Source organism: Equus quagga, chromosome 10 (assembly GCF_021613505.1).
Source record: "Equus quagga isolate Etosha38 chromosome 10, UCLA_HA_Equagga_1.0, whole genome shotgun sequence".
Taxonomy (NCBI): Eukaryota; Metazoa; Chordata; class Mammalia; order Perissodactyla; family Equidae; genus Equus; species Equus quagga.
In genome coordinates this window covers 36,274,565-36,400,555 of record NC_060276.1, presented here as the reverse complement: position 1 = coordinate 36,400,555, position 125,991 = coordinate 36,274,565, and the positions used below count along the sequence as shown (strand labels likewise).

The 125,991-nt window shown below is 41.2% G+C and overlaps 1 protein-coding gene across 1 annotated transcript; it reads right to left on the bottom strand.

Moving 5' to 3' along the window:
* Positions 1–15,213: 15,213 nt before the first annotated feature.
* GUCY2F (guanylate cyclase 2F, retinal) lies at positions 15,214–99,400 on the bottom strand. The gene is made up of 19 exons (XM_046674039.1): positions 98,671–99,400; positions 88,346–88,647; positions 77,556–77,910; positions 76,076–76,160; positions 72,139–72,235; positions 67,787–67,918; positions 62,176–62,265; positions 47,671–47,847; positions 45,646–45,802; positions 40,468–40,617; positions 37,287–37,435; positions 34,878–35,041; positions 33,907–34,099; positions 30,496–30,670; positions 27,000–27,098; positions 23,952–24,046; positions 18,426–18,514; positions 18,243–18,331; positions 15,214–15,298 (listed from the first exon to the last, which is right to left on the bottom strand). The coding sequence occupies exons 1-18, from the start codon at positions 99,398–99,400 to the stop codon at positions 18,244–18,246; spliced, it is 3,327 nt and encodes a 1,108-aa protein (XP_046529995.1). The 3' UTR covers positions 15,214–15,298; position 18,243.
* Positions 99,401–125,991: the final 26,591 nt, after the last annotated feature.

Genomic DNA, 125,991 nt, shown 5'->3' with positions numbered 1-125,991 from the left:
TTTTTTTTTCTGCTTTATTTTCTCCCCAAATCCCCCCAGTACATAGTTGTATATTTTAATTGTGAGTTCTTTTAGTCGTGGCATGTGGGACGCCGCTTCAGCATGGCCTAACGAGCAGTGCCATGTCCGAGCCCAGGATCCGAACCGGCGAAACCCTGGGCCACTGAAGCTGAGCTCACGAACTTAACCACTTGGCCATGGGGCCAGCCCCACAGCTGAGATTCTTAACTTCCTCAGGTCCTTGGTAAAATGAGGTGAGGAGTGAATGAGTGAATGTTTGCAAGCATGCTAAAAATCTGACTCTGTTGAACCCAGTTCTGAGAAGCAGACATCATAAGGGTGTGCAACTCTTGGCTTCCACTAGCTCTTTCTCCCGTTGCTGGGATTTCCATAGTCCTTACCCCAGGCCAAATATCTGACCTCTACCCTTGCTCTGCCCCTTCACCGGTGACGAAAAAAGGACGACAGCTTGTGACGTCTGTGGGGAGGTGGCAGGGAAAGGTGTTTAATTGTGCAAAGCTGGAGGGTGCTCTGGATGAAAGACTAAATGTAAATATCTAATACATTCCAAAAATCTCTGACTCACAGATCTTCATCCCTTCCAAAGTAAACTGAACTTGGTTAACCTCTAACCACGACTCCATCTTGTATGTATGTCACCATTCTTGGTTGCATCTGGGACTCTTCTAAGAGTTTCTGATTGACTAAGTTGACTAAATTGACTAAGGATTTTTGTTTCTGGGAGACAGGCCAGAGTAGAGCAAGCAGCAGCGTGGGAAGCACCCACAAAAAGTCAATATTTCACCAAAGACGTTAGCCTTTTACCTTCACCAAGACATCTTATCTCTCAGATTGGCATAGATGTTTGGCTTCAGCCACAACTCAGAAACTGCCAGGTAAGCTAACAATGTCCAGCCTAGGTTCTAGGCTGCTTCAGAACAGCTTTCTGAGATATAGAGGTCCCACATATGTCTCACCAATCATCTCATCAATGGGCAGCCGGTGATCAAGCACATGCATTGCCACCCACCAGCAGAGGTCTCAAAGAGCCATCCCATGCCATGCCACCCAGGGCTTTTTCACCTTCCTTAATTGTCCTGTGGTCTACAGCATCTGGCATGAGTAAAATTCAAAATTGAATTTCCCTGGAATTTTTAATGATCTGATTAAATTGCCTGAGCATACAGTACACAGAAAATTGTCTGGAACTATAGATACCAAACCACTTACAACATTAACCCCTGGGGTAGAGATCGGGGGGTTAAAGGGGCTCTTTCCCATTCTAGTTCATACGTGTTTGTATTGTTGACAGTTTGTCAACAAGTACGCTTATGTTTTGTAATTTAAAATATTTATAATAACTTCATCCATGAATATAAATTTGGTGCCAATTTAAACTGGTCGAAGAAGGAGGGCAGGCTTAGGCCATCAGACACCTGAGAGGGAGAGGTGCCAACAACACTTAGATCCCTGAGCCATGGATAGGTGTGGTCAGCCTGAAGCAAAGCAATGAGGGTTCCTCCCAGGTCAGGCAGGGGCTAGGAGTTGCAGTTGACTCCTAGGCGCACTAGTGGACTTGTTTCACCATCAACACTCTACTCTCACTTCCCCCAGAAACGAAGGACCAAAGAGGGGTGACAGAGGCAGAGTTGGAATGGAGTGCGTTGTGAGCAGGGAGAATGAGGAAGTATATTTCCTGCCCCCTTTCCCCTGTCTCAGAACCTACCCTTAAGATATCTTAGACTCAGAGGCCTTATGGAGCAGAGGACTCTTTAAATGTTCCTTTTTCTCTCTTCTTTATTCACAAAGCAGCCTCAGCTTCTACCCACCCCCAGCACCCTGCCCACTCCACTGCCTTTAAGAGCTCAGGATCTTTCTTACAGCATGGAGTAGTAAGTCTCATTTGGGGCACTAGCCAATGGCTGTGCAGTCAATTCCTTTGAAACTTTGGGGGAAAGCAGATTTGTTTTCGTATTTCATCAAAGTAACCATGCCAGCCTGCAATCCCTAAAGGCATGCCCAGGTGATGGATGGAAAATGAATGAGAATCTTTGTATGTACAGACTATAGCACCTTTCACACAAATTTAATTCAGAGACTTCATCAACAGCTTGTTGTTTAGCTGTATTGGATTTGGGCTTGGGGCGGGTGGACGCCCGCCAGGACACCGAGATATCTGGTGACTTAAGATTGCTTGTTCGGTGTATGTCCATGGCAAGCCAGAGGAGGGCAGAACAGGATGCCAGGAAAGAGTTCAACTGTCTGCTTTGGGCCTCGTGGTCCCAGGTCATTTGAGAGACCGATGATGGACCAAATCCTGAAGGATTAAGGGGCTGCTAGCCTGGTACATGAGGTCGCTGAACCCTATAGGGTCTTGTTCTGAGTCTCTGTTTCAACCGTGCAGCTCATTCCCAGGACCAGTGCAAGTTCTGGCAAAGAGATCAATTTGGATTCCGGCTCCAGTTAGACTGGCCTTTTGGCCTTTAGGCACACTCTGCCAAGGAGTAAGGCTAGCCAGACTCATTGGCTAGTACAGTAGCTTATGTGCTTTTTGTCCCCTGGGGCTTATCTTAGTTTAGGAATATGAGGAGACAGCATGACGTTTGCATGAGGTTAAACCAGTGAAAATAGCCTCTCACGGAACACCGGACTTCAATAGTCTGGAGGGAAACACACACAAATCTAGTACCTTCTACTTTTCCAAGGACTTCCAATATATGTTATTCTTTTTAATCTCACAACATCCCCACGAGCTAGGTAAAGAAGGAACAAATAGTTCCATCTGACCAGTGAGGAAACTGAACCCCAGAGAGGTAACCTGATTTGTCTCAGACTGCAACAAGTTAATGACAGAGCTTAGACTAAATCTGAGGTCCTCTGACTCCCAGAGTTATGTTCTTTGGACTCTGCCATATTATCTTATGTCTTGTTTCCTTTGTTTCCAAATATTTATTGAACACCTACCACATACCAGGCACTATTGTAAGAACTGGAGATAAGGCAGTGAACAAAACAGTGTTTTGCCTCACACAACTTACATTCTGGTGGGGGAACACAATCAATAAACAACTAAACATAAATGTGTCATTTGTCCTATGTTACTGGATGCTATAAAAAATAAAAAAAGATGAAGAGGAAAAGTATGATGGGCGCTATTTTTGGTAAGGTAACCACAGAAAGTGTTCTCCATTAAGGTGATATTTGAGCAGAGACCTGAAGAAAGGGAGAGAGCAAATTATGTGGAGGCAAAGTATTCCAAGCAGACGGAATGGCATGTATAAAGACTGAGGCAGGAGTATACGTGCTATGTCTGAGGAACAGCTAGGAGGTCAGTGCATATTTTACTGACATCCACATACACCCTACTGTATTTGAAAGCACACAACTCTCCCACCTCAGTTGGTTGCTCATGCTTTCTGAGAATTTGGGTGGGTTTATGGGTAATGTGACCCAGGGGTCTTCAGAAGTGTAACTAAGTTGCTCAGTCAAGGCAGAGTTGAGCTCTCCAAACACAAAGTAGGGCTTTAACTCTGGGATGTCAGTGGCATCATCAGTCAAGGACTGAAATTGACTGGACTACATGTATATCAATTCAATTCAGGTTCAATATTGAGATTGTTTTGAAGTTCTGTGTTAGTTTGTGTTCAATCACTTTAGAAAATATACAACATTAGTTCCAGTTTGAATCAATTCACTGTATATTAAGAAAAAATAACAACAACAAACTTTGTTTCAGGTCACAGTTCAGTGAGAATATTTGGCTTCAGTTGGTAAAGTGTGGCTAAGCAAATGAGTGTGGCTAGTCCTGGCATTTGGTTCCATCCAAGTTCCAGTATTCAATAACCATCAGAGGCCCCTTCTGTAAGCAGTGGTAGACCTTCTTGCAGCATTGATGGTATCAGTAGTGTGAAACTTTTTCAGAAAAAATTGATTCAGTAGATAGTTTTTCTTCTGTCAAATTTTTTAAAACTAAAACTTCTTTAAGGAGCTGAAATTTTAGTTAAGAGCAACGTGATTTAATGATTTGTGTTTGCTTATTTTGTGTCACATTTTGAGGGAACTTACTTTCACCCACCCAGCCAGACAAAACTCAGGGAGCACACACTCTGACTCCGGTTGCTAAATATGCTTGCTCCTCCCCGATTCTATGTCCTCCAGTAGCTGCTTCATCCATCAAGTATCTGTTGAACCAAGCTTCAAAGCTAGGAAACTGTTCCCTCAAGTGGGAAATAAATTCCCAGAATTCATAATTCCACATAGTCCAGTGCCTTGCAAAGTCTACAGTGAACATGTTCTTTTGGCCCCTTTGGATAGTTTCACGTCGTGTGAGTATAGTAGAATGTGAATGGGCTTTGAAATCAAGATGAATCTGGTTTTGATTCCACTTGCCACTTATCAACTTTGTGGTCTTGGGTAATTTGCTTAACCCCTCTGAGCCTTAGTTTCTTCATTTGTAAATTGGGGTTAATAATATTACCTGCCCCATGGGACTGTTATGAGGCTCAGAAGAGATCATATGTGCACAGTTTCTGCCACAAAGTAGATATACAGTCATAGCGCCAAAGATGACGATGAAATTTTCTGCCAAAGGGAATAGATTAGCAATTTCTTGATTTGAAAATGACACGTTAACTGGCTCTTCAGATGCCTGGAGTTAACAGCCACAGTTGATGTTTGCTCCAATGATGATGAGCTAAAAAGGAAATAAGTTTTGGAAATTCCACAGTTACCTGATTTCTCATAAATAGACAACCCAGATCATTTCAGTACCCCTAATGCAAACAAAAATCCACTTTAGAGACCATTTATCTGGTTTGGCTGCTTCTATGGATCTGATTAATAGGGTATTTGCCAGATCTCTTTGTCATATGCGTCAACCTTGCCTTGATTCCTTGGCTCAGAGATGAGATTGGAAGAGAGGCAGAAAAGAAACTCCAACTATTGCCCATCTGGAACTATCTCTTTGACACCATGATAAAAAATGTCTAGAGAAAATTCCAAGCACATGCCCAGATTGCCGGGCTATATGAATATCCAGCTCATCTCACAGGATGCAGATTAACCAATGAGTTACTTTTATGAGTAACACCTTGAACAGAATCTAGAAAACAGCCTATTCCAAATTGTTTTATTGCGGTCACGTAAGTGGATGGTATATTAGACCTCCGAGGAATAATGTTCCACTGGTTAACATTCAACATATTAAATCCTCCTTCTGGAAGCTAAGCTTATTTCCATGTAACTGACCAGAGAAAGGGACAGGAAAGACAGGTTAGAACTGCAGTTCCACTGAAGTTAATGTCACCATTGCCTACAACTGACTTTGAATAAATTCAGTTCTCTCTCTTTCCCAAGATGGAGAATATCACTCACTCTAGTGAGTGTCATAATTAAGTGAATTAGCACTCACTGGCATAAATACAAAATGAAATTTTAAAGTCAGTTAACCTAATATCATAAAGCATTATTTTAAGAAGCCAATCTGAAAAACTGTTATCTAGGAGATCTGGCAGCTCTTAGCAGATTCTTGTTCTAGCCGTAACTTTTCAGTCAGAAGATTTGGGTCAGAGAATTTGGAAATTAATTGATCGATATGTGATCCTAAACTGATCCATAGATTGGCAATTTCAAGGCTCTCTCCCATGAGGGAGGAGAAAGCTGAATAAATATATTATTCACATAAGCATGATTTACTTCCTTGTAAGGTCTAAAGACTAAGTCCATTTAGAAAGTATAAGTCAGGAAATTCTTAAGAGTGTAGACTAAATAATCAAAAGTTGAGGCCTTTCCTTTCTACTGATGTGATATAACTAACCAACTGAGCTTGTCCAAAAAATAGTTTATGTAGCTTTTTCAATCGGTGCCAGAGAGGAAGGGAGAAAATGTAAGATTATGGAGTAGGTTAGAAATGATAACACCACATGAAGACCTAGTTAATCACTAATGATTCATCAGCTTCATAATGGAAAGGGGTCAGAATATATTGGACTGAAGTCTAGAAGTTATTAAGGACACGTCGTGCCTTTCAATAGCAGATACTCTGGTGACAGCCAGTGTTTGAATTGAACAGTAACTATGCACCTGAAACAGGGAGAAAGGAAGTTCTAGTCACAGCTCTGCCACTAACCAGCTGTGCAAACTTTGAGAGGGTACTTTCTTCTCTGGGATTAGTCTCCCAGACTATGAAACAAGAAAGTTGAACTAAATGATCTTTGATGCCCCTTCCGGCTATTGAAATGCTAAGAATCTATTTAATGGGATATAAAAAGGAACAAGGTACAAAAACTATATCTAGGGGCCCATAGGTGAGATATTTGGGTAGATGATTAAGGATATATCTCATTGTTATCAACCATTAAGTTCAACCAGCTTTTTTATTAATAGGTGCCAGAGCCTTTGCTAAGTGCTTGAGACATCGTGCCAACACTGCTGTGAATCACTGAGTTATTCTCATTGATGTGTTTATGCCAACTACTGCTCCCCCATGCCTATAATCCGAGCGCATATCCCATCTGGTACAAGCATCCCATGACATACATGGAGTGGTAAAGTTAGAATGACCACTAAAGCGATTGACTTTGTTAATCTGGGAGAAATCTTGGCAAGATCTATAAATTTAGACAGTACATACTTCTTTAATTTTCCTATAATGTGCAGAAGCTGGCATTTCTTTAACTCTACAGCTAGTGTTTTAGGGCCATGAATGAGAGGATGAAGATGTTTTCTCCACACTTTCAAAGTGCTTTCAAATCAATTTTCTGTCTCCTAGCCAAAATTGTTGTCAATAGAAAGGAATGGTGTGATCGGTTACCAAAATATTTACATTTAGCTTTAGAATTTGGGGTTGGATTTTTATTTGAAGAGGTATTTCTAATGCTCAGGGACTTCATACCACAAGCCAAATATTGAAGCTGCACTGCAAAAGGAAGACATAGGAAGCATTGGGAAGTTTAGCCATCCTCTCCTTTCTCCCTCCACATGCTGAAGATGGTATCTCTCAGAATGATGCATAGAGCAGGTCCAAGAGGTGCCCCAGCCCTTCCACCAGGCCTGCTACCTTTTCTGACCACATCCACCAGCAGGTTTTGCTATAATTGACTACTGTTTCCAAAGGTCTTTGTTTCCAACTCTTACGGGAAAACCTAGTCTATAAATCGGAGAGGAAAAGAGAAATTGTGTTAATAACAAAAGGGAGTGCAATTGAGTGATTGTGGTAATTCATCTGTCCATAATGAAAATTGACTAAACTTCCATGTCATGGTGTGATGGGGTGAAAGTTATTAGCGTGTATTTGTTAACAACCTTCTTCCTCTCCCAGTGCATCAAGGAGAGGTTGGTTTTTGTTTTCTTAGATTCTCGCCATTCCAACCTCTCCCTCCTATGTTTGGCAAAATTGATCTTTGGCCTTTTGTGATGCAGAATCTAGAAAAGAGACGAAGAACACATAAGAGGCAGGGGAAGGATTTAGGCTGCATTCTAAGCCAATATACATGATAAAGAGCTTGGAGAGAGGGAAATATTGAGAAAAGAGAATTGTTCTGCCTGGAGGTCCAGGAGAAGTTGGAGATGGTGGTGATGAATTGAAGAGAGAGACACCGGAGCTCTCTGGAACATGATGCAAAAAAAAGGAGAGAAAGGAGAATTTTAGTGAGTTATTCTGAATCCCCTTCATGGTTTTTGAGTAGTGCAAGAATTTGAATTATTTTGACATTACTTTTGGCTGCTAGACTATGTCTTTGACCAAGACACTACTCTGACACTAGTCAACAAGGGTCCTTACTCCATAAAAGTCTCATTAGTTTCATAAAATCATCTTTCTCTGAAGTTGAATGCCTTGCCCCTGTAGATTTGCAATAACACTTCATAGCAGAGCTGACAAGTTGGTTTTTCCCAGTAGCTAACCACTAAAGGCCTCCCCGAGGCCTAGGCCCTGGTGAGATACAGTCTAGTGGCAATAGCACTATCCCTCATGCCTGACATTTGGTTAGAAATTGTTACTTTCCCCAGTGCTTTGACATCAGTTTTCTCTTCTTCCATCCTCACAGCATCCCTATGAGGTAGGTAGGACCAGTATGCATATCTCTACTGTTCTTTGCCAGCAAGTAATTGGCAGAGACCACAAATCCTTAGGCTCCTAATCTCAATCCCTCCTTGAGACACCCCTCAGAGAATTCAACAATGAATTGTCTGTGATCCAAAGGATTACTTGATATAGGAGATGCTTGAGAGCAGATAAGGGGCATCTTAACTGTCCACTCTTATAGGTTCTCCATGCCAGGTCTCTATATTAAACCAGATCAACAGAAAGCCACTTACCTTAACCATAATATCTTAGCTTTCTGAGGGAAAAAGACTCTTACTGGCTTAAGATTTGACATTTTACAGCCTGGGGTTTTTTTTTGAAGGAGAAGAAACATTTCCATTTGAAGATTATGTCTATACCTTTGGTGAAACCACATTGCCCATTGTAATAAACACTATCTATTATACAAGGAATTACATGATAAATTCCTATTAGAATTCAGTGGCAGGAAAAAAATCTGTCTAGGCAGATGAACTCATAGGCATTTCTTTTTTTTACTCGACAGAGAACCATGCAACTCAATTTTGTTGTTTTCTTCCTTTTTTTTACCTTAACTGCCAAGAAAGTCAGAGTAAAATTTAGTGGTCAAATACAGTGTTTTATCATGAGGCTATCTGAAGCTTCTAGTTATGTTTCTTGTAACTTTTGTTCTGTTTTTAATTTGAGTTCATTTTTTTTATGTGTTCTAAACATTTGAAAACTGCTAAGTCTATTTTAAGGAGGTATGTTAGGGAATCATAGAACCAAGGACTTCAGAGCGGGAAGGGATATTAAAAGATCATTTATCCCAACCCCGCATACAATGCTAGAAATATCATCTGCTCTCTCTCCACCACATGATCATTCAGGCTTTCTTTGGATACCCCTAGTAATACAGAACTGACTATCTTTGAGGCCCAAACATTCATTTTTGGGCACTTCTGATTACTAGAAAGTTCTTCTTTATGTTAACCTTATGTCTCCAGCTTCTATCATTTGGTGCAGGTTCTATCTCCTGAGACCACATAAAACAAAGTGAAACCCTGCTCCACGTTATATCCTTTTACACGTATCAAGAGAGCCATCATGGCTCCCCTTTGCTCCTTTAATGTCTACTTCTCTTGGCTAAGTATTGCAATTCCTAAAGTTGGCTCCCCTCAATACCTCAAGAGAAAACCATAGTAAACAATAACTGGATTCTTTTCAGTGCATGAATGGGGAACATTTTTGCTATCAAAAGTCAGTGACCACCAGGAAAATAGTTAACCAACAATAGCATAATAAAAATGTGACTTGGGCCAGCCCCAGTGGCCTGGTGGTTAAGTTCCACACAGTTCACTTCAGTGGCCTGGGTTCAGTTCCCAGGTATGGACCTACACCACTTGTCTGTCAGTGGCCATGTTGTCAAGGCAGCTCACATACAAAAAGATTGGCAACAGATCTTAGCTCAGGGCAAATCGTCCTCAGCGAAAAAAAAAGAAAAGTAACAATTTCTGTCTTTGGAATTTTATGAGGGGAATGTAAAAACACTACTGCTTTTCAGATTAAAAGCAAGGTATTTAACTCCAATTTAATAAACACAACAAATACAAAATATACTTTTTTTTTATAATGGTTAATTAAATTATATATATATCATTTTATATCTATCTATATATAGAGAGAAAGAGAGAATGGTGATGGGAAATGGATGGGAACACGGAAAACTAAGGAAAAAGGGAAAAAAGACAAAAATGCACAGAGGAGAGATACATACACAGAGAGACTTAGAAACATTCATTTATTCATTCAACAAATATTTATTGAGTGCCTTTTACATGTGTCAGGCACTGTGCAGAGTATAAAGATGAATCAAACATGGTTCCTGTTCCCAAGAAGCTTGTAACATTTATTTTTTTTCTCAGATCAAAGTATGGTAGAGATAACAAGACAAGTATACAAATAGCTATAAAATGAGTTAGTATTACATAACCATTAAAGAAGTATAGGTAAAATTATTATAGGAATTCAGAAATCGAGACATATCACTAGAGGGAACACGGAAGGCATTATGGAGGAAGTGATATTTGACCAGACTTTGAAGGATGGGTAGAATTTGGACCTGTGATGGTGGGAGACAGGGAAGGAAATTCAAGTAGAAGGAAAAGCCTGAATAAAGGCATAGAATCAGAAGAGGTCAGAGAAAAGAGCAAGTAATAGATTTGGGCTAGAGCATACACTGTAAGAAGGAGGATAGAGAAAGCTAGGTTGGAACCTAACTAAGGAATTTATAAAAATAGAAAAACATTGAACTTTTTGGAACAGGAAAATTACAAGATCTGAACTTTAATCCCAGAAAAGTACACTAAAATACAGACAGAGACATACACACAGAGGGAAAAAATTACTCCTCTGGAGTAATATAACCATCGTATGACACCCTTTTGGAATACTATCACTACAAACCTTTAAAGAAGTACTCTACTTTCAAATTATAGGCATAAGTGGGGATATTTCATGTCAATGTTTGTCCTGTGGTTTCAGTGACTATGACAACTCAAATCTGACCAATGGGGCAGGTTCTACAGAGTCACAATCATCCCAACGAATTTACTCTAACCCTGGGTTTCTATTGCACTAAGGGATACCCAAAAGAACAAGCAGGTCTTGCTTCTTAACCACACCAAAGATGCCCCAATGAAATTAATATACTGCCACTTATAAAGAACCTAGCTCTATCAGCTAGTCCGGTAGAGGGCCTCTAGCAATTACTTGGAACAATTTCTTTTCCTTTGATCTCTCATTCCAGGAAGACATGGTCTTGAGCAGCTCACCCGGGACTATTCTCCATGCTGTGCTCAATCACCCCCAAAGCAGCTGGAGTCAGTGAGTGCAGGGGCAAAGTCCCTCTCTGGCCAGCCTATACCTACTGGGTACACAAGTGTATCCACAACTCAGATTTCACGGCTCTGGAGGAGAAAGGTGATGTCAACAATAGTAATCAGAATTAGTTCTCATCTTGCTTTGAAGTTTGCAGGCCTGGTTCTCCTCTGACTTCCCTCACTATTTACTGGAGCTCTTGTGTGGATGATGGGCACAGTGAAAATATTCCTAAGATGTCCTCTGAAGTCAGGCATCTTCTAAGGTATTTCTGAGACTTTAATTCTATAAATAGCACTAAGGCCATATGCCATAAACTACAAATGAATCCATAGGGCCGGGGAGAATTAGAGGTTTGTTTTCCATCCACTTGGGCCAAATCAATTTAGGAGCATGTATGGCTATGGATGTGATCCTGTCTGCATGGTAAAGGTGATTTAGTGACCAAGGAATCTGCAGTCTTTTCTCTTTCTCTCTGGACTGTGATGTCAGTACAGTCACCTATCTCAAAATACCGCAAACCAAAGTATTCCTGCCAAGCTTGTGCCCACACAGATAGTTAAGGGTCCTACCCAGGATCTCTAAGAAGAAATGTTCCTAAATGTCAGGAGGTGTGCTTGATAATTCACATCTCTTTTTGACTTGGTAAGAGTGGTTCTTCTTCTACTAACTAGATGGTGACTTTGGGAAGATGGCTTTTCCTCTCGGGACCCCAATATTCTTTTCCCCATTTCAACAGGGTTGATGGTCTCCAAGGCCCTGCCAGCTCTATGATTCTACGGACATATTCATTTGCTTTGAATTAGATCACCTTTGAGAAATCTTTAGTGGCATCTGGAGCCACTCTAATTTGCAGTGAGCCAAAGTGAGAGTATAGATTAATGGTCACCTCTGCTCTCAGTGCCTCTTTGAAAAAGATCTACTATCACTTGGCCTGCAGCAAATCCAAACTGAGAAAGAGCTAAGATATCAGGATTTTTACAAATCACTGCAGAGAAACCCAAACAACATACACATAACAGACATATTGTGTTTTTTAAAAGGTAACTTGCTTCTATGTCTGTGGTTTACCCATCAATCATCTTGAGAAGATGGCATGGGCCAGAGAAGGGGTGCCAGAGAATACTATTGCACGGATTCCATTCTTTTAATGGGCTAGAAGCAACCAGCCAATTGGGAAATGCGCTTGATTAGGTCAACCAGCTTTGGCTGGAGAAGAGGTTAAAATAAAAGGGCCAATCCATTGTGGCCTTTTGTCTAATTAATGCTTACTTGATTCAACTGAGTTTTTACGTTACATCCAATTGTTTGATGTCACATAGATGTGACCACCCAGTGCATGAAGTATTACTATTTGGCTGTTTGCCATCTCCCACTCTTTGCAAATTGATTTCACTTGGATTAAGGACAAGAACGTGACGAGATGAGTAGCTCCATAATAAAGTTGTTTCTACTAAGTCTAAGACAAGGTAGGTAGAATGGGAATCCTTGGAACAATCATTTTTGGTGGAGCAGCTTTGTGTAGTAAACTGTTGGAAACCTCTTAGGAGGTAGATAGCCATCCGCTATCTCCTCCTGCTTAGCTTCGCCGAGTGAAATAGGGAACAAGCGGAGCACCTGAAAGCTGGCCGCGATCTAAACAGATTCAGCTTCTACCACCAAAAATATGAATGACATTGCCAACAAGAAAATAAAAGAAAAGCAAAATGGACTCATTTGAGAATCAGCTGACTTAAGGTATTCTTTGGCCAAGTGGATGTTATAATAACATGGAATAATCCACAAAGTGAGCCCAAACAGGAAGGTTAAAATAGAATATAGGATCTAAAGGGATTTTGAGCAATTTTAATTTCCTTTGTGCCTTTCTGTGTTTTTGAAATTTTCTACAATAAACATGTATTGCTGTTGAGATCAGTAAGAAAAAAAAATCTAAAGGGACTTAAATAATCCCCCATTTTGTTAAGTTACATTTGTAAAGTACAGTAAAACCTCAAATAAGCAGAACCCAACTTGAAGTTCATTAGCATTTGGCTTCCTTTTCCAATAATCCATTTTGAGAAGAGGCAAATCACAAGATAACAAGCAGATATAAAGGCTGTGATGAAGCTAATTTAAATCTGTTTGAAAACCTTGTTTAAATTGTTTTCTAAATATTTTGTTTTGTACAAGGAATATAAGTTACCTAGGAAAGCAGCTGTGAAAAAATCATTTTGGTCTCTCTCAACCACCAACTCAAGCCTTTGTGTTAGTAGTAACAGGCGAATAGAGAAATAATTGCTTGTTTATAAGAATCAGGCTATACTCCACTAAATCAATCAAGTGGTATATGGAAGTAGAGAGTCTTTTTCTTCCCCACGAATAATTAAAATGCTAAGGCAAATTGAAGAAAGCTTCATTTTGGTCAATGCAGAAGGCCTTAATGAAAAAGAATTCAAGAAAGGATGGACTGGCTTTAGATAGAGGTTCATGATAGAATCAAGCAAAGGAAGATGTGATCATGAACAAAGTAGGATTAGTAGGCTAGACAAGGTAGGCTTGGTTGATATGCTGGACTAGAAAAATATCAAAGAGGGAAATAGGCGATAGGATCAGATTACTTAGGGATCCCACTCAGTGGGTCACGTGGCTCAATAACAGACTTTGGCTGGCAGTCGTTATTTTGCAGGCCCATCCTTGGTACTATAGTTCCTGGAGATAAAGGATTGCACTATGTCTGGGAGAATCCTGATCCATGGAACCTGCAGCTGCAGCCCCATTTCCCCTCCCTTGCCCACAAAGATCCTTCCATATTGACACTAGAAGACAGTGCCTCCTCCTCTAGAAGTGAAGTCCTGTTTTGAGTGGTACCTTTCTTTGAAACTTCCCTTAGGCCTCGCCTCTTTCTAGAAGTCCTAAAATCTCAGCTTTTGACTGAGACTTTGCCTCAAGTAGAAGATGATATTTCATGTCTCCTTCTCCTCTGCCATGTCTAGAAAAAGGAATTAGAAACCCGGATTAAGGAGGTTGAAAGGCTTTTCTGCATCCTCTTCAACAGGAACATAGTAAATAGACCACCTGAGGCTGAAAGAAGTTAGCTTCTGTGAAGAGAGAAGTAGTCCAAGGGTGCTTGGATGGAAGGTTGAGGGAAAAGCTCTGCTGGGAAGAGCTTTTGACTCTAAGCTCAGATTCAGGGTGAGTTGATAATGGAAAAATTAAATATTAGTGAGAAAGGTATCAAATTATACCGTAGGCATTTCTTTCTTTAAAAAGGCTTGTTCTAAAAGAATTAACTGCTTTACTGGCTGATATGTTTGGGTTCAGCTGTTTTAATAAAGAGATTATTTTTTATAATAAAAGGGAGGAAAAGCTTGCTTAACTATTTTAAACATGCCTGTGAATTAAGCCTTATTGCTTTGGTCCATGTGACTGTGGCAAGCCACTGCCAATAACCCCTTGAAAGTAAAATCTGGAAAACTAAAAGCATAAAGTAAAAACAAATGTTCAAAGGGATTTATTTTAGGGGCAGGGGTAAGGGCTTGAAAGGCAGGCTGGGCAGAGAAGGGAGGGATAGTACAAAACTTTAAGGGAATTGCTCAAATCAATCCACTACTTCTGTATCTTTTACCCTGACAATATCTCTTACATCTTTTCTGTCATGTTCAGACTATGACCCTGAGGCCCAGTGAGATGCTCAGCTACCTAGCAAGGACAATTCAATTATGTTGCCTAGATTCTCTTTACTTAGACAGGAAAAGAGACTATGACAGTTTTGGAGAGATTTCGAATAATAAGCAATAAGAAAACAAAGGAACTTCTTCTTAGCCCTCGGTTATCCAAACAACACAATTAAGCAGACTCTTCTTCTCCTCCCTATTCCCCGTGCATTCCAGCCAACTGAGGTCACAGTGGACTGGGATTCAGATGTATGTTTGCTGGAAGATTTTTTTTTCCTGGCACTAATCTCATAGTATCTGAGTTATAAATTATACTCATTAAATACTTTCTAGAGATTCAAACGCAATGAAAAAGAAAACAAAGTGCCTCCTACTTTTTTCTGCGAAAATAGAGACCTTCTTATCTTAGTCCAAGTTGGGCCTTCTATTCTGGAATGACTAAACGTGGAGGTGGTTTTCCATCCTTCCTTGGGGTTCATATCCATAGCAGTTTACATTCAAATGTCCTTTTTGGTGATAGCTGTGTAATGAAGAAAGCTTATTAAAGTTACTTCCCAGGGGCTCCCTTACACTGAAATTAGGCTTGAAGAACCCTGGAAATTGGTCGCCCTCAGAGATATAGTCGTTCACTAATTTCTTGCCCAGGCAGAACAGTTTGTTGAACCAGAGTGAGCTTTTCCATTGCCTCACCAAGAGAAGATTCCAATCTTGGAGCCCTTTGCTCCTAGGTGGAAGAAAGAGAAAACGGTAAGTATACCATCTCCATCCTAGACCTTCCACGGGATTTCTAAATGAAGGATCCCAAGCCCGCAACACCACTCTACTCCACGAACAGTTTGCAAATTGCTAAACTTTCCTGGATCATTGAATAAATAAACATTATGACTTCTGTCAAGTTTGCATAATTAGATGTTGCTGTTTACAAGAGTTTTTACAAATTTAACAAAAAAGGGTATATGTTAATATATAGGTAATCCTCACCTTACTAATGAGATGTGTCCTAAACATTTATAACTCAATTATTTGAAATTTGGAATGCCTTACTCCATAGAAACTGTTATAGATGTGGCGGTCAGGTTTCTAGGCCAGTTGACAAAAGCTGGTTTAACCCACATGGAGCAGAGCTATATTAGAGCTGTGGTGGGGATCCTAGGTCCTGAGTGCAGAAAGAAAAGTGTGCTTTCTTCCCATTATTTGAGTACAAGGAAAACCCAAAGCAAAGGTTAAAACTGGGGGAAACTAAACTGACTTTTCAGCCCTCATAATTATTTCCCCCTTCTCCCATTTCCCAGGGATCCATTGCTCTTGTGTTGTCCCAAGTTCCCCACTATTACCATCCATTCTTCAAAACTGCCAAATTCCTAATTTCTCCTCATCCCAGTCAAAATGGAGCTTCCAAGTTCTCCTGAACATCTAGCTTGGTCTACCTTCATTATGATATGAGTGATTAATCACCCCTTAGCCTCCAAAAGGTACATCTATAATTGAAACAGGAGGCTTGTCAAACCCAAATGAACCTCAGTTGGTGAAATTTTAGGGAAAGTAACTAGATGAAGTGATAACCTTTAGGAAGGTTTCTGAAGTGGTGGATATTTGGGAACATGAGGAAAGAGCTACTGGATAAACAGCAGGGCCCTCCTTGAGAGGCAGCCCCTGTAGTCAGTTCACCAAAGCTGTGTTCCCTTTCACAGCATCTTTCCTTCCTCCCTGTCTGACTCCACAGGGCTCTCTGGAGGTTTCAAGTTTTCCCCTAACAGCTCCTGTGATGACAGCAGTGGGTGAGAGGCATTCACAGGTATTGTGGGTCTTTTATAAGTTGGGTCTATCTCACTAAGAGTCAGCCTGAAAATTCACAGAAAGTTGGAAACATTCTGGAATAGGTGGTGTTACTGGGTGACATCAACATAGGACATTTAATGAGAGGTAAGTGAGAAGAGAGGGGATGGGATGGGATCGGATGGGATAGGATCAGAGCTCTTGCATATAGGTCAAGCCTTTGGCAATTTGTCAAGGATGCTCTTCTTGAGGAGTTTTATGATTTGCACAGCTTGCCAAGGCCGTTGTGGTCAATTAATATGCTGATTAAAGCACAAGTGCTAATGTGGCCAGGATCAGAGGTCAAATCCACTTTTGGGACAATTGGCTTCAATCTGTTCCATATATCCACAGCCCACGGAAGATTGCCCTCTGGTACAGTGGTCCAGATGAGCGAGTATAAATGGCCTAAGCCACATCCATCTGCAATGCTGTGAAAGCACTACCAAGCACACAGATAATGATGGTGAGGCAGCTGCAGTGTCTTCTGCTGCAAACTCCAACACATTCTTGGGAATGGATAGGTTCTTATATAGTGCCTCCAATACCTGTGCCACCCTGTCGAAGGGAAAACCCCTAAAGAGCTTCCAAACCCTTTCCTGCTGTGAGACAGAGACAGCAGCTGAGACTCAGACTGAGACTGAGACTGTGTATCTGTGTGTCTTTGTGTTTCCTTCCCCACAGGAAAGAATGTTCCTGGAAATTGGATGACTGTGTGTCCCAGCTGCTCATCTGCTTGTATAGGTCAATAGGAAAGAATAGAGCCAGGCCTCAGGTGGCAGGGTAGAAGGGGGTGGTCCCGGAGGCTGCAGGGGAGCCACATGCTCAGTACGGAAGCATTTCTGAAGCATAAATGTTATGACTTGTAGAGGCTACCTGCGATAGTCGCAGAAATGAAGATGCACTGAGCTTGCTTGGGAGGAAAACAGTCATAGAGAGCTGACAAACTCCAAAGAGGCTAGCGGGAAAATAGGAAGTATGTGGATGCCTTAGTAATTGCTGCTAGAATTGTGATTATTCTGGAACATGTTAAAGAACAAAAGAGCAGGAGTATGTGGAGATGCCTTAATGTTTACTTTAGAATCTTACGATTTTCAACGATATGTGGAGCGAGCAATGGATTTTAGAGTCAAGGTCTCCATGAAAAAGAGAACAAGAAAGCAAGATAAAGAAGAGATACTGACAGGAGCCCAAGAAAGCAATGGATTCCTTAGAGATAAATACATGGGGAGAATTCTTGATAATTAGGCTGTTGTTGCTGCTTCGGAATCACACCATTCTAGTAGGGGAGGAGGGATGGAGGAAATTGTCCTGAATTCAAGCCAGGCAGTCAAGGGGTATCCAGTCTTATTTTGGTTGGCAGTGCCAACCTCGGAAGGGATTGGGCAGTGCCTCCAGAGGAAATGACATAAGCATCCTCTCAAAGATGGTCTCACCAATAGATCCCTGGAAAGGGGGCCATTGCATTATTGCTGTGCTGCTGAGATAGATGTGAGTCTCTAGAGACCTGAGGAGGCTCACTATGTGACCCACGTGCTCAACAATGAAAGAGACAGGTGCACCTGCCTGATAACTGAATAACAAGGCCAGACTTGTTAACATTCAAATGTGTTATCAGCGCAGGAGGCAAGGGTCTCTCTCAGGCCAGGGCAGCCGATATCCCTCGGATGCAGCTAGCTCTGCAACAGGCCTCTCCATAAGGTTTTTGCACAACTCAATGGAGCTTGGAAATTCACCAGCTCCACAACACTCTGCCAACAGAGTGTAGGCTGAGACTGGCACCCAAGCCAAAGGGAGCCCCAGCTTTGACAATTTGGCAAACTCCTGTGCTCTGTTTTCCTGCTTACCATTACCTTATGGCTTGTTTCTCACCAGCTGCCTTTCTGCTTTTCTTCTTTGGAAGGCTGCAATCTCCACTGCTTGCAGGCCATGGCCCACTTGCCTGCAGGGCAGGAGAGACACAAAAATAGTTAGTGAATGAGAGTGTGGCAGAGCGGGGCATAGGAAGATTGTAATTAAATGTGAACTCCACTTACCCATCTTTACCCACTGGTGGGGGCACAGGAAGGGGCTTCGTGAAGCCTTTTTTTCCAACTAGCCAGAAGGTCTCTTCTGTGCCTTTGCCCTTATTATAGAAAATGCAGAAAATCTTAAACATGCTATAACCAATTTTCCTAAAGAAGCCCTTCTGGTCAACAGGGTACAAGCATTCAGTTTGGCTCATACATTGCCTCTGCTTTCCCCTTGTCACCACTCCCTGGAGTCTTCCTTCCTACACAGCTTCCTTGCCGTATACATCTGAGGCTCAGGCAAGCTTCATAAGCTGCCACAGCAGCCAGATGAAAAGTGAACACCATTTCAAGCTGTCACCCAGATGTTTTGTCTACCTGCTGCCACATAGCTCCAGCTTTGGGAATGTTTGGCTGTTTGGCTTCATAGAAACCAAACATCTGGAAGCTCAATTGAAGATTTTGTTTGCCGTTTTCGCTGTGATCTTTTGGCAACAGGCAACCCATTGTCTTTTGTGTCTAGAGTACATACATTCAGAGTTTACCGCCCTCTCCCACCACCCAGCCATCCAATGGCTCTCATGAAACCCAAAAATAGAATAGAAATAGAAAGTAGGCTGTGAAACTTTGTTTTTAAGCCCAAGGCATCCTGGCTGCTTTGAGAGGTCTATATTTCTGCAGTCTTCTTTTCTTCCCGCCAAGGAATTCTTACAGGTAGAGAGAGACCCCAGGGAGGCCTCCATCTAAAGCGCAGTTAGTTGGTTGTCAAGAACCACAGGTCTGAGATGAGAAAAGGAGTGTAAACTCAAGCTGGTCACCCCAGAGCCTGAGTGATGATCTCAGAGGAGCCAAATTTTCTGCCTATGCTCTGCCCTCCCCTCTTTCCAATAAACTCTCCTCTCAATGTGTTTTTCTCTCCTCCTTCCAATTCTCTTTTGTCTGTCTTCTCATTTCCTCCAATCCATAAGAAAAAAATGTGTTTACTAAGACTGATAACAAGTAATGGGATGTGTTTCCAACTCATTAATCTGAAATATGGTCTCACTCTCGGCAGATCTCGTTTGGAACAGTTCTAAATTGTTTAACTTAGAAATTCCAATTAGGTTTGCCCCCTTTAAATATCGAATCCATTGTTCTGTATTTTACATCACATACATGCATCCCTTAACAATAATGACAACAACCATAATAATAATTAGCACATTTAATTGGAGAATCTCAAAGCAATTTGCAAATATTTGGTTTAAGGCTCTAGGCAAGCCCTCCATGAGGCAAGTAGGAAGAGAATACTACCACAATAGCCCCAACCTCCATTAACTGGCAACCAACTCACTGTAAACCTCAAACAATTGGACTGATTGGGGCCACTCTGTTTTCAGAAGAGAGGAACTTCGTGAAAATATATTCACATAACTCATTCTTCCATTTATTCCACTCTCATTGTACCAGGGCTGGGAATACAGAGATGGCTCTGTCCTTAAGGAGCCCACAGTGTAGTTAAGTAAAAACAATCATCAGGTTATGTCTTGGGCTCTAAACACAAGCCCAACTCTAATGCCTCCTAAGCACTTTCTTTCCTTCACAGTACCTAGTGCGGTGTCTTGTACAGAAGAGTTGCTTAGTAAATAATCAAACTGTTCCATCAACTGGAACTCTCAACCCTTGAGCACTGGGAACACTCAAGGTGTCATTGGACATCATTTTGATAAAACATACATTTAAAACTCAAACTTGAGGACCCCAACCCCTAGACATATTTGACTATTTGTCTTGAGATCTAGAGGCTATCAAGACAGCTTGCCAGTCCCCAAGGGAGCTCTGTAGATACCAGGATTGTCCAGATATTTGGGTAAGTCCTGGGACACACTGGGATGCCAAAACTAATGGCTGCAAAAGAAGATGGAGTGTTATGGACTCAGGCAAGCTTCCAAATCAAAGAGTATGCAGGGGAGCTCCAGGGGCTTTCTGAGGTTTTGGAGCCCATCCAGGAGAATTCTTAGAATCCTAGCTCTCTGTTTATCCACCCTACTTCCAAAATTCTGCTGAAGGGAGAGAGAAAGGGAAAACAAGTATGCAAGAACTAAAGCCTAAAGCAAACTCTGTGACTCAATATCAACCCCTAGGCAGTCCCAGAGACCCCCCAAATAATAGCATCTTACTTTGGCCTGACACTTTTAAGACACTTTGGCATCTTCTGTCTTATTTTATCCTTACAAAAATTCTGGAATGTAGGCTTATTAATAACCTTATTCTGCAAATGGGGACACTGAAGTCCATGGAGGTTAATTGACTTGTCAATAAGCAAGCATAGCTGGGACTTGAACCCAACTCTGACGCCAAATTTTATTTTTTTTTTACTATGACTTTGCTATTTTTTATTGGTGTATAATTGATATACAATATTATATTAGTTTCAGGTGTATAACATAATGATTCGGTATTTGTGTATATTGCGAAATGATCACCACAATAAGTCTAGTTAACACCTTAGACTTCAAATTTTAAGTGCTCTTCCCTCCACACAATATAGCTTTTCCAACACACTGGAGTCAAGGAGCAGGTCTAGAGGCCAAAAAGAAACTGTTGGGAATTTTAAAGCTTGTGATTAATGAGTTTCCTGATGATCACAGGTCAGAAGAGGCCTCTGTGTGGAGAAAGGAAAGCACAGAGAAGATGAAGTTACTTGTCCAATGTCACACATTGAGTCATTGATGTAACAAGAATTACAGACCAAACCTTCTGACCTTCATGACTCTGTCAATACAACCTCATTACTTCTTAACTCAATTGCTGGTATGTGTGTGTGTGTATGCACATGCTTGCATGTGTGCATGCTCGTGTATGTGTGTTAGGGGTTGAGGGTAGGGGTAGAAGAGGCTGGGGAAAAAGAAGAAATCACAAACAAAACAGAACTACTGCTTAGGGACTTGAGAGTCAAACACTATTTAGCCCAATAATTCAGACAAGATCAGAAAGTGTCCACCCCTGGCAAGACCAACATAAACTGGCTGAGAACAACCATTTGAGAATGTAAATCTACCTAAGAGGGAATGGTAAACACAACTGATAAGCCTAGATATATACAAAGTCTCAGCAAGGAGCTTCAAACTTGTCAGGAAAACGGTAACTGAAACAGAACTCATGTAAGAGAAGAGGTAACAAGATGACTTATCACCAGGTCATTAGGAGAGAAATATTTTAAAAAGCAGAATTGGCCAGTTAAGCACTGATGATTTGTGCTCAGTATAGTACAAGAGGGAGTTGGAGTGGGCAGTGGGACAGCTCCCCAGAGAGGCTGAGCTTCTCATCTCTAAATGAATCTTCCCCAAATACCTCAGCTTCCTCATTTTGGTCTCTTTCTTTGTACCCCTCACCCACTCAATTACTCAACTGCTTCATGTTCTCTTCTCTCGCCCAATCCAATCCATATCTCCGATTCTACTAAGGGAAACAACTTAAAGTGTCATCACTCCAATGAAGGAGATGTGATTCAAGGAAGAGTGTTGTTGTTACTGGATCCAAGAGAAGAGGCTCTGATGGAGGTAGTTCAAACATCAGCCAGCTGGAAAAAGAGGATATTTTCAGCCATCAGCTTTGAAATTACACCTGGCTGGCCATCAAATGTGGTCCTTCTGACCCATGCACTAGTGTGATTCTTGCTTTCCAGCAGCACAGAATGGATGAAGGGTGAAAATGTTGAATCAGAATTTCTGAAGCGTGTCAGTGATATGGTTTTATTGGGGGTATGTTGCATGTCCCCAAAGGACAAGGAATCTCCTGTCCCTGGGTACCTGCTATGTAATGTCCAATACCTGCCTCTGGTGGGGCTGTGGAGGTACAGAGACAAAAAGTATCTCCCCTCCTCTCCCTTTCTTTGGGTCTTACTTCTTATCTTCTTCCTTCTCTTCCTTGCTCCTTTATTTCCCCTGGACCCCCCCTCTCTTCCTCTCTTTCAGTGTCTCCCTCTCAAACTCTCTTCCTCAGGAAGCCCCTGCCACTCCAATAACCAAAGCCTGATGTGGCCTTAGGCGAAGGCTCTCCCTGCCTCTTCCTCCAACTTGCCATAGCACATCCCCAAATTCCCCCAGGGCAGAGGAAACCGTGAAGCTGCAAAGGACACTTTTGAAGTAGTCCTGCTTTTGTGCTTGAAACACCCAAAGATATGATTGCTCTTGACTGGAATTTGGGGGGCAATAAAAACCATGGGGGTCGGGGCATATTTTTCCTTTTCAGTTTCAAAAGTGGCACCTCTTCAGCTCTTCATATTTTAAAATAAGGAATCTGTGCCCAGCAATACAGAGCAGAAAGTGCTTCAGGAAATCAAGCCAGCTTTGTCCTCCTCTGCTGAAAAACGACAGAATGTATAGAGGGAGCACAAAAGCCTTGGGTGATTTGATTCACTGCCCCAGTCGTTTTGCCACCCGCATCATCTCACTGAGTTCTCTGCAGAGGTGGAAAAGGAACTTCTGTCCCCTCATAAATGACTCAACCCACCTGCTGGAAGATATTAAGGATCTATTGGAAAGACAAACTATGACTAACTGGAAAGGGAATTGATCAGCTAGAATCAGGCCTTCCAAACTTTAACTTCTGAAATCTTTTTCCTGTAAATTGCCACCATTTGAGGAAGGCATGCCAATGACAGAAACAAATTGTCCATCACTCAGTGCCCAGGTTTTGCTTTGCCCAAGAATAATCACTGAGGAAATAATTTTCATGCACAATGGTATCATAGAAAGGATACTGAAAAGGAAGTGGGGCTTCCTGGGTTTTGGCCTGATTCTGCTACCATTTGACTGTGTGACCCTGATCAAATTACTTCACCTCTCTGGACCTTGGTTCTTCATCCGAAAATGAAGGAGTTAGATTATCAGATCTCTAGAGTCTCTTACAACTGGGACAGCCAGGGGCCCTGGGGCCATCCAGAGGAAGATAAAAAGAATCCAATGGAAATGGCAAAAAAAAAAGAAAAAGGAAAATTATTCTAATCCTGAATCCCAGGTCAAGTGATAGTCCTAACAGAGAGAAAAGGTGCTACAAATGTTTGTCTTTCATAGGCATTGACTTGATTCCTCCTGGTCCTTGGAGAAAGACATAAAGTCTATCTAGAAACAGAGGTTCAATGGTGTGGATGAAAAGTCAGAAAGGGTGGCCACTGAGCAGATAAATAGAAAACCCAAACTCACCAATATTGTAGCTTATTGAACAGTGTCTGGCACTACCAAAGAGTAAACAAAATGGAAATGTAAATAATAGTGCCGCACATTGGAAAGCCAAATTCCAGGCAATGCTTTAAAAGAGAAAGATGCAACTCATAGTCTGGAAAATGCAGAAGGAGTGTTAACAATCCTACTCACTGTAGCCATATTTTGAAGAGAAGAAAACTGAGGCCAAAGGGGACAATCGTTTGGGAACTGCAAATGGAGCTGGAAACTCTGCCCAAATTATAGCCTTAAGTCTCAGACACCAGGTAAACTCTTTCAGCAGACCATGACCTCTCCAGATGCAGGTGTGCCCAAGTGGTTTGATTCAAAAAACAAAAGGACATTATACCTTGAGCTCTGTCCTTCCTCGAAGCTCCACTTCATAGCCCTCATTCAGAGCTCGAAGAATTGTCACGGTGCTGTGACTAACATGAATGCGATAAGCTGTAAAAGAAAGAGAGGCAGGATTTTGAATCCTTTCAGGTAAAATCCGTGAGAAAATATTACTGTAATAAATGTCCCCACTTCTAAATGAACCAGACTCTCAGCAAAGTCCCTGAGAGAGAGCTTTAGTTAGGGTTTCACAGGAGGAGGAGGAGGAGTGATGGCCTTCCTCACCAGGCCCAAATAAGGCATTAGCTGTAGCACCTATCAGCCTCCTAGACACTATCTCAGATGAAAGGCCAAGCAATAGAAAGGTGTTAATTTAACTCAGAGGGTTGAGATGGAGAAATCAGCAACCACTACTCTGCTCTCAGCTGAAACGTGACCTCCTCTGAGGGAAGTTAGGCTTCAGCAGCCTCTCTCACAGGCTGCTGCTAGGGCTGAACTCCCAAGGTTTATATATCCTACTTAAGAGGCAAAAGGGTTTCTTTTCCATATACATCCATACAACTATCTTTCAATATTGCTGTGCTTAAAATAAAATATCAATGAGAAAATGTCCCAAGACCTCTGTCAACATTTTGTGGCAACTGTACATTTATAGCTGTCCTTTGGCTGAGCACATCTAGCTATGTACACACATGAATGTACTATTTTCCAACTAATGATCCCAACCTGGGATAAGAGCTTTGCATGGGGAACTACGACTAAAAAATTTTATTTAGAAACAAAGTATAATTCTTTGGTGAAGAAAAATCATTTGTTAACTGAGGTAAGATCCTTGACCTTCTTGAAAACTGTCATCCTATGAAGAAAGATCTTGTTCAAGTTGAGTCTTAAATAAAATCCAAGACATTCTCTCGCACACTAGAGAAAGTAATTCTTTTAGAAGCTGAGTGCAATCTGAGTAGGAAAGCATGGCTGAAAAGAGCTGAAAGAAATTTCTGCTATGTGTACTCACAATGACTTTTCTTCTCTTGACAGCTTAGTACTGTTATTTGTGTCTTCCTCACCAGCTCATGATCACCCAAAATCTTTGCTCAAAAAGGGTTGTCCCATTCCTCAAAGTCACAGGCTCATCTAGAGTGTCCCTAACCAGCCCTATGTGTGCCATCCCACTAGCATCTGGTCGTCAGGGAGCCTTTCAGTAGAGTCATCCTTTTGGTGGGAAACGCACAGCTCAAATGAGAGAGAGAGCTCATTCCAACCACCATACAGTTGCGTGGCTAGGATGATCACTCCAGAGTTGGGTCACCAGTCAATTCCATTCCAAAATCAGTGGATTCGACTGGGCATGAAGGTAGGTATCGATGAAATCAATTTTTTAAATAGACCTGTGATGTGTTCTGGTCTCATATCCAACATGAGTTTAGAGACTACTTCTTTACAGATCTTCAGTCAGGTGTGGAGCTTAACACCATATTTCAGTCACAGTCATTAGCTTCCAGAAAACACACTAACCAGCTCCTTTAGTGCATAGACCACACGTGTATGCTTCTTTGTATCCCTCACAATGCCTTCCTTGCATAGTCAGTGCTTAGTAAACACCTGTTGTACATAATTCACTCCATTTTCTTCTTCCTAGCTGATCACTGAACAAGGTGCTGTCTAAATCTGAAAATTCAATTTCTGCTCTCAGCTCTATATTTCCAGTGGGAAATGTGTGGAGTTTCCCTGGTACAGACCAGAATACGACTTCAGTCTTCCACAAGCTTACATCAGTCCAGAGGACTGTGCCAAATCTGCATTGCGATTCCATGATCAATTTCACTTCATCTTGGGTTGCACGTCAAGAGCAAAGTCTTATGCATGCAGTGGTTCCTGAATGACTACTTCCATGGCCTCTGCCATGTCTGTGGAGTTGGAAGACTTTCCCAGATGTCAGAAAATTTATTCTGACAACAGCTTCTAAGTTCCGTGCTGCCTCCTTAATCATAGCTGCAAAGGCTAGATTGACTAAGACTAGACCCATTGTGCAAGCCTGTTTCTGCACATGAGTGATGAGGAGTGGGGTCAGACAGGGCACCACCCACTGTGATATGGGCCACCATGTCATCAGGGACTAGTTTGCATAGGTTGCTGAAGTTCCAGAAGAGCTTGTCTTCCTTAGTATTTGCCAGAGCCAGGGCCGCTAAGAGCTTCACTGTTTTTTAAATAGATAATCCATGAAGAGTTTATATAGCATCTATTGTTGTTCTGTATGCTTTTCCTATACTAGCATGAACAAATGGCTTTGCTCAACCATGATACAGGTAAAGGCACATTGTGATTCTCACATTGCCTTAGTAGTAGCATTAAATAACTAAGAAAGAGTTGCTAGCAACTGACAAAAGCCATAAGGATTTGTAGTTTTCTTCTCAAAGAAAGGGGGAAGAAATGGTATCTTTGATACCATGCCTGTTTTGATAGAAGCTAAGGATTTTGTATACAGGCAAGTTGGAATTAATTATTTCAGAATTCCAAGCTCCTTAGGTTGAGGGATTATTGCTAGCTAAATTCGAGGGAGCTATTTGATGAAGCCAGAACTCCTGGGGTCCTAACTAGTTCCAAAAGAGGACTAGAGCAGCAAACAGCAGCTGGCTAGGAGGCAACTGGCTCTGGGTGTGTCTCCACAAACTAGTTGAAAAACTAAAAATATCAGTCCCTTACCTATTTCTTTTTTCAACATGACTCCTCTAAACCCACCTGGCTGGCCAATTTCTTTCCTCTACTCAAAGGGTTTTTTTTAGTTGTTTTGATCGAACTGACTGGCTGTTTCAGTGTTGCTTAGCTACAGCTTCATTTCTAGAACAAGAAAGGTACATGTTCAATCCAATATCACCCCCTACTGGTTTGCTGTTAAACACCAGGAAAAATGCGTGTTAAAGCTCCTTAATCTTCTCAAATTATCTTTTATTCTTGTTTACAATATTAAAACATCAAGCACCCTGTTCTTTTCCCCCTCTCTTGAGGAAGAATCTCTTTCCCAACAGTAAGAGGTTACCATCCCTTCCATTCCTCTATAAGTACTCACGTAACCCTGTTGATTCCATCCGAGAAGCTGTGTTCACAGTGTCTCCAAACAAGCAGTATCTGGGCATGGTAAGGCCCACCACTCCAGCAACAACTGGTCCTACGGAATAGCAGGCAGTTGGGATTACAGTCAACCGGTATGCATCCAACCCTAATAGAGGAGCACTGCTGAGGGAAGGAATGTAGCTGCATAAAAGAATAAAGCTGCCACCAAATAGCTCTGGGAATCTGAAGGAAGTCTTATAATGAGTTATGAACTCTTTGCCCTACAAGAAAGCAAGCTTATAATGTTGCAGACATGACTACCCTTCTGATTTATACCTTTGTCCCAAGTAACAATTATACCCGAGATGCTTATGTCTGTCAACAGGGACAAATAAGCATCAAACCCAAACCAGAAAAGCCTGGGTGGGGACTCGGGATCCAAACGTGTTTGTTGCAAGGGGAAAAATGTGACTCTTGTGTTATGGGGTTGGAAGGAGGAATCTTATAGGGCAATCTCTCTCCCAAACTGTGTCTATTAAGAAAACTATTGGTAAGACATTTGGAAAATCTGAAAAGAAGTAGAATCGACTTTCAATCATTTCTTTTAGGGGCATGAAACAGCAGTGTATGTAGAAAATCCAAGAATACTTTCTATTTGCCCTTAGAACGATTTTTGTTTTAACATTTTAAGATGGCCATGTTAGGCCTTCAGAGAGTGGACATTACTTGAAAAAACTTCAGCAGCCATACTGAAAACCTAGTTCAGGTGCATCTAGAAAGTTCTCCACCTTCACCTTTCTGGTCTCTGTTCTGTTTCCGTGTTAAAATTGTTCAGCATTATCTTTTTGCTGTTTCCTAAGTTACAGAAAGTAATTAAGAGTTTTTGCTTCAAAAAGATCTTTCTGAACTTCACTTTTTAAGAATAAAAATAAATAAGGACTACAAAACTTATGATTCTCATTTTAATTAATTTCTCATCCATTTAGAACCATTCATTGAGCACTGAGCTCAATGAATCAAGGGGAGCTAGGCATCAAGGGGAATAAAAAAGAAATGTAACACGTGGTCTCAGTTCTCCAGGAGTTTATAATCTAATTGAAGAGAAGAGATGACCAATCAAAGCAATTAAGTGACAACCCAAGACAATGTATGGTTGAGGCAAGGTAAACGGTTCAGCCGGAAGTGCTATAATACTTTTAAAAATGGGAGGCGGTTCTTACTGGGACCTGGTTCAGCCAAGAAGGGTCCAATAGAGAAGGTAGTATTTGATTTGGATCTTGATGAGTGGGTAGGATTTGAATAGGAGAAAAGGGACATGAAACAAAGGTTCGTGGTTGGGATTGAGCATGGAATTTTGGAAAACTCTTACAGAAAGCAGTCTTCCTAGTTCAGGTGGCTAGGGAGAACGTGGAGACAAGGTTGGATACTGGGTTGTACAAGATGGAGGACCTTGAACCACAAGAGAATTTTGAGCAGGGAATTACATGATGAAAATGATTTTTATTTTATTTTTTCTCAGAGTATAGAATGCATTGAAGGTGGGGAGTAAAAACCAGGGAAACCTGTTAGGTGGCTGCTGCAGTGCCCAAGGTTGTGATTACTGGAAAGGAAGTGATGATGGGGGAAGGGGGCAAAAAAGGGTGATGAGAGAAAGACATTATAAAGGAGAAACAACAGACTTGTTGGCTGTCTGATTGACAACTGTGAGGAAATTGGCATGGGCTTATGAGCTCATGCTGGTTTGTGGGAAAAGATGACTCGAAGTTTTAGCTATGTTGAATTCGAAGTAATGGTGAATCATCCAAGAAGAGATGTGCTGAGTGGGGTTGGACATGTGAAACTGAAGCACCAATGAGAGACAAGGGCTTTTCTTTAAAAGAAAAATACTGAACACCTGCTATGTTCTAAGCATTCAGGATACAAACATGAGTAAGATATGGTTCCTACCATCCAGGAGCTTGTAGTCTAATGGAAGCACAGACAAGCAAACATATTATACTGATGGCTATGAAAAGGATAGATAGAAAGAAGCAAGAGTGGAAGCAAGAAGATGCTATTGCAGTGATCCAGGCAAGAGATGCTGGCAGCCTAGGCATGAGTAGTGAGAGCCAAGAAGATACAAGACAGGTTCAAGAAATATTTAACAGGTGAAATGTTCAAGACTTAGTAATTAGTCGAATGGTGAAGGTCAGAGTGAGGAGGGAGTTAAGAAGGATGACTCCCAAGACCAACTGGAATAACAAGGTGATAGGTAGTGCTACCAACTGAAATAGAGAATAAATACGGAAGAGAAGGAAGTTTATAGGAGAAGAAAATAATTCTATTTTGGATGTGTTGAATCTGATGTGTGTGTGGAATGTTCGGGTGGAAATGTCAGCACCAAGTTTGATATACAAGGCTGAAGCTTAAGGGAGAAGAGGTACTAAAGTGGTAGAGTTGGACGCCATCAGCATTCAAGTGGTAGTTAACCCATAGACATGAATGAGATCACCAGAAGAGTATATAAGGTTATAAAAACTGTGGATGAAGGACAGAACCCTGGGGAATATCAATATTTAAAGGACAGAAAGAGACAGAGGAAATTATCAGACGATAGTAGAAAATGAAAGCCATGTTGGAGTGGGTTGAGAAATGAATTAGAGGTCAGGATGTGCAAAGAGCAAGGAGACCCAAACTCAGAGTTTTGCAGAATATGTGGGAGCAGCCACAATTAGAGAACAAGAATTGCTAAGTAAATGAAATGGAGAAAAAGCATTCAGAGAGGGGGGAGCATGTCATAAAAGCCAATTGAGGGAAGTTTTATGGAGGATTGTCAAGAATATCAAATGCTGCAGAGATAAGGGCAGACTAGGACTGGGAAAAGTGATGGAGGCTGAAGCCAGATTGCAAAGGGGCTAAAGAGGGATGGATAGTGAAGAAATGGCACAGTGAGTGTCAATCATTCCTTTAAAAAATTGGTAGGAAAGGGATGAATATGATGGGGGAGGAAAAGGAGCCTATAAGAGCAAAAGAAAGAGTGGAGAGGAGAGCAAGAGGGCCTAGTAGGTGAGATATCTGTGACATCAAGTGAGATATCTGTCAAGATACCTGTGAATGTGTGAAGAGAGATGGGAAGGATACAATGAGGGGGAGATCCTGAAGAGATTCAAGCAAGGGGGGAAGACTGTGGGAAAAAAAATACTTCAGGAGTTGAGATTTTAACTAATCAAATGAATTATCCTACATATAACATATGCCTGTTGATCTTGTATCATAGTCAATCATGGAAATGTTGGCTCTAACAAGAAAGGTAGAGTGAAAGGGTTTGGTACCTAGAACAAGGACTGCTGCCCACTGGGGTAGTACAGGTGCTGGGAAGAGAGTAAACTGGGGTAGGCATAAAGGAATTATGCAGCACTAAACACCTGTATAATCCAGTTGCCAGTAACCACGGGAGAGCTACCCTCTTCCCCTTTTCTAATCGTCTCTTGAGGTGCATGGGAACGTCTTCTGGTTTAGCTGGTTGTTGTTACCTGAGTGCAGGCCTATTCGAATCCGGACTGGCACCTCTGGCATATGCCGCATCTTGAAAGTACCCACGGAGCTCAGAATATCTAGGGACATGTTTGCGATTTCAGCTGCATGCCTACTGCCATTCCTCTTCGGGAGCCCTGAGGCCACCATGTAAGCATCTCCAATGGTCTCTACCTGGGAATCGTGGGAAATAGAATTAGCAAGCAAATAACTTCTGTGTGTGTGTGTCTCTCACAGAGTTTAAGGAGCATGATGGAGGCCAGGTGTTCTTGTAAAGTGAGGAAGACAGAGAGAGAGCCTGTCAGTGGTTCACAGGCATTGCTGCACATTAGAATCACTTAAGGAACTTTATAAAAAACTGCTGTCTAGGTCCCACACCCATAGATTCCGAAATAAGTACAGCTACGTTGCAGGTTCCTGGCTGGCCCTAGAGAACTATCATGTTCCAAATAATTCCTGAGGGGAGGAATTTCTGGGACTGTCCATGGATGTCCGCGGGGGAGCACCCTAGGAGAAGGTGCATATGGTGCTCCCCCAGCAAGCATTTCTCTAGATGATTTTGGGTAAATGAGCTAGGACAGCCTTAAAGCAAGTATAGGGAAAGGGAAAGGAAGGAGGTGGAAAAGTCTGTTCCCTCTGCTTTGCCTTGCTAATATGATGGAGTTAGTTTTGCAGTCCCATTTGGTATGAGAACTGTGTCTTTTACCACCAGCTACTTCATCTTCTTCTAGTGCTGCCTCTTGAAGGGGCAGCAGTACTAGCCCTCAACTGCTTTGCAGGGGCAGTTAGAGCTGAACGCTTGTAAATAAAGCCAAATCTGTGCTCCTCATCCTCCCCACAGAAGTGTGCTCACTCTTCTAGGTGACTAGTTAGTTGAAGCTTTTCAAATAAATCCAAAAGATAAGTAAGCTGAAAAGACTTCTATGAAATGTGCCGGTCAGACTCTGCTAGTACAAGTTTGGATCCAGTTAGAATCCATGTTCTCCTAAGAACTGCACTCACAGAGTGCAATAGTTAAGAGCATGAAACCCTGAAGTCATACTGCCCTGGTTAGAATCCCAGATGCACCATTTACAAACTGTGTGGCTTTGGACAAGTCACTTAACCTCTCTATGCTTCAGTATCCTTATCTGTAAAGTAGGGATAATGACAGTATCTACCTCATAGAGTTTTCTAAGGACTAAATAACTTAGTATATGTCAAAGCACTTAAAACCTGCCTGGTGGATGATAAATGCAAGCTATCTCATCATCATCATCATCGTCATCATCATTACCAAAGTGATACATCTTGAAATGAGCCATAAGACTGTGGCTGTGACTCAGCTCCAGAGAAAGTTTAGTAATGAGCAGTAGGCCCCTCATCATGACTTTCCATATAGCCAATAACAATGATCCTTTGCACCTATGGGTCTGTGTACCTCAGCATGCTTCCATCCAGGCCCTCCCTTACCTGGTACAATTTGAGACAAGGATCCCTGACGTCAAATAAGCATGTCTGCCTGCACAGAGGAAGACAACAGGTACAATGCAAACGCTATACTGGAGGGAGAACTCACTGGCTGGCCACTATCAGAGACTGGTGGTTGACCCTTCAGCTTTAATGAGTCATTCACCTGGAAGCCCCCAAGGATATGAAGGAGATTAGAAGGGCAAGGAGTATGGGCACTGCCTAGCCTTGGCGTGAGACTACTGTGGGGGAATTGTGGGTTGCATAAGCCAGCACAAGGGCACAGAGAAGAGAAAGTATAGAAAGGGGTCTGGTGAGATGGGGTGGTGGCAGGAGAACTGAAACTGAAAACAAATCACCAACTTCATAATTCTGCAGTAGCCTTCTCACTTCCATTTCAGATTATCAAGTGCCAAGGGAGGTGATTCCAATTTTAAAGGTAAGGAAAATGAAAACACGAACGAGTTTGGTGACTCACTGTTGGTTCAATTTTTATTTTCTTTGCACTGTGTTGTTTTTAATAAACAGGACTGAAAAATTAGATTTCATTTTTGGATTCATGTAGCCCTGCTCTGTCCTGGAAACCCTCCACTCAATCCCTACTGCAGCCATGAAGTACCAAAATACCTAACGGCCTCATCCCCAAGCTCCCCGACAATTGTCTGAACAGTATCAGCTGGATTGATTAAACCAGTGGCTGTGTTACTGCCCATGCTGAATCATCTGTGATTTTAGTTTCAACTGAATTAGCTTTCGGTGATTTGTTTTTCTCTTCAGGCTGCTTAAGTTCAACAAGTTAAGACAGGTAGCCTGATTCCATGGATTTTTCCTCTACTGTGGTTTCTACGTGTGCTTCTTGATTAGTTTGCAGCTCCTGCTGATTGACAGGTATGATGTCTAGTTCTGAGCCCTATTTAGGTGGCTTGGCCTAGCCCTGAGGCTCTCTACCTGACCTGAAAGGGCCCTGTCTAATCTGAGATAAACACACTGCCCTGTGTGTGACTTGAGAGTTGGAACTTTTCAGACTACTGTGAAGGATCCAATGAATGGAGCTAGTCATTCTCCAGCTCTGCCTTGGTTCCTGGGACAGAGAGCTGTCTAAAGTTTGGGATGCCTGGGGCATCTTTCCCCATCAATAAGACAAGTATCCATGTTGCAAACAATGTGGAAATGTCCCTGCACAGCTATGAAATTTTCAATCATTTTCTGCCTAGAGACAATACATAAAATCAAGAGTAAAGAAGTATGGCACTGAAATGAGTGGATGTAGTCATCTGTTCGCTACTCATCTCCCACGATCTTTGATAGAAAGAGTGGAAATTGAGAGACTGGAGGGGTGGGGAAAAGTGGGAGCAGGGGGTTGCAACTTCACAATTAATCACTTCCCCAGACCTCAGACCAATAGGTGGGCTCTTGGTTACCCTGTAGCAATCCCAAAGAGCCACAGATTTAATAGCTCTTTGACATGTGTAATGTGAGAGTTCCCTCCTGTATAACAACAGTACCTAAAGGAGGAAACCAAATTTCAACAGCATGTATTAGATCTACACAAACATTACCAAGATAAACTCTGTAGCAGTCACCAACTATGGGCAAAACACCAATAGTTCTGTGCCTAGCATGATACTGCCTACACTGTGTGTACTTAGCCACTGAAGTTCAATATCTCTTTTGGGCCCAGCCTCTTCTTAGTCCCAGTTCTACAAAACAGCTCCAAATAAATCTGACCAGCAATCTCTTATTGCTGGGTTGAGATTGTCATTTCGTAAAGTGTGAAATTATATGCATTCTATCTGGCCTTCATTTCCAATGGGATACCAATAAAAGTGGTGTACTTTTTAAATTTTAATTCCTAAATAACAACAATCAATAAAATCGTATCCTTCAATTTTGGAATACACACAGATGAGCCTCATATAAAAATTTCTCTCTGGAATATATTTCTCTGCTAAGGAACTTACCTTGTAGACATCATGACTGCCAATGATGGCATCAAAGAGCGTGTACAGGTCATTGAGAAGATCCACCACCTCAATGGGCTCACTCATGGCTGAGATAGTGGTAAAGCCCACAATGTCACTGAAGTACAAGGTGACCAAGTCAAAGCCCTCAGGTTCGACCGTGCAGCCCTTTTTAAGGGATTCAGCAACTGATCTGAAAAGCAGGCACAGAGATTCCTCAGACCACACAGGCCTCCCTCCATGCCACACACATATCTGCTAGAACACAATTTCTCAAAAATCACTGCCAAGTAAATGATGAGGAAGAAAATGTCACCTGGATGAAAACATTAATTCTTTCATTTATTCTACAAATGTATATTGAGTGCTTACAATGTACCAGGCACTGTGCCAAGCACTGGAATACAGCCCTGAACAGAGAGCCCTAGTCTGTGGCTTTGTGGAGCTCTTTCAGCTCTCCGTCCTTCTTCCTCAGCCCACTCCCCTCGGGGAATGTTCCCAGGTGGTTGCCTTTGCATGAAACTAATTTCCCCAATTATCTCCTGGAAGATCATGTTACAACACGATAAGGTGCCTTGGAAGATTTGGAAATTGTAGCAACAGATAAGGTTTTCAACTAAGGGAGGAAAAACCTAGAGAAACAACCCTGCTACTTTCCTCCAGGAACTCGAAGAACTGCCTCCTTTTAATTGGTCAACTTCCAGGCAAAGTCACAAAATGACACATAGAAAAACTGAGGCACCAAAAACTTAGATGACCAGCATGATCCATAGGTAGTGGAAAATTAGGAAGTGTGCTCTGCTCCCTTGGTTTCCAATTCTTCTTTGATTTGAAGGTATGATTTAAACTTACTGGGAGTAGAGAGGGTGCGGGACGGGGAGGGACCAGTTAGTTGATGGGTAATTTTTTTTTCTATTTTTAATGGAACACACTGTTACAAGGATTCACACTCCTCAGGTGTTCACACATACGGTGGTAGCATCTGTGTTAGAAGCTTTTCTGTTTTCTGTTTTTCAATTTCCAGCTCTTCAGTCCGCTCTCGGATCAAGTCTTCCAAGTTGCTAGAATATTGCTCCAACATCCGAAGCATAGAATCAATGATATTGGTCTTCTTCCCTTTATTGAAAGTTTTAAACTGAAAGTAAAACAGAAAAATAAGCTAGGGAATTCTTACTCCCCAAACTCAGAGATGATGGAGCAGGACCTCTTATTATAAAGCCCTTCCTCTAAAATGCCGGAGCAGGAGAGGTGAACCCAGGTATAAATAGGAAACGTCACCACCCACCCTCATTGTCATCCTGGCTGATTCACAGGGCTCTTTTTTTCCCTGAGTAGTTCTTCCCCTACCCTCCTAGCTCTTTCAAGTCTGAGCAAAGGCAATCTGGGCAGGATCCTTCAGTTCTGAGATGCTATCACATGAATAGTAGCCACTTCAAAGGCAACAGGATTTGGTCTTGAGCCCAGGCCAATTGTGAGTGGAATAAGGGGAAAGAGGGCAGAGAGTGCTATTTTACCCTTCTAGATCATCAACCTACTAAATCATCCTTATCTTCTAATGCTACTGTGTTGCCAGTTCTTGGACAGCGGGAGGTTCCTTGACCTCTAAAATATGACCCAAGATCTACATAATAAGATCTACCCCTATTTCTTACCATAGGGTCCAGGAATAATGGTGTCCCCTAGCACCTGCCCTTCATGTCACTCAGGGTCGTGTAGAAATTCAAGTGGTATTGCCTCATACTATGCCTTGATCCTTTGGAGGTGGCTGCATGCCATAGATTTTCAATATGTCCTCCTCGGACCTTTTCCATCTACAGAGACAGGGACCTTGGTATATCATTGGAATCATGAGGGGGTAGCCCCTCCTTGCTGCTGTATTCAGCATGCACAAGGCTGTGTTCATAACAACAAAAGACTGATGGTAGTTTTGCTGAGCAGACATCTAGGAATCTGCCCCATGAACCCTCTTATCCAGCTAGGCTCCAAATGCTCCACTTAGCACTCAATGCCAAGGCCAACATGAAGAGATTCCTTCTGGGACTGATCCACATCTACATGTCCTCCAAGGTCCTGCAGGTAATTTCAGTAGCCAGCTCAGGTGCTTTGGGCTCCCCCTATTGCCTAACCCAAGGAGCCTCCCTCTCCACCCCTTCCCATTTAAGTTTTATTAGCTGCAGGGAGTTGGGAGGCTCCCCTTGTCTATCAAACAGTCTAAACTTCCACTGAAGCATTTCAGTGAGGGCAGCCCCAGCAACGTCTTCTTTGAAGGTTGCATGATGTGCACTCCTTCTATCTATCACTGGCTTCTCTGCTGCCTTCTGAAATAACATCTCTAGCATCAACACAAGGGCAAATGCTTTTTCTCCTGCCTCATGGTAAGTTTTTAGACATTTGACCTTCATGCTCCTTTGCCTTTTCCATACTTTGAACACCTGTTTGAGTGTCCTCAAGAAACTCAGCCAGACTAATGGAGGCATTCTTAGCTGGGGACACGGATGACTTCATATGCAGGACCCCTCAGGCTTTCAATGCAACTCTTTCCTTTTTCCGCCTCAAATACCTGTCACTCACAAAGCATCTCAGTGCTGTACTCCAGCCAGGCTCAGAAGCCTCTCCACCAGAGCTGACACAGTACTCACAGAGAGCACTCTCAGTTTCAGTAGCCTGTAATTTCAACAAAGCCCTAAACTGCATGCTTCAACATAGGAACCGCACCCTAGCTCCCTTAGCAGGTCTCTCTCTGTCCTTTCTTCATTTCCCCTCTTTTAATCCCCAACTCCAGGGAAAGAATCAGCCTTTTTAGAAATTCAGTATCTTAAGGAGAGAGGTTGTCACTTTTCCTGTGCTCTGTTGCCTCAAGTAGTTCCCTAGGAATCTAAGGAGACTCCTGCTTTTGGACTGCACATTTGCACTTTCTTTCCATCTTGAACATCCTTCCAAACACCCCATATTTTTCCTGATCCTCCAAAAACAGCCTGGTATCACTTAAGTTGTATATTCATCAGAGTTCTCTGGGATCTCCAAAGCAAACTTAGCTCCATGAGGATCCCCATCTATTCCATGATACCCATCTTCTAACAATCTTAATACCATTGCATTGCCCAGTGGTTCAAGTCCATCTCTGAAAGGTTGGTTAGGTCAGAATGTAGATGGGCTGGAACAGAGGTTCAGATACAGAAGAGCATCAAAACCAACCCTCGTGCTCTTGGAGGATGTGCTGGGGATGCTCCAGCCTCAAAGGCCTCCAAGTATTCACCTCCATGACTTTTTCCCTTGTGAGAGTTTCCTTCCACAATATGATGAGAACCCAAGGAGTTAGTTTTGGGTAGGCTGGCTTCAGGACAGATTCCGGGTAGTACTAAGATCCAGAGAGTCCTTACCTGGTTAAATATTTCATCAAAAGTTGGTCGCTGTTCTGCAGACTCAGCCCAGCACTGCTGCATCAGCTGGAGACATTCTGGAGGGGCGTATTCAGGAGGAACCACTGGTCTGTATACAGGAGGAGGTTTCTTAAGTCTGTCTATGATTTCTGTCCAGAAGCGAGAAGAGAAAGCTCTATGAATCAGGGGGAAAGCACCAATACTTGGCAAAGGTAATTGAGTTTTAGCCAAGAAAGGGGTTGTCAGGAGAAATCACAGAAAGGTGATCTCCTTTGCTTTCTCCTTAGGTGGTCTGAATATAAATTGTATCTGACCAAAGCCTACATCAGTCAATGGAGGAGGGGATGAGAAATTAATCAGCTGAGCTCTTGGTACCATTTAGGCACAGTTTTATCCTGCTTCTGCTAGGTTTTAGATGTCACCTATCTGATGTCAATTCTAACACTACGCCTCCAGTGATCTGGCTCCCGTCACCCACCCCAAATCATCTAAGCCTTCCAATCCCCACAGTAGATCCAGTTAGCCCCCATTGAAAGTCCCGGCCCAGCACAGGTCCAAGATGTGGGCTCTGCCTGGCCCATAGGGAAAGGGAATTAAGAACTCCTATGAATAGTTCAGGTCCTGGTCAAGATCCTCCCAGCTGCTGGGCCCTGAACTCCACTTTCAGTGGAACGTTTACTATGTATCAGACTATGGGCTGAGCATTTTGCATGCATTGTTTCACTTGATTCTCACTATAGACAGATGAGGTATGAACTCTTATTTTTGTTTTGCAGAAGGGAAAACTGAGGCAGAGAGAGAGTAAATAACTGACTCAATGTCACATGGCTCGTAAGTGAGAGAAATCGAATTTGACCCCAGGCAGTCTCAGTCTGCTACCTCATCCTTCTTCCAATTGCCTCAGACCTTGACTGGGAGTTCTAAACTCCCTATTTCAGACCCAACAGCCATTAGTGACCAGAGGTCTAAATCAGTCAGACTGACCTTTTTACAAAGGGAGAAAACTCCCTGGAAGGAGGAGAAAATAGTTTGTCTTCATTGTCCCCAGCAACCCACACTGGGCCTCAAACTGGTCTCTCTGCTTCCAGCTTAGCCTTCTCCAAACCATTCCCAAAACACAAACTTGGCCACATCACTTTCTTGCTTAAAATCCTTTCATGCCTTCTCATTACCCACAGGGTAAAATCCAAGCCCTGACTATCTCTTCAGCTCATTTCTTATCTCTAGTCACCTCCATCTCTGACATCCTCACCATGAGCCAAACTTTGCTTGCTCCACCAGTATGCCCTTCCCACTCCTGCATTGGCTGTAACACTCCAACAGTGCTACTTCATACCATAAGAAATATCCTCTTGCCTCCATGAAATAATTTTAGCTTTTGCCTCTGATTTCTCAGCTCCTTGTGACAGCACAACTTCTGCCCCTTTAACCCAGGTTGGCCTGTACCAGTAATGGTTTCTCCATCAGAGCACCCTGCTCTCAGGGCAATGAATTCCATGGAAATCAACCCCTTGGAGTGTGACTGCCCCATCCACTCTCTGGTAGAGGGAGTTCTTGTCCCTTTCTCAGAACACCATCAAGTAGAATGGTTCACCTCTCTGCTTAGGCCCAGCAAGATTCAGGCCTGTGAGGAGCTCACAGCCCAGTTGAGGAGATAAACAATGACCAACCATATAAGTGCTCTAGCAGACATATGCACAAGTGAGCAGAGAAGGGGCATCTGATCCACAGTGAAGAGGTCAGAGAAGGCTTCCAATAGGAGTTAACATGAGTTGGATGAGGCAAGGTGGGGCGAAGGTGAGGACATTCCAGGTACTGTGTACAACATATGTGGAGACACAGAGGTAGGAGAGACCTTCGTACTTTCAGGGCACTGCCAGTCATGTGGTTTAGCAGGAGTGTGGGGAGTAACAGACGATAAGTCTAGAGAAGTGGCTAGGGGCCAGACTGTGAAGGGCCTTGTATGTCATGTGAGGAGTTTGGGCTTCATTTAACTAGTGATGGGGAACAGTTGGAGGACATTAAGTAGAGGAGGGATAGGAGACTCTGAGTGAGGAAAAGATAACTAAGTATTTTGGGTTTGGTTTGGTTTGGTTTTGCATTTTTAACATCTCTTATTGTGAAATAAACTCAGAGTTCCAGACAAGTTGTAAAAATAGTACAATTGCCTGTATACCTTTCACTCAACTTCCCCCTTAATGTTAGCAATTTATATAACCATAGTACAAAGGAAATTAATATTGGCACAATACTATTACTAATCTAGAGTCTTTAATTAAATTTCATCAACTTTCCCCCTAGTATCCCTTTTCTATCCCACAATTGAATTCAAGATCCCATATTGCATTTAATTGTTGTGTTTCAGTCTCCTCCAATCTGTGATGGTTCCTCATTCTTTCCTGCCTTTCATGATTTTGATACTTTTGATGAGTACTGACCAGTTATTTTGCAGAATGTCTCTCAATTGGGGTGTGTCTGATGCTTTCTCATAGTTAGATTGAAGTTATGCATTTTTGGCGAGGATACCACAGAGGTGGCATTGTTCCCTTCTCAGTGCACCATGTCAGGGGGTACATAATGTCCATGTGCCTTGATCACTTGGTTAAGGTGGTGTCTGCAGGATCCTCCACTAGTAAACTTACTAGTTTTTTTTCACTTGTAGTTAGCATCTAGTGGGTTCATACTTTTAGAATATGCAAATATCCTGTTTCCCTTCAAATTTTACCCTACTGATTTTACCATTCACTGATGGATCGTGCCTGATAGCCAAACATTTTAATGGGAGATAAGGGTGAAAGCCTGCGGCAGGTCACAGGGAAAGTATGGGAGGACCTTGACATCTAGGAGCATCATGAGAGGTAATGAAATACCTGGCAGAGTGCCTTAAAGGAGTAGAGGGGGCTGCTAACAAAAAGAACTGACATTGGTCTTGTATGTCCTTGGCTTATGCCACAGTTTGGAAAAGAACCAGCTTCTTGGGTGGGGGAATTTCTTCCAAATGCGTAGAGGTGTCTGGCTCCAAGTCCCACCTGCACACAACACAGGCTGCTTGCAGACTAGCAGGCAGTTAGCACAAACACACAACCCTGTTCCCTTTCCTGGCAAATCACAACAGCCTGGGTTGGCCTGATAATCTGGGTCATGGTGGGCGCCTGGTGCCTTTTTCTCACCTCCCACTTACCTTCAGCAGGCAGATCCATCATGCAGAATGGGGTGCCCCGGACCATCACTTCTTGCATGATGATGGCAAAGCTATAGACGTCTCCTGCAAAAGAGCCTAACCTGCTGCCCCTCGGGGCTCTCAACAGTTCAGGAGCCGTCCAGAGTAACTCTGAAAAGAAAGCATTGTGTGATGAATGCAGGGAGGATTAACTGACAGCATTTGCAATGCCCTCGAGGGCTCCAAGGGTCCTGTTTCTTTGACTGCTTTATATTTTTATTAGGCAGACTGGCATGCTAGTGCCCACCCCCCTAAGGTCTGAATCTATGAATCTAAGGAATTATGCACAGAGAAAGCATACTACTCTCCCCACCCCAGGACCGACAAGGCAGACACAGCAGAGGTGTGGGGAAGGGCAGAGAAGCTCCATGTAGAAAAACTATCTGGCGCTTGCTTTCTTACTCTCGAGTCTGCAAGTAGCAGTTGGCAGTCTTCCAGGGAAAGGCGAGTACACTGCCAGATGGTTGCCATGGATTTGCTATTTACCGAGATCTATATGTGTCTGGTAATTTGTGCCGGGGTTCAGGGATTCACAAGCTGCTTTCTCCAGGTCCTCTCTAAGGGAATTAGAGGATCCCTAGGCCTCCTCTGTTCCTTGCAGAGCAAAAAGGTGCAGCAATTCCTTCAACTCAGTTATGCAAATATTTATTGAGAGTCTGCTATGTACCAGGCACTGTGTTGGGTGCAGGGGTGGTGCCAGAGATAAATTAGACCTTGCCTTTGCCCTTGTAGAGTTCACAGACCAGTGGACAAGATAGACACATGTACCCCTAACTGCAATATGAGAGAGAGTGATGAGGCCCAGGATATAGTACATACAGGGAAATGAATTTATTAAAAGCCAAAATTGAGTACCCACTCTGTGTTCTGCTGCATTTCAGTCCCCATCTGGGAAAAAAAAATTATTATCTCTGCTTTCAGAGAGTTATGGCAGTCAGAGACTCAGAAATTGGGTCGGGTGAGGAGGGCCCCTTAAGCAAAATATAAAGAAATACACATTAACAATATAAATAGTCAAAGTCTGACGCAGTGTTTTACACTGAACTGTATGCAATTGCCATTTCTGTAGGTGAAAAATAGTTGAATATTGACAATTCCATGAGGTTCAAACTAATGAAAAACTGAGCTGATCAAATTAGTCCAGGAAGGCTTCCTGGAAAAGTTAAATCATAAAGGAGCTTGTTAAGAAGGTCAAGGATGCAGTTTCCTAGAGCTGAGAGGGTAAGGGCTTTGCAGGGAGAAAGAACAGTACGTGCAAAAGAACAAGAGGTAGAAAGGAGCAAATTGCAGATGGGGGTGGTGGTAAGCAGATTAGCTTGGCCGGAGAGAAGGGCTCTGTTAAGGAATAATGAGAAATGGGGTTGATGAAGTGGGGGAGGGAGGGTGGCTGGAAGAATGAGGGCAGAAGGTGAGAGGCCCTGAGAGCCAAATGAAGGCATTTGGAGTGAATACAAAAGGCAGTAGGGGTGCTGGAGCTGGAGAGGGATTTGATGAAAGCCGTGTTCAGGAAGATTAATCTGGCAACCTGTACAAGCTGGATTGAAGAAGGAGAGAGGCTGGAGTCAGGGAGACCAGCTAGGAAGTTATTACAGTAAGAGCCGGAGGCGAAGTGAAAGGGGCCTGAATGGGGGTGGGGGTGGTAGCAGCAGGACGGGGAACCAGATATATAGGAAGGCTACAATGGAAGAGGAAGTGCTCAACGTGCTCCTCGAAGGGGAGAGAGCTGGAGTAAACAACAGGTTGACGCCCAGATAGGGAGGCTGGAGAAGAGTGTCTACTGAGGGTGGAGATGGGGGGAGAAAGTGCTGGCTAACTTTTCACAGTGTTAAATTGGGAGTATTGGAAAGGGAGCCCAGGGGACAATCTCCTATGAAGCAGGAAGGAGGATGAAAGGTCAGAGATTATTTTGGCTTGTTAGTGAAACCTAGGAAAGAGAAACTCACCCTGGAAATTCTTATTTTGAGCCAATCCTGATCAAAATGATGGAACAGGCAATTCTAGCCTCACCCCCAATCATGTCCTCATTTTCCCTCTTTGTCCTCCAGACATCCCCAGCCTTTGTCCCCCGACTCCCTTGCCCTTGTGAAAGTCTCTGATACACTCACTGTAGTGGTTTTGCACTTACGTCTCCTTGCCTAGGAGGACTGATATTTGAAAATAAAACTGAAAAGACTGAATGACTTTAGTCAAAGGAATACATTTCTGACTGTGAGATTTCAGGCATAAGGTTTTGAGAGGAGGGAAGAGGGGTATATTTGGGAGCAGGGAAAACAGTATGCGGCTGTCTCTCCCTGGCATCCTCTGTCCTTGCACATTTAAAAGCACAAGAAGGGAAAAGAGGACAAAACTCTCTGGTAAAAAGCCGGGTGATTAAATACGATCATTACCAAACAGTATTTTCAGAGAGCACTTACATGTATGTTGTTAATGGATAAAATGAGGCTTTATCTGCACTGTACTTACATAATTGAGTGTGGGCAGTAATGAATACACTTACAACCCATCCCCATTTTCCCATCCTCACCCCAGAGACAAGTAAGTGCCACTACCTGCCATTAGACTTGAACTCTCAGGAAAACTAGAAAAATTACTTTGGCTTGTTTTGTATCTGCTCGAGCCAGCCAGTACCAACTCTGAGCCTTGCTATGGTGATAAAATCAACTTTGGAGAGCCAGGGTGGTATAGTACAAAAGAACACAGGCTCAGAATCGAGAGACCTGGGTTCAAAATCTCAGCTTGGTCAGTAATTAGCTCACCTGACTGAACCTCAGTTTCCCTATCTGTGAAATGGAAGTTGAGCCAGATGATCTCCAAGGACCTTCCAATTATAAGATGCTACTAGCTCTGCCATCTAAGGAAGGAGTAGAGAGTTTCTTTATTTTATTTCATCCATTCATTGATTCAACAAACATTTTTTCTGTCAGGAACTGTGAAAGGCACTGAGGGAGGCAAACCTGTTTCTTGCCTTCACAAAGCTTATAGTTTGGGTAGGGAGAGAAGACAGCTAATTAAACATGTAAAATCAACAAAGTGTGGTATGACAAAAAAGTTCAAAGCCCCAAAGGATCATAAAGAGGGGAACTTAGATGAGCACAGGGGGTCATAGAAAGCCTCTTGAGTCAGTGGTGTTTATATTGAGCCTGAAGAAGGAGTAGAATTTAGCCAGACTCAGATGAGTGTCTAACAGAGTGGGAAGGGAAGAGGGTTCCAAGCAATGGGCACAGCACGTGTGAAGGTCTGGAAGTAAAAGACAGCCTGGTGTAAATAAACAACTGGAAGGAGTTCAACACCGCTGGCACATAGAGATGGAGCGGGAGTGGTTAAGCTTGAGAGCTCCATAAGACCCAGACCACGCAGGGCTCATAAGCCATATAAAGGAATTTGAACTTTATCCTAAGAGCAACGGGAAGCCATTCAGTGAATTTTGGCACAGCTGTAACATGAGCAGATTTGCAGTTTAGAAAACTCCCTCTGGCTGCAGTGTGTGAAGAATAGATTGAGCATCCAGACTGCCATTGCAATTTGGAGAGTGAAATGAAACGGTAAGAGGGAGAGACAGAGACAGATTCAGTGCACAAAAAAAAAAAAAACACTGCAGCTATCCTCTCCTCACTCTAAGATCAGAGTTTCTTAAGTTTCAAAGTTGCCAACCTGTGAATTAAATGGAACCCCGGGAAGCTGGGCATTGTGTTTTATCTTTCATAGATGGCTAATTTTGATAGGAAGTTAACCACTTGCCACTCTGCAGCTTTTGTCACTACATCCCAGTACTAACACCAGGCAACTTTTCCAAGCTTTCAAATTGGAATTAGCCAAATAACCGCACAACTGAGTCATCGGCGAGATAAACAGGTCCACAGAGAGAGAGCGAGAGAGAGAGGCAATATCACATGATTTGTATTGTGATTACCAGGAGCTTCAGGTCCTCCAAAGCATGGATGGGCAGAGAAAGAGGAAACTGTTATTCTAAGTTTGAACTGAGCTGCGGGTAGGGGCTAGTCTTCAGAAGACCTGAACTGAACTCCTGGAACTGCAGCTAAGTAGCTGTATGATTTGAGCAAATCTTGAGCCTCAGTTTTCTCATCTGTAAAATGAGAGAGTTGGACTAGATGACTCTCTATAGTTTAACATTTCACAAGTGTGGTAAAGCATGTAGATGATGCCACTGATGACTGGACTGCCTGTCTCTATTTGTGCCTGTGACGCTCTGTGGCTTTCATTCTTCATTTCTCCTATGTAGTAAAGTCAGTGGTTTTAAAACTTATAATGCCAAAGATCCTTTTAAGAATTTTTGTATCTCTCCCTCTGTCTTTTTGGGTTCTCTGCTTCTCTGTCTTTTTGTGTCATTCTCTCTCTACTTTGCCCTTGCAATACTGGTTAAAACTTTTAATACCCAAGTTTTCTATACATATTTAACCCTATTCCTTGTCTCTCCTTCTTACTCTTTCTCTTTCTTCCTCTCTCTCCTCCATCAGTTCATTCCCTCCTAGTTCTCACTCACCCACTCCCACTCCCCATCTCAGATTTCTCCTATTTCTTTGATCTGTTATGACCCCTGCAGGCATTGTTCAGTGCTGCCATTAGTGCACTAAACATAAGACAGACAAACAAAATGGATGTTACAGCCTTGCCTACTTATTTACTAGAAGGCCATAGTTCTCTCTGAAGCCATCCCACACAACTCACAGAGCATTTACTTGCTGGGGCCCCCTCCCTGCTTCTTTCTCTCTGACAGAGACAGTGAGGGTAGGCTCTAGTGACATCCCATTCCAGAATGCACTTTGTGGGGGTCCAGCAACCAAATTACCTTCCATTCAATCTGACAAGTATTTATTGAGCACCTACTGTGTGCCTAGCGCTCAGCAAGTTCCTCCAGGGACTCCTGGGGTCTCTAAACAATACAGCCTAATCCTGTCACAGCAGGAACTCAACATTATTGCACTGGCTTTGTTAGGAAGGCTAGGCTGTGCTGAGATTACAGCCTGCAGACTTCATTCGATTCCTTTGACTTGGAAATGAGGCTGAATTTTCAACAAAAGTGGGGAGTTGAATAAGCCTGAGGCTTTAATTCAGTACATATTCTCATTTGAACTTTGGAGTTACCTTGTGTGCACCAGAAGGGCACAATACATTGCTTACCTTCTGCAGAAGGTTCCTCTTGGGAGAATCTTAGTGTTTCCAAGATGTCATTAAAACCATAATCTGTCACCTTTAGTACAAAACGCCCATCTACCACACAGTTCCGAGACTTCAGCCTCCCATGAGTAAACTCTCTGTGGTGTAAGTACTTCATGCCCTGCAGATGATACAAACAGGATTTATTTAGCAACTTGTTTAATTATTTTGTGCTTTTAGAGCCACTTTCTGAGATTGTTAATGGCACGAGCTGTTATGATGCAGTATTCAGCCATTTGCTCCTATAAGCAGGCCAAATGAAACTTTGACAACAAGAATCTTTTCTACATAATTGGAAATACAATAAATATCTATCAAGAAGGGACTGTCTAAATTGTGGCGCATCCAAACTATGGAATACTCTACAGCAGCAGTTAAAAACAATAAGATAGATCTGTATGTACTGACAGGGAACCATCTCTAAGCCATAAAGTACATGAAAAACAGTAAATGGCAGAACTATGTAACAGTATGTATTTTAAAAAACAAACAAAATCTATAATGCATGTAAATACACTTGAAATGAATTGCAAAGCTAATCTCCCAAGTGTTTGCAGTGGTTAACCTTGGGTGAGGATGTGAAGGAGTGTTGAATAAATGTCACTATTTTCCCATATATATTTATATCATTTGATTTTTAAATTTAACTTAATACATTAATTTGAAATTTAAAATAACCAATAGAAAAGAAGAAGAAAGCTGAGTACTACTGATCTCTGCAGCTTGACCGGCAGCCTTATATGATATTCAAATACGATCCACCAGGACTCTATCGGGTGGGGTTAATCATTCACATATAAATACATCCATATTCTAGTGCAGTCATCTCAGAACAGTTTATGTTGAGCCCTTTTCAGTCTGTAGCTCTATTTCAGCCTGAACCCCTTTATATTTGTATGCTTTACATCTTGTGCCCTCAGAAAGTCTGCAGTCCCCAGTGCTTCCAAGAAGAGTCTGCAGTGGGCATGATTTCCTCCAGGTTGTCTAATGCTTGGGTTTCATTCATCATGGTCCGGAGAGGACTGTCATTTAGAGGCTTCTCCCTTTGCTCACAGGACTTTGCTTACAGGATGAGTGGAAAGAGAACCAGAATAGGAATCAAAACATTTGGATTCTATTATCCGCTATGCCACTTAATAGTTGGCTGATAAATATTAACTGAGCACCTACTATGTGTGGCAGGCATTATACAACAAGTGTACCTCATTTAGTTTCTCTGAGCCTCTGTAAAAGGAGGCTAGTCACATTTATTTTATAGAGAACTGAAATGAGATCATGTCTATAAAGCTACCTTGAAAAGGGTTAGTCCACAACACAAAGGTCAAGACTGTGATCAATATGCAGGAAGCTCAACCAGTCATTGATTATCCAGATCAGCCCACTAAAAATGCGCAGAGACACAATTTGCGTATTATTCCAGGGAGTTCATGGATTCCCCTAAAGCCCATGCATGGACCCATCCATGAACACCCTTGGCTGTCGAGAGTCCTTGCTTCTGACAATGGAGGTGCTACCTGATAGAACCAATGGTCTTTTGGCTTTCTCATCAGGCTGAGTTACCCATCTACACCTACGGTATGCAAAGACCCATCACCTAGTTCTAGACTGAACCACCTTTTAGAAGGTGAAAGCCTGGAGATGGGGCTAAACAGCACCAAACAATCTACGAATGAGCACGTTTCCACATCCAGTATGCACAGAAATGGGATGGAAGAAAGGATTGCTTAAGGCAGAAGAGTGCTCAATGGCAATGGAAAGTAAAGACAAATCTGGCTCCCAAACTGGTTAGGGGGTCAAGCAAATCCTTTGTGCAACAGTACCTTATAACAAATATTGACAAGGGACTGTGTGAAGGGGTTGGGGCAGACCATGGGAAGGAACCTAGAGGAGTGAGATTATCACAATGATCAGAGGAAAATAAAGCATCCCAAAACATTTAAGTTCTAATCTACAGGGAAAATCCAAGATTTCCTCAATCTTTCCATTAACCTTGATGAGATCCAGCAGGAGTGATGATTTAAACATCCAGTCAAGCTTCACATCTTGATTTGTCAGTATGTCTTCTAGGCTCCTTCTGGAACAGAATTCTGTCACAATGGCAAACATCCCTGAATCATAGAAGAAGCCCAATAAAGGGTTAACGTTCTCATGGCGCAGATCCTTCATCTGGAAACGGAGAGAGAGCAGAGAGTCACAACTGTCCTGTCTCAAATGGGGACCAGAGTTTAGGGCATATGCCCTTCTCTTCACCCTTCTTATGGTTGGTGGCTGTGGTAGGTAGAATTTTGGCCCCCGTGATCTCCAATCCCTAGTGTTACTCCAGTGATTGTATTATGTTACATGGCAAAAGGGAGATTATCAGGGTAGGCCTAATCCAATCACATGAGCCCTTAAAAGCAGAAGAGGAAGTAGGAGAGGAAGTCAGAGAGATTCCAAATATAAGGACTCAACACTTCATTGTTAGCATTGAAGATGGAGGGAGGAGGCTGTAAGCCAAGGAATGTGGGCAACCTCTAGAAGCTGGCAACAGCTCTCAGCTGACAGCCAGCAAGGAAATGGGGACCTCAGTCCTGCTGCATGGAACTATGTTCTGCTGACAACCTCCATGAGCCTAGAAGTGGTTTTCCCCCAGACTCCAGATAAGTGCCCAGCATGACTGACACATTGACTACAGCCTTCTGTGATGATAAGCAGAAGACCCAGCTGAGCCCACTTAGACTTCTGATTTACAGAACTGTGAGATAATAAATGGGTGTTGTTTTAAGCGACTGAGTTTTTGCTAGTTTGTTACAGTAGTGATAGAAAACGAACGCAATGGCCAAAGAGGGAGATTCAGAAAGGGATCTCTCTCAGCATATTGCAAGTGAAGGCTGCAGCTGAGGCCTTCTTCCTGATTCTTTGGGGACTCTGTAGAGTGGAGCTCAGTGACCCAGGAGGGCTAAAGAGGGTTAGTACAGTAAGAGGCAGGACAGACTGTCTTTCTGTGAATATTCATCTACGCAGCATCTGTTAAAATAAATAACCTATATAAACATCAGGCCAAAGCTTATAAAATTTGTTTCAGAAGAAATATCTAGAATTTTGACTACATTATACCTTTGCATCCATTCATTTTTTTCACTAATGCAGGAAGCATTTAGTGTGTGCCCACAATGTCCAAGGCACTGGACTGCATGCTAGAGATGCAGAGATAAACAAAATGAAATCACTGTCCTAAAAGAGCTCACATTCAAAGAGGGGTGATAGACAAGTAAACTGACAGCTGTATTTCACTGAAATGTGTTCTGATTGGAAGGATCGTGGGATGCTGGGTGAGCGCAGATGGTAAGTATCTAACTCAACCTGGGGTATCAGAGAAGGCTTCCCTGAGGGGGCAATGTCTAGACAGTTATGAAGGACAAGTAAGAGTTGACCAGGTGAAGGTGACATGGTCGGATGGGCTAGGAGTTGAGAGCATGTAAGGTTGAAAAAACTGCAATAGGTGTAGAGTAACCGGAACAGAGTGCAAGGGAAAGAATATGACACTAGGCTGGAGAGAGAGACAGGAACCACATCCTGTGGGGCTTTGAAAACCTTTCTAGGGAATTTGAAATTTATATTATAGGCACTCAATAATTGTTATCTATTATTATTACTATTTAATGAGGGATGAGAGAGAAAAAGGCTCCAGGATCACTTCCAGATTTCTACTTGGATTTCTGGGTCAATGGCAGTGCTATACATCAATATAGGGAATTCTGGTATGGTGTAGTAGTGGATATGTTGGTGCCCCACCCATATCCCCTTTACCATGCATCCCCCAGCTGCTGTGAATGTTGGCTGATAACTCATTCTCCGGAAAATTCTTCTAGAGCCCAAGCCAAAGGGGAGCCACCTTACCTAAAAGATTAGGTCCCACCCACAGAACCTAGCCAATGACTGACTGACTGAGGATGATGCAAAAGTCCAACTCCCTAGCTTCAAGCTGGGACACATGGTATAACTTGCACTCCGGCATTTCCCTCATGAGATCATACTGAAGTCAGTCTCCAGCTGAGATCACATACTTACTGAACTTTTATGTCTGCTCTATCCTGCTCTCCTCATTCCCTTTCTCTTGAGGGCATTCTCTCAATGAATAATTTGAACAAGAATCTCCATCTCAGGTTCAGGTTTTAGAGAATCTGACCTAAGACAGATGGCAAAGCAAATATTTGGTGGTGGAGAAGTCTAATTAATTCGTTTGGGACATATTAATAATGAGGTGGGGGCTGGCTCCGTGGCCGAGTGGTTAAGTTCGCGCGCTCCGCTGCAGCGGCCCACGGTTCGGATCCTGGGCACGGACATGGCACCGCTCGTCAGGCCACGTTGAGGCGGCGTCCCACATCCCACAACTAGAAGGATCTGCAACTAAGATATACAACTGTGTACGGGGGGGTTTGGGGACATAAAGCAGAAAAAAAAAAGACTGGCAACAGTTGTTAGCCCAGGTGCCAATCCTTAAAAAAAAAAAGGAATGAGGTGCCTGCGGGACATCAAGGTGGAACTATTCCAAAGACAGTTGGATATTCAGGGTTTGGAGCTCAGGAGAAAAGTCTGATCTGGATAAGTAGATTTTGGAATTGTAAGCATGTAAATGGTAGATGACATTAATGGGAGTGGATGAGATAACCCAAGCAAAGCATAGAGAATAAAAAGAGAAGAGGGAAATATCAACATTTAAAAGATGAGAAAAGGAAGAACATCCTACATAAAAACTTAGAAATGAGGCCAGAGAAGTGGAGAAAAGTCTATGTAGAACAACAGTATGAAACCACAGGAAGAGTGTCAGGAAAGTGAAATAAATGCCAGAAAAAATTTCAGGAAAATGTGATAAATACCAGAGAGGTCAGGTATGATGAAGACAGAAAAGTATCTGGTGAATTTGACCATTAAGAAATTATTAATTATAGAAACTTACCCTAACTATGTTTACACAGATATACAAAGATCTATATAAAGGCTTAGAGTGGTAGCAGTGTGAATGAATAGAAATGGACAGATCTGAGATATATTTCGGAGTTGTAAATCACATGACTTGGTGTGAGGAATAAGGGAAAGGATGAAATCAAGGATGATTCCATTTTGAGTATTGAGAGTGTGGTAGGCCATTTATTGAGATGGAGTACACAGGCTTAGAATATGATCCTGCTTCTCCATCAAGGTGATCCAAGCTGAGGTTAAATTATCTTGATGGGAATGGCAGCTATTGACCACGTAAGCTGTCTTCTAAGCATAAAAGCCTGGCACCCATGACAATTCTTAGTCCAATGCAGCCTAAACCAGCTAAGGCAGACATGGAAATTCAGCCCACACATAGCAAAGTGGGCACCTTCTTCTAAGGTTTCACTGTACCATCTCTTATGGACCAAGCAGCCACAACTCCTGGGCTGTGAACCTCTGTTGGAAGACAGAGTACAGAGTGGTTATGTCAGAGACTGGTAGCTATTTAACACAAATCTGTTTCCTTTTCTTATTGGGAAAACAACTAGTCCAGATTTTCCAGCCTCCCTTAGAGCTAAGTGTAGCCACATAACTGAATACTTAGCAATGGAATGTGAGAGAAAATCATATGTGCTGTTTATAGCTAAGGCTTTTAAGAAGTGAATACATGCCTCCATGTTATTTCCTCTATTCTATAGATGAATGCAGATGAATTCCCTAGGAGATGGCAGAGCCATAAGTTGTTCATATCCTGGGCCCCAGAATCACCATATTGAAAGAGAATCACCTGCCAACCAATAACAGTTACCTTGTACTGTTATTTGGATGAGAATTAAACTTCGGTTGTGTTTGAGACACTAAATTTTTTTTTAAAGGTGTAGTATACAGTACATGTTGACACAAATGATTTTATTTTTTCTTTTTCTTCCAAAGCCCTCCAGTACATAGTTGTGTATTTTCAGTTGTGGGTCCTTCTAGCTGTGGCATGTGGGATGCCACCTCAGCATGGCCCGATGAGCAGTGCCATGTCCGCGCCCAGGATTCGAACTGGCGAGACCCTGGGCTGCCAAAGCAGAGTGCGCAAACCTAACCACTCGGCCACGGGGCCGGCCCCAGAGACACTAAATATTTTGAGGTCTTTTTGTTACAGTATGTAGCTTTACACTAGTAGCCCTAGCATGGAAAACTTTCAGGCTTAGATTGTCCCTAGATCTTTACAATCATATATCCTCAGCTACAACAATAGAGAAGATCCCATATAGGAAGCAGGCAGATACCTACACGCAGCCATGTCCTACTGATATTCTGGCAAACCCCAAGAAACAGAGGATGTTTGGAGCATCTGCTTTAGCAAGATGGTCATCTGAACATTTACTGGGTAGGCATGTACTTCACCTTTTCCATAATATCTCTCTAGCTGGTTACAATCAAATGTTCAAGAGTTGAATGTGTCCTGTCTCCCAAGATTTTTGTTAGTCCTATATCTGACATGAAACCTTTAAGCATACAGCCACCAGAGACACCTGCTCCTGAGTCAACACTAGCTTACATGATCTTAAAGATGCCTTCGCCCACCTAAAAGTGTTCCTGGGCCATGTGCCGGTGTTCCTGGGGCACCAGCACAGCAGCCGCAACACCATCCTGATGGTGGGTATGGACCCTTATGAAAATTTAATTCTCCACGTCAGTGCCTGTCCATAACTATATCAGCAATTGCTACCTATTTTGGCAATAAGATTTTATACCTCCATGGACTAAATGGCTATGCATGTCTGTCTCCTGTATTTTATTTTATTTTATTTTATTTTATTTTATTTTATTTTGTTGTAAAGAGCTATTATTCAAGGTCTCTGATTCTTGTATCAACCTATTTACTCTCTGCCACCCAGAGGTCAATAGTCACGTAGAACATACAAAACAGGTACTAGTGGAAGATTTCTGATGCTACCTTTCCCACCAGTAATACTTCATTAAGTTAACAAACATGTATTGAGTACTTTACTGTATGCTAAGCACTGAGCTAAGGGCTGGTGACAAATGGTCAACAAAATATTATATGGTCCCTGCCCTTTTATTTTAATCAAATAATTACACAAATAAACATAAACTTGCAACTCTGATAAGTTTTATGAAGAAGAGATACATAATGTGAGTATGTATAATTGGGGCTTTAACCAATCCGAGAAGTTGGGGGAGGGTTCCTGGCAAGTGACACTTGAGGTGGGAGTTAAAAGATAAGTGGAGTCAACTGGACAAAGAATGGAGAGAAAGTATTCCAGAGGTTGGAATGGCATGCAAAAAGGCTCTGTGCTAGGAACATATCACAATCCAAGGACCGAAAAAAGCCAGTGTGGCTAGAGCAGAGAGGTTGAGGGAAATATTGTGGTATGAGATAAGGCTGAAGAGGCAAGGAGGAGCCAGATCATGCAGGATCTACTAGGCCATTTTAAGTATCTTTTTCTTTATATTAACAGCAATTAGAGAGACTTCCAATATGAAGTAGGATGTAGTAAGTCATGGGAGACCACCATTCCTGGTACTACAGCTTTAAAAATCCAAATAAATGCAAAGCTATCATATTTTAAGAGACAATAGGAAGATGTGGAAGCAAAAAAAGACCTAAAATTCAGAGGGGCAGGAGCCCTTCTGAGATAAGCAAATTCTTGCCAGCCATTTTCTTCCCTGGGGACATTTGCTAATTCTTGGCACAAACTAAAGATTTGGCTTAGCCTAGCAGAAGGACTTTCTTGAGGAAAAGAGAAAATCTGCAAAGTTTTTGGCAATTGTGGAGTACTGGCATGACAATTAATAAACTTCAGAAGACCTAAATGTGAGATGGTTTTCCTCCATAGTATATTTTCTGAGTTTGGGGCTATAGAGATTAGAAATCTTCTATAAGGTGGGCTGAAATCACCTTTAGTCTCCTAGTCTTTAGGAGAGCAAGTCTCACTGGAGGAATAGGACCAGCCACAAACACGTGGCTCATCTCCTCCTCAAGATATTTGTCAACTTTGGAAGCATCATGGGGTGAGGGTAGAGGCCATAGAGTAAAGATCAAAAGCTCTGAAGCACAGTCTGAATATATCAATCTTTGAAAATGGAAAATATAGAACTCTGAGGGTGTTGGAAGGGCATGCTTGAGAAACATAGTAGAACTAGATGTGTACTGAGTCTAATTAGAACTGCAGCATAGCTTCAATCTAGTTCAACCTCTGATTAGATTAATGTGATTAGTCCCTCCCCCTACCCACCTAACACATGAAGAGAGAAAACTCTCACTTGTGGAACATATTACCTGGAGCCTCTACAGTGTCTTTATACAAAATGCCTACCATACAATAAAAATTTACTAGATATTTGAAGAGGCAGAAACAAAGACGGACAGAAGACAATGTCTTTAACATTGGAACAATGTCTTTAAATAATCAATAAACCCCCAAAAAACATGTAAAATTTGGACCAATTTTTTTAAAAAAACATGAAGGTGGGGCCAGCCCAGTGGTGCAGTGGTTAAGTTGGCATGTTCCACGTCAGCAGCCCAGAGTTTGCCAGTTCAGATCCCAGGTGCAGCCTATTCACTGCTTGTCAAGCCATGCTGTGCAGGCGTCCCACATATAAAATAGAGGAAGATGGGCATGGATGTTATCTCAGGGCCAGTCTTCCCCAACAAAAAGAGGAGGATTGGCAGATGTTATCTCAGGGCTAATCTTCCACAAAAGAAAAAATTTTTTTAAAAAACCATGAAGGCAGTGGAGAGTAACCAAAAGCAGAAATGGAGGTAAAGCTAAACTTGAAAGACACACTAAAATAGGTAAAATTTGTGCTTGCTGCTTTTTGTGAGAGTACACTCCCCAAACTGCACACAATTTGGAGGCAGAAACTATAGCCTGGCAGGTTTGAGTGTCACAAGGCAAAGTTTGGAGCCAAAAGAACAGCCAGAAATTTAGGGAGGAATTCCTTGAAGGTAATGTGCTATGGAGAGAGCTCAGCCCCAAAATCTACAGATAAAATCTGCTAAAACCTTGGCTAAATGTTAATCTTTGCACACATGGGGGAAATCCCAAGGAACCCAGTAAAAAAGCAACAGCTAAACCTGAAAATACCGACCAGAGATTTTAGTTGCCGCATACCACATGGGAGAAGTTGAAAATTGAGTCTAGCCAAGATAATGGCCTGCAAGAACAAAAATTCATTCTTCAGAGCAATACAACAGAATCCAGAGTTTCTAAAATGTCTCATTCATAATGTTCAGCAACCAACCAAAAAGACTTAGATGTGCAAAGAATGAAGAAAATGTGACCTATGCTCAAGAAAATAAAAGCAGTCAGTAGAAATCAACCCTGAGATGATACAGATGTTGCAATCAGCAGAAAAAGGACTTTAAAGCAGATATTACAAATATATTTGAAGACTTAAAAGACAATATACGCAAAGTAAATATACAGATAGGGGACATCAGCAGGGAAACAGAAAGTATAAATATGAACCAAGTGAAAATTCAATAGCTAGAAAATACGATAACTAAAATAAAAAATTCACTAGATTGCCTTAGGAGATGAGAGAAGAGTCAATGAACTTGAAGAGAGATCAATAAGAAAATACACCAATCTGAAGAACAGAGAGAAAAAGGATTGGGAAAAAAATAAATCGAGTCTCAGCACTCTCTGGGACGATATCAAGCAGTCTAACACATATATAACTTCAGTTCCAGAAGGATATGAGAGAGAATGTGGAAGAAAAAAAATTAAGAAAGGGTGGCTCAAAACTTCCTGAATTTGTTGAAAAATGTCAACTTAAAAATCCAGAAAACTCATTGAACTCCAAACAGGATAAACACAAAGAAGCTAGGAACGTCACACTCGAACTCCAAATTCAAAGATCAACTTAAAGATCCAAGAAGCTCGGTGAATCTCAAACAGGTTAAATACAAAGAAAACTACACCTAGACACATCATAGTGAAACTCCTGAAATCTAACAATAAACTTTTGAAGGCAATCAAAGAATATACAAAAGCCTTTTCAAGATTAAAAAATGACAATTCATAGAAAATCAGAAATAGAAGGGACATGTGTGAAAAAACCTTCAGGTAACATCAAGCCCAATAATAAAACATTAAATCCTTTTCCTCTAGAACCAAGAGCAAGGGAAGGATGTCTTCTTTTACCATTTCTGCTCAATATTGTGTAATAGTATCAAAATATTGATGAGAAAAATTAAAGAAAACTTAAATAAATGAAGATCTATACCACATTAATGAATTGGAAGATTCAATATTGTTAAGATGTCCATTTTCCCTAAATTGATTTATAAATTCATACAACTCTCATCTAAAATTCCAGAAGGCTTTATTGAAGTAATAGATAAGCTGATTCTAAAATTTATTGAAAACTAAAATGAACTACCCTATCCAAAATAATCTTGAAAAAGAACAAGTTGGAGGAGCTTACATTACTTGACTTCAGGATTTACTCTAGAGCTATGAGAACCAAGACAGTGTGATACTGGCAGTAGGGTACACTAATGAGTTAGTGAAACAGAGTAGAGAGTCCAAAATTATATCCACACATATATATAGTCAGTTAATTTTTCATCAAATGCATAAGTTAATTCATGGACAAAGGAAAGCTTTCTTTAAACAATTATTACTGGAACACTGGATATTTCTACAGAAAAAAAATTAACCTTGATCACTATCTAAGTTCACACACAAAAACTATTTCATGATGGATCATAGTCTTAAATTCAGAGTCTTGGAATAGGGAAGGATTTCTGGACCCCAGATAAAATAAAATAAAATCGTAAATTGGACTTCATCGACGTTAATAAATTTGCTCATCAAAAGACACCATGAAGAAAGTAAACCAGCCACAGAGTCAGAAAAAATATTGTAAAAACATAAATCTGACCAAAGGCTTATAACCAGGAGCATAAGAAAGAATGTCTACAATTCAAAAATTCGCAATTCACAAGATAAAACATAGAAATGAATTCTAAAGACATGAGAAAGTGCTTAACAACTTAGTCGTCAGGAAAATGCAAATTAAAACCACAATAAGGTACTATTTCATACATACCAGAAAGGCAAATATCAAAAAGACAAGTGTTGCTGAGAATTTAGAGCAACTGGAACATTCATACATTTCTGATAGGAGTGTAAAATGTTATAACCTATTTGAAGAACTGTTTGGATATTTCATAAAAAGTTACATTCACATCTACTCTATGACTCACTTAGTCTGTTCCTGGGTATTTACCCAAGAGAAGTGAAAACACACGTTCACAAAAATACTTGTACAGAAATGTTTATAGTTGCCTATGAAAAGATGCTCAACATCTCTAATCATCAGAGAAATGCAAATCAAAACCACAATGAGATATCACCTCGCCCTCACTAGGGTGGCTACTATCAAAAAAATAATAGAAAATAACAAGTGTTGGCAAGGATTTAGAGAAATTGGAAATCTTGTGCATTCTTGGTGGGATTGTAAAATTGCACAACCACTATAGAAAACAGCATGGAGTTTCCCTCAAAAATTAAAAATAGAACTACTATATGATCCAGCAATCTTCCTGGGTATACATGCAAAGAATTGAAAGCAGCGTCTGAGAACAATATTTGTACACTCATATTCATAGCAGCACTATTCACAATAGCCAGGAGGGGGAAGCAACCCAAATGTCCATTGAGAAATGAATGAATAACATACAATGAAATATTATTCAGCCTTAAAAAGGAAGGGAATTCAGTCACATGCTACTACATCGGTGAAACTTGAAGACATTATGCCTAGTGAAATGAGCCAGTCAATAAGCCAAAAGACAAATACAATATGATTCCATTTATATATGGTGTCTAAAGTAGTCAAATTCATAGAAACAGAAAGTAGAATGGTGGTTACCAGGAGTTGTTGAAGAGAGGGTGCGAAAAGGGAGTTGTTATTTAATGGGTACAGAGTTTCAGTCGTGCAAGATGAAAAAGTTGTGACAATCTGTTGCAAAATAATGAGAATACCGTATACTTCACACTACTGAACTGTACACTTGGAGATGGTAAATTTTGCATTATCTTTTTATCATAATTAAAAATAAAAATACTCCACACAATTAGATACCCCCATAAACCCACTAGAATGACTAAAACTGTAAAGACTAACAATATCAAATATTGATGATGATATAGAGCAAAGGGACCTTTCATAACTTGCATGCAGGAAATTAAAATGTGAAAAGCTTTGGTGGTATCTTATAAAGTTAAATGTATATTTTAACATGGAAATTCCACTCCTAGGTATTTACCCAAGAGAAATTAAAATATGTGTCCATAAAAAGACTTATGAAAGGCATATTCATAGCAGTTTTACTCACAATGGCCCAAATTGGAATCAGCTCTGACAAGATCAGATTCAACTTTGAAAAGACCACTCTGACTGCAATGTGAAGAAAAGGTTTGAGTGTAGTAAAAGTGGATGTGGGTAGAGTAGTTAAAGGACAGTTGCCAGTGGTGGCCAGGAGCTAGGAGGAGGGAGATATGAATACATAGGGCACAGAGGATTTTTAGGGCATTGAAACTACAGTCGTGCATCACTTAACAATGGGGTTAAGTTCTGAGAAATGTGTCACTAGGCAATTTCGTCACTGCGCGAACATCGTAACATGTGCTTACACAAACCTAGATGGTATAGTCTACTACACACCTAGGCTCTGTGGTACGAATCTACGGGACCACCATCGTATATGCAGTTTGTCATTAACCAAAACATTGTGATGTGGTTCATGACTGTATTCTGTATGTTACTATAATGGTAGACACATATCATTATATATTTGTCAAAACCCATAGGATGTACATACACCATCAAGAGTGAACCCTAATGTAAATTATGGACTTTGGGTAATGATGATGTGTCAGTGTAGAGTCATTGATTAAAACAAATGTACCACTCTGGTTTGGGATGTTGATAGTGGGGGAGGGTGTGCATGTGTGGGGGCAGTGGGTATATGGGAATTCTCTGTACTTTCTGCTCAATTTTGCTGTAAACCTAAAACTGCTCTAAAAAATAAATTCTCTCTTTTTAAAAAAGACAATTGCAGTAGCTCTAGTAGGAGATGATGGTGGCTTGGACCAGGATGATAATAGTAAAAATAGAGGAAAAGAAGTACATTGGAAGTTTAAGGAGAATGGAGAAGCTTTGAAGCATGGGTTGTAGAAAATGAATTAACCAATGGCTTATATAATAAATATTACCAATGACTTATATAACTTATAATAGACTTAAAGGACAGTGTTAAGGGACATTTAAGATAAGAAACAAATTTATAACAGAAAGAATATACCTTGTTGCATGACTTTCTGCCACAATACTTGGCCATTCAAGTGCAGGCACAAAGAAAGTTAAGAGTTAGGATCATCCAGAATTTGAGTTTTGTAGGTGTCTCTGACCGAAAAGAGAGAAATAAGAATGTGTTCAAATGGTGGATTATGGAATCTAAGATGGACACAAAAGAAGATAAAAGAGGGGCTTGTGGGTTGGAAGAAAGTAGAGATCAATAGACTAGAAGACCAGACGTAATGGCACAGTTGAAAGAAAAGGAGGCTATAGTCAGAGCGTGTGATGTTTGAATCTACGACTTTGGAGGAGAAGCATTCTCAGTACCAATTCTAGATGATGACAAAGCCCAAGGTATAGTGGTAGCAGTGGATGGTCAAGACAGAATGAAGAGAAGATGATTAGAGATTATATGGCAAGGAACAAAGTGGCCGAGGTATTAGATGGTACAGGGAGTATGCCAATCTGTTTCAAATGATGGGGAAGAACATGAGACTGGGAGATACAATGCCTGATTTTCCAGCATGTACTTTTGCAGAAGTTGGGACCCTAAAAGATGTTGAAACTCATCAGCCCTTTGGCCTTTCCCACTCCAGCTGTTTGCCTTTCAAGAATATCCTCCCATTGTGCAGGGCTTCCTCTATGCCTGGTTCACCAAGATCTGATTTCCAGTGTGTCCCCTAGTACCCAGTCCCAACTTTTTAAGATGTGAAGGCACATACGTAGTCAAGGCGGCGTTGAACTCACAGTGACAGCATGATCTGATCCACCTCCTGCTTCATAAAAGCACTAGTAAGGAATGAGGGCCTTTCACATGGTAAATTCTGGAAAACTCTGGCCTTCTCCCTAGTGTTGAGTTACTATCTGCACCTGTCATGGCCAGGCAAGTCAGTAAGTGGACACATGAAAAGATGTCATGAGAATAATGGGAGCCAGGTTTCTCCCTGTTGGAGAAAGGAGTTACAAATATGGAAAGGGAAAAGGACAGAATGAATTCTGTGGCATTCAATTACAATTGTAAGTATTAATATGACACCCCAGTTTTACATAGATGACAGATGATAGATAGATAGATAGATACATAGATACGTAGATAATAGAAATTGAATAAAACGAAAACCCATACATGCACACTGATATAAATATATGAATAAATAAATGGTAGAGAAAGTAAGGCTCTTGCTTACAATATGATGCCAACCTATAAACATAGAAAGAATCCTAGAGTTAGAAAATCATCAATGAATGCTAAAATTAGTGGACAAAAGTTTGATGAAAAACAAGACATTTACACAGACTCAAAGTGTCTCTCTACAAATTATGTGTTAATCACAATGGGGGAAAAAACAGTCACTCTACAATAGGAAAATCTGGTAGACACCATGTAAACCAAGTGATCAAAGTTAACATCACCAATAATGGGACAATGGACATTGTGTGCCTCCTGATAAAAAGCACTGAAAAGGACACTACATCACTTCTGTAATATTCTGGCTGAAGATGCATTACCTAAAGGTAACCATGAGGATTACGGAACAAACTCAAACTGAGGGAACCTCTACTAAATAACTGATCTGAATTATTCAAAAAATATCAAGGCGAAGGAAAACAAAGGCTGAGAAACAGTTCCAGATTAAAGACAACTAAAGAGACATGATAACCAACTACGATGTGTGAACCTGGATGGAAACTGGCCTGGGGGAAAATTAGCTTTAATGTAGTATGACCATTGATAAAATTAAAATATGGACAGTAGTTTAGATAATATTATTTTTTTAACGTTAAATTTTATTATTTTGCTACTTATAACATATTTATATACAAAAATATCTTTGTTTTTAGGAAATATACACTGAAGTATTTAGAGGTAAAAGGGCATGATGTCTAGACCTTACTTTTAAATGGTTCAGAAAAAAGAATATACATAAATTTATAAATAGATAATGAACAGCAACTAGGCAAAATGCAAACAATTGCTAAATCTAGGTAGGGTATACAGGAATTCCTTGAATTATTCTTTCAGCTATTCTTTAAGTTTGAAATTATATCAAAATTAAAAATTGCCCAAAAATAGAGAGCATAGATATGCTCCACCTAGGGTCAATACCTATCTTCTTACTTCCATACTTGTAGTTTCTCAGCTCCCCCAGGTTTGGCCCTGTTTGGCTCCATGCTTTGGATCTAGCTCCATGTTTAGCATCCTGGATCATCAAACCAGTGTGGAATTGCCTATTCTAGCTCTGACCTTCGGCCCCCTTCTGCATTCATCTGTCATTATTTTCCCTTCAGCTCCAGGCATCAAAACCACATGTAAGGGAAAATACCAAATCATAATATCTCATTCTGACCCTTGGGGCACATCCTGTCCCTCATGGGCCACATGTCCTCCATTTTCCCATTTCCCTAGTTTTCTTGCTTGTACGGCACTCTGGATGTAGCGGGTGCCTCATTTAAACCTGTTGGATTGATTTGAATTTGCCTGCTACATAAACGTGAAGATATAGATCATTGCCTTATAAAAATCCCACTCTCATGAGTCTGAAGGAACCAGAGACAGTCTCCACAAATCTTTTCTGGACTCAAAGCTCAAGGAGGAGCCAAGATTTTAAACGGTTTGGGAGGAATCCTCATCATCCCTGCCTTATCTACAGGCTGTTTCCTTAAACAAACCACCAAAGGACTCTTTGAACATAATTGGTGGGATTAGAGAAATCATCATTTTTCTTATGTAGATAGAACTTATCAGATGACTTTTCCAGTTCTGAAAACTGGAGATTTTGAAAGACTATGGGATGTGTACTTAATAATAATCATAATAGCTGCCATTTTACAAAGAAGCTATATGTCAGGAAATGTGCAAGATGATTTACATATATTAAATCTTTTACTTCTCATCCCAACTCTGGGCAGTAGAGAGTAATATATTCCTTTTACAAATAAGGAAAGTGAGGCTCAGGGAGTTTAGTTGACTTGCGTAAGTTAATATGACTGTGAAGTGGTGGAGCTGGGAATTGAGTCCTCCATGTCTCTGTGATTCCAGAGCCCCTCCTTTTACCATTGGATCATATGATCACATCAAGCCAGTAGCCACCCTGCAGTTTCCCTGCACTGATTTGTTAAGGGGTCTTCCTTACAGCTGCCGTTAGTTACTTTGGAGAAAGGGTTGGTTTAGCAGGAACGTATATAAAAGAAGGTTTCTCATACCATTTCAAACATATCACTTGCACTTGATTTGATGGACTTAATGTCTCCAAAATCTCCAGAGGGGAACTTTTTCAGCCACACCCAATCACCCTAGAAAGAAAAGGTAAAGAATGGTGATGAGACTGAGTTGCCAACAGCTTTAGAGCAATGCCCCTTCCATGTGAAGGGTTTATAGTTAGATCATCAACCCAAACAGGCTTTGTACCTCCTCTCTCACCCTCCACCCCACGGACAGTCTGTACTCTGGGCTAAAAATGAGGTCATACAGAGAAATCAAAGTTAAAAATTCCAATTAACTAAAGACAGGGAAACAATCGTAGGTATGCAGACCCCAGAAAAGGAATGATACTGCTCTCTGCAACGACTCCTTTAACTAACTGTAGAAAGCGCTAGGTCATTTCGCTTATTCATAGCTGAGCACCAGGTTCCCTGCGATTAATGGTGATGGTTGGTGGTTGCAATTCTCACTGCCTTGAGGCATCTGTAGCAAGAGATGTAGGGCAGGAGATGCAGGGCAGCAAATGTTTCCTGCATTTACCTTGGTCCATTTTTCTCTCGTGGGACAGGCCATTTGAGGGGACTCTTATGCTTTAATCATAAACTGATTGGCTTAAATGTAGATTAAATATTTTTTATTTGGATGTACAAATGTACTACCATAGTAATATGAGTAATCTAGACTCTTTTAGGAGTCTATTTCTGACTTTTTAAGTACAAAACAGCTATTTCTAAGGCTGCTGTCAAGTCAAAAACAACAATTATTTTATTGTCTTCACTTTAACACCCATGTCTGATAGATAATTTTTTTCTACACGGATAGCCTCAAGGATTCATCAGTCATCAAGCCCTATTTATTTTCTGTCTAACACAAATTTTAAAAAAGCAATACAAATATAGATTCCTTTTTCTCCACAATAATAATAATACCTTACATTTGCACAGCACTGTCTACTCTCCAAAGTGCTTTCACATCTATTACCTATAGCCTGGAGATTCCATTTCAGGCTGCACCAATTTGTCATCAAGTAGAGATAATAAAGCAGAGAGCTCTGTGGAGTCAAATTCCGAGCATAAGAGAGTGTAACCACTCTTATTATTAAGGAATATATCCAGATGTGGCACTGCATCTGGAGATCTGCCAGAGGCAAAAGCTAGTAATGGGAGCTGCAGGTGTCTGAGTTACTCAGCCGCACTTTGTATTAGAGGGCATCTTCTAGCCAAGGAGCTCAATACCCTTTAACTAGGGAATGGCTCTCAGAGGCCTTCAGCAGCTGAACGAAACCATGCCAGCCAGGCTCAATGCCCACAGAGAACAGAAGGGTAGTCCAGCATCAACACCTACATGCAGCGGAACGGTCAAAGCACCAAAAGCAGCCTTCCTGGTCTCTTGCCCAGCAATTCTCTGAGTGTGGCCCTGGACCAGCAGCATCATAGTCACCTGGGAACTGGTTAGAAAGGCCAATTCTTAGGTCCCACCCCACACTTACTTAATCGTAGAAGTCATGAGGACCTGACGTGAGCTTGAAGTTTTAGCCTTCAGAGTTCTTTGCCCTTTAGAGGGATCAAAGGCTAAACTGTAAGCTGAAAGACTAAAACTCTAATTGGGAATTTACAAAATCAGCCAACGTGTGGAATATACTGGTGGGTCATAAAGCATTTCCAGCACCTTTACAACTATATTACTCAGCCCGTGGTCACTGTTAGCCTCTATGACACCTTTGTGCCAATTAGAAGAGGTGCTTTCCCTCAAGTGAAAACAATTAATTATGTGATAATATTATTTTACAACCTGTGGCAGCCCTGTGCTGTTGGGCAGCAGGCTCGGTCGTATACATGCATGCATGTACCGCGATCTCATTCACTCAAACATCCTCCAGACACCAGGGAACACACCCCACTAGCAGCATGGACACTCTGCACACCACCAAGCCCTGCCTGCCAGATGAAGCCTCTTTTTCAGGTTTGGAGTCAGGCTGTAGAAGTGGATGTGAGAAGCTGAAATTGGGCCTCCTAGAATATTAGGCAGGAGAAAGGAGTAATCTCAAGAAATTCCTGGGGCATAGCCAAGGTAGCACATAGCCAGGTACACATATGTTTATCAGTGACTAGTGACCATGTATGTGCATAGTTGGGTGTGCTGGTATAAATACAGATATGAGAAGGTCCCCCCTCACTTTGTTCCAGAACTAGGCTGGTAGGCCAGAATCTCTTTGCCCACGCCTGCTCCACTCTCACATAAGTTAGTATATATCTACAATGTGAATAGTACCCTCTTAGATGTGGTGCCCTTGTGCAGTGCACAACCTGAACATCAGTACTGGCAGCCCTGACTGCCTATACCCAGTATCTGATACCTTCTTCCTGAAGTCAGCCCTATTACAGACATGGGTTAGCCTTCTCTCTGGCTTATTAACTTTTACAGGTAGTTAAGCAGAGCTTTCTTCCTGCCAAATCACCAAATTTGAGAGCTGGAAAGGGTCTTAGGTATCCCTAGTCCAATCCCTTCATGTTTTAATAAAGAAACTGAAGCCTGAAGAGATTAAATGCCTTGCCCAAGGGAAGAAGGCTAGGTAGTAACAGAACCAAGGTCTTCCATCTCCCACTTTGTTGCTCTTTCCTCTCATGGGCTTTCTTTGGTTTGGGAAATTTGTGTGTGTTTGTTTTAAGATTTAAATAATTCTCACAAACTTTATAAGCAAATTTTTATTGAGTCTGTGTGTGTCCTACTTCTTGAATAATGAGGAAAAGGGAGGAAATGGGCAGGTTTTATCTTCACCACACATGCACTATTTGTTTCTTCTTTTAAGGAAAAGAATGATAAAATACTTCACTCATCATTCACTTTTTAATTAAGAGGAAGAAACATCAAACTCTATCCACTAAAGTTTTTAGAAGTAATTTAAAGTCCGTCAGCTTTGCACTAAGGCCACTGCTGTATTAACTAAGAGTCCAGAGAACCATGTCCTAGACCTGGCTCTGCCTCAGAATCGGGGGTGGTCTTAGGGCAGCCACTTAATTGGCCTGAACCTCAGCTGCCTCACTATCAGAGCTGGACAACTTAGATAACTTCTTAGGTCCTTTTCAGCTGTAACAATCTGATTCGGTGATGAGAGAGAGAAGATGGTTGGTGGAAAGGAAAGAGGTGGAGAGAGAGTTATAAGGGATATAGAAGAAGGTGGGAAAATAGAAAAAAATCCTCTGGGAAAGGGAGATGAAATGGAGGGTGTGCAGGGGGAGAGAGAGAAATGAGACAAAGAGAAAAACACAGAGAGAGTAGAGAGGCAGAAGGAGTCAGGGAACGAAGAGGGAGGATGAGTTCAGTGGGTTCTCGCTGAGCGTGTCAGCGCTGCACTACCGCCCACTCTCCCTTAGACTGAGGTTATCAGAGTAGATCATGACATGTTCCCACTGCATCTGCCATTCACAGCTCTTTCTCCCCAGCAGTCTTATCATCTGGCTCTCCCTTCACATCTCAAAGAGGATCTATGAAATAAGGGCTGATTTTCCTGTGCAGTTCCAAAGGTTCTGCAACTGTGTGTACAAAGAGTGCATTTGTCTCAGTGTAGTACAATGTTACGGCACATCCTAGAGAAGCCTTTCCTTTGCTATTAGGTGTCTGCTACTCCAGGCACATTATCTAGAACTTCCAGATCTTCCAATAATAATTCTTACGAAAATTTGATTTATTTTAAACAGAAACTAGATAACGAATCTTCTTTAAAACACTCCTAATAGAGGCCCATTTCAGAAGGCACACTGGACATCTTTGGTTGATCTGTTGATTCAGTTAGCTTATACACTGTCCCAGAGTCCTCTTCAGCCCTAGCCAGGCAGTTTCCTAGTTTCAGCTGTCTTCCTTTGCATCCTGCCATCAGCCTAATCTTGACTTCACAGTGTGGTATTATTCTCACTAACACCCTCCTTTTGTGCGGATAAAGGCCCCCTTTGGCCTACACAGTTCAGAAATACTCATGATCTGACTGACCAGCAGTCATTATGGGAACTAACTCAACTCTCTGCCTCTTTCCAAAATGAAGAAATATCTGACAGCTTCTTAAAGGCCAGTAATATACAGACGTTTATTTTTCCCCTTCTCAATTCTACACTATAACCTTCCAACTCCACCAAATAAAACATACCATAACTCAACACATAAATTCTTCCACAGAATCATAGCACATCCAAGCCAGAAGAGGCCTTAGAGTTCTCTTAGTCCAGCAATTCTCAACCCTGGCTGCACATATAGGGGAACTTAAAAAATACCAATGCCTGGGCTCTCCCCATACCAACTGAAGCAGTTATTAAGGATGGAACGTGGGCATAGTTATTTTTTTAAGATTCCCACGGAGATTCTAATGAGCAGCCAAGATTAAGAATTTAGTTCACCCTCTCATCTTACAAATGAAAAACCAAGAGACTGCCTTAGGTTATTGAGATTTACTTCAGAATCTTAGAAGTGTCAATACATTTATAAAGTCATCAGCCCATTCCATTTGACACTCAAAAGCTATGTGATTATCTTATCCTTGGTCTTTAAGAGAGTAGAGCTGTCAATTCCCCAATACTTCAAGTTTACATTTGAAGCAAATCTTCTCTTTGATTAAATTAAGTCCAAGGCAAGATCCAGAGGTTTCCTACCACAAATTTAAGTCAATGCACTCAAGTACACTGAGCAAATATATACCATGCCAATCTTGGTGTTTTAGACCCCTGTCAATTATTTATCCAATGGAGGAGAGCAATCACTTGGAAAATCCAATGTGGTGGACAATCTAAAGACTCATTCTGTCCTGTTTTGAACTTTCTTTGTAGTTGCTATTGAAGTTGAGAGTGTTTGGGAATATCTTCAAACAAAACAAGGGAACCACACTGGGAAGGCCTCACTGAGGAGGGACAGAAAGGCAGTCTAGTTTCCCTTTTACCCCCTGCTTAACTCTTTCCTGCTGAGAAGAAACAGTTCATCTCTCCAACTGATGCAAGATTTGTTCTGGTTGCCAAATTCCAGTATCTTAGAACAAGGGGTCGGGGGTGGCCTCTTAAAGCTTGAAAGACAGAAACTTAAGTGAAATAAAAAAGATTTCTATTTTACACAGCAGAAGATAACCTATTACTCTAAGAGGCAATACAAGCTGAGATAAAGAAAGAAATGAATAATTTTTAAGAGATTTCAATAATCTCAGAGGAGAACAGGTATACGAAGAACAACTAGAATTTGAAGGTAAGGATTTTCACCAAACCCTACTCTATCCAAACATGTCTCCAGACATCCCATCACAAACAGTTGACTCAAAGTCATTTCTTCTATTATTATATCTATATCTTGTGGAATGAGTGATATGGTTAAGTGTTTGGGTCTCATGGACTCTTTTCCACAAGCAAAGTAAATACATGGAGTTGAAAGGTCAATGAAGTTATAAATAAGTAGATTAGTTGCTGAGGAAAATCATCGTCAGAAATGTCAAGCAAACAAGTCCATAAGAGGATAACAGACAAAAAACTGGAAAGACTTAACAAAAGCTTCAATATTTCTGCCCAAAGACTAAGTCTTAAGTCATTGCCTCATTTTAAAACCCAAGAAAGCAGCAGATTGGACAGCTGTTGGATATCCTACCTCATAAATCGCTATGTTGGAGTTTTCATAGGTAGCTGGAGTTAGACTCCCCGAAGAAAAGGAGAGCCTCGGAGACCTCCCGCTTTGGACCTCAGAGGTGATCTGGAAGCTTACACTGGCACGACTTCCTCTCTGTGAAAGGATTAGGAAAGAAAGATTGTGAAAAAAATTCTCATGATTTAGGACAGAGCATTGAGCTATGGTATGGATACTGTGCTTATCTTTCTTTTTTTTTTTTTAATTCCTAAGAAAATAACTACATGAGCTGAACTCTGTAAACAGGAGATTGATTAATTTTCCTTATCCCCTAACACTTTTCTTTTAGGCTAGGGTTGGTACCATGCTTCACCTCCATAGACCACAAAAGAAAGGTAAAAGTTTAAAGGTACTTCCATCTCTTAGGAAGGATTAGAATCATAGATTTTGGGGGCAAGAAAGAACGCCAGACATAATTCAATCTGGAACCCTCATTTTATAGACAAATATGAGAAAAAAATAAAAATCTAACATTTTGAAAAAATCAAGAGCAGAACCAGGACAGAGCCCCACCCTTCTGACTCTCAGGCCTGGCTCTTTTTGTTATACCATCTTGAATGGCACCCTTCTTTGCGCAGGCAAGATTAAGGGCAGAAGCTATCCCAGAAAGCAATAAGATGGTAGAGAGTGAATAGATCATCTGCCCATGATTCATGAGTCTGATGCTTAAATAAGCCAAATTCCCTATTCCTTGATTTGTTAACTTGTGCACATAAATCTAGTAAGAGAGGGCTTGGAAGTGCACAGTTGAATGACAAGAGGAAGAGTTATCTGCAATCTGTGTTAACCTTTAAAATTGAGTATCTTTATCTTCAACTGAAGCAGCAGACTTATTTCACATGAAGAAATAATAAATCAACAGGTTCCTCATACTCTTCTTCATGTCTCCAAATGTGCCTTTGTTAGAATTATAGCAATTCAGAGCTAGCAGTTACACTTGGGATTGTCTAGGTCAGCCCCCAACCCCAACTCCATTCTCATTTTACAATGAGGAAACAGAGACCTAGAGGGGGATATAGGGACTGGAAGAAGAATGTAGATGTTACAATACCTGGTCTTGTGTTCTTTCTACCACATCATGCTTTGTTTCACTCTTGCTTGCCAATGAAAATTAATCTTAAGTACTTTCACATACTCTGCCCTCAATGCTCTTTAATGAACTGAAGATCACTAGTTGATTTAGCCCTGAGTTAAGTTCATTCTACCAAGACAAGACTGCTGCAAAGCTCCAAAGCAATAGTAAACTATACTCAGCCCCTAATGTGTTGAAATCCCAACAGCTCAAGATTCAGACAAGATGTAAAACTTGCCTCTTCTTGACCCTTGCATCAACTTGAACTCTCCTCAACAGAGCAAGGCCAGAAGGAATCTACTTCCCTTTCATTCTTTATTTTCATATCTCAGCAGGAGCACCTAGATCTGTATATTGAGATATAGACCTCTCCATGAAGGGCAAAGGAGAAAGCAAGAGAATCTGCCAAAATCCACATACGTTTGGGCTTCAGCTTCACTTTCTTCTAAAAACTTCCTTTCCTGACCTGACTTCTACTGACCTGCCAATTTTTCTAGACTGAATTAATTTTGTATTCACCAAGAGTTTACACTTTCAGACATTCCATTTGGATGGAATTCTTGGCTTGGCTTCTTGACTGATTAGACACAGCCAGCTGCAAGTTTGTGACTACACAGCAATTAAGGAAAATGTATGCTTTCCCTATCTTTCCCCATCAGAACCCCTGATACAAGCCAAATGCCAAAGGGATCTGGAGGCCAAGACCTATGTTCTCCTAGGGTAATGCCATCCTTTTCCACCTTGGCCAAAATAGTAAAAAGGAAAAAGAAAATTCCCTATAAAGTTATCAATCCCTATTGCTGTTCATTTTTCTCACTCATGTGGTGAAAAGTGGTGATGACTGGCTTTTTCTACTCTCATTATTTCAAAATTTATGCACAAGTGAAAGAAAAGATCTATCATCATAAGCAAGATTTTAAAACCCTAGGCACTTTGTTCATCTGAAGGTTGTACTATTCTACTATTTACGATGATCTTGTGAGAAATGGTGTGAAACCCAAATACCATTTGTGTCTCAGGAGGAGAGAAGGCATAGGTAAAGGTCTTATAGACTTTACTGGAATATTGCAGGGCCTGTACAAAGAAAAGTGTAATTCAGTCCAAAATTGAGCTATGTTTATTGTTTTGACACTTTAGAGCCAAAACATTTAGGCAATTGACATGAACTGCCATTTTGACATGGATACCACCAAAGAAGTAGGAATTTTAAAAATACGTTTATTGCTTTTGACCAAAACTTTACTATATATTGCTGCATTTGGACAATGACTTCCAGACACCTGCTTTTAATACTGATCACTCATTTCTGGATACAATGTTTTGTCACAGAATTGAATGCCTGTTTTCTTAGTATTGGGTTATCCACTGGGATTACTTTAGAACTTGAACTTCAGTATCTACCCTTCCTAATTGAGGTGGGAAATTTTATACAAGGCGTATTGAGTATGGCAAATCCAGACAAACTTCACCACCGTGAGTCTCAGTGTCCTCTGGTGGCTTCAAAAATAGGGACTAACATCAATAACTTTTTATGGCATGAGGGTAGAATGTAGCTTTCAGCCACACTGATAATTTTGGCATTCAGTAATACATTTCCAGGAACATGATATCAACCTTACAATTGGAGCTGATGATTTAAACAAGTAAGAGTTCTGGTTGTAATTGAGAAGTAAACCAAACAGCTGAACATTTTATTTGAATCCAACTGCGCAGGGTATTACCATGTAAATCCATTCCCACCCAGCCAACTAGTTTAAAGGACACCTGGCAGTACTTTCAGTACATTTAGGCAAGTGATCAATTTGGTCACAGAGATAATTAATTATCATATCCGGTACACTCGTGTAGCAAAAATAAATAGCACATGGGGACAATATGATGTGTCTGCATCCTCTCCCTACATTCTGCCACCACCATACTAGAATTTGCAGGCTAATGTCTTTATTTTGGCCACATAGACTGTAAAGAGGCACATACTCCCATTACCAGCTACATTTGATGAAACTCTTCCCCACACATTCTCTTTTCCAAGCTTTTGTTTATGCTGTTTTCTCTGCCCGGGATGCTTATAGGGGCCGGGCAGGTAATATAAATTGATGAAATAGGCTGAGTATAAGACAAGAGAGAGTGATTGGAACTGTGTTAGATTGCAGAGAACATACCTCTTCCAAAACTACTACTGAGATCCAGCCAATTGTACAATGATACCCAAGGTTGATAGATCTTCCAACCTTTAAAGAACATCCAGAAGTCCGGATTTTTATGTGTAATCTCAAAATTCTGGCTACTATTTTTTATAACCATAAGGTTCAAACAAAAGTGATTACCAGCTCATGACCTGTAACCTAGACAAATCCTATCTTTCCTTCTTTAAGACCCACCTTTGGTGCTGGGTCTCTGAAAAGCCTTCCTGTATTAATCTGTCTCCTCTGAAGTTCTACCACATTTCTGCTGTCTTTTCTGCAATATGGCATCTATTGACTCTCTTGTGTGGTATTATTTGTCTCTCTGACTTGACTGTAATCTCCTTGAAGACAGAGACTATGTGCTATCTCTCACAAAGCCTGGCCCAGGGCTAGAACATAGTAGCAGACACTCAGTGAAGATCACCAATTACAACACAAAAATAAACGGAACAGAACCTCTGGTGAGATTTAACTCTCTTTCACTAGTTGATTCATTCACTAAACTTTTATGAGCTCCTATTGTACTATCAGCACCATGTCAGGTGCTATGGGCTAACATTTAACAAAAAAAAAAGAGGTACCTCTGCCCTTGAGGAACTAGCAATCAAATGTTGAGTCCAAATATACAAAGAAGGGCTGTATGAAGTCAAAGCTACACCATTGGTGAAAATAAACTGTATCACTGCCAGAAAACTGTTCTAAAACAGCACTATCCAATAGAGACATAACGTAAGCCACATACGTAACTTTCAGTTTTCTAATAGTCATGGTAAAAAACATAAAAAGAAATAGGTGAGGTTAATTTTAATAATATATTTTATTTAATCCAATATATCCAAAGTATTATCATTTTGACATGTAATTAATATTTTTTAAAATTTAATGAGATATTTGCCCTGTGATAGAAGTTTTTGTACTAAGTCTTCTAAAACCAGTGTGTATTTTACTCTTACAGCACATCCCAATTCAGACTAGCCACATGTCAAGCGCTCAGTAGTCACTTGTGGCTTGTGGATACCATATTGGACAGTACAGCAAAAATAAGGGATGCTCCTTACCTTGCTGCCAAAGTGGGGATTGATAAACGTCACATCATCCAAAGTCAACAGAATTCTATTGGGTCCTTTAATCAACTGGATTTTATTTATACGACGCCTGAAACAAGCATAAAATCAGAGGGTCACAGGAGGCTGGATGTTTTGCAAACCTAAAGTAAATTTGCCCTGTGAAAGAAGTTTAAAAATATACAAGATAACTGAGAGAACAACCACACATGGTTCTTTACCATAGTACCCACAGCAAAGGGAGGCAGCAACACTGGTCCTCACAATTTGCAGAGTTACAAAGACCAAAAGAAAAAAATGAAAAGGCTGTTGAAGAGGCATCAAAAGGGAGGAGGGTGCTGCATGGGGATGGTATTTCAGATTAATAAAATGGTGATCCCCTCTGAACACTTTTAAAGAACTCAACACCCTTTCTCATATGCCATGGTATATATTCTAATAATACCAGGGCCAAGAATCATTAATCTCCATTTTATAGACACAAAAACATGTTAAAGAAACAAAACAAAATTAAACTAATTGTGTGATATTCTCTAGCCTGAGGCAGAGCTGGGACCAGAATCCTTGGTCCCTGGCTGTGGGCCCAGATTTCTGCCCACAAGACCACTTGTCTTTCAAAGTTGCATCTATGCGTTGCCAAAGCAACAGGTTGAAAAGTGGAGAAATTCAATCAGTTGGTTGCTTTGTCTACATGATTCCAAACAAGTGGGCTGACTGGGTTTTTTTTTTCTTTCACTGAATTGGTCTCTTGTCTGAGCATTACATAGACACAGTTTAAAGCTGATTCTCTCCAAACATGCCCATTAATTTGCAGTGAATGTAATTATTTCCTACAAACCAATTACTAGACACATAGGAGTTTGTGATATCTACCCACACAGCCAGGTAGGTCGTCTCAGTTGAACTGACCGGGCAACCTGAGGACCTGGAGGGAACCTTGGACTAGGCTGTGCAGTTGTTTTGTTCTGCTTTGTCTTGGGGGCTCTAACAGCTATAGTTTGGCTTCACTTTTTCCATAACCCCTTAATGGTCACCCTGTGGAATGTATTAAAAGCCAAGTGCTAGAGTGGGGAAAACAACCGCTGAATCAAAACGCTTTGTCAACTTGCTCTCAGAAGTCTACAATGTCACTGTAGCTTTAAGTACCAGCAACCCAGGCAGTTTTTCTCAGTGATTCCACTGGTTTGTAAACAAACAATTAATGTGTTTCTAATTGTCTGCCAACAAATATGTCCCTTATCACTGTGGGAGCTGCTGCCCTGCAGAGAAAATTAAAAGAGCCCTGTAGCGAATTCTTGGGTAGAGCACATGAATCTTTTGGCAAAGAAAAGCATCACTCCCTAACTTATCTGTTTCATATGGGTAGTGAATTGTCTTAAAGCAGGCACACCTGTAAAAATAATCATGCTACAGAATACACTCTAATAGAAAGAGAGCTGGACTCTTAATCCAGAGACCTGGGTTGTGGTGCAGATTCTGTCATTAATTAGCCAGATGACCTTGGATAAATAATTTAACCTCTTCATGTCCCAGTGTGCTCCTCTATCTGACAGGATAATAGTCCTTGCATTACTCGTTTTATAGAGTTGTTTTGAAAATCAAATGAGATAATGTATGTGAAAGTGCTCTGAAAAGCATGAAGCACTATAAAGTATAAGGGCTCATTATTATCATTATCATCATTAGTATTACAAAGCATGGGAGAGCTTTATAGAAAGGCAAGGCAATCTGGTTAGGAGTAGGGAGAAAGAAGGAGTTCAAAGAATCCTTTGTTTTGGGGTGGTTGGGTTCTTTGCACGGCTTTCTTTCTGAAAAAACTTAAACAATCAAAACACACAGAAAAGGAAGGAACAGAGAGTCACTCTCCTGCAAGTAATCACCATCTATTACAGAAACTCATCAGCCGCTCAGCTCTTCTGATTGCAGCCGTGGTGGGCAGAGAGGGAGGAAAGCAGCTAAGAGAGGGCATCTTTTGTGCTTTGTTAGCTGAAGAACCAAGGACCAAGTGACTCTGGGAAATGATGTGCCTCTCTCCCATTTCTGAGTTTTCTGTGACCACTTGAAGCACCAATTGTCTCAAACTCATTTTCCTCTCCAATCATTTTCCTCTCTAATCATGTCTCTCTCCAATCATTTTCCTCTCCAGTCTTCTTTGCCCTTCAGTCTACAAGCTCCAAACAAATCCCCTCACCCCCCACCCCCAGGATTCTTTTTTCTTTTTTCCTTCCCTTCCCAAGAATTGCAGATTGGGCTCACTCCAAGCCAAAAGAACCAGTCCATTCCACAGGAAAGACTAGTGAGACCAGTCATTTGGAGGAGGGGCAGAGGGTTGACAAGCAAAATAAGCATCTGAGTGAGTCCATTTTCCACCTTGCCATGGGATGTTTTGGCATTGGGCAGCCAGAGCCTATTACTCCTCAAATCTCCCTAGAGGGGGGAGCTTTTTGATTGGATGGCATTTATTTTCTCTAAGTATCTAATGATGTTAATTAAATAGTTCATTCATTGGCAGAAGCTAAAGACATTACATTTTTCTGACATTAAATTCTGAGCTGGGATATTTCACAGTCACAGAAATTAAAAGAAAAACTTCTTTTGCACTAATGTCTTTATCAAGTGTGTTTTAATAATTCATAAGCTACCTACTATTCTGTGTGGCTTTACCAAGTTTCTAATACTGGGGAGATTGGATCATAGTGGTTTTTCACAGCAATGCCAACATATTAAACACTAAGAGTAACACCTGTTATAGTTTCAATGCAGGATTTCACAGACTAATTAGACTATCAGAGCTGGAAGGGCTCTTAAAGATCATCTAATCCAATTGCTTCCTTTTACAAATGAGAAAATTCTGGCCAAGAAAACTTTAGTGTCCTGTCCAAACTTACATAGCTACTTAATACATTCTAGACAGTTTTTCTTGGAACTCACCAAAATAGCTCCACTCCATACTCTACCAAATTTGTGTCATATTGTTGTCAGAACCACACTTACAAAGAGATAACAAAGGTGTAGTTTGCAGGGAGGGAAGCGTAAAGTGGGAGGGTTATGGTTGATTTCCTTTTTTACTTTCCTCAAATCATCCTAATATGGGGGGGGTGTCCAACTGTTAAAATGTAAAGATTATAAGAAAGGGGTGTCATATTAAGCCATCTTCAGCCATTCATCCCTGATCCTGAATTAGTTCATCAAAGTAGTTGGTCACCTATTAAGGGATCTGAGGGAGGAAGACAAAGACATGATGATAATGATGATGTTGATGATTAGCTAGGATAACTTTTGCCCAAGGAAAAAGGACAGTAAAAATCTGGAATATGATACCCTGGGCAAAAGGCATGAGTGTCAAAGTAGGATCCTGGGCTACCAACAATCGGCAGGAGAGTCCCATGTGCCTGGGAGGAAGTTGAGATTTACCATTTGTTGAGTACCTACTATGAGTCACGTATTGTTCTAGGTGCTTTCCTTACTTTATTTAATCCCCACTACAATCCTGTGAGTTAGCACCATTATTTCTAAATGTTGGATCCTAGCCAAAGTCTACCTAATTCTTGGAACTTGTGTAAAATACCCCAACTACATTCTCTACCAGTCCATATCATTTGGGGAAGGAGGCAGCTATAGGACTCTGCCAGTGGAAAAAGGAGCAAAGACAGACCCTGAAGTACTAGTTCTCTTATTTCACGATAGTGTTGAGAGCCAGATCTACTCACAGGCAACAACACTGACAACACAGCTGAGGAAGTTATTCTTGGCATCATGAAAACACTTCACCCTAAATGGGGCCGGTAGGGATGGTAAATCACTATGGAAAAAAGAAAATCAGCGGGTCATGTAATGAGGCAATTGTACTGAAACATGACTTCCTGGAAATCAATATTAACAAGGCTATTATGGGCTTGTATTTTATACACAAAAAGAACAAAAAATGTACCTTATAAAGTAAGCAAATCCATTAATAGACAGCAGGGCTATAAGCAAAGCAAGGCAGACCATCACAGCAAAGGCAGGGTCGATACCTGCAGAGAGCAAGAGGAAGAGGAAGAATGGCATTATCAAGAGAGGCTGTAAATAAAGGGCACTACAGAGGGACTCCTCATGCTTTCTGGTGACTCTAAAATCAAGCCACATCTACCTAACTTAATTCCATTTTTCTACAGCACAGTCTGTCTTGTTGACTTTATGGACACAGAAAGCAATTTCACTGTTCTGAAGCAAAACCACTCACCACTCTGACAATAACAAATCACACGAATTAAGGCTGACCCGGGTGTTTCTTTGGAGAAAAAAGTCCACAAATGGAAAACTTTGAGTACTTTAATTTAAGTTGAATGGCAATAGAGTTCTTGAGAATAAAAATGTTATCTCACCTGTGAAGGGTAAGTATTATGTTGCCTTTATAAAAACAAAAGAACTTTTGAATTCACCTGAGCCCATACACCTCATGAGGCATGGCTGAAAAACAGCACTTGTTCTTCATCGGTGAGTCTAGTTTTGATAATTAGTGTTTCCATCAGGATGTAAATTGGCCTTTGGAAAATCTAAATATTTGGATGGATTACTAAGATTTAAGGGAGAAATCTATGATGACACAAGTGAAGAACTAGTTAGTTGGATATGTCATATTAAAGCAAAACAGAAACAGAAGTCCATTTCAAATAGATGTCTTTGGTTTTAGAAGGGTGTGGGGCACACTTGCATAGCAATAATATGGATTCTTCCACAGTTCCCCTCTGGCTCTCAGAGATTTGATGGAGCTTCGCCTCTTCCACAAGCTAGAGCTGTTCTGTCAGTCAATTAAACTGTAAGTATTTATTGGATGTGGACTGTGTTAAACCGTCAGGTAGCGCAAGAATTATTAGCTAAGGGCCCTGCCCTCAAGGAGCAGTCTATTTGGGAGAGGGAGACACAATCAATACACAAGAAACAATTGAAAAGCAATTTTGTGCTAAGCTGTGAGGTACAGACTTTTAGTTCAATGGGCGTTCAGAGAGGAGAGGGTATAGATACAGTATTTCTGGTGGGACCTGATTTGCAGGATTTGGATACATCAAGAGAAGGACAAGTGGATCTTGCCGGCAGGAGAAATAATTGCAGGTCATAGCCTATAAAAGACCAAGGAGAAGGCTCATGCCTTCCTCTTATTAGAGTAACCGCTTTGGGAGTGGGATCCTTTAAAAAAACAATTAGGGGGTGACTTTTAAATTGTGGAGATTATTCAAGATTGCAAAGTACCTCTCATTGTCCTTATTATTTTAAATTAACTACACAGAGTGCCAAGATGTTTATGTCACCTGAGTGCAAATGATCAAGTCTATGATTGTTCCAATATTAAAATATGGCCTTACCCTAAAGAGGATCCCTCGTAACCCAAGCTGAGCCAAACTTACTACCAGTGATTTTCCATTCCTTACCTCCTCGGCAGATCTTCCCTTCTGCAAACCAGCACTTTGCATCTGCTCTAGGAGGCCTGCCACCAGGGAAGTGAATGTGGGTCCCTCTGAACCGCAGCAGCTCCGTTTCCATGTCCACAGTGTAAGTGCTATGGAGTTCCCATTCTTTCCAGTTGGTGTCCAGGATTACATATTCTGAAATTCCATCTCCATTTGAATCTGTCCTTATCAACTGGTTGAATCCATAGAACTGCATGTTTCTGGAATGCTGAACCAGGCTGGCAGCACTAGCCCGTCCATTTTCTCTCACAGCATTATTCATGGCTTGTGCGATAAAGTAAATTGAATTGTAGATGGTTCCAAACAACGGTGAAACCTATTTTTAAAAATTACAATTATCTTGAGCCCTAGTCACCCTAGAGCAATTTCAGAGTGTATTCCAAGCCTGTGTTCATTATTATGGGCTGCACATCTGACTGGAGGAGAGCATGAAGACCCAGAGGAAAAAAACAATTTTTTCGGAGGACTTGCTTGGTTTCTCCCCTGAATTTTTCTGTTTTTCTCCCCCAGGCCTCGCATCTTTAAATATATCAAATATGACAATTTTATGAGCAAATCAAGTCATACACAATATATTTTTATGCTCCTAAACTAAGAAAGTGATTTAGAGTTATAAAGAGCACTAAAAACACAAGTATGGAATAGACAAGAGGCACTCAAAGGAAATTTACCAGGTTAATTACTGGTGCATTGTGTATGGCAAAATCATTTTGCTGGCACTACTAGAGTGGTAGGTGTGTGTGGTAAGACTATAAATAATATATCTCCAAAGTCTACGTCTATGCCCTGTCTTAGTCCAAAATGGCCATTCTGCTAGACATATGCTCCCCAGAGAAAGTGAACACTAGAATATGGTTTTAAACACATATCCCCACACATACACATGCAGACATGCGTACTGACACATACACACCCACAAATACAGATTCAAATGTTGTAGTGTATGGAGAATGTGGGTTTCAATCAAGAAACCCTATATCCTACTGGCGTGCAAAGTGGCAAAGCTTTGGTGAGAAGCCACTGTTAAGCATTGAGGCTGCTATGGTGGACAGCATGACTCTGCCTGCTATATATATATATGGTAAAAGCAATAGCATTTGTGTACTCTGCCTGATGTACTGCTTACTAACCTTGTAAGTTCGCTTTGGGGACAAAACTTGTATCATTTTTTCCAAAAAGATAGGGAGGAAGAGTAAGCGATCCCTCCCTCCTTCTTCCCGCACGGGCCATGGCTTCATGATTTTCCACAACATTTCCCTTCTAGGATGGAGTTCAAGAAAGCTATGGTCATACCATATTACCAAGGTTCAGGAAAAGCTGATACTTGCTGCTTTGGTTTCACAAGGTCTAGAAAGCCATCCTCCTATAACAACGTTTATGTGACTAAAAGGGTTTAAAATTTAGGGGCCAGCCCTGTGCTGTAGTGGTTAAGTTTGGCATGCTCCGCTTCAGCAGCCTGGGTTCGCTAGTTCAGATCTCAGGCACAGACATACACCAGTCGCCAGCCACGCTGTGGCAGCAACCAACATATAAAGTGGAGGAAGACGGGCACAGATGCTAGCCCAGGGCTAATCTTCCTCAGGAAAAACAAATTGAGTGAATTGTTTTTGTGTAGGAAACACACGTCAAGATACAGAGAGGTGTAGCAGCTAGCAAGACACTGCCATGCCTTGTTAACGTACAGCAGAGGGTTTTCAACCCTGGCTGCACATTAGACGTACCCAAGGAGTATCAAAAACACACCAACAAAATGAGACACTTTAGGTTCGGGACGTAGTAATCAGTATTATTAAAAGCTCCCACGGATTCTAATACACATGTAGGGTTTAAAACAACAGAATAGAAGAAGACGCACTAGCCTGTGATCTGTTCCTAATGGCAGGATGTTGGACAAGTCACTTATCTCCTTTCTCTGGGCTTCAGTTTCTTCATCTTTAAAATGAGGGTACCGAATCGTGAATGTTTAAACCTTGGAGATCATCTGGTCTAGCTATCTTACCTTCTAGATAGGAAAGGGAGACCCAGAGAAGTTAAGTGATTGGTACAGTTCATTCACCTAGGCATTGAATCAGGACTAGAACCCAGGTCTCCCATTTCTTGATTGAAATAGATGTCCCCTGTGGTCTTTTCTAGTTCTGAACTATGAAATTTCCCAACTCTTGGCCTAGTCCAGGGACCAAATTTAGCTTGTAGTCATTTTTGTTTGGCCTGTATATGGGTTCTTCTTCTCTCTCTGATCTTTTAACATTGGAGTGCTCCACAACTCAGTCCTTGGTTCTCTTCTCTGTCTACACTTACTCCTTTGGTAATCTCTTCTAGTCTCACGGCTTTAAATACCACACCTATGCCATACATTTCAGATTTATACTTCCAGCTCAGACCTTTTTCCTAAATTCCAAACTCATATCGTCAACTGCCTACTTCAATATCTCTATTTGGATGTTAATTTCAACATACTCAAAATTGAACTCCTGATCTTTACCTCAAATCCTCCTGCTCCATCTACAATGAGTCTTCCCCATTTTTGCTAAAAGCTACTCCATTCTTCCAGTTGTCCAGGCCAAAAGCCTTGTCCCAGATAACAGAGCTAATAGCAGGGTGGAAATCAATAACTCAGTCTCCTGAGTTTTATTCCAATGATCTCCCTTCACCACTCCACCTTAACACACACTATAGAAATAGGCATGGTGAATGGATCACATATACTGCCACCAACGCAGCCACACTTAGTTGCCTGGCACACACTGAGGTCCCTTAAGGAGTTTTCACTAACTCCTCCTCCTAACATTCTCAGTGCTCCATTTAAGTGCCTTTAGGTTTTCTGCAAGAGCTTGCCTCTTTTCTGGGGCTCTGGTATGTTATGACAACAAGTGAAGTCTGAAAGGTGGAGTATAAAATCAATAATAGTAAAAAGCCCCAGAATAGCAAGCCCCTGAAAGCAGGGAGAATGCTAGTATTCTGTTTTGAAAAGCACAGAGACTTCTGGGTAAGAGACTGCATCTATCTACAGCCAAAAGCAAAGACTGAAATTCTTAAAAATAACACCCTCACCTCTGAGTCGACCCGTCCTACAGGGTTGTTAGCTGGCCGGGCTACACTGCCCTTTGTGCTCTCAGATTGATCCCTGTTAGAGCTGACTGACAGCAACTCCCCAAGATGACTGAAACCTAAAGCTTTTTCTTCAGGATTCTCTAGCCTCCACCACATATCTCACACACACACACACACACACACACACACACAGAGCCACAAAACTATGGTAGAGGGACCTGAAGCTAAGGGAAAGAGCATAGCTGTAGCAACAGCATTCAGTTGGAAAAGTGGGTCTGTCACAATGACCCACTCTCACTGCGAGGGCTTGGATTTGTGTTCTAGCTGGCTTGTGTCCCTATTTCACCCATTGTGCCCTTCATCAGTGGGAGTTGCCCATTCTTATGTCAAAGACACACTCCATTAGCATTGGTCACAAAAGGCTCTAGTTGCAGCTACTGCAAATAATGAGAAGAAAAAGAGGTAGAGGCTGGGACAAGGGGAGAAAGGACACTTTCCACAACCCTCTGTCCTGGCTTCTGACTACAGCTCCAAAGAAGTAAGACAGATTGGCAGGAACTTCTGTCAGACAGATATCCTTGTTGACATTACAGCCCAGAATGGTGAAACCACTGATGACTCAGTCTATTGGTTTTGCCTACAGTATAGACCTGAACTTGAATGAATGAATGAATGATGAATAAATGAATAATTGAAACTTATCCTTGATTGCTGTTCAGTGACTTTAGCTAGCTCTACCCTAGGCTTTTCGGAGCTTGTATCCAGGAGAATAATGTCTAGGTCAGGAGCAGTGACATTTGAATTTGTTCAATTTAAATGTTCGTGCTGCTGCTGACTATCATCAGTTCAAATTGACTGTACTTGAAAGACACAAAACTGGCTTCCAAAGAATTTTGTCCTTGGAAGGGTACATTAAAACATACCTGACTTGGAAAGCAACACTTGAAGGACAAAATGACAACATCACTTTTGAACAAAAAGCTAGGAACACATGCAGAGATCAAGAAACCAAAAGGTAATTGAATTCCTGTTATTAAAGGGAGTACCTCCAATAATGCATGATCTCAACACTTGGACTTAGCCAAGAGATAGTCACTAGTCCAGTCTGTTGATATGATACTCATGAACACAATGCTTTTTTAATTTTATTTAGAATGAGGTGCAAAGACAATTGTAGCCACTGTGAGCTGCAGGCAACCTTTTCTGACAACATGCCTGGTGGTCCCATACTGGAATGCTCCAGTCCTAACTGCATCCCCTTTAGCTTAGCATCCTCCTTCCAGGCACCCGTATTTAGGGTAATGGAAAACAATAGGTACAAGGAGCTTAAGGTTCTCTGGGCTTGCTGAGAAATTCAGAGAATTGCCTTTGTTTAGCCAAATTAGGCCACATTTGGAAAAAAAATATCCAAAATGTGTATTCTAGCAATATGCATTTGTAGTCAATAGAATTTCATTGAAAACAAGCATTGGGAATACAATAAAAATGAAGAGTGCGGACACTAAAACCTTATTTCAGAAGACTACTTTGTGCCAAAATATAAAGGTACAAAGTGATAATCCTTGCCCAATCATCCTGAGACCAAATTAGGAAGTTTGTCACTGGTGTCCCATTCCCTAATCTCTTCATTCTTTTCTCTTTTCATGGGTCCTCATAAAGCCCTATCACCTCCTATACCAGAGGAAAACAATCCAACAAACCCGTTCAAATTGAAGTATTAGTCACTTAATAATGTTACTTTGAGTAAAGCATTAGACATGAGACATAGTATAATTAAAAAAAGGTTAATGTGTGGTTAAATGGTCAGGTTTTGATAGCAGGCTTGGGTTGGAATGCCAGCACTGCCACTTGCCAGCTGTATCACCTGAGGCATGTTACCTTGAGCCTCAGTTTTGCCATCCATAAAATGGAGATATTAATAACTAGTTTGTAGTCTTTGTCTGAGGATTTGATGGGATCATTTATGTAAACTACCTGGTGCAGAGTAAGTACTAAATACATGATAGCTGCTAATGTTTGCATTTCAGAAGAGGAGCACAGGGCTCTGGTAATTTCATCCTGGAAGTCAAGTGTTCAAGTCCCTTGTCTCAGTCTTGAATTTGTGACCAATGGAGTCTCAGTTTTAGAAACAGTGTCCTTAGCACCCTGAAATGGTAAAATTGTTCCCTTTCATTGGGGGAAAGATCTCATTTCTATTTTGTTCTCCATTATATCACCTGCAGAGTGCCTAGTAATAATAGTTAACAGTGCCCATAGTAATAATAAAAGTAACAATAACATTAATAATAATAATTAACATGTATTGAGGAGTTATTGGGTGCCAGGCAAGTTCTTTATGTCTATTAACTCATTTAATCCTCACAACAACTCTATGAGGTAGGTACTATTATTATTCCCAGTTTTAAAATAAGGAAAAGAAGATACAAAGAGCTTAAGTAAATTTACAGCAGTCTGCCTTCAAAGCCCATGCTCTTAACTACCACATTATTAACTGGGCTTAATAAATACTTGCTAAATTAATTAATGGACTGTGGCAAACCTACCAATAAAAGAATATCATATACACCCTTTTGCAACTTCTTTTTTTCTTTATGACTTCCTGATTAAAGATAGTGAAATCAAGGTTTTCTCTTCACTCTCTTCCTCTTTTCAAACTTGACTCCCAAACAACAAGGAGAACAAGGAACACAGAAACACTAAACCTCCATTTCTGATGATATCAAGAGAGGTCTATAACACTGAACCACAGAATGTGAAGATGAAAATCTGCTACAGGGGTGGTAACTGATTTAGCAGAGTACAGGGTGATTAAACCAAAGTACCTGAAGAGGGGAATATTCGTGAGCAACAAGCAGATTTGCCCCCTGAGAATCTCAGAAATGCTTAGGAATCAGAGGCACCAACTACTATAGAAGGAGGGCTGAGGCAGAGCACTAAGAGAGGGGGAGCTGTTTGCAGGTCTGTGTAAGGGACAATTAGATGTCCACCATCCCCACCTCTACTGAGGAGAGCCAGATCTCTGCAGGAAACTGGTTAAATTGATTCAGAGCAATTCCAGAGTTGGGACACTTGACCCAAAAGAGGGTGGGAGTTAGGTGGAGCACAAAATGAATGACGAAGTAAAGTCTTCACGCTTAAGGATGAGAGTCCCAGTCTCCTTCCCCCAACATGGCTCCTGGAATACTGACACTCAGGATTATGATTCAAAGCTTCCAGGGGAGATAGGGAAGAACGAAAAAAGGTTGCATCAAAGGATCAGGAATAAGAATGACATTGGAGTTCTCAATACCAACAGTGGAAATTAGAAGACAATGTGCCATGTCTTCAAACTGCTGAGGGAAAATGATTTTTAACCTAGATTTTTACACTCAAACTATCAATCAATAGTGAAGATAGAATAATGACTTTCAGACATGCAAGATCTCAAAAATTTAGCTCCTGTGTACCTTTCTCGGAAGCTGCTAGAGGATGTGCTCCACCAAAATAAGAGAGCAAACTAAGAAAATAGGAGTCATGAGATTCATGAAATAGTAGATCCAGCACAGAAAAAAGAGAAAGGGAGTTTTCAGGGTGATGTCAAGGGAGATCCTAGCATAAGCTGTGCAGCAGCCTCAGGGAGCAACAAGTTTAGACTGCAAGAGGAGGACAGAGAGGCGCAGGAAAAGCAAGTGAAATCTATAAGGGATTTAACAGGTTTTAACACATATAAAATTGTTTTGAGAGACTCTACAGCTTTACCAGACAGTACGTGAAGACTTAGAAATCCAAATTAAGGGAAACAAATGAAAAAATAAAGCAATTATTAACTCCAGTAAAAGTCAAAAGTTATACATGAAATGAATTATTACCGCACTATGCCACATGGATCAGCTATGAATGATATTTACATATGTATAATATTAAAAATACTAAATATGAATTTAACTAAAAATTGTGACATAACTATATCGAAGGTTTGAAGGAGGGTAAGGAAGTATATAAGAGCTTACAATCTTCAACTAAAATAGGAAGTAAAAATGTAATGTCCAAAATTGATCAATCAAGAAACCAGTAGCAGTACGGTATTTAGAAACTTAGAGGTAAATACCAGAATAAAGAGCTGAAAGACATAAAAGTGGTTGCTTCTGATGAAGGACGGGAGGAAGGCCTAGGGACTGCTTTGCTGTTGATACAAACCTTTTAGCATTTCTTGACTTTTAAAAATATGTACATGCATCACTTTGATAGTTTTTTGTTTGTTTTACTTTTTAAAGAAGCAAGTGTATAAATTAAAAGAGGTTGCAAACCATTGCTATAGGCAATATAGCCCATACAGAGAAACTTCAATTCCACTGGAAGTTATTGGGCAAAGGAGAAATACAGCCATCTTATTCGCACATTTGTTTACTCATTTACTGTCTGTCTCTCTCACTAGAATTTAAGCCCCATAAGAGCAGAAACAAGTGATGTCTAGCAAATGTTTAACTGCTCTATGAGGAGAAAAAAAAGCTCCTATTTGTAGCATCTACCAGTTTCTGTGGTGTAAATACTCCCAATGTCTCATTTCAAGCTCCCTACGTGATGCCACTGAATGCAGAGTTGGGAAAAGATGTGCACAGTTGGCTTTTGTGAACTGCTCTAACACACCACTGACAAAAAACTCTGTCCTGTCTGGAGTTCACCATAGTGCGTAGCACATGGCAGGTGCTCAATAAATAGTTGTTAATCTGTTGACTGAAGGAGAAAAAACAACAGGAGCCCAGAGATAAGCAAACATTGAACTTCATAATTTGATCTGAGAAAATGTCATTTGGAATTCTGAAAGTGAAATAATTTTGAAAGCTGGAACTACTGAGAGACTCTTTGCTGGTAATCAGAAAACTTCAAGAGACTAGGAAGCTGAAGTCTGATTGTAATTTAGATGCTAGGACGCTATGGACCAGTGACGTCATCCTCGCCTCAAGGGAGAAAAAGTGGAAAGGAATGTAGCAATGAGCCAGGCTCTCTGTTATTCACTTTCAACATGTTACTTTGTTTAATTTTCACAATAATCCTAGAAGATGTTGCTCACTGACCCATTCCACAGATGGGAAAACTGAGACTCAAAAAAGCCTAAGTAATTTGCCAGACGACACACAGCTAGTAAGAGTGAGAGCTGGAATTTAAACCCAAGTCTGTCTAATTCCTTATCATAAGCTCTTGCTGGTATATGAGTTGCCTTCAAAAATAACTTTCAGCAAAGTAATTTAGAAAAAGGAGGGTTTTGTTTATCAGGGATGTGGAGATAACTGTCTTACTCTTCTACCATTCTTTGGTTATGAAGGTATAACCTAGGCATCTCCAAAGTAGGGCTGGAAATACATCCAGACAAGCTTTTTTATAGGCTTTGGAGTGTTTGCTTTAGCTCTCTTTCCTTGTGTAAAGCAGAGTACAGGCTGCCTAGCAATGAAACTAATGGCGTCTCTCTCTTTTTTTTTTCCTTTAATTACCTTATGTTTTCCACAAGCTCAAAGAGATTGGATCAAATATTAAGAGTAGAAGCTCTGAGTTTTTTGTATCAAAACATTTGCATATATATATATGTGCAATACACACACACACACACACACACACCATTCCTACTTCCCTCAATCCTGTGATTAAAGTAAAAAGATGACTTTGCATCTATGTGAAGCAATATCATTTGCTTAAAAATATAAAAATACACCATCTGGTTGCTTGCCTATAAATACACTAAATAACTGATTTGAGCAACCATTCTTAGCAATTTGAGGGATTTTTGCAATTCTTGACCAAATTAACCAATTGTTTTCAGTTAAACGTATGTGTGTGCCTCCTGAAAGATTTATTATAAACGTATCAATGGCAATAAAGTTCAAATCTAGGAGTGTTAATATCTCTGCTAGTCACATTTTTTATTAGAACAAGAGTCAGCAAAATTTTTGCTATTGATACTCAGGACAGAAAGAGATAAACCTGAGTTTCATCTGAATCACTTACTCAGATACAGAAGCAGTCCACAGGATAAAGAAATAAAGGGTGAATAAAAAGGAAAATATCGTGGAGAATGTGAGTGTTAGACATAATCAGTTGACAGCCTTCTTCCTTCCTAACAGAATCTCAATTTTGTTCACACTTTTCCAGCAGCCATAGGGTCAGTCACGATGGTCTCATTCCTCTTTCCAAATTATTGGTTTAGGTATGGGTATGGGACATGATTGTGACCAGGAAAGTATGGGGATAAGTCTGCTTGAGGAGCTTCTGGGAAAGATTTCCTCACTCTTAAAAAGAGACATGAGAGAGAGACATTCCCCATTTTTGTCTGTAGGTAGTTCTGTGTTTGACAGACCTGTGTGTGATGTCTGGAACTGTGGCTGCCGTCTTGGGACCATGAGAGCAACCAGATCATGAGGTCAAGCTAGTGTGCTGTGGCTTATAAAGTGGGAAGATGAAAAGAACCTGGTTCACTGATAAACATCATTGAGCCACTGAGTTAACTGACTCTGGAGCTCTCATACATTCAAATTTTGAAAAGAAAAATTACTTGTGCCATTTTGTGTTGAGCTATCTGTTACTTGCAGCCGTAAGCATTATAACTAATACAGTATACTAGAAAATGCTAGATATTTTAAACTTATTTATGCATCATTCTAAATACTTCTGAAAATGATTGCCTTCTACATCTGGCCTCCAACCTATAAAACTCCCCTCTGTATTTTTCTAATCTAACTGGCATCGTTGACCTCCTTGTTTTCCTCTCATATTCCTTGTCTTCTTTGTATTTTTCCTCTTTGCTTTTGTCTTTGCTCTCCATTCTTTTTCCTGCTTTCTTCCCCTCCCGACTGCTTTTGCTTCCTCTAGCCCTTAAGCGGCTGTGATTTGGATCTAAAATACATTTATACACATATAAATATTATTTCTTGTATATTAAAAGGGAGGAATTCTTCCTCATTCCAAATGATTCCTTTCCTATAGAGATAGTTCTCCTAGCAAAAAACACCTGACCTCTCTTCACCCCTTTACTCATTCCTTCCTGCAAAGGAGTGACTTAATTTGACTGGTTAGTTTGGAAGGAGAACTAAGCATGTGCAGCCCAGCACCCCCTAACTTCTTTTTCTTGGGAGTGAGCTGCCTACATGGAGCAAGCACTGCATTATGCTCCTCCAGGCTTTATACTTTACAAAAGGCATGCCCTCGCGGGGCAGGAATATGGTAGTCCAGCAATGCTGGTGACTAGATGGAGAAGTCTGATTAATCCTCAGATTCAGTATTGGGAAGCTCAAATGCCTACAGACAGAAGCTGCAGTCTCCAATACTAGCTTTATCAATAATAAAGGTAATATCTTCTTATATACCAGCTGTCTTGTCTTCTTGTTGAATTGGGTCAAAACTTGGGTCAGAAACAAGACTTCTTTTTACTAGGCCTCCTTGAACAGCACTAGTATATATGGAAGTTTTATTTCCCTGTTCTTAAATATATTTTATTTATTCTTCATGGTTGTACGCTGTCATTGTGGGTTGCCTGAAGACGAAAAAAATTCTCCAACAATGTGTCTTTGTTTTATAAATGTTTTCTGTAAACAAAAGGTGTTTTTAATTTGTGTGTGGTTGCCTGCTATCGATTGGGTTTTCTATGGAATGGAGGCACTTGATAGAAAAAATATTTACCTTCCTGATAGTTGAGGTTTTCTGCTCATGATAACTTGTGGATCTGCACTTACTTGATCTGACTCCAGCTTCTCGGGAATTTCACCTCCAGCTGCTGCCTCGGTAAGGGCTTGATAGAAGGTCTTGTCTTGGGACTCCACTGTAATGGTCAACACAGCATCATACGCTTCCCGGAGTTTGGGGTTGTTTCTCAGGACCTGGTAGGGAGTATGCTTATAAGGTAAACTGTAGAGCAGGGCGTCATAGGGAACAAAGACATAGGTTCCGTCAGTCATTTTCAGATCATGAGCCCATTCCAAGAGATGCATCTGAGTCTCTCCCCCAATCAAGGCCGAATGCATACACATGATGATGACTGAAACCAACAAAGCAGGGAGGTTATGGCAGCAATACGTTAGTAAAATACAGTATCAAAAACCACAGATTGGAAGACATAAATAAATCTATTATAACAAATTTGTAAATGATTTCTGTCTTATGCCTCCAAGATGAACAAGATGTTGAAGCCCTGAGCTGAGGCTGTTACGTTCAGGGACTCTAGATTAGGCATAGGGACAAGACAGACACGTCTACAGGCTGCAGAACCTAATACCAGAAAGGAACAAGAACAACTATAGCAAATGAGGGGTAGCATAATGAAGAGGCTTTGAGGTTGGAAGACCTAGGCTTATATCCTAACATTACCAGTTATTAGCTGTACACTCTTAGGTAAATTACTTAACCTCTCTCTGCCTCATTCATAAAATGGAGACAATAAATAAGTGCTTCACGGGGGGTAGTGATGATTAAAGAGCAATTCATATAACGGGCTTAGCACATAGCACTCAATAAATAGTAGCTATTATTATACCTAAGAATTAGAAGGCTGAAAGGAGAAGATGGGAGATATTTCCATAGCCCCTGCTGCTTTTTATTGCTCACCTCTTACAAAGATACGTTCCAATAGATTTTGACCAACTGTCCCCACCCTTACCAAGACCATTATAGACAATGAGTAGTGCTAACTCACACTCAACTATAAATGCTACTAATATTATGGATAATATGTTCAACTTTTAAAAACCTAACTTCCCTATAATTGGAATTACTTTGCACTCAATTTAATTCTTCCTAGACTTATGAAACTACGTTGTTTGGCAAGGTTATGCTAGAATAGAGTGGATTAGAGGAGGCCACGGATGAAGAATGGCAGCTAGATCATGAGACTGAAAGTCTTATATCCAATTTCGCCCTTGGCATGCTAAATGAGTTTAGTTTAAGCCCACTTGTGCTTCAGTGCCCACATCTTTAAAATGTAGATTCCAATGCATTTTACAGGTACATTGAATAGTTTAATTAGACAATGCCTGGCAAGTATTCTGAGCTTCTTGAAGAAAGGCAAAGGTCCTATTGCCACTGGTAAATATTAATTATACATGCTTCCACGGAACCTTTAATCTCAGCAATTGAGTAACTTAACTACATTAGGTGACTGGTCTTTGGCATTTACATATTGCTTCATCTATTTTCAAAAACCTTCTTTACACTTCTTAAATACCCCAAGAAAGTTTCCCCTTTGAGCAAGAGCTGTACCCTTCATTTTTTTTAAAGACGTAACTAATGAATTATGAAGTTGATTTAAACACATCACGCTCACATACACACAGCATAACTTGAATTTTCAAATGACCATTAGTTCCTTCAATATAATTACTCTAAGAGGTTCTACATGTATTCTGATGCTCAAACCTTCCTATAAATACTCTAGGGATATCTTTGGAGCTAGTTCATGAGCCACACGAGCAAATCAGTGTGCCTTGTTCATAATCGCATATCATATAATGGGAAAATGGAGTGCCAGCGAGGTTTGACAAGGCAAGGGTTGGATTTGGAAAGAGAAACTAGAACCAAAGGCCTCCAAATGTAGAGATACATTTGGCTATATCATTAAACATGAATCAGTTTGCTCATATTAGTCCATTAACAGGCCCATAGAGGAGAAAAAAATGAGTTCATTCAGGTGCTTCAGTCAGTTGGTCAGTTCATCCAACAGTGTCCTTGGCAAGTAGGTCAGTAGTGGCATCTTTCTTCTACGAAAACAGAGATGAGATGACTTGACCAAGGTTACCCCCTAGAAATAAAATTCCATTTAATTTACTTAAAGGAATATTAATATTACTTCATTGGACGGAAAATGTTAAATAGAACTAAGTGTATTGTGTTGGTTGAAATACAGCAAATACTTTAACATACACTACGGGTAGTGGGTGCTGCAGTGTGCCACCCAGATGCGCCCTTCAGGACTGAAGCACCCATCCTCCTAGCTGCGGACGTGTTAGGAGATGACAGCTGATGCCTCTCTGGGAATTACCCTCAGCTGAGGACAGCCACCTTTCCCAAGGTCGCATCCTCTCAGTAGTGTGCTAGAGCCGGCTTGTGCTGGTTCACAAGAGTCTATGGGTAAATTTTCAGAGATTTTGTGAGCTAGTTAATGTTATATTGGTAGCATGAAATTGGGCATGGTGGGAGTGACTATACCATGGAAATCAGCAAATGCTGCAAATCAGGGCTTTTTTAGCCCCCAGAAGAGCTGGCTGTTAAATGGTTATTATCACACTGCACTCCCTTCTGTGTGGCAGCCTGTACCCAATGACTGGTCAACACGGAGGTGCAAAGGCCAAGACTCCTTACCTCAATTCTGGACAACTCTGAAGGGCCATCCCAGCTCCATAACTCCACTGGGACTGGCTGAGGCCTTGTTGTAACTGTATGACAGTTCAATTCTTCTTTCTGCCCAATTCTACTGCCTTCTCTCCCTTACAAGTGTTGTCCTTAAAAACATTCTCCCGGTAAGCTTCCCGCACACTAATCTCCATCTGACAGACTTTTTTCCAGGGCACTGACTTGCAACACTAGTTTAGAGGCCTGCTGTACCCTGAACTGACTCTTATCATGGCACTTACAAGATTTATTGCTCTTATTTATTTTTATTTATTTATTTATTTATTTTAAAGATTGGCACCTGAGCTAACAACAGTGGCCAATCTTTTTTTTTTTTCTGCTTTATCTCCCCAAGTCCCCCCTGGTACATAGTTGTATATCTTAGTTGCAGGTCCTTCTAGTTGTGGCATATGGGACACCGCCTCAACGTGGCCTGACGACTGGTGCCACGTCCGCGCCCAGGATCTGAACCCTGGGCCGCCACGGTGGAGGGCGCGAACTTAACCGCTCGGCCACGGGGCCGGCCCCGCTCTTATTTATTTATGTCAGCCTCTACTATGAAACTGTGAGCTCCCTGAGGTCAAGCACTGTATCTTGTTTGTTGCCATATCCTGGTACACATTATGCACCCAATGCCCATTGTTTAGATGAATGTTTGAAAATTTCAGAAAGAGAGGTTGTGCACTTGGGTATTTTTTGTGAGTTCCTTGAGCAATGAGTCATAGGCATATTTGAATTATTAGTGTGGAAGAATAATTTGAAGTGATATTTTCTGGACAAGTAGATACTACCATGCCTGTCTTTAATGCTTAGTGTCATTACGCTCAAGACTGTACCTTCAACCTGAATCTCTCCTCTTAATTTTCCTTTCATTGGCCCATACTGAGGACATTTTAGACAAAGAATCAGAATTTTTTTTAACTAGAAAGACCCTTTGAGACCATCTCTCCCCTCTCCCTTCCACCCCATTATTTTATAGATCAGGAAATGGAAGCCTCAAGAGGGAATGATCACAGGCTTTTCTATTTTGTGCATGGCAAGATCTTGCCATTGAACATGATTAAAGTAGAAAGCACAAATACTGAATTCAAACAACAGCATCTTAATTTAATAGATTGAACACTTCATGAACAGGGATTTGTGGGTGCATCTGTTCTACATCATGGTTTTACTAAATAGCTTTATTACCTCAAAATTAAATTCATTAAAATGGGGTTTTACCTCTAAGTTGTTGTCAGGAAAGGATTAGTGGACAGAAACCTTAAATCCTAGACAAGGCTTGGGTCAACAAGTGATCATTGAATAATCCTTAGTTGTAAGTTTCCATCCTGATTGTTAACAGTCAAGCCACTCTATATCCAAAACAAGGACAATCTCACCAGGATATGATATTAGCACTTTCTCTGAGCTACTTGAGCCCCACTCAAGCTGTCTAGCAGCTATGTCTTCATACTGCGGTACCCACTGTGGCAGGCTGTCCAGAACCCTCTCTTTCACCCTCAATGCCAACAGGAGGAAATGTCATGAAACTCTAAGAGAAGCCAATTACTAAGTCACTCAACTCCTACTTCTCTTCCTATACAGTCATGCATTGGTTAATGACGAGGATACATTCTAAGAAATACATCATTAGGCAATTTTGTCGTTGGGCAAACCTCATAGAGTGTGCTTACACAAACCTAGATGGTATAGCCTACTACACTAGGCTATATGGTACTAATCTTATGGGACCACTGCCATATACGTGGTCCCTTGTTGACTGAAATGTCCTTATGCAGCACATGACTATATTGAAATACTCTGTCCAATATTTCCTTGAGATAAAAGAAATGTGTTCCTCTGAAGGATTACTGGCTATGGAGTCCTCAGTAGAGAAAACTGGACCCAGTCTCACACCTTGTGACATAGAAATGGTTCTACCAGCTAGTGCTGAAAAAGTCCTTAAGAGTCATATTCGTATTGTGAGCCCACAATATTGCTCCCAATCCACAGAAACCCCCCATGCTTTGGCCTTGCTCTTTGTTTTAACCCTTTCATAACATTTCCTGCCACTAACATTCATTTTAACCTATTTCATTTTAATAAATGAGAGAGAAGAGAGGGTAGGCAGGCCAAAGGAAGAGGAGGGTATATGGTGTGATTTATCCCAAGTCTCACATCCCCCCAGGATCCATCCCCATCTGGCCATACTGTAAAAGAAGTAGATTCATAGTCTCTTCCTCTCAATTTTCCCCCTCTCATTCTGTAAAACGGTTACATAAGAAGAGAGTGGGAGGCTCTAAAAGTTGCATGTTTACCAGCCCCCACAATTGTAATTCAGAGCAGGAGGCCTTCAAAGCACACTTTAAGAACACAGCACTAGGTGTTGTGTGGCTGTTTCTATTGGGTGAGGACACCGAAAACATTTCACCTTAAGTCCTGAGACCATCACTTACTTAGCTGCCACCAGTGTTGAACAAGGGCAAGCAGCTCAGCAGGATGTCAGACACGTATTACACTCAATGGCCATTCCATCAGCAACAGGTCATGTTTCTTTATACCCAATAAAACTGGTATTGCAAATGCATTTATTGCCTTCACATTGCTTCTCAGCTTGAGATAAGTTAATATTCCTCCACACCTTGCAACATGTTTTCTTCAACTTTTCCTAAACTGCTATATAGATAAGGCCTCGTAAATGCAGGAAGCCTAGATGTGTAGAGATTTCCTCTTATGCTGGATCTTTAATAATTTTATCATTTCTGATAGTGGATTCATTAACGAGAACAAGTTGTCCTTTCACCATTTATGTTTACTTATATGCGTCTATACCAAATGCTATACCAAATTCCCTATCATCACTAAGGTTCTTGGCCATAGTATTATTGGTATCACTATTCTAAGAAAACAGGGCCAACTCCCAGTACCTTGAGGCACTTAAGAATTTCATCAGTGGGCCCAAAAGTTAAGAAAGAAAAATGGAAGAGCTGAATTATACACCATACATGGAATACAGGGTCTCAAGTGAGTATGCTTTATAGGGGCGTACCCCAAGCAGACAGGAGGCAGTAGAGCATAAGTCTTTCATTAGACCAATGGCTCTCAAAGTGTGATCCCTGGACCAGCCGCATCAGCATCACGGTGAACTGGTTAGAAATGCAAATTCTAGGGCCCTACTCCAGGCCTCCTGAATCAGAAACTCTGGAGGAGGGACCCAGCAATCTGCGTTTTTACAAGCCCTCCGGAGGATTCTTGTATACACCTAGTTTGAGAGACACTGATTTCAACTGAAATATATATCCTGGCTTTCCCATACACTAGCTATGTGATATTGGGCAAGTTCTTTAACCTCTCTCAGCCTCAGAAGTGTCATCAGTAAAGTGCATTAAATAATAATTGGCCTTACTATATAGGGATGTTGCAAGAATTGAACAAGATGGTCCATACAAAGTCCTTGGAAAATGACTATCACACAACAAACTCAATAAACGTTAACTACTATCATTGTTGTTATTGTTATTATTATTGGGCTTTTTTATTTACAATAATCTTCAATAGATGGGAAGAGGCTAGCCAGGTCCCTGGCAATAAGATAGCAATAAGGCATCTAATTTTGGAAGAACAAGAGAAGGCCATTCGGACAGCCCTATTTACTGAACATCATATTGTAATGCAGCATTGCTAATTTGGAAAGATTTAAAGGAATTCCCAAATGGTTCAACAACCTGGTAAATCCAAATTGAAAGGATTTCCCAATCAGCCAAGCATTGATAGGCAAAAAAGTGAGGAGAAAAGAGGAGGGCTTGAAATAGCCATTTGAAAAGTTCTCTAAAGAGCTTTTTAGTGGGGCCTCCTGCTAGCCTTTGTGAAAATTAGCAAAAGAACCTCTTCTGGGTAATTGCAGTCCCACAGGTGCTCTGCCTGGTGAGTGGACGCTCTTTTGTGCCATTGGATCAAAACCTTCATCAGGGCTCAGGATGTAAGGAGCAGAGAGTGAACAGGATTTGGGCCCTCATGACCACTCAGCTTGATTCCCTTGTGCAGAGCACAACCTGCATAACCACACACAGCAGCTCTGACCATCAATTGAAGCCTTTGTCCTTGATTAACATCTCTCCTATTTGTGTCAGAAACAAAGATACTTGGTAATTGCCCCTGAAGCTTAAAGGAAATGAGCTGAGAATCTGGGAGAGGTTGAATCCCCCCTTCTCTAGGACTTTGTTTACCCCATTCTTTGGGGTTAATAATCCCTACGCCTAGCTGCTTGTTATGTGAGACTCACAGGTGTGGTAAAACTTGAAAGAAAATACCTATCTCCTGGATAATCCTGAGGATTAAATAAGATTGTCTATATGCAAATACCTTGTAAACTGTAGAGAGCTGTTCACATGTAAAGTGGTATTACGGTTGCTTTCATAGTCTCTATGGCAACATCTAATAACACCCCTGCTGTTTCCCCTCCTGAGGGACTACAACTATTATTATTGTTATTGTCATCTTTACCATTAAATTTTATCATTGTCTTGGTATTGTGTAAGCACAGTTTAGACCTGTTGCTGAGAAAGACACTCCTTCTGACTCCAGGAAGGTACCAGTGATATTTCCTAATTGGAAACATAAATTTACAAGAAAGAGAAGTGGCACACCAACCAGTAATAAGCTTGCTTTCTCGCCCCTTCTTCCCCTCCCCTTCCACCACTGTTGCTCACTACCACCACCACATGGGGCTGTGATCCCTGTTATTGTGAGTAGATCAGATAAAACCAATCTTCCAACTATTTCTATTGCTTCCAAATATTGCCAGGCCTCTCCAAATGAAGGGAATCCCTTTCCACTGTATTTTGTGGAATACAGTAGAAACGTGGAATACATCACGAAAGGTCCTTCTCTGAAGGTTTTCTTGGGGGTCCACAGTGTTAAGAAGTAGCCTCATATCCAGCAGAAGAGGGAAGAGGCCAGGCCCTGCCTTTCTCAGTCCTTCTCAGCTGAGGTCACACAAAAAGCTTAGTGCCTTTTCGGTCAAGATAAATAACAGCTAGAAATACTTTAGCAATCTCAGTTCTACCAGGTGAAAGGGGCTAGAAAATCAGCTAGAGATTTGATCTGGTACGTGCTGTACCTGGTGTGTTGTAACCTTCCTCATTGCTTTGTTGACCCAGTCCACGTTCATTGGCTTCCGGCTCAGTTTCTCAACAGATCTCCCATTTTCTCATGGGGCCAGATATGTGCCCTGAACCCCAGGCCACTTGACTAAAGAAAGTCCTGATCTTCTAGTTATGTTCGTACTCTGGATCCTGCTTCTCATGCTCCCACAGGCTGGGACACTGCTCTCAATGGATGATCAAGTGGACGACAGGTCTCTCTTACTTTAAGACTCACTCTCCTTCCTCAACTCCTTCTGTCACATCCCACTCACCACTTGGGATGCCCTCAGATACCAACAAGTGGCTGTACCAAGTGTGAGTGCCACACGCTCCTTTGGACACTGCACACTGAGCTGCCAGAGGTCATAGTCAGGCCACAGCCCAACCAATGGCTCTGTTTCCCTGGCTCCCCTCCCATCCACATGCTGACTCATGTCGCTGAGGTCCCAGCACGCCTCATCTGAGTCTGCCTATGTTTTGTCAGAAACCAGAGGCAAAGTTCTGGAGTGCAGAGCTTTGAGTCTACACTCTGAGTCCCTACTTCACTTCCTGTCACTGTCCTCCCTACCCAGGGTCTTCCTTTACAGCATAACCACATACCTTCCTCTCTATGCTTTTTTCCCCCCAATCTTAAAATTTCCATTCCCTTAGTGAGCTGATCCACACTGCTATAAAGAAAACAATCTGATTAAACAAAGTCATATTAAGACAACAATGGCTGTAACTTAAAGTAAGGAACGTTTACTTGCATTTTCATCAATTTAAAGCAGTGGTTCATGACTCTGGCTGCTTTTCGCAAGCACCTGAGAAGCTTTTTAAACTATCTTTGCTGGGGCCCCCACTGGAGACCATCAGACTCTCTGGAGGTGGCACTCTGGCACCAATCATTTTGAAGAGATTTTCCAGGTAATTCCTGTGTGCAGGCAGAGTGAGAACCACTGACCTACAGGAATGAATCTCTAATAGTAGGGCAATAATATGTACATTTTCTACTTCCCTGCCTCAAAGGAGTTGTGGGTGGCGAGCACTCAATCCTAACTTTTCTCCGTCTGACAGCCCAAAGAGCTTCCGGGGCTGGATTTATTTAACATTTCATGGTAGAGGCCAAAATGTCATTTCAAAGAGTGTACTATTTAGAATGGGTGGGATGTGAAACACTCATGGAATGTAAACTTGCAGGAGACACTGGGCTTCATGAAGATTTGTAACATATTATAAAATTATGATATTAAATATATTAGCCTGTTTCTGGCATGACTCCTCCCTGGAAATGGTTTTATATCTTTAAAAATAATTCTGTGCTCTGCTTTGAAAGTATCAAGCTCTATTATGAAGTAATCAGAGCCACACTGATTGCTTAACATTATGTAGGATCGTGTAGACTGGAGCTGGAAGCAGACTACTGTAGTTCCTGGAACTAAAAATTCTTGCCCTCATCCTCCCATAATGATCATAATTAAGGTCCAATACTGGAGACACTTGAAACTTAAAATGGGCTTCTGGGTATAAGCCAGGGCTAAGCTGGACCATTCTCTAACAAGCCCATTGTTATGTTAAGGAAATGACTGGGACCAGAACTAATCCTAGAAGTAATCAGTTTGACAAGTAGTTTCTGAGCTATCTGTCCTACAGTGGTAGAGTGGCTGCAATGGGGGAATGCAGTGTTCCCACAAATCGCTGCCACTTTCCAGAAAAAGGTAAAGTGGAAATTAAAAAATTAGAATAGAAGAAAATCAGAACCAAGTGTCACAAGGGCTTGCGATATGTGTAAGTAAAAGACAACTGATTCAAGAGGACCAGGAAGGTCCTCCCCAAAATGCACCCAACTCGCCCTGGTGATGGTAGCTTCAGTGGGGCAATCCTTTTCTTCACACCTTGTCCACTGTCTCTGCAAGAATCCTCTTTTAAGATAACATTTCCCTTGGAAGGAGAAAGGTAAAAATTTAGGCAGTCTTCTCATTTTAATATGCTTTCATCTATCAGCTAGGTCCTTCCATATCAGCTAGTTTGCGCTGCAGAGAGAGAAGCCATACTTTTGAGGGGTGGAGGAGAGACGGGGGATGTGCATTTTGGAGTACAGAGAAAACAGGTTCTAAGTGAGATGTGATGGCACAAGGACACTGGGCACCGATGAGGGAAAGTACCCAGAAAGGAGTCAAAGGCAAATCTCCCTTCAGCGACTAGAACAGACAAAAATGGAGCCATAAGAACACCCCTCTTTGGCTGATCTGAAACTACCGGTGTCCTACGGGTATGGAGGGTAGGTGGCCAAAGTTATTCTTGATGCTATTCTTCCTCACCCAGGTGCTGAGAGCAGGTGTTGGCATCCAAGGGTATTTTAACCACAGAGTTCTTTATATCTTTATTCAGTTCATGAAATAAGCTCTGTTGAAGCAGGACACTCTCGGGGCCTGAGCATGAGTGAAAGAGGGTAAATGCATGAAGAACTGGGGAGTACTGTGCTATCCTAGGGTGTGAGGGTAGGAAACCTTTTGGAGATTGTAATATCTTCCACTGAAGCCACATATAAGCCTCAGCCAGGAGAAAGCACTCACTGCGAATTCTGTCTGCCTGGCGAATCCGCTGGAGAGCTTCCCGAATGCTTTGACTGTCTTGTCCTGTGGTCAGGACGACCCCTACAGGGAGGCCGCGGCTCCGAAGAGCACTTGCAACTCGATTGGCTGTGTGCACCCAAATGTCTTCATCTGAGGAAATGACTCCAGCATGAGCCCACTGGAAATATTTCATGACAGTTACCAGAACCCGGATGGCAGAAGGGAGTGTCCGAGAAAATGTCGGGTAGCTATTTTTATTATCTAATTCATAATTCACACAAGCCCAAGAGAAAATCCCTTTGTCCCAGCTGTTTCCCAGGAGCGAGGCTGCCTCACAGTAGCCGGGGTTGGCAAGTCCAATAAATCCTGAGGCCATCTGGTGGTGGGAAATGAAATTGGAGAGGGCCCTGGAAGTCTGGCAGTCTTCATTGAGAATCACATATTCAAAAGAGTAACTCAGGTCAAACGATGGGTCCCTGTTGATCCGCTCAATGGCTAATCGAGCAGCAACCTCAGGCAGGGCCTTTGAGAACAATGGATCACAGGTCCAAGGGCCCACTACCCCTATCCTGTAGGGGGGTGCCCACACCTGCTGTGGGAATGATGCGAGGGCCAGGAGGCACAAGTACCACAGGAGCTTGAAGGATGCAAGGCCATGGTGTCCTCGCTGTCTTCTGGGAGCCGCAAACCAGAGCATAAGGTGAAAGAAAGGCCAGGGTCCCAAACGCATAGCCCTCCCGCTTCCAGCAGGATAATGAAGAGATACTGGAAGGTTAGTCTGCTGTCCCGAGATGGACAGTGATGTTTCCAAATGCCTGTCAATCAGAGGAAAAGATGTGTTATTCACATTATTCCTGAAGCTTCTGGAAATATTGGTTAGGAAAGAATGGCAAAGGAATGGCAGTCCCCAAACTGAAAGTTTCTTTCCTCTACCCTGACCAAAACTCCTCCTCTTCCTATACTTCCTGTACTCTTTATCTCCGTAGACGGCACCTCCATCCATTGTTTACCTACTTGCTCCAGTCAGAAACCTGGTAGTCAACTGAGACTTTTCCTTCTTTTCTGCTCTAACATTCAATCCATGACTGAGTCCTGTTGATTCAACTTCAGTAATAGCTGCCCACCTCACAGTTTTGTGAGGACTTACGTGGATTAACATACAGCAAGTGCTTATAACAGGGTCTAGTGTACTGTTAGGTTATATTAGTGATATTATTATCATTATTGTAGTTTTAAGTATGTCCATTTTTCTCCATCATCCTGCCCTCTTAGAGACACGGATGTAAGCAGATAAAGGCAATGCAGAGTAAACAGTGCTAAGACTGAAATAACTCAGACAGAGGAAAACAGAGAGGATCCCCCAAACCTAGATTTCAGGAGAGGAGAGGAAGAAGGAGGAGGGACATCTCTTTGAGTTGAGTATTGAAAGAAAAGTTAGCCAGGTGAATGAGGTTGGGAGGAGGGCTGGTGCTAAGAGCCTCCAGGCAAATGGAACAATATGCAGTAAGACCCAGAGGTTAAATAAAAGGATAGGTTAGAGTCTCAGAATTCCAAGGCCTTTGTTCTGCTTGGGTCTGTAATGTCAGCCAAGGCAGGACCTAAATCACCAAGAATCATATATGCCATTCATAGGTTTTTAGATTTAATTCTGTAGACAATGGTTTTAAGGAGAGAAATGGAATAATCAGATTTCTTTTTTGTAAAACCACACAAGTAGCAGTGTGGAGAAAAGGTTGGAAGGGAGCAAGCCTGGAGGCAGGCAGACCAGTTTGGAGGCTGCTGTAGTAATTTATGAGAAATGATGGCAGACCAAGACAGTGGTAGTGAACATGTAGAAGAATGGAGATGAATTCTACCAAGACTAAAAATGTCAAAGAGATTAAGTAGAACCAATAACAACATGATGACTGACAAGATGTAGCAGGTAAGAGGGGAAAAGGAAGACTCCAAGGTGATTTTGAGCTTTTCGGATCTAGGCAACTGGTTGGAAAATTATATAAGTCTCTGAGATAAGGAACACTAGAGGAAGAGGTGGGAGATATAATGCATTCTATTGGACACGTTGAGCTGGCGATGCTTGTAGAATACACATGTGGCAAAATCCAATTGACAATTTGACATACTGGATCTCATCAGAGAAAGCTGAGCTAGAGATATAAATTTGAGTGTTATTAATTGATACAGTATAATTGAAGACACAGAAGTATATAAGATCAACAAAAGAGAGTTGCAGAGTAAAGAAAGAGACAAGGAACAAAACCCTCAGAACCCACAATGCTTAAAGGTCCAGCAGAGAAAAAGAAGGTCATAATGAAAAGTTACATGAAAAGTCCAGAGAGACAGCAAAATCCAGGAGATGGTAGTATCTTACAATCCAAGGAAGATGAAACTTTGAAGATGAAACGTGTTTATGACGTCTCACAATCTGCTGAGAAGTCAAGTAAGCTAGATAGAAAGATATCTGTCCATTGGATTTGGATACAGACATTAAGACTGCAAGTTGAGGGACCACAATGATTCAAAACTGAATGGGTGCAGCCACTATGGAAAACAGTATGGAGATTTCTCAAAAAATTAATAATAGAAACACCATATGATCCAGCTATTCCACTACTGGGTATTTATCCAAAGAACATGAAATCAGTAATTCAAAAGATATATGCACCCCTATGTTCATTGCAGCATTATGCACAATAGCCAAGATGTGGACGCAACCCAAGTGCCCATCAGAGGATGAATAGATAAAGCAGATGTAGTATATATATACAATGGAATACTACTCAGCCGTAAAAAAGACAAAATCGTGTCATTTGCAACGACATGGATGGACTTTGAGGGTATTATGCTAAGCAAAATAAGTCAAAAAGAGAAGGACAAATACCATACGATTTCACTCATATATGGAAGATAAACAAACACGTAGATAAGGAGAACAGGTTAGTGGTTACCAGAGGAGTAGGGGAGAGAGGGAGGGCAAAAAGGATAAAGGGGCACATGTGTATGGTGACAGATAAAAACTGGACTCTTGGTGGTGAGTACAATGCAGTCTATACAGAAACTGAAATATAATGATGTATACCTGAAATTTACACAATATTATAAGCCAAAATGACCTCAATAAAATAATTTTTAAGAAAATAAACTTTTTAAAAAAATGAATGGGAATTAATGAAGTGGAGTCAGTAAATGCAGAGAACTTTTTCAAGATGATGCATGCAAAGCCTTTCTTCATCTGGCCCTTGCCTTTCTCTATACTGCCATCTCCCACTGTTCTCACCTGATTCTACAGTAAATTTCTTGCAGTTCTACAGACATATACCACATGGTCTGTCAAGCATAGGATTCAGAAAATGCCATTCTTTCTGCCAGGAACACTTTCCTCCCACCTCCCACACTCTACTTCTGGTTTCTCCTGATGAACTCTACCTTCAAGACCCAATTGAACTGTTCTCTACTCTGTGCAGCCTTAGTTAACAACCCCACGTTGAGTTCATTGTTTTTCCATTGACTGCCTCATACTTATACCCATTAGGGAAGGTGTTACTCTGATTTATAAACTGTCCCTATTTCTGGTCTATAGTGTGACAAGGATACTGAACTATCTGATATCTCTGCATTTACAGGACCTTATACTTTCAACCACAAGGGGTGGGCAACAATGAGAGTAACTCTCTATGGGAAACAGAGCCCACTGGATTGGGAGCTCCCAGAGGTCCTCTTCATAGCCCTAATGCCTGGTCAAGTTCCCACACATAGTAGGTATCAAATAAATGTTTGTGAAATGAATTAACAAAACGTTAAAGTTGATCCAAGGTCAGGAATAACCTCACTAGACATAAGAAGTATTAATTGCTTATGGAAGATGCTAATGAGGAAAATCCTTAGTACATTTTTAATTCCAACTAAAGACCAAAATAATGACATGGCTCTCTTCAAGGCTGATAATCAGCACTGGTGGTACTGGTCAAGCCCAATTGGTTGTTTATTGCCAGCAATAATTCTGCCTACACCAGGCCTGTTGGTTTTTATCTTAACTGTCACCCCTAATTTTATGAGAAAGTCTGACTCCTTAAGAGACCAGTCAGGGGCACACCTGCCTGATCTTAAAGACCGGCCGCAATAGTATGCCCCAACATTTGTAAACAGGTGAAAACTGGTAAAATGAGGGTCAAGAAAGACTTGGGGAGGAAACATGTCACAAAACAGGATGAGCCAGAGGCTGAGGAGTGTGTAGCATGGAGGGGGAACTTCCAATTTTGCTTTGGGGGTGCTGGAAAGGTGGTTCTGGGCTGATTGTATGCACAAGGCCCTTAAATTTATTCCTAGACCTTCAAAAATAATCTAGACCCACCTCCCTCCCTCGAAATAGATCTATTCTGTGTGCTGACTATGCTGAAGGCATGAGGGTGAGATTCATGATGGATGAGGTGTGAGATGTGAACTCAGCCTTCAAAGAGCTCCCAGTCTGGCACTACAAGCTGAGCTCTAGTCAAGAGCCACATGCTTCTCCTCCCACCATCCCCTGGCCCCAATCTTTTATCTGTCACAGCAAAACTTTGGAGCCAAGGCACTCTAGGAGCAGTCCCTTCTCTGGAGTAGCACAGGTGGAGTCCCTATTTCTGGTCTGTCTTGTGACAAGGATATTGAACTGTATGATATCTCTGTCTTTATAGGACCTCACTCCTTCAACCACAAGGAGTGGGCAACAGTGAGGGCAACTCTATATGGGGAACGGAGCCCTGTCCACAGCAACTGAGCACCCTTTCTCCCCCAAACTCACCTAGTTTGATAGGTTTTCTCCCAGAGTGGTACATTTAAGCAAGAAATTAGCACTTGGATAACAAAGCCTAAGATTTACTGAGTTGTATCAAACACTGAGCTAAACTCTTTGTATGGATTATCTTATTTTAAAAAATCAATCCAAAAACAAAAAAAAGACTCACCACAGCCCTTTGAGGTAGGGACTATCACCCTCATTTACAGGTCATGAAACTGAGGCTTCACAAGGGTAAGTAACTTGCCTGAGGGCACACCATGGTAGGATGGGGATCTGCACCCCAGTTGACTGAGCACTGTACTAGATGGACTGCTGACAGCCCCTAATCTGTGAAGTCACTGAGACCATCATTATTATACCTTCTATGCCACCCAGACTGAGTTTGAATAATTCATTTGTGGTTTTAAAAAATCCCTTAGTGCCCCGTTTAAGAATAATTATTTAACAAGGGGGAAAGATGGAGTAAAGTAGGAGGAGCAAACAAGTTCACTACCCAACCGGAAGGAATTTGCCACTAGCGTTCAATCCCAGCCTTGGGACAGCTTACTCACCCCTCACTCAGGGTTCAGTGTAGCACAACTGGGGGTGGGGGCCACCAGTCACATTGTATTCTATATGAAGCTAATCCTAGCCTTTGAGAACAGAATTCTTGGGAATATAACCTTTAGCATGTTTGCTCTGATTCGCAATTTCCTCATCTACAAAATGGAGGTAAATTTAATGCTTTAAGGAAAGCGAATAAATAAGATAGAATGCTGAGCACACAGTGGTCTTTCAATAGATATTAGTTCTTCCCTGCTGTTTGGAAGGAGGACTGCATTGAGAGTCACTTCTGCCACTGACTCACCATGTGATCTTGAAAATATCGTTCCCTGCTCTACGTCTCTCTTTTGTTCCCTCAGCTGGACTAGAGGATCTCCAAGTCCCTTTATTCTCTGACGTACATTGATCCTGGGATTCTGTTCTTCTTCCAAGCAGCGACTTTTCTAAACCTCTGCACTATCAAACTGCTTTCTGAATTCACTCAACATTCTCTAGCCTTTGCTGTTCTAATTAGCTTTTCACTGGAGTCAGATTCCCCCAAGTGTTTGTACTTACTTCTATCTGGCAGATCCAGTTCCTGATCATTTTTAATTTTGGTCTAGAGTCCTCTATCACATACTAAGAATGCGAAGTGCCCACATGCTGGAGCTATGCTACACTGAAAATCTGGATTCCTAAAACCATTTGCTATCTTATCATCATTATTAACAAGCATATGTTGAGAACCTGGTTGGTGCTAGGCCTGAAACTACAAAAAAAGTGGGGCAATATAGGGCCTGGCCAAGTAATCTCACTAGGAAAAGTAACTACGTACATCAGAGGAAGAAAACAATAATGTCCACCAACATGGCTCATAGGTAAGGTCAAATTTGTAAGTTCCCAGTTTCCTTTTGCTCATCATTGTATCTCTAGTGCCCTGCACAGTGCCTGACACATAATAGGTACTCAACAAATATTTATTGACTAAATAGTGAAGAAGAAACATGGAGCACAAATGAAATGTTTTATATTTCTATGTTCTTGAAAAGGCTCTATTTTAGGCCTTGGTCAGAAACCACCTTTGGCAAAATTACCCATTAGGTATTTTCTCTTCAAACTTATAATCCAGGTCTCTCTGCCCTCTCGATTAAGGGAGAGAAAAATAACTCTAGAAAAAGAAGCTCTTTAAATAATTTCTACTGATATGTAAAAGATTGATAATATTTGATACTTTCCCCTACTCCTCCCCAATCAATGGTATTTGTTTTTTAATAGGAGGTGGGGAGAAGTTTATGCCAAAGGAATTAATCTGTAATATTATAATTTTAATTTCAAGCATTAGTTGCAGTTAGGCAAAGGGAGACGAACCACTTTTTGAGAAGAAAAATAAAGGGACTTACTTTTGGTGCTCCTCAGATCAAAGTAATCAGCTATATACTCTAGATATAAGGCCAGCATTTTTATGTTATAATACAGATCATTCCTTCTAAGTACAATGCTTACCCATCCCAAGTTCTAAAACGTTTGCTTTTCAACAGCACATTAAAAGGATCATACACAATAATCAAGTGGGATTCATCCCTGGGATGCAAGGATGGTTCAAAATATGTAAATCAATAAATGTGACACACCACATTAACAGAATGAAGGATAAAAATCACATGATCATCTCAATAGGTGCAGAAAACGCATTTGACAAAATTCGACACCCTTTCATGATAAAAACTCTCAACAAACTAGGTATAGAAGGAATATATCTCAATAACCATATATGACAAGCCCACAGATGACCTCATACTCAATGGTAAAAAACTGAAAGCTTTTCCTGTAAGATCAGGAACAAGATAGGGATGCCCCTTTTCACCACTCCTATTCCACACAGTACTGGAAGCCCTAGCCAGGCAATTAGGCAAGAAAAAGAAATAAAAGACATCCAAATTGGACATGGATAAGTAAAATTATCTCACTTCCTAGATTACATAACCTTACCTGTAGAAAACCCTGAAGACTCCACACACCAAATAAAAAATCTCTCAGAACTGATAAGTGAATTCAATAAAGTTGCAGGAAAAAAATCAACATACAAAGGTCATTTGCATTTCTATATACTAACAATGAATTTTCCTAAAAGGAAATTAAGAAAACAATCCCATTTACAATAGCATCAAAAATAATAAAATGCTTAGGAATAAACTTAACCAAGGAGGTTAAAGACTCGTACACTGAAAATTACAAAACATTGATGAAAGAAATTAAAGAAGATACAAATAAATGGAAAGATAGCCCCAACTCATGGATTGGAAGACTTAATATTGTTAAATGTCCATACGACCCACAGCAATCTACAGATTCAGTATTACCCCACCAAAATCCCAATGTCATATTTATAGAAATAGAAAAAAAAATCCTAAAATTCATATGGAACCACAAAAGACCCTGAATAGCCAAAGCAATCCTGAGAAAGAAGAACAAAGCTGGAAGTATCACACTTCCTGATATCAAAATATATTACAAAGCTCCAGTATGGCATTGGCATAAGACCAGCCATGTAGACCAATGGAACAGAATAGAGAACAAAGAAACAAATCCATGCATATACAGTCAACTGATCTTCCACAAGGGAGCCAAGAATATACAATGGAGAAACGATAGTCTCTTCAACAAATGGTGCCGGGAAAACTGGACATGCACATGAAAAACTACTTACACTATACACAAAAATTAACTCAAAATGAATCAAAGATCTAAAGGTGCAAGAGCTAAAACTATAAAACTCCTAGCAGAAAACAGGGGGAAATCTCCTAGCACTAGTCTTGGCAATGATTTCTTGGATATGACAACAAAAGCACTGTCAACAAAAGCAAAAATAGACAAGTGGGAAAGGAAACAATCAACAGAGTGAAAAGGCTACCTACAGAGGGGGAGAAAAGTATTTGTAAAACCTGTATCTATATAAGGGGTTAATATCTAAAATATATAAGGAACTCCTACAACTCAATAGCAAAAAACCTGATTAAAAAATGGGCAAAGAACTTGAAAAGATATTTTCCAAAGAAGATATACAAACGGCCAGAAGGTACATGAAAAAGTGATCATCACTAATCATCAGGAAAATGTAACTCAAAACCGCAATGAGGTATCACCTCACACCTCTCAGAATGTCTATAATCAAAAAGACAAAAGATATCAAGTGTTGGAGAGGATGTGGAGAAGTTGGAACTCTTGTATGCTGTTGGTGGAAATGTAAAATGGTGCAGCAGCTATGGAAAACAGTATGGACATTCCTCAAAAAATTAAAAATAGAATGACCATATGATCTAGCAATCCAGCTTCTGGATATATAGCCAAAAGAATTGAAATCAGGATCGTGAAGAGACATCTGAACTCCCATGTTCATTGCAGCACTATTCACAACACTCAAGATATGGAAACAACCTAAATGCCCATCAATGGATGAATGGATAAATAAAATGTGGTGTGTATATATATACAATGAAATATTATTAAGCCTTTAAGAAGAAGGAAATCTTGTCATATGCAGCAACATGGAGGAACCTGGAGGACATTATGCTAAGTGAAATAAGCCAGTCACAAAAGGACAAATACTGCATGATTCTACTTACATGAGATATCTAAAATAGTCAAACTCTTAGAAGTAGAGGGTAGAATAGCAGCTGGTGAGGACTGTGGGGAGGGGGAAAAGAGGAGTTGTTGTTCAGTGGGTATAAAGTTTCAGTTATGAAAGATGACGAAGTCCCAGAGATCGTCTGTACAACATTGTTCCTGTAGTTAACAAAACTGTATTTGCACTTAAAAATTTGGTAAAAGAGTAGAGCTCATGTTAAGTGTTCTTACCACAATAAAAAATTGAATAAAAATTTTGCTTTTTTTAATACCGTTTTTCAAGTTTGCATATTTACAACATGGATCCTTCCTCAAGCCACATGTCAGAAAGTAGCTCTTGCTACTTGTTCTTGGTTGTCCTTGCCCTTTGTTAAACAAGCCCAAGCTGAAGGTTTGTCCCTCCATTCTTTCTGGGGTCTATTTCACACATTGGGTGGTATTTCTAACTCTGCTAGGACCCCCTGGAGAACCAGATAGTTCTACGTTGCACTACGATTTAGTCTTGACCCCGACCCCAAGATTTTTCAGAAGGAAACTTATTCTGAGAAAAGAAGTAGGAAGACGAGAAGAAAGGCAGGGAAAGGAAGAAAGACAGGAAGGAAGGAAAGATGGAAGGAAGGGAGGGAGGGAAGATGCTCTAAGCCTTCACCTGCTGATTTGGGTTTAAAGACAAAATTATAAAGCTCTTATGTAAAAGACACTGTCTTCAAAACAAGCCGGCTGAAGGCGTCCCTGGGGTTCATGGGAAATGTGGACATAACTAAAAGTTTGAAGGCATGAAATTTTGGAAATAGAATACTACTGACCCACAGCTCTTCTGGGGCCGTTGCCTAGGTAACTCAAGTTCGAACACCTGCATGGAAGCGGGCTTCCATGGAAAGTAGCTAGAGCATAAGGATGCGTCATTTCATTTCAGGTAGCTTTCACAATCTGGTGGGAAGCCTGATTTCACAAGGAAAACGACTGTTCTTTAAACATGGACAAAGAAAGACCATGACAAATAGCTCTGAGTAAAATGGTTCCTCATCCTAGCTTGTCAAGCCGAGGACTACTACGGATGATTGATCTTTGCAGTTACAGCCTGAATCAAGTTAACAGCTTGTGTAAGACAACATCAGGAAGAAATAAAAAAGAATCACGAGAGAAACTAAATGAAAGCTTGGATGAGAGCCTTTGAGCCCAAATCATGATTTATTTAAAGTATCTTGAAAGTTCTCTTTTCCCCTTTTTCTCCTTCTGTTTTTCTCTCTTGCATTCTTTCTTTTCTTGCTACATATTGCAGTAAAACTGATATATCTCAGTCAGAAGTCTGAGCTCCCAAGTGAGCTGTGTTTTCCCCCCATTACAATCTTTCTAATAAACAAGAGCTGTCAACTACTCACCATGTAATTCACCGCTCAAATGTCTTCAGTTTACCGTCTGCGTGTGCAAACCTCTGGCGTGACTACCCAGTGTATCCATTTCAGTGCATCCTCTAAGCATTCATAATCCTGCCAAGGACTGGAGTCTGTTGATAAATTCCATTAATGGGGTAAATAATTGCGAGAGATAGTAAACCTTTTTGCAAATCACTCTTCGGCATCCCCAGACCTAGACCAGGATTAGGATTTAGAGAGACACTTCTAATCCTTTAAATTGATCCCACCTGTGGCAGAGTTAGTGCTGACCTAAATGCATTGACCCAGAGATTAACAAACAATGAGAGTCCTCTGGATAAATGCATCCTCTGCAGACTACTGCCTTCCCCTACCTTTCAAAGTCAGACTCACATGCCCTTGGATTTTGCCTCTGTGTTCTTCCTTTTTCCCTTCTGTCTAATAACCACACGTCGCCCTTTCTCCAGGACAGCTTTAAATGCCAGAACATTCATCAGCTGTGATGCCAGCCCAGAATATGAAAGATGATCCAGGCTGGCTCCCTGCAGCATTCAAAGTAGGTGAAGTTTGTCTCCTTCTTCTATTCTCCTTAAACGCCTTCACTGCCTTTCCTTCCAAGAGAGACCTCCGACTTCTCCCCACCCCTCTGCACACCCCCATACTTTAGGTCTATCCCTTCCTTAGCACTCCTCTCTGTTGTGGGTACCATTCCTACGGGGCCCTGTTCTAGATTCCTAGGGTAAGAGCTGAGGTGTTGGTGGCTAGAAATGACTTCTACTAAATGAGGACTACTATATGGCAGACATTTAATAAATAATCGTTTAATTGAGGCATAATTCACATACCATAAAATTTACTCTTTTAAGGTGTACAATTGGTGTTTTTTTAATGTATTCACAAGGTTGTACAACCATCACTACTATCCAATTCCAGAACATTTTTATTACCCCCACAAAGAAATCCTATACACATTTAGCAGTCACTCCCCATTCTCCCTCTCCCCCCAGCCTGTGCCAACCGCTAATCTACTTTCTTTCTCTATGGATTTGCCTATTCTAGACATTTCACATAAATATAAACATGCAATATTTGGTCATTTGTGACTGGCTTCTTTCACTTAGCATAATGTTTTCAAAGGTCATGCATATTGTAGCATGTGTCAGTACTTCGTACCTTTTTATGGCTAAATAATATTCCATTTTATTGGATATACCACATCTTGCTCATTCATTTATCAATGGATTGACATTTGGGTGGTTTCCACGTTTTGGCTATTATGAATAATGCCTCTATGAACATTGCATACACATTTTTATACGGACATATGTTTTCAAATCTTTTGGGTATATACCTAAAAGTGGAATTGCTGGGTCATGTGATAACTCTATGTTTAACTTTTTGAGGAAGTGCGAAACTGTTTTCCAAAGAGGCTATACCGTTTTACGTTCTCACTAGCAGTATATGGGTGTTCTTTTTTCTTCATGTCCTTGCCAACACTCATTATTATCTGTCTTTTTTTAGTATAGTAGGCATTTTTTACATGTACATTATCTCATTTTATATTCACAACCATGAAGGTAGATATTATTCTCCTCATTTTATAAATGAGATACCAAGACAGATAAACTAGGCAATAATATTTATTGAGTCCTGATGATGTGACAGGCATTCTTGGAAGCCCTATTTCCTTTAATGTGCACAGCGATCCCATGAGGTAGATACTATTTGAATTCCAGAGGTACAGAGAGGTTAAAGTAATTTACCCAAAGCCACACAGCCACTAATCAGTGGAGCCAGAATTGAAACCCAAGGTCATTTGGCTCCAACAAAACCCATGCTTATCCTTGCTACATTCCACTAAACCTTCTTCTTGTGCTGTCCCCCCAAGGCTGCTTGCACGCTAACAGGGGCTCCAGGAAAACATAGTGGCTACCCAAAGGAAACAATCCCTAATTGTAATATTTTGGGTGACCTAACTGAAATATTCATGCAGGTGAAGGCCTTCTAGCTTTCTCTACTACTGATGCCATGGTGCCATGTGTGACCCCCAGAGGATACTTCATAGGAGAGTTCTGATGAAGACTAGGATGGTCAGGGGACCATCATTCAAGGAATGCTCCAAAATCATGAAGAGACATGAGATTCCAAATTTATAGGTAGGAGTAGCTGGAAATTAGCATATAAATAAAACTTCTAAAGTAATTGTTTTATTAGGAGTTCCATAAACACTTGTCTCTCTCTATGTAATGATAATAGCTAACAGTTATTGAGGCTTCACTATGTGCTCAGCACTGCTCTATGGGCTTTACATATACCAAACCATTGAATTATCACAAGTGTCCTACAGAATTGGTATTATTATCATCCGCATTTTATAGATGAGGAAACTAAGGCACAGAGAGGTCAAGTAACTTGCCCATGGGTACACGGCTAGTACGTAGTGGAGCCAAATTGTGAAAATAAGTGGTCTAGTTTTAGAGTCAAGGCTCTTAAACAGTCACTGCCTCTTAAAAGAAATCACAGGGTAGGCTCACTGGATTTATCCATAGGCTCAAAAATACCCATTGGATCTCTAGACCTCAGTGACAGTATAACTGATGATGATTTTAGAACAGAAATTCAAAACCATTTGAGTTCCTTATGAGTCTAAAATTATACGAAAGTTCCAAACTCATTCATGAGTACAATCTTAGGGATCATTCTTACAGACTTTTTAGAACCACTGTGTTGGAAACATCGGCTGCACTGGTTAAATGTTGTCCCTCAGGGATCTTGTTGACCTGTTCATGGGATTCTACTGGATTTTATTACAACTTGTATCAGTTCCTGTTCTACATTTCCAATATCCAAGCCTAACAATTTACAGAATTCACTCATGTCTGGATGATCTTTACTTCCTAAGGAGCCACGGAACAAAAGAGTCCAAAATGGCACCCTCTCCTCCTACAAGACTGACAGTGAAGCCAGACACATCTCTCTAGCTTCCCTCTTTAGTTGCAAAGACAAAAACACAGTCTCTTAACATTAAATGATTTGTTTTTACTGATAAACACTACAGAGAACCCCCAATTATACACATTGTGGGAAAGTGGCAAAGGCTTTCCAGAGCATTAGGCCTGGGATCTATGTATTCCTTTTGAGACTGAGACACAGGATGAATAGTCCTGCAGGGCTGAGGCCTGGGCTATAAAAATAGGTCCAGAATGGTGTGTTCCTAGTTAATCATCCAGAACAAGGCTTGGACAAGTAGCTCCTTGCAGTCAGGAAGTCATGTGAGAATCTGGGGAGCAGGGGAGGTGGGGGGAGACAAGTGAGAGTGGGAGAGGAAAAGTACAAGAAAGAACGTTAGGTAAATGTTCACATTTTGCCACAAGGGCTGCTGTGCCACATATAACCCCACTGAGGATAAGGAGGAAAATAGAATTTAACCGTTGCTGAGAGCTCTACGTGCCAGCCACTATGCTCCGAGCGTGAAAGGCCCTCTCTCATTGCAGTCATCACAAAAACTCTATGACGCATGTAATTATTTTCCTCAAATGAGGCTTAGGCAGAGCAGGTAACTTGCCCAGGCTCAGGCTAGATTCAAAGCCACATCTGCCTGGGGCTGGCTCTGTGGCCGAGTGGTTAAGTTTGCGCATTCTGCTGCGGCAGCCCAGGGTTCGGATCCTGGGCGCGGACATAGCACTGCTCGTCAGGCCACGTTGAGGCGGCGTCCCACATCCCACAACTAGAAGGACCTGCAACTAAGATATACAACTGTGTACAGGGGGGGTTTGGGGAGATAAAGCAGAAAAAGAAAAAAAAAAAGATTGGCAACAGTTGTTAGCCCAGGTGCCAATCTTTTTTTTTATAAAGATTTTATTTTTTTCCTTTTTCTCCCCAAAGGCCCCCAGTACATACTTGTATATTTTTCGTTGTGGGTCCTTCTAGTTGTGGCATGTGGGACGCTGCCTCAGCGTGGTTTGATGAGCAATGCCGTGTCCGCACCCAGGATTCGAACCAACGAAACTCTGGGCCACCTGCAGCGGAGCACACGAATTTAACCACTCGGCCACAGGGCCAGCCCCCCCAGGTGCCAATCTTAAAAAAAAAAAAAAAAAGCCACATCTGCCTGATTCCAGGGCAGGCTCTGCACTGCTATTTGCAACCTCTCTTTAAATGTTTTGTATAAGCCCTAGTCCACGGAAAGTTCTTTTGTGAATTTGGTAGCAATAACAAAGTGCTCTCTCTGCTTATAGCACTCAACAAGATATATTTGCTTCTTAAAAGAAGGATAGCTTTGGGCAGCAGGCAATATAATTATTACCAATTATTGAGCACCCCCTCTCAACTGGCACTGTAAAGTGTATTATTTTATTAATTTCTCACAACAACCCTAAGAGGTGGGGGCAATTCTTATCCTCAGTTTAAAGGTGGAGGGAAAGATAAAGTTCAGAGAGGTTATGTGACTTGGTCAAGGTCACACAGCTAGTAAATGGTGGAGTCGGCTCAAATTCAGGCAGCATGGCTCCAGAGCTCGGTGCTTAACTTTGCTATATTGCTTCAGGATGCAAAGGAGCTATTGGAGGGTGTTTCATTTATCTATCGGTTTACCTATCTATCTATTTATTTATGGCATTATAGATTAGTTTTTCTCCAGTTTTGATGGGAGAGGTGGAATCCTGACCCAGCTTTCTGCCGCTTTCGGCCTGGAAAACTTACCAGAATGAAGCTCAGTGCTGCCCTCTAGTAGTCAGCTCCCAAGCTGAAATTACAGCTGAGACTATGATGACCCCATATAGCCACAGGATGTCACTATTATACAAGCCATCTCAAACTTCTCTTAAATCAATTAAAAAAAATTAATATGCGTTACACGACTGTTGTAAAAATATTTTAGAAAATGCAGAACATTAAAAATCAGAAACAACATTTTGTTTTCAACGAATACTGTTTTTTTCTAAAATTGGAATCAAACTGCATATCCAATTTTGCAAGCTCCTTATTTTTACATTTGATACCATAACATACATAAGTTCTCACCAAGGGCCCAGGAATTGGAGTCAAGCCCACCTTCAGACTCCGGCTCCACCCTTCCTAGCTGTGGGACCTCGGGCTAGCTGATTAAGTTCCCTGAAGCCTGTGTTTCCTCTTATGAAAGAAATGACAATGGAGCTACAGCCCAGCACTGCTGTGGGGGTTAAAGAGGATGATGCATATTAAGTATCTGGTACACAGGAAGCACTCAAAACATGGTGTTCTTAGCCAGAGTATTTTAAGACCATGCTAAATTCTAAGGACTCTTGTTTTTGGAGGCCCCACCCCACATCTTACCATATACACTTTAACATGTGCCCACATCCTACGTTAAATATATTTTTTGCTAAAAATCTGAAGCAATTTTTAAGTTTTTGCTTTTGAAATTTATTATTAGTTATGACTTCTTAGCAGAGATCATATATACTCAGGAATTCTTACAAACCGATACAATCTAACCAACACTTTTTCCAATGTATTGAAATTTTTCTCAATACAAAAAGATGTAATTCATAAAACTGATGTGTTACATTTTTTTACATTTATTTAAACGTTTATTGACTTTAATTTTGTAGTTACTTTCATATTTTGAAGTCAATAAATTTCATCAAGCTTCAAACATCTTTGCTGGTCCTTGAAAAGTTCAATAGGCCTTAGGCATTGTGCCTATAGTGCTTAGTGGATTAAAATAAAAGCTTCTGGCTAACATTATTATCATTTCACTTATGCATTGTTTTATGGCTGTGGAATAATTAATTTTGTGTATGATCCAAAATTTGCTCAACCATTCCCTTATTATTATATATTTAGGTAGTTTCTAATTTTTCCCTATTATAAATGATGCTACAATGTATATCTTTTAGTATAAGTCTCTTTTCAGTATATTGGGATTATTACTTTAGAATAGATTCCCAGAAGTGGAATTAATGGGTCAGAGCATATGAATATCAGCAATGATTCTTGACACATATGGTCTATTTATATTCCAAAATATTTGGACCAATTTATGCTCTCTCCAACCACGAATAAAATAAGTGTCCAGTTTATTGTTCTGTCGCTAGCTTAAGGTTGTCTCAAATTTATATTCATTAATTTCACAGGCTAAATAAATGATGTCTACTTTTAATATGCATTTTTGGATTCCTGGTGAGTTGTTTAAAAGTTTTTTTTCTGTAATTTTGTAAGCCGTATGCATTTCCTGTTTTGTGAATTGTCCGTCATTTCCCCCACTTCTAGGGTCCAGTGGTAGGCAGAGAATACCCAAAACTTAGTGTCTTGCCCAACATTATGCAGAAATGGGTAGTTAGTAATACTATATAATAACTACAGACTCTGCTAATACTATGTATTGGTTTACTCCACTTCCGTTCCACCCCCGAGTCCCATGCAGCTAGGGTTTTTCGTGCAAATTAGATGTCACCAAGTAGATGCCCTCACGTGAAGTCTGGCCGGTAGAAATGGGCTGACCAGCTAGAAAGAGCACTCCTGTCTATACATATGAGCTGTTTCTGCAGTGTTTCTTCTCCTGCTTCCTGGTATCAAGAGGAACTGAGCTGTTTCCCCCAGCAAAGGCGGCAACAGCAGTTTCTTTATCTGGTTTCTAATCGCTGGATCACAGCTCTGGGATGCTCTTCATCTAGCTCCCAGGGTATTCAGACACAGCTGCAGCAGCTGCAGAGGTGACAATTCCGGCACAGAGGTTCTTGATCCCGGCAGAGCTCTAGGGCTGACATCAGAGGCAATAGCTCCCTTGGGGTTTCCGTTCAGTATTTTTCTCTATTCTTTTAAACCCAGCCTATACCCACTCCTTTAGACCTTCCAGCAATTTTGTAAGTACTCAATTCTCTGCTTTAAATTCCTTCCTGTAAATTGTTATGAACTTTTTGGAACATAATCTAACTGTATATATTATAGTTTTTAAATATGTATGCTCTTTGACCCAGCAATCTCCCTTGGAAAATTCTATTGCACAGAAATAAAAGTATCAAGATTCATTGCCACAAAGACATTTATTGCAGTGTTAATTTTACTGTCAAAAATCCCTGGATACAAACTGAATGTCTATCAATAGGGTAATGGTTAAATTCATGACAGCACATCTATACTATGGAATATTTTAGATTAAACTGAAAAAAAATGCTGTGTATCTATTGGCCTGAAAGTATGCCGTGATATATGATATATTTAATGAAACAGGTTGTATAATTCAATTTTTGTAGTACAGAGGTAGGGGCACCCCTTCCTGCTTAAACTTCTTAGAGTGGCTTCTGTTTCCTGCCCTGAATTCTGACTGATATATACACTGTCTACATCATCATCACCATCATCATCATCATCATAATCATCATTAAACATTATATATCTAAGGTGTTGCAAACATCTGAATCGGGTTATGGACCACATAAATGAGATAAATATACAAGAAAATTCTTGGAGGCCTAATACTTATTAAAATATTGTACCACACAAGGGATTTCTGCTTCAAGATGGAGTAACTAATAGCAGACCAATGCTGTTGCTGAGAACTAGAAAAATCAGGCAAAATTCCAAAAGACAAAGTTATTTTTGAAAGCATCAGAGAGCCAGGACTTGAGAGGTGAGATCCCAGAAAGAAGAGAATCTCATCAGGGTAAGCCCAATTTCCTGCACGTTGCTTTTTTTCCCTTAGGATATTTGGCAATTCTTGGCACAGATGCTGGGTAGACGGTGGCTCCTAAGAGGCAGAGAAGTTACCAGACATTTAGGTAATATCAAAGGACGGGGGGACAAAAATTGAAGTTTAAGTTCTGCCAAGGCCAGCTAGGATTCAAGTGGCCACAATCTGGAGATAGGAGAAGCACAGAAAAATGAGCCTGACACTCAGCACAGATTTTCCCTTCAGGAAACTGCCAATTAAGTTGCACTGGGCCAAAAATGAGAAGTCAAGCAGAGTGCCTAAAACTACAGTGGAGTTTTGGGAAGTTTCACGGAGCTGAGGAGACAAAGATTGGAGTTCAGAACTTCTCAAGAAGGAAGATCCCTAAGAAACGTTCAGCCTCTGCCTCTCATTTGGGACCCTTAGAGAGCTCTATCCTAGGAATGAGGCAAACTAGAGATAGGCTGAGTCTAGCAAACGCTGCAAACCAGCCTCAAGTCACTTCAGGGGCTGATTGGATTAAGGTAACTCACCCTTCTCCTGCCTTGCAGAAAATAGGGTGAATCCTCGCTGAAGGGACATAGGATCATCCAGAGGCTCTATACCTTTTCAAGCACAAAGTCTGGCAGTCAGTAAAAAATTAAATGACGTACTAAGAAACAATCCCAAGAAGAAAAAAACCCAAGCAATAGAAACAGACTCATAGTGATCCAGTTGTTGCAGTTATGTGACATGGACTATAAATATTCAAGAAAATAAAGGACAACATGATGAATTTCATCAGAAAGCTAGAATCTATAAAAAAGAGTCAAATGCAAATTCTAAAATTGAAAAATACAATAACTGAAATTAAGAATTCAATAGATAGACCACATAAAGCCTAAGGTTTACTGCTACTTTTCAGGACATGCCGAGCACCAGCTATGTCATCCCCTTCGGAAGACTCCCCTCCCTCATTGTGTACAGCATTTGAGGACTTCCGATCAAAATGCCTCGTGCTCTTATGGTCAAGAGGTGGGCATGAAGTCTAAGCCAAGTCCACTGAGTTCTTCTAGGAATTTGAATCTTGAGCTGAGCAATGCAAAGACAGAAAACAGTTGGAGCTGATTCGTAGCGCCAGTGGTGCCCTGGAAAAGTGGTTCATTAGTTCCCTCTATCTAAATCCTGGAAGATGCCTTGTTTCTGAGAACCTCTTGCTTAGTTTTTCCTTCTGTGAGCCTTACAAATAAATTCCTCGGTTAGCCCGTGTGTTAGTTTGGGTAAGTAGTAGACAAAAACTCCTAAATCTTAGTGGCTTTAAAAAATGTCTATTTCTCATCCATGTCCAATCCAAAGTGGGTCAGCAGGCGGACTATGCTCCATAGTTACTCAGGAACCCAGGCTCCTTCCATTCTTTGGTTCTATTCTCTTCTAGGTCTTAGGAGTTGTTGTGGACTGAACGTTTGTGGTCCCCCAAAATTCATATGTTGAAGCCCTAATCCCTAGCGTGTAATGGTATTTGGAGGTGGGGCTTTGGGGAGGTAATCAGGTCATGAAAGTGGAGCCCTCATGAATGGTATTAGTGCCCTTATAAGAAGAGGCACAAGAGAGACGCTCTCTCCCTCTCTCTACCATGTGAGGACACAGCAAGAAGGAGTCCATCTGCAAACCATGAAGAGAATCCTCACCAAGAACCAAATGGGCTGGCGCCTTGATCTTGGACGTCCTAACCTCGAGAACTGTGAGAAATAAATTTCCGTTGTTTAAGCCACTACGTTTATGGTATTTTGTTATAGCAGCTTGAGCTAAGACAGGAGTTCTCTGCATTCAGTTGACAGGATCCAATATGGGAGGTTTTTACGGAAAACGGCAAGTATCACTTCTGCCCATATTCCATTAGCCGGAACTCAGTTACATGCTCACACTTCACTGCAAGGTGGGCCGAGAAATGTAATCTAAATAAGCATCCAGAAAGAAGAGGAGAACATTGATATTGATGAGCACCTGCAGTCTATACCACAGCTGAGGTCAGTTCTGCTGCTTGCAAACAACGGACACTAATCAATACAGATACATAGGATTTTAATAGACAGAGCTTCAAGAAGAGAGCAATTCAGATAGAGGAACTAGTGCAAACAAAGAGAACAGAATATCATCTGGTTGTCTGGATTGTTGAATGAACAATTGGAAGCAGTGTGAGGCAAGGTTGTAAGAAGCAGGTAGAGTCCTGAATGCCAAATTTAATTCTGTAGGCTAGGGGTCAACCAACTATGGCCTGTGAGCCAAATCCAGCCCTCTTCCTGGTTTTGCTAGTAATGTTTATTGGAACACATCCATGCTCACTTTATTATGTACTCTCTATGAATGCTTTTGTTATAGAATGGCTGGGATGAGTAGTAGCAACAGAGAACATATGGCCAACAAAACCCAAGTTACTTACTACCTGACCCTTTACATAAAAATTTGGCCAACCCTTGCTGTAGAGAATTGGGAACCATTGAAGGATTTTGAGCAGGTGAGCAATATGTAAGATCACAATGGCACCACTGCATGGAGGTACATGGGAATATGTGAGCCAGTTGTTTGGTTTGGGTTGGATGGGGTACAGCTGGAAAGAGAGGAGTCAGGTAGGCAAGTTAAGAAACCATTACAATAGTCTAAGAAATAATAGTAATAGCTGCCACCTATCAAGTGGCTACTACTTGACAAGCACTATAATATGTATTTTGCAAGAATTATAAGATTTTATCTTTACAACAACCCTGTGAAGCACACGCTATTTTTATTTCCATTGTACAGATGAGAAGACTGAAGGTCATGGAGGTTATATTACTTCTCAGTCTCTTTTGCTGACTCTTCCTCCTCTCTTTCCTCTTGGGGGGAGGAATTCTTCATAGAAGTTAAGGACATGGATTCCAAAACAAAACTGCCTAAGTTCAAATCTGTTTTACCATTTGCTTTCTGTGTGACCTCGGGCAAGTTACTTAACCTCTCTGTGCCTCAGTTTCCTCATTAGTAAAATGATGATAAAGAGCAAAATGATACCTCCTGGGGTTCTGGCAAGGATTGAATGAATTACTATATGTAATGCACATAGGACAGTGCCTGGCACTTAGTAAGGATCATAAACACATTTGCTATTATTTTTCCCAACCTGTAAATCTTGGCATGCCCCAGAGCTTGGTCCGGGACCCTCTTCTCTTCTCTAGCCACACTTCCCTTATGAATCTATCTAAAATTTCCTCCTGCTGTGACACTTGTTTCCCATTACCCTGTTTTGTTTTCATCAGGGCACAATCTGAAATTATCTTATTTATTGTTTTATTCATATATTTATCATCTGTCTTCCCCACTGGAATGTAAGCTTCATGAAGGCAGGGGCTTAGTCTTCTTCAATGCTGACTCTTCAGTGCCTAGAACAGTACGTGGCACAAAGTTGATGCTCAATAAATATTCATTGAATAAGGGAATGAATTTATCCAAGTAAGTGACAGATACAAAATTCAAATCCAGATCTGATTGAGGTCAACGCCCATGCTCTTCATGACCAAGCTATATAGTATAGTAGCCATGAAACCAGAACAGAGAGTGTGGATGAAAGAAACATTCAAGAGGTAGAATTGACAACAGAAACTGATCTGAAGGCAGTGGAAGTGGGAGTGGGAGAGAGTTCTGAGTCAAATATTGTTTTCAGATTTAGGCCTGGATAATTGTGAGCTATAGATTTGGGTGTCATCTGCTTAGAGGTAATAGTTGAAATCCTGGTAAATACCTACAGTTAAGCGAATTGGAGGAGGAAAGGGACAAGACAAAGAGAAAGGAAACAAGGAGAAGGGAAGATATTCAAGACAGTCCACTGCCTGTGCCCCTTGTGTCCACTCTTATCCTTCATCTAGGTAAAGAGTTTGTTGCACGAGCACAGGGTCACACAAAGTCTCACCAGCTACTGTATGATCACAATGTAATGTCAATTCAGTCACATTTCTACCTGAAACCTAAAACAACAGTTACCATAGTGCTCTTCACATAAGGTAATGGGGATAAAAATAGGGTTAAAAAAAAGGTAACATAAAACATAGTTACTATAATCTCCATTTTTGTAGTTTGCTTAAGATAATACTCAAAGCTGCCTTCTTCTACCACCCGTTTCACATTCCCCTTACCCTCTGCCAGCATCCAGGCTAGATAGGGTTCTTAAACTCGTAGGAAAAACAAACTCTTTATATCTATAGGGTATGAGTTCTTTGTGGTCTTATCCATATTATTAGGTTGCCCCAGTTTCCATTTGACTGGTATAATTGCACAAGCAAGTATAGTAACAACTCAGTGAATCACCTGGGTTCTAAAAATAGTCCTCCTTTCTCCCATTGTGTAGCAGCAATCCAGTTTTCCTCCCAGTAATTGGCCAGTAGCTCTAGCCAATGTCCTGACCCCTCCTCTGCTCATTGATTCAATAGCATGCTATATCCAAAATGACCAGGTGATTTCTCGGCTCTCAATTCATTGGCAACGTGACCATTTATCCTGGAGCAAGCATTCCTCCCTCAGACACTAGCACCTCCAAATACACCAAGTCCAAGCTTGGAGATAGAGGAAGAGAACATTCTTTGAGTTATCAGATATTATAGTAAGAAGGTCCACTCCCAACTCCACTCCTTGGTTCTCATACCTATACATTCTGACCATGGACTGCTAATTTTAAACATATACTGTCCTGTAGAACAGCACTCCAAACTCACAAGGTGTTGTCTCCCAGTTGCTGCCATAACTGAGCCTTCGGCTAACCACCATGCATTCCATCAAGACAGCTATTTCTGGATAATGGAGCACATGGTAAGACAAGTGAACTCTATGAGTGTGAGCCCACTGTGTTACTTCCTTTGCCATAAAGTGGATTTCTGGTCAGAGGCAATGTTGGGTGGGTGTATTAGTCAAGGTTCTCCAGAGAAACAGAACCAACAGGATGTGTGTATTATGATATTGTCATTTAAAAGAAATATATATATTTGGTCATTCAGATGACCAAAATACAGTTCTCAGATATATTTGGCCTTCATCCCCAGTTCCTAGCTCACAGCTCCCCAAACCCTTGGAATTTCCTGAGCAATAAGAGCAAAGGGAGCATCTTTTGTTATAATATTTGGTCTCTTGCCCTCAATTTCTGAAAATGCTTCAGGGCCATAAAGGTGAAATGAGTGTCTTGTTCATGTTAATGAAGGTGACTTTTGGACCTCACCCAAGGGTGGGGGCTGCTTGCCAGGAGAACCAGCCATGTGATTAGAGGGTTAGAACTTTCAGTCCCACCCTCTGATTTCCAGGGAGGGGAGAGGGGCCTTGAGGTTGAATCAATTGTCAGTGGCCAATGATTTAGTCGATTACAACTATGTAATGAAGCCTTCATAAAAACCCAAAAGCACAGCTCATTGGCTCCTTTTTTGGAGAGCTTCCACATTGGGGAACCAGAATCCTTCCCTGTGCCACCATGCCAGGTCCGAAGCTCCACGAGGACAGACGATCCTTTATTCAAGACCTTGCCCTATGTATCTCTTCATCTGGCTGTTGATTTGTATCCTTTAATATCCCTTTTAATAGATTGGTAATCTAGTGAGTAAGTGGGTTTTCTTGAGTTCTGTGAGCCATTCTAGCAAATTAATTGAATCCCAGGAGGGGGTCATGGAAACCTCTGATTTATAACTAGTCGATCAGAAGCACAGGTAACAGCCTGGAATTGTGATTGACACCCTGAGTTGCAACAGGGTCACTGGAACCTTCAGTTTGTAACCATTTGGCCAGAAGCACAGGTAACAACTTGGGCTTGTAACTGGCATCTGAAGTGGAGGGCATCTTGTGGGACTAAGTCCTTTACCTGTGGAATCTGATACTGTCTCTGGGTAGATAGTGCCAGAATTGAGTTGAATTCTGGGACACCTGCTGGCATCTGAGAACTTGTTGGTGTGGGGAAGCCTCCACACACACACATTGGAAGTGGGTCCAGGAACCCTTTGTAATGTATATGCAGAGAGAGAGACTTATTTTAAGGAATTGGCTCCTGCAATTATGGAAGTCCAAGTCCAAAACCTGTAGGGCAGGCCAGCAGGCTGGAGACCCAGGGAAACCAAGTCCAAAGGCAGTCTGCTGGCAGACTTCTTTCTTGGTTGGAGCAGGTCAGTCTTTTTCTACTCAGACCTTCCACTGATTGGATGAGGCCCATCCATGTTATGGAGGGCAATCTGCTTTACTAAAAGTCCACCAATTTAAATGTTAATCTCATTCAAAAAACACTTTCACAGGAATATCCAGAATTATGTTTGACCAAATATCTGGGCCCAGCCAAATTGACACATAAAATTAACCATCACAGTGTGTTGGTTCCGGCACAGATAAATCATTCTCTAAATCTATGCATGATGGCAGCTGGGCAGAAACTCTGTGAACAGGAAAGGCAAATCTATACCAGGATATGTGTCTATCCTGTGAAGACAAGGAACTGCCCACTTTGTAATGGGAAAAGTCTGATGTAATCAATCTGCCACCAGGTGGCCAGTGGGTCCTCCCAGGGAACAGTGCCATATTCGGAGCTCCATACTGGCTTATGCTGTTGGCAGATTGGACACCCAGCAGGAGCAGTAGCCAGAATCAACCTTAGTGAGCCTTATGCTGCCAAACCCATGCTGAACCTTTATCCCTACTTGCATGTCCTTTCTATTGATGAGTCAGTTGTGCAAACAGTAGGATGTCTGAGGAAAGAATCTAGCTGACATCCACAGGCTGAGTCATCTTTCTCACCTGATCACTAAGAACATCATTGGGACTAGGTGCCCTCTGGTGGACATTTATGATAGGGCATAGCTATCTTCATACTCTGTGCCCATTCCAAGAGGTCCATCTACATATCTTTACCCTAGATCTCGTGTCATCAATTGCCCAATTATGTTCTTTCCAAGTCCTTGACCAGCAAATACACACCTCAGGCCATTTGTCATCCTACACCAAGTGTACAACTAGATATTCCACCTTAAGTTCAGTTCACTGGGAGGAATTTCTTTCCCCACTGTCTTTCAGGGCCACTCAGAGCGGGCTGGTAGTGCAGTGACCATCCACTTCCAGCTGGTGACGTCCTGCTGTGCAGATCCATGCATAAATCAGGCCTGTACTTCTCCTTGTCCTTTGCCTGCTCATAGGAAGCTCCCCAAGAGGACTGGGTTGAAGGGAGAGGGTGAAGCAGTAAGAGCAAGTACTATGGAAGTACTGAATCACTTGCTCCAACAGATGCCTTTTAGACCTGCTTGTGTCCAGTCTTGTATATACAACTTCAATTTTATAACAGGATACTGACGCATATGTTTATTTTATGATTCAGTGAATCAGTTAAAACCCCCAGTTCATGACGGGAAAGTGCACATCACATAATCTCCTTACGTCCCATGGTCAGGAATTCACTCCCTACCAGGGCCTCGTAAGAAGCCAAGAGCTGCTTTTCAAATGGAGAGTTGTCAGTCAAGGAGCCTTACTCCAAACTCTTATGGTCTGCGATGTGATTTCCTTTCTTTTTTTTAACAGCTTTATTGAGGTATGATTGACATAAGCATTGTATATGTTTAATGTGTAAAACATGATGTTTTGATATGTATACATTGCGAAATGATCACCACAAGCAAGCTAGTTAAATATCCATCATCTCCATATAGATACCAATTTCTTTGTGTGTGTGTGGTGAGATGAATTAAGATCTACTCTTTTAGCAAGTTTCAAATATGCAATACAATATTGTTAACTATAGTCATCATACTGTACATTAGGTCTCCAGAACTTGTTCATCTTGGATTACTGAAGCTTTGGACACTTTGACAATCACCCCATTTTCCCCTCCCCCCAGCCCCGGGCAACCACCATTCCATCCTCTGCTTCTATGCAATGTGATTTTCTTATTGGTGCTTGCCACAGGCTTCATTCAAAAACTTTGTTTTCCACAAACCCTTCCTTGTGACCTTTCTCCTAGATATAAAGCTAAAGTGACAAGACAGCTTGCCCCACAGTCTGGACCCTTTTCTGTTCTGGGCCAGTCCCCAAAATAGCACCTGATTAAATAGGTGAGAATATCATACTCAAATGCAGTGTATATTGCCTTCAAAATCCATATAAGCCCACCAAGCATTGAGCCTCTTTTTTTAAGGTGAGAAGTGCAAAGTACAGCAACTTTTCTTTCCTTTTAGAAGGATCTCTCAAGATGCTCCAGACTGGACCGCTAGAAACATCACCTACATGGCAGGATCTTGAATGATCTCCCACCCTATACATGAATATGTCTTGCTAAGGTATCTAGGTTTCTTTCTACTTCCTGATCATGTCCATGTAATGAAAAAGAGGATGTTCTGTGGGGATAGCAAGACGGTCAAGGTCCCTCTGAACTATATTATGACAGAGAACAGGAAATTTAGATTAGCTCTGGGGTCAGGGCAGTAAAGATACATAATCGTCCCTACTTCTGATTTTCATTTCTGGAAGGGAGAAGCATCTCCCAGGTCAATGGCTGCATACAAAGGGCCAGGAGCTATGTCGATTTGCCTTAGTAAAATACCACATCCAGAACTGCAGCTCTAATTGGCATCATCACTAGATTAAGCTTGTAATAATTTGATGTCATTCTCCAGAACTTGTCTGACTTTGGTACTAGTCAATCAGATAAGTTAAGTGAGGATGTGGTAGAGATCACTACTCCTGCATCTCTCTAGTCTTCTCTCTGCAATTCCTCCAGGGATGCTGTATTACTTTTGGTTTACTGTCTTGATGTGGGATGGAGGGAATTTCTGACGGCTTCTACTTGGCTACTTCCTACCATAAGAGCCCTCATCCTTCAAATCAGTGAATCAAGGTATGGAATCTGTCAGTTACTAGGTATATCTATTCATACTCTATGTTATGTTCTGTGGGTATGGAAATAACCACGGAATGGATCTCTTGTCCCACTGGAGCAGAGCCAATATCTATACATGTACAATATTTATACAAGGCTACAGGCCCTGCCGGGGAAGTCTTAGAGAAAGATTGGCCGTATATAACTGTGGCCATATTGCAGCGTGCCTCTTCAGAGGGGTCCAAGAACCTCCTCAGTTGAGAAGCTCCTGTTCTATTAACAAGCTTAAGTCTAAGAACTGGGTAAGAGGTTGTGAGTCCCCACTTTGGTGACTCAGGTTAGATTTTTCTCCAACAGACCTAAAATTTGTCCACCTATATAGAACAAGGAGCATTTCAGTAGGCTTCCCATACATTTCAGTTTGAGAGATCCTGTTACCAGATAGCCACCACCACAGTTCCCTCCATTCCAAAACACTGTGGTTGCCATTCTGTCCCTGTGGTTTATTGTAATAATTGTACTTTGTTTATTTTTTTTT

Excerpts from the sequence above, each read along its gene's own strand:
- GUCY2F (XM_046674039.1), bottom strand. The coding sequence starts at position 99,400 with ATGCGTTTGGGACCCTGGCCTTTCTTTCACCTTATGCTCTGGTTTGCG. Across the intron at positions 18,515-23,951 it reads GAGGAAGGACAGAGCTCAAG|GGCAAAGGCACAGAAGAGAC; the intron begins GTATAATGTCCT and ends TTCTATAATAAG. Across the intron at positions 18,332-18,425 it reads CCACCAGTGGGTAAAGATGG|GCAAGTGGGCCATGGCCTGC; the intron begins GTAAGTGGAGTT and ends CCTGCCCTGCAG.